General features: G+C 41.3%; 10 protein-coding genes and 2 long non-coding RNA genes across 20 annotated transcripts; 4 read left to right on the forward strand and 8 right to left on the reverse strand.

Annotated features, from left to right (window-relative positions):
* Positions 1-9,945: 9,945 nt before the first annotated feature.
* On the forward strand, positions 9,946-10,647 carry LOC119733905 (octapeptide-repeat protein T2-like). Its single transcript, XM_038207269.1, has one exon. It carries the CDS (start codon positions 9,946-9,948, stop codon positions 10,645-10,647), a length of 702 nt encoding a protein of 233 aa, XP_038063197.1.
* Positions 10,648-10,931: 284 nt separating this feature from the next.
* On the reverse strand, positions 10,932-11,764 carry LOC119733747. Its single transcript, XR_005271962.1, has 2 exons — positions 11,368-11,764; positions 10,932-11,114 (listed from the first exon to the last, which is right to left on the reverse strand). It is a non-coding gene; the product is annotated as an uncharacterized LOC119733747 (long non-coding RNA).
* Positions 11,765-22,247: 10,483 nt separating this feature from the next.
* LOC119733952 lies at positions 22,248-25,659 on the forward strand. The gene is made up of 2 exons (XM_038207316.1): positions 22,248-22,650; positions 23,916-25,659. The coding sequence occupies exons 1-2, from the start codon at positions 22,470-22,472 to the stop codon at positions 25,232-25,234; spliced, it is 1,500 nt and encodes a 499-aa protein (XP_038063244.1). The 5' UTR covers positions 22,248-22,469; the 3' UTR covers positions 25,235-25,659.
* Positions 25,660-31,273: 5,614 nt separating this feature from the next.
* Positions 31,274-36,892, reverse strand: LOC119733951. The gene is made up of 2 exons (XM_038207315.1): positions 31,668-36,892; positions 31,274-31,420 (listed from the first exon to the last, which is right to left on the reverse strand). The coding sequence occupies exon 1, from the start codon at positions 36,776-36,778 to the stop codon at positions 32,621-32,623; it is 4,158 nt and encodes a 1,385-aa protein (XP_038063243.1). The 5' UTR covers positions 36,779-36,892; the 3' UTR covers positions 31,274-31,420; positions 31,668-32,620.
* A 1,817-nt stretch (positions 36,893-38,709) lies between these two features.
* On the reverse strand, positions 38,710-40,425 carry LOC119733906. Its single transcript, XM_038207270.1, has one exon. It carries the CDS (start codon positions 40,423-40,425, stop codon positions 38,710-38,712), a length of 1,716 nt encoding a protein of 571 aa, XP_038063198.1.
* A 2,487-nt stretch (positions 40,426-42,912) lies between these two features.
* Positions 42,913-45,357, reverse strand: LOC119733908. The gene is made up of 2 exons (XM_038207271.1): positions 44,767-45,357; positions 42,913-43,578 (listed from the first exon to the last, which is right to left on the reverse strand). The coding sequence occupies exons 1-2, from the start codon at positions 45,157-45,159 to the stop codon at positions 42,913-42,915; spliced, it is 1,059 nt and encodes a 352-aa protein (XP_038063199.1). The 5' UTR covers positions 45,160-45,357.
* A 5,336-nt stretch (positions 45,358-50,693) lies between these two features.
* Positions 50,694-52,556, reverse strand: LOC119733649. Its single transcript, XR_005271956.1, has 2 exons — positions 52,484-52,556; positions 50,694-51,271 (listed from the first exon to the last, which is right to left on the reverse strand). It is a non-coding gene; the product is annotated as an uncharacterized LOC119733649 (long non-coding RNA).
* Positions 52,557-57,316: 4,760 nt separating this feature from the next.
* On the reverse strand, positions 57,317-80,011 carry LOC119733959. Of its 9 annotated transcripts, XM_038207324.1 has the most exons (26): positions 79,472-80,011; positions 74,845-74,956; positions 74,122-74,281; positions 73,563-73,764; positions 71,175-71,249; positions 70,963-71,037; positions 70,758-70,832; positions 70,522-70,620; positions 70,315-70,389; positions 70,103-70,177; positions 69,891-69,965; positions 69,679-69,753; positions 69,467-69,541; positions 69,255-69,329; positions 69,024-69,122; positions 68,818-68,892; positions 68,605-68,679; positions 68,393-68,467; positions 68,181-68,255; positions 67,993-68,043; positions 67,224-67,265; positions 64,575-66,606; positions 64,042-64,089; positions 62,673-62,837; positions 61,823-61,987; positions 57,317-61,174 (listed from the first exon to the last, which is right to left on the reverse strand). In XM_038207324.1, exons 1-26 carry the CDS (start codon positions 79,472-79,474, stop codon positions 60,969-60,971), a joined length of 4,359 nt encoding a protein of 1,452 aa, XP_038063252.1. In that variant the 5' UTR covers positions 79,475-80,011; the 3' UTR covers positions 57,317-60,968. The 9 variants fall into 9 exon arrangements, with proteins under 9 accessions (XP_038063252.1, XP_038063255.1, XP_038063257.1 ...); XM_038207327.1 differs by lacking the exon at positions 70,758-70,832; XM_038207329.1 differs by lacking the exon at positions 70,522-70,620.
* An 18,724-nt stretch (positions 80,012-98,735) lies between these two features.
* On the forward strand, positions 98,736-99,233 carry LOC119733909. Its single transcript, XM_038207272.1, has one exon. It carries the CDS (start codon positions 98,736-98,738, stop codon positions 99,231-99,233), a length of 498 nt encoding a protein of 165 aa, XP_038063200.1.
* A 973-nt stretch (positions 99,234-100,206) lies between these two features.
* Positions 100,207-101,266, forward strand: LOC119733657 (zinc finger MYM-type protein 1-like). The gene has a single exon (XM_038207055.1). It carries the CDS (start codon positions 100,237-100,239, stop codon positions 101,206-101,208), a length of 972 nt encoding a protein of 323 aa, XP_038062983.1. The 5' UTR covers positions 100,207-100,236; the 3' UTR covers positions 101,209-101,266.
* Positions 101,267-106,738: 5,472 nt separating this feature from the next.
* On the reverse strand, positions 106,739-112,805 carry LOC119733630. Its single transcript, XM_038207034.1, has 8 exons — positions 111,950-112,805; positions 111,671-111,841; positions 110,974-111,067; positions 110,338-110,516; positions 109,661-109,817; positions 108,916-109,102; positions 108,242-108,324; positions 106,739-107,652 (listed from the first exon to the last, which is right to left on the reverse strand). Exons 1-8 carry the CDS (start codon positions 112,402-112,404, stop codon positions 107,350-107,352), a joined length of 1,629 nt encoding a protein of 542 aa, XP_038062962.1. The 5' UTR covers positions 112,405-112,805; the 3' UTR covers positions 106,739-107,349.
* Positions 112,806-121,122: 8,317 nt separating this feature from the next.
* LOC119733910 lies at positions 121,123-132,611 on the reverse strand. Its single transcript, XM_038207273.1, has 3 exons — positions 126,564-132,611; positions 126,329-126,380; positions 121,123-121,427 (listed from the first exon to the last, which is right to left on the reverse strand). The coding sequence occupies exons 1-3, from the start codon at positions 132,609-132,611 to the stop codon at positions 121,123-121,125; spliced, it is 6,405 nt and encodes a 2,134-aa protein (XP_038063201.1).
* Between the last annotated feature and the right edge of the window lie 11,568 nt (positions 132,612-144,179).

The raw sequence follows: 144,179 nt of genomic DNA on the forward strand, positions 1-144,179 counted from the left end.
TTGCCACAGTGATGCTGACTGAACTGATGGATTAGGATTAAGAGACTTTATAAGTAGTGATATGATCAACACTCAATCACTCATACTCCCTTCTGTAACTGTTCAGTGTTCAGTCTTGGTGACTGACTCAATTGTTGTTTGATCAATGATCATATTATTCATAATTTAGTCCAAAGTTGACATAGAGTTATTAATAGTTGTTGGATCTCGTTGTGTTATGATTGAAAGTTAACTTAATTCAATTGTTTGCAACTTCAACTTGTAGTCTCAGTCTTGTAAATTTGCAGTCTTAGGTAACCTTACCTATTACTCAGAGTTGGAAACTTAGAATGATTCAGATAGATCATTAGAGTCTAGAGAAAAAGAGGAAGAGTCAAAGAGACAAAGACCACTAAGAGATAATGATTAATAAAATGCTACTGTTGTGCTGAGGCTCAGGGCCTGAGTCTGAAGTAAATTGTTATAATTTGTTAACTTGCTTTTTCACTCGAAAGTTATTCCAGCATGCATGCAGCTCCTGAAATAAACAGACAACTGATGAGTCATTAAGTTCACAGCTTAACGTAAGTTACTTCTTTATTGCTTTGTAATTTGTACAGTCTGACACTGACAGGTAAATAGTAATTGCAAAGCCGAGGCTAAATTTGAGTATAACAAAAACTGCTATGCAAAATTGGTAAACTGCTATGCAAATCAACATTTGCATAGCAGTTTTGCTATACAAAAAAAAATCCTTAAGGCTTACCCTGGGAACGTCCCATACCTAATGCCCCCGAGAATAACCTAACAGGCGTCAAGAAGCAGGATGACATCATTGCGGCCAATGTTGCCGTTGCCAACAACCAGAATGACATCACCAGTGCTTGGAACAGTTATTTTACTTGAACTCAAATATAAATGCCGTTTTTAAGTAATTGAAGTATACTTTCAGATTAACACAATACCAAGTTCTAACTTACCCCATACCATGTTCCAACTTACCCCATATGAGGGGTTATAGTTGGAACACATGTCGTAGTTGTGATCAAGATGGATTTTTAAAATAACCATCAACAATTCTGAGAATATTATATGCTACAGTTGCAACACACATTTGTATGAATAAATTGGCATAGTTGTTGTTTCTTGAAAAATACCTGTTTGTGTTATGGACATGTTTTTGTGAAGATCGTTCCAACTAACCCCCGTCTCCCCTACTTTATATTGAGCGTCGGACACGGGTATGTTATGTTAGTGTCAAACATTAACTTCCGTGTGTAAACCAACATGTAATTGCTGTATCGTTGTGGTTTTTCCAAATAATGGTCACTTTTTTCCTGTCCCTGTTACATCTGGCATCTAGGATTTCATAATTCTGATGCACTCATAAAACAAGTTGTGTACTTAACGCACTGTATTTAAACTTGTGTGGATAACACATTTGCCAACAGCACACATACGATTGAATCCCGAAGAGTATAAAACCAAGAAGGCTCCCTAAAAAAGTTTGCATAAACAACACGAAGTTCTTGATTTTGTCAACTGCGTTTGCAGATCATTGCAGTGCATGCAGATCTTGCTTCGTAAATTACCGTGCCACTCTGTTCTGTCTGCATGGACCAAAGTGCCGTCCCACATGGATGGCAATGCGTTCGCAGCCATTTCAAAGCGTGATTGTGAAATAACAGGCCGCAAAGTCTGGCGAATTCTCCAATCATCTGACTCACTCGAATCAACGTATGATCTGAGGAGCCAAATCTTGTTTCTTGCATGGTCGCGGTTGGTCGTTTTAGCGAGAGGGCGCTATCACCAAAATTGCCCGCGGACTAGAAACCTCACAAAACACGTATTTCAATTACGACGGAAAAGAGCCCCGTTGAGGCAAAAATTCCTGAAATTTAGTTTCTTGTTTAACAAGCTCCATACAATACACTTTTCTGCTTTTTCAATAAAACACATGGAAACCTTCCTGGGCAGGTTTCTATGAGTATATTCTATGAGTAAAAACAAATAGTATGATCACATCACCCCAGCTCTCATGCAATTGCACTGGTTGCCAGTCAAGTATAGAGTGATCTTTAAAGTTTGTCTCTTGGTATTTTAGTGTCTCCATGGTTGTGCTCCTAATTATTTGTGTGATCTGCTAAGTACTAGAGTTCCAACTATATTTACTCGTTCTGCGCTAGACACGTCTCGATTATATTGCCCTAATGCCAGGCTGGTTTCCGCAGGTGAGAGAATGTTTTCTGTGGCTGGTCCCTACCTGTGGAACCAGCTTCAAATTAACCTTAGGGAGTCTTCCAGTGTACATAGTTTTAAGTCAGGTTTGAAAACTCATCTTTTTAAGCAAGCCTTTCTTAATTCATAGGATAGTGGTTTTTTGTATTGGCTGGGTTTATAACGTATAAATGTAATGTAAATTATGTAATGTATTGATCAATACCTTTTTAAGCAGGCTTTTTAATTTATAGGTTACGGTTTTTAATTGCTGGGTTTATAATGTATGTTAAAAAAAGTAAAACAAAAAAAAAAAAAAACACACACACACACAAAAACCCACCGTCTTTTTTTACTATACGCCTGAGGTCAACTATTGTGTTTTCCTTTGTCCCTCTAATATAACACTTTCCCATAGACTAAGCACATAACCGTACGATCGAGGACCGGTTTTAACAATAGGCACCGTCGTCCGAGGGTCAAAGGCTCCTTTGAGCTCCTTTTGTTGTCTGCCCTCGAGCGTAATACAATACAAGAGCCCGGTTTTTAAACGGCTAAATGCTAAAAGAAAAAGTATGTTTTTTTTAATGGCTAATTTTTCCTCACTGGACTTGTAATGTAATTGTATGTATTGATCTACATGTTCACCTTTTTAAACATATTTATGCTGTAATTTTTATAAATCTTTTTAATGTGTACAGCGCCTAAGAGCATATTATGGATCCGGGCGCTATATAAGTGTTAATTATTATTATTAATTATTATTATATTTTGTCGAGGAAGATTCCTCTTTTGGGGCGTAGTTTAACTCGACGTTTCGAACAGATAATTCTGATGCACTCCCGAATGCAGTTTTCCTCCAAGATTGATTATGAATAGCAAACTACCCACCCAACGAAGACAAAAAAGGCATTTGAAGTCAGTCTTTATGATAGTTGAATGGCAAAGTACAAAGTACCAAGGTAACAGGGACAGGAAAAGTTTCACTCTTTGGACCCTAAATGTATTGCCTGACCCATGTCCTAAATAACTTGAAGGTAGTAGAGAGCATCTGATAATGCAATTGGTTCATTGTTCAGTGTAACATTTACCCAATGTTGAGTTCCTTGTTGAGTATGCATCGTTCGTTTTTTGAAGTAAAACAGCTTTCTAGGTAGGAATAAAGATTTTTACAATCATCTGTGAAAGTTATTGTGATAAGCTAAAACAGCATTCCAGGTTTCCACGATAGCTTATCACAGAATTCCACGTTTCCACAATAGCGTATCACGGGATTCCACGTTTCCAATATAGCTTATCAAGGAATTTCACGTTTCCATGATGGCCTAATACGGAATTTCACGTTTCCATGATACGGTATCGTAGCATTCCACGTTTCCATGACAGCCTATCACGGAATTCTATGTTTCCATGATAGCCTATCACGGAATTCCACGTTTTTGCGATAGCTTATCACGGAATACCGCTTTGCCAAGATATCTTATCTCGGTATTCTACGTTTCCAAGATATATCTTCTCAGTAACGCGGTAACGCGGATGGTCATATACGCTTCCGTAGGCTGGCGTGCTGGTTCATAGCTAGACCCCTGCTTCGTTACAGTACATTGTGGGCTGTCCATCCATGTACATAACTCAATTTTACAGTTTTGCATAATAATACCTGGTTTATTTGTAGAGTCAGTCAAAAAATATACATCTGGCAATCAACAGCATAACATGCTTCCGTAGAAGAAAAACACCAAAAGGACATTCTCAAGACAACCAACTGTGTGTGAACATTCCCAGCTTTCCAGAAATAAGTTGACACTTCAAACTTGTTTTTACTTCCTAATCCCAAGATTTTTTTTTTTCTTAAACTTAATCGTGAATTTAACTCTCTTTGTATCATACACGTATGATTAATGAACAAACGGCGGAATAATTTTGAACTCGTTTATTAAACTGCGTTTGAGCCAGGGACTGCAACGTGTATTTGATTTTTAAGTACCAATTTGTTCACGTTTCTGTTTGTGTTTTTATCGTTGTAAGGAATCAGCAAAGGAGAATACCAGTTAATATTTGCATCAACAATCAGCAATGGTGGTCAGCAATCAAGCAATGGCGTGCTCGACTCACTATTTTGGTTACAGACGAAGTGCAGTGCATGACCAAAAATGGTAAAATCAGGGGTGTACGTCAGGTCTTTTATTAAAGCAGCAATGATGATACTGTCGATTTTGCTGTGGAATTCACGCGGTTGATTTTTATCCTTTCGCATTCCTGCAACTCCACATTTTTTTTTAAATTGACACCAGTTAACCTTTATATTTCGTGCAAATTTTTACTGCACTGGAAACAGTAAACTTGAACTTTCCCAAGAGCCTATCATGCCGACAAACCACTTTCTGAGTCCCCGCCATACGGCCCAATTGCAACTTGGCGTACCACTTTCCTCATCTCAATTTTGAAACTTTCCTGATTTCTTTCCGCAGGGAGTACCTTAATATTTATCGACTTTGGTCTATAAGCCATTAGACCCACCTATACCCTTTGGGATTTACATTTGAAAGGATGAACTTCCCAACATAGGCCTAACCACCTTCATAAATCTGCTTCTGACTATACCTGCAAGTTCCGCGGCCGAAGCAGAAAGGGGTTTTAGCAGAATGAAACTTCTGAAGACGAAATCTCGAACCTGACTCAAGGATGATCTCGTCAGTGACCAGTTGGTTGTCCTGCTACAGACCCCTCCCATAAAAGACTTTGATCCAATGCCTGCAATAAACTTGTGGAACTGTCATGGGGGAGCAAGGAGGATCAAGAAGGCACAATATGACCCCAAGACCTGTGGGTCCAAGATAGTGACAGTTCTTCGGATGAAGATCAGGCTGAAGCTCATGGCTGTGACCCTGGCAACTCTGATGAAGATAAATTATCCAGATGATTTTGATCCCAGTGACTCAAGCGACTTTTAACTGACATACATGCCTCTTTATTCATTTAAACCATCAGCCTTTTATTTTCCGAAATGATGTCAAATTCTTCACTGGTAGGCTGATAACAAATTATGGGTTTTTAAAAAAGTTTTATATACGGGCTAGTAAAACCCTAAACGGGCTTATTAAAATATCCAGTTAACTAGCCCAGTGGGCTAGCCAGGAAAAAAAGTTAGCGCAAGGCCTGTTATGTCAGATAATTTTACATGTATATGCTAAAACGAAAGGGAAAAGCAGAGAATATTATATCTCTATTCATTCAAAAGTCATTGCGGGCATAATTCGTGCTGAATGCATAGAGATGTCCGTGGCCGGCTCTGTTGTAAATCATCTATCGTAGCGTCTGCTTTGGTGGTATATTGTCCAAATATAGCGTCAGTCAGATTTTTCTAGTCTAGGGCCTAGTCATCCATACACTCATATACGTATCAACCTGGTCTCATGATATCAATGGTCCTCCCATGCTTTACAGTTTATCCTCGAATTCATCCTGTGCAGAATTCCACTGCACATTACTTCTGGTATTGTAAAATTGTTACACCAGAGTATTTTCGGAAGGAACCTGGCTATCTTCGATAAGATAAACAGTTAGTACATGACATGTAGCCCTTGACCATGTTGACTTGGGCTGATGAAGCTCTAAATATAATTAATACTAATGTTTTTACCCACCTCATATTAATTAAAAATAAATTATCCATGAAGTTTACTACAAGGCATATTTCAACTTTGGCAAAGTTAGTAGAGGTCACAAATTGTAAACTAAACATTCACAAAACATAATAGCTCCTGACAAACAAAGAAAATGTCCCCAAAAAAACAAGTTTCAAATTAGGACGGCTGTCCTATTCTCAGGGAATGTGAGTGGAAAAACAATCACCCAATTATGGACCAAATAACAACTTTTTCACAATCATATGTTGCAAGAAATAACCGGTAAAAAGGAACTTATCTTGTTTAAGTAATCATTGAATTGCAAAATATTGTAGCGGTTGGACCCCCCTTGGTGTTGTTTTTATTTACTCAGGTTTTTGTATAATTCAATTAATTATCTCTTTATCAGAAATCGCTAGTTTCTTTAGTAAGATATAAATGTTGATTCTTTTGCCCATACGGATAACTTACTTGTACTTACATTGCATTACGAGCCGCGCGCCCAGTGTGTGTATAATTCAGCGATGTACATGTACTTTGTTATTGTTTTGTATAGCCTCGTCCAAACTCTTGCCAAATTAGTTATGTAGAATTCCCCTAAGAGAATGTGCTTTTGGCTGTAAAATAACTGAATTTATTTGATATGTTTCAAACAATTATTTGATATCCTTTTGTAGGAAATTATGGAAATTGTAACTTATGTAAAACTAGGTCAAGTTTTGACGTCTTTTGTACGAGACTTACTGTGCGTAGCGCGGGCCATATAAAAGTTAAAGTGTGTTACTAGGCTGGCCAGTCGCCGTCTAACAAGCCACTGTTTATATACAGGTTAGTGCCTCCGTTATTTATAAATCTAAACTAAGACTCTCTCAAGTGTTGTGAAATTATCATGATTGTCAAAGATGCATATTTAAGAAACCTCAAGTATAGATCCACACATAATTGCTTATTTTATAATTGGACGGATTTTATTAGTTCTTCTGAATTATTTATGTCAGGAAATGCTTTTAGTACTCAGTTTACTCCGGCTCCGGCTCGGTTACGTAATCGACTCCGGTAACACTATCTATTTTAAATTGCTGTATATAATTATTGGCGCATTGCCTTGGAGTTGAATAATAATTGACAAGATGTTTTAGAAGGTCTAGTGTGCATTTATTTAAACAAGATCCGGCTTTATACATTTATAATTGATGACTCAATGTACTCCGGTGATTAATCCTGATGACTCAATTTACTCCAGTGATTATTCCTGATGACTCAATTTACTCCAGTGATTATTCTTGATTGTTGAGTTTGACTCCGGTACGGAAATCTAATTTAGATTGCTTTGTCGTATAGGGCATCATTGTTTATTCCAAACGGAGAGTTCTAGGAAATATGTAATTTATATTTATTAGTTGTTAAAAGGCAGTCGCCGTCTAACAAGCCACTGTTTATATACAGGTCCTAGGCATAAGTTAAATGAAACAGCGAAAGAGAAATCAGCTTTTGCGGTAAGGGGTGGACTGTATGCATGGAACGTCATGCCATTTGGCCTTTCAAATGCACCTTCAACGTTCGAGAGACTCATGGAGCGTGTTATGGCAGGAATCCAGTGGGATATCCTGCTAGTTTATCTTGATGACATCATTGTTCATGGCAATACCGAAGAAGAGGCTGCGGATCGCCTAAAAGTGGTTCTGCAACGACTTAGAGAAGCAGGACTTAAGTTGAAGCCGAAGAAGTGTAACTTGTACCAGCGTAAAGTTCTGTACCTGGGTTATGTTGTTTCACAAAGTGGAATAGAAACTGACCCAGAGAAAGTCAAAGCTGTGAAAGAATGGCCACGCCCTAGAGATGTTACCCAAGTACGAAGTTTTCTGGGCCTTGCTTCATATAATCGGCGATTTATCAGAGGGTTTGCGGATATTGCCCGTCCTCTACACAAGCTCACCGAAAAGCATCACAAGTTTGAACGGACGGAGGCATGCGAAGAGGCATTTGAAGCGCTCAAGAGTAGACTTATTCAATCCCCAGTGCTCACGTATCCAGACCCCAAAGCAGACTTCATACTGGACACCGACGCCAGTAATTTTGCTACAGGGGCGGTACTTTCGCAGAAGCAAGGGGAACACGAAAGGGTGGTTGCCTACGCGAGCAAAAGCCTGAGCTCACAAGAGAGAAACTACTGCGTGACCAGAAGAGAACTGCTCGCAGTGGTGTTGTACCTCAGACATTTCCGACATTATCTCTACGGAAGGAAGGTGTTGTTGAGGACTGATCATGGCTCCCTGAGATGGTTGACAAATTTTCGAAATCCCGACGGTCAGCTAGCACGATGGATGGAAGTTGTTGGACAATACGACATAACTATAGAACACAGGCCGGGACGCCTACATGCAAACGCTGATTGTCTGTCTAGAAATCCATGTAAACAATGTGGTCGGCAGGAAGTGTCACCGGAGGTGTCATCACCAGTGAAGGAAGAGAATTGCGACATGTTGGTTGAGCCAGAGGTTGGGGAACGGGACACAAAGTAGTCTCCTACTTCAGAAACAGGGGCTTTTGCGAGGACAGTGACTTGGCAGCCCGAGATTAGTCGTGCAGATGTGCGACAGGAACAACTAGAGGACTTAACTATTGCCAGCATTCTTTTGGCCAAGGAAGGGAGCGATAAGCGTCCAGATTGGAATACAGTTTCTGCATCTTCACCTGCTTTGAAGACGTACTGGGCCCAGTGGGACCAATTAGAAGTACAAGGTGGAGTATTGTGTAAGCAGTGGGTGTCACCAGATGGTCGGCACAGCGAGAAGAAGGTGATTTTACCACCGAAACTGAGGAAGGAAATCTTGGAGGAATTACATGGTTCAAAATCTGCCGGACATTTGGGAACACGTAAAACTCTTAGTAAGTAAAGTTGAGATACTACTGGGTTGGTATGTCAGCAGACGTACGCTCATTCATACGAAAGTGTGACAGGTGTGCACGTCGAAAGCTGCCACCCAAGAAAAATCGGGCACCACTACAGCTGTACCAGGTGGGAGCGCCGATGGAACGAGTCGCTATGGACATACTAGGGCCTCTACCTGAAACAGACAAGGGTAATGAGTACATATTGGTCATTGGTGATTATTTCACCCAATGGATGGAAGCGTTTGCAATACCGGACCAAAGGGCAGAAACCGTGGCGAAAACTTTTGTAGAAGAGTTTGTTTGCCGGTTTGGTGTCCCTCATGAGCTCCACACGGATCAAGGGAGAAACTTTGAAGCTGAAATGATGCAACAGGTGTGTAAATGGCTGGGAATGAGTAAAACAAGAACAAGCTACAACCCCAAATCTGATGGGATGGTTGAAAGATTCAACCGCACTCTCATGAACATAGTTTCCACATTGATCGATCTTGTGCGGCAGCAACACGACTGGGATGATCAACTTCCATTTGCGACATTAGCTTATCGTTCGTCAATACAAGAGTCAACAGGTGAAACACCAAACATGATGATGTTGGGGCGCGATCTAACTCTTCCATTAGATGTAGTAGCGGAGAAGGTGTGGACCGGAGATGACTTAGATGAAGGTGATTATGCTGCAAAACTGCGGATGCGGATGCAGAAAGCTCACGAAGCAGCTAGGAAGAATCTGAGGAGTTCCGCTGTTAGGCAGAAGAAAAACTATGATCGCAGAGCTCATACAAGCGAAGTTCATGAAGGGGTGTTCGTGTGGCTCCATAATCCCAGTCGAAAACGAGGACAATCCCGAAAGCTGAACCTACCATGGGGAGGGCCATATCTTGTCATTAAACAGATATCTGATGTTGTATTTAGGATACAGGACAAGCCGAGGGGGAAGATGCAGGTGGTACATGCTGATCGTCTAAAACCATGCGGGAATCAAGACAGAGAGAGCTGGGTTGGACCACAGGCAGAAGGGAGTAGCCAGGAGAGAAGGAGAAGGTCTGCTCCAGCTGCAGTAAGGAGTAATCCTCCGAGACAACGCAGAACTCCCCTGCGTTATTTGTAACCAGAGCACTGGTCTGGCAGATTCACCAGTGTATGTAGATACATGTAGATACTGAGTCTAGTTCGAGTAACAGAGTATTTTCTTTGTTTATTTTCTGTCCTTACAGCAGAAATCATCATGCCACCAAGCCACCAATGCCACATCTGTGGGCAGAGTTTTTGGCGCCAGTGGAACCTTAGGCGACATGAGGAAACACACGAAAAAGAAAGAGAGAAATACAGGTGTCCTCAATGCCCAGATGCATTCATCCGATTCGAAGATCTGAGGAAGCACACCTGGGTTTCTCACATGCCTGGAAGTGTCCGGAGAGAGGAGAAAGATGGAAGACCAGAGGAGAGGAGTAGAGAAGAACCGGCAGAGGGGGAAGGAGGAAACTGGAGAAGAACAGGAGGGAAGGACCGGCAGAGAAGGAAGGAGGAAGACCAGAGAAGAAGAGGAGAGAAGGACCGGCAGAGAGGGAACGAGGAAGACCGGAGAAGAGGAGGAGAGAAGGACAAGCAGAGAAGGAAGGAGGAAGACCACAGGAGAGGAGGAGGGAAGGACCAGCAGAGAAGAAAGGAGAGAAACCGGTGGAGAAAAGGAGAGAAGGACCAGCAGAGAAGGAAGGAGGAAGACCAGAGGAGAGGGGGAGGGAAGTACCAGCAGAGAGGAAAGGAGGAGAACCAGTGGAGAAAAGGAGAGAAGGACCAGCAGAGAAGAAAGGAGGAGAACCGGTGGAGAAAAGGAGAGAAGGACCAGCAGAGGAGAAAGAAGGAAGACCGGAGGAAGGTGAGGAGATGGAGGATCTTGAGACGGTTTACCACGCCAACATCTCCTTGATGGGAGATGAGTTGGATGAGCTGCTGGGGGGGAACACCCCGGTGTCTCCACGGGTGGGCGGAGGCAAGCCTGTATCCATCAGGGGGCCCACCAGCCCAACGCTGTCCACCGACAGTACATCAAGTAGCAGCTCCTCAGGCAGTTCATCCTTAAGCAGTCCCGGCCCCTCCACTTCGAGCCCTCCACCCACAAGTGCCAACAAGTCTGGTTTCGAGACGGTCGACATCATCGACATCTTGAAGGGCAGGGTCAAGACCGTGGTTGAGAAGAGAGTAGTATACGACTGTGGCTGCCTCGGGGCTCACTTGTGCCCAGAGGAGTTTCGGACTAGTTCTCAAACTTATGAGAAAAGGACTCCCAAGTGACTGGTATTCGCAATCAATCCAGGAACCACACACAAAACACAATGAAGCCACTTGACAACATGGTGGTGATTGCTGATAGTAGATTGAGATTGAGATAACAATCTGCAATTTAATAAAGCAGAAAAAACACTAATAAGAAAACTATAATAAATGTACATGGAAAAGTCTAATCTATTAAACATGGCAAGTTGAGTCCAAAAATGTGAAGTCTGATTTGTCATATCTAAACACTATTTGCAGTTCAATCTGTTTTTGCTGAATGAATAATCAACTGTAAAATCTCAGAAAATCCACTGAATTCTGTCTCTAAACTTATTAAAAGTAACTCATAAAATCAAGGAAAAATGCTTCTTACCAAAATGGGGTCTTTCAAGGTCCACAAAGAGTGAATAAACTGATGAAACTTGAAGAACTAAATCGCAATGAGTATGAAAACACTTGTCTCTGAAATCACATGGTCAGTAAATATGGCTGCCCATTGTTTATGTGGCAAGATTATGTGGTACTTGTACCCACACAGGGTCTCTGTATGCACACAGGAAGTGCACAAGGTCACTCTGGTGGTGGGAAGGAGGCTACTTAATGCAACACATAAGTGGGCTCTTTCACTATTATAAGGTGAACATTAACTGTAGGCTCTTTCACTAAATATGCAGTAATACTCTAAAAAATGGAATTCTAAATTTAAACTATGAAAAACTTGTTCAGAAAATTAATAAACTTAAGACAAACTCACTGCACAGCTGCTGCAGTGACAACGACTAAATACAACGAGTGGTTGCCCAAATCTCAATGTGCAGATGTCATCAACATCCAATGCCTCTCGACACCCTCATCTCTAGATGATAGGCAGAAACTGTTTTGCGCGAATTTAAGACTAGACACAAAACGTAATTTACTTGGGAAGAGGAAAGCTGACCCTCATATTTCAATCACTCGTGACATTCAGTTTGATGTGTATGAAGAGTTTTTTGGTACACAGAATAAAATCAGATACCCCACAAACAGTGAACTTAATGATGTACTCGGTACTGGTTGGATGGAACGCTTCAACAAGAGCAGAGAATGCTGCTATGTGATTCCTGGAACAGCCACCATTTCCCTTCATAAACATCGGCCCATATACGAGTATGACATTCATGGGAAGGAAATCGTCAGACATGAAGGTAACTTTGTGAAGTTCCAATTCGTTCGTGGAGATGCTACAGAAACAGAAGTCACAGACAAGATCCCTTGTGATCTGCCATGGAGACACTGAGTATAGGGCCATTTGATGATTTTCTCATTTAATGTAGGAAACATAAAGATATAGTACACCTTTTTAAGCCAGTAATTTTCAGGCATTTAGTTGTTGTTGATTGTTTCAATTAATGTAACATTTTGTTACCTGTGTTACTAAAAGTTTCTTCCTGGCAAATTATAAAAGGTGTACCATAACTTTAAGAAAATATGAATCGTTCGCACACACTTCTGAAGGTTCCAACTGAAATAATATGTGATGCTGTAAAAACAAGGCAAACAGATTCATTTGGCAATGTAGAAAGTGTAGTTTTCAAACTAATATGTGACTACTCGAATGTTCAATTGAAATATACAGGAAGAGTTCACAAGCAGATACAGACAAAAATAAGTAGAGTCAAACAACAGGTACGAAAATCTTGGAAGGGAGGAAAGCAAAAAGACTTGTTTAACTTATGGTTAAAAAAGAACAGAATCTGGAAATTCAAGGTGTTCAATGATGAGTTTTGTAATCTAAGTTTGATGACGAGGGTAGCAGAACTTGAGAAACAAGTCAATGACTTAACTGAGGTAGTGTCACAAAAACAATCCAGTTTGAGAAGTTGCAAACCCAATGCAACAAAATATCGAAACGCATAGTTTGCAAATACAGAACTTCAAGTGTGCAAAGATACAAGCCATACAGTAGGGCTCAGGCATTTCGCCTAAAGAAACAGTTAAAGGATGACTGTAAAGCTGCTCTTGGCTTTTTAGATTTTCAAGGATTAAAAGTTTCATCCCTTGTCTTACGTAATACTCACACAAAGAAAGCTGAACATATTTGTGTACTGAATGATCAACCGCCTTCAGTTTCTGGCATTTCAAATGCAGCGGATAAGGTTATTGCTTTGCTGTATATTAAAGACAAGTTTTCCATCTCTGATACAGCATATCACGCCCTGGGTACAGCAAGTGATTTACCGAGCATTAACCAGATCAAGAATAAAAAAAAGCACAAATAAAGCAACTAACAAGCACAGTGAGACCCACGCCTGCACAGGCAATTGGATTTCAGAGAGATTTTGTTCAGCTGCTAAAAGAAAGGGTTGAGGTTCTTCAAAGACAGGGAAAGATAAAAGAGGGAGATGAAGTGCGGGTAAAATTGTCAGGAGATGGTACTTGGGTGGGCAAGCATCTGCATGCTGTAAATGTAACGTTCACTATACTTAATGAAGACCGGGCTATGTCAGGTAGTGGCAATTATCTACTTGCTATATTTGAAGATAAGGAAGGTTACTCCGCTCTCCAAACCCACTTGGCAGATTTAATACAAGCTGTTTCACAGAACACAGAAATTCTTGTGGGCGACTATCTACTTGTACAAATTGTCATATCATCTAGGTGGTGACTACAAATTCCTTCTTTGTGTGTTGGGGATTGACTGTGCATCTTGCAAATTCCCATGCATTTATTGTAAATGCCCCTCAGACATGTTTTATCTGTCTAACCAGAATTATGAAATGCCTGACAAGAGTTGTAAATACAGATCAATTGCTGAAGTAGAGAGATGTGCAAAACTACCTAAGAAATCAAAGGAAAAGTTTAATTGCTCAAACCAACCTTTTTTCCCAACAATACCCATCTCTCATGTAGTTGTTGATAACTTGCATTTGTTGCTGAGGATTACTGATACTCTGATGAATATGCTTATTCTGGAAGCCCGAAGGCTTGATGCAGTTGATAAGATGACAAAATTCACAGAATTTGACAGGAAAAAGTTCACCCACTGTGCTCGATTGGAAAATTTCCTTGCATCAGTAGGCATAACAGGATTTCATTTCTACATAGGTAGAGAGTCCAAGGCTCTGAAGTGGCCAACTTTGAATAGCCCACAGAAACAGAAACTGTTCCCTAACATCAAGATTTCTCAAATCTTTCCAGACTTGGAAGAGACTAAAGTGCAGAACATTCAGTATCTTTGGGATGAGTGTTACCAGTTAGCTTGTAAACTCTCATATACAGAGGGTTCTTACAATGCATCAGAGGTGCATGCATATAAAGAGAGGGTTAACAACTGGTTCACTAAATTCTGTGAAATATACCAGAAGCGACATGTCACACCTTACATCCATGTTCTTGTTGCACACGTTCCCGACTTGCTGGGACGTTTTGGAGCAATTTCTCAGTTTACCCAGCAAGGTCTAGAGAAGCTGAACGACATGACCAAGAAGTCATATTTCAGAAGCACCAATCATAGAAAGGTGTATGCCCTCTCTCAGCTCATGGACAAGCAAAACCGAGTGGAGTATTTTGAAAATATCAACACTCCTGACTTAATGAAACCCAACAAATTAGTATGCAGTGCTTGTAAACAGAATGGTCACAATGTTAGAACATGCACAAAGAAAACCAGTGAGCAATAAAACACCCATTCACTGGGTGTAGATTGCAGTTATCCTGATAATTTGTGAACTTAACTTGATGAAACACATTAATAAGCAGTTCTTGTAAACAGAGCCTGGGGCCACAATGTTAGAACATGCACAAAGAAAACCAGTGAGCAATAAAGATCAGTAATAATTTTGAATGTAAGTGGTGAAAGCAATTCCAACTTTCATGGGTTCCATGAAAATTTAATTTTTTGAAGCTTGAGAATTTTTACTGGCATCTGCCAGATTGTGAAATTGTTATTTTTGTGTTTGATGTGCTTTTGAATTGAGCTTCAATTTCAATCATTTAAGCGAGTGGTTTTCTTATTTTTGCCTCAAATGAGCAAACTGTTGGGAATGTGGTGGGAGTGATTGCATAAACAACATTGCCCTTTTAATTTTCAGCAATAAAGATAATTGCATGATCACCCCCCCCCCCAAAAAAAATCCAGCTGACAGCAATTTGACTTGTATTAAGCTACTTACAGTTTAGATTTTCAGTGTACATTATTTTAGACGGTTTTTTTTTAACAATCTTCCCCTGTTCACTTGGCCTTGTAACTTACTCAAATCTCTAAGTAGGCATACAGTGTGTTGTCTCTATAAAGTATTGATTCCTCAACTCTTTGATATATCGTGGGAGGACCTGTTTTCGCGGTGCCCTATTTCCGCGTCCTTACCTTCTGCGTTACGCGGCGCGCTGTAAACAACTCCCCGTGACGAAATAAACTTTTCTAGTTGCTGACAATCTCCTCTCCTCTCCGCTGACCCAAAAATGTGGAAAGTAAAGGCTCTACCGGTAAGTTGTACTTGTAAATATCAAAATTTGGGTTATTTAGGCCTAATTCGCAAGGTACAAAACATGTTTATATTGCTAGAGCCATAAATAATTATTGCATAATCATTGAAAGTTTCAGCTTACAAAGTTTCGAAAAAAAATTCGTAGTGATCAAAATCACGTGACTGGTTTGAGTGCCGAGCATGCTGGGAAAAAAGTACGGAGGCCTATAAAAGACATGTGGCTTATATCATTTTTCTCACTGTCTAGAAAAATCGGTATTTTCCTCAAAATGAAGGAATGAATTAACATACAGCAAAGGCTTATTTTGTATAAGACGGTTATTAATGTGCATGTGAGATATTAAAAATATACATTTGTTCATGAAAAGAGCGTGTGTTGTGCTTTCTTTAATAAGACTATACATTATCAGAGTAAAATGAATGATATAGGCCTACTTAAATAAATACTTAAATAATTACTCCAAACTCAACAATAATGCACAACAAAGGTTGATTTATATCTGATAAAAAGAAGATTATTAATAAAATATTATATTATATTAAAATATTATATTAACTAGTTTTATGAGCAACTGATTATGTGACACCAATAGCAAAATCTATATAAATGTTCTTATCCTATAGAACATGTGCACAAGCCCTCTGTTGCAATCCAGAACAACTTCTTAAAGAAACTACTCACCAACAGCTTTGTCAAAAGCATTTTGTCTCGTGATTGATGAGAATGGGTCAGTTGGGGGTGCTGCGAGGAGGTACGGGGTCCCTGAGTCCACATTACGGGATCGTGTTCTGGGGAAGGTTGACCCCGAAGCACAAGATCGGGACCAGCTCCCGTGTTCAGCCTCGAAGAGGAGAACAACTTGGTGGACCACCTGAAGAAGATGGCGCTACTGGGTTATGGATATAGCAGGGCCGAAGTTATCGATACAGCCACAATATATGCTGTCAGTCTCAACAAAAGGGACGAAGATCATCCACTCAGCCTCAAATGGTTTCGCAACTTTATGACCAGATGGCCTGAGCTGAGTGTCAAGAAGCCACGCAGCCTGGATCTGTACAGAGCGAAGGCAACCTCTGAAGAAGTAGTGATGGCATACTTCGCCAAGCTCGATGAGATGCTGACAAAATACAAATTGAAGGATGCACCTGAACGCATCTTCAATGTTGACGAAAAGGGTCTGAAACAAAACCATTCCCCACCTTTCATCGTTGGTTCGTCCTCCTCATCCACCCCACTTGCTGTGACAAGCGGCAGAGGGATGACCGTTACCATCATCGGTGCTGGGAATGCTCTGGGTCAGCAAGTACCTCCATACTTTGTATTCCCAGGACAACGTATGAGGCAGGAGCTACTCAATGGCTGCTTACCTGGAACAGATGGGACCGTCAGCGAAAGTGGTTGGTCGAATACTGCTGTCTTCATGACATACCTTTCAACACACTTCTTGAAATATGTCACTGCGAGCCGAACGGAAGATGAGCCAATACTCCTTCTCTATGATGGTCATCGATCTCACATCAACCTACCACTGATTGACTGGGCAAGAGATCAACACATCTTTGTCTTGCCTGCACATACAAGTCACGTCCTACAGCCACTTGATCTAGCATGCTTTGGGCCATTTCAGAAGATATATAATTCCCTCTGCCACCGACAAATGCGAGCCAACTCAACGACAGGGATTGATAGATATTCAGTCTGTGAGATTGCATGCAATGCATATACAAAGGCCCTCTCTCCAGAGAACTTAAGGAGCTCTTTCAAGAAAGGAGGGATTTACCCTTTGAATAGTGGTGTCGTTGATCGTGCCATGTACGCTCCGGCTAGAGCTCTAAACAAGTGCACCTCTAACCCAGCAACAAAAGAAGGGGATTTCCCCCAAGTATCGGAGGTTGGCCCGCAAGGTGACCATTCATCTGCAGATGGTGGCCTCCATGATATCAGACCAGATCTGTTTAAGGAGAGAGAAGACTCGATCGGACAAAGAAAAAAGGTACATGTCGCTCTCTTTGCGATCATTTTATAAAATTTAAGTTTTTATAATACTATTTTAATTCAGGAATTTTCCCGGCTTCAATTACCTTGTTTTATGTCTATTTTTCTGTGAGGAAATAATTGTTTTATTTGCTGCCTATGTTTCCTCTATTGAAAGGTTCCAAAAAAGAGGCGATGCCTTAGCTCTGTGGTATCAGGAAAGCCCATCACAGAAGAGGTATGCAGGAACAAGATCGCTGCATATCAGGCCGAGAGCAAGAAAACCCCAACATCCAGACCACTCAAAACAAAAGCAAAGAAGGTTCACACCATATCTTCTCAACAGTCTCAACCTGGCCCAAGCAGTCCTCCCGCACTGCAACACATCATCGCTTCAACAAGAGCACCGCCACCATCTGATAACGACAGCGCCTCGGATATCGATGACACTGCTGACAAGTGCTGTTTGTCGCCGAGTCCGCCCCATTGAACTCGCTGAGTCCATCTACTTCACCTCGTGGGGCCAATGCATGTTCGAGAACTGCATGCACTGGACACACATCAAGTACTGTTGTAGTGTAACCCGTCTACGAGCAAAGGATACATTTTTTGTCTCTGTCATGGTCTCCCTTGTCTGCAGCCTGCAGATCAGTAAATGCTATTCAGTTTCATTCATTCTTAATCATTTTCAGAGGAGAAATTATCGTCATAAAAAAGAAAACAAATAAAGACCCCAGCTGGAAACCTTTTTAATATTTCAAAAGTGGGGATATGTGTAGGGGTCCATTGGGGATAACTGCTTTCATTTCCAACTTTTTAGTAAAAATAGGAAACTTCCCATTTCAGCAATCGTTTTTTTCCCCCGGCAAATCCCCCCCCCCCAAAAAAAGGCAAGATCACTGAATGTACGTTAAGTCGATCATATTCCAGGCAGGAAACTCGAAACGATACATTTCAATTGCCCATTTATAAATTACATTTACAAGTTTGCCGATTGAAGTTTTGTGTTGCCCAAACGAATGTTTCGGGAGACACCAGTCCTAACATTTCCTGTGACCGTTGTGTTTGTATGTTAAAGTTTATTTAATGTTTTTTTAATTACTCTCGTTACCTAAGTAGGCCTATTCGTCTGAATTTACATGAAAAATTGACCTAATTAAGTACCAAAGATGATGTAGGATATATTTCATGTCAAAGGTCGAAGGTCAAATGAGGTCAGCTATGATTTACAGAGGTTAAGGTTTAATAAGAAATAGGCTACAATTAAAAATAAAACACGACCACTCAAGAAAACCTGAAAGTAGAAAAGCAAAGAAAAATATGTAAAATGTCATTTATTTATTTTTCATTTGAAATGTATAGCTTTAATACCATATGATATATTTTCGAAGTATAGAAGGTTGATTTTTGGAAAATATAAGATAGCTACCGACAATGGAGCCTGATGGAGACACGCCGAGTCATGACATACATTTATTCCACGTATGACTTTACCGGGACACCGTACCCCCCGCAACCCACGGAAATAGGTCACGCTCGACGCGTGGAGGCGCTTCGCGAGGACGTCGGAGATCGTTCCGTTGTGTGAAAACTGCGAAGGTCGTCCAGTTTTTATTGTTGTTTGCATATTGCCCATGAACTAAGGAAGGTAAATAGGACATCCATTGGTATCTTGCACTTGTTATTTTTTTTCAAAACAAAGAAAAAGCCCTATACCCGCGAAAACTGGTCTCTCGAGGATATATATTTTTTTACCACGACGAGTGCTAAATTCTGAGTGCAAAGAGCACAGTCGCGGGCCCACGACGTACATGTACACAGAAGACGTCATCCATCCCGCGCATAGCATAGCATAACATGCATAGCATAGGCCTAGCTTTAGCCTACAAACATTGACCTTAGTACAAACATGGCGCGCGCGGCCTAGCTTTGCACTTGTTTTGTGATGGCTTGTTGTGTGTGTTTGCAATACATGCAGTACGTGTATTATTGTAACCGCGCGCTGGCATATGCAGATAACTCGCGCGCATACAAAACTAAACTACAAAACAAAATCTTTGTTTTGTGGTATTTCTGGTTCAAATATCTGGGTAAAAACTACAAAATTGAGTATGGTTATTAACAAGAACGGATGTACGAGACTTCATAACACACCACTAGTGATGTATTTATTTTTCTTTTAATCGACCAGAAAATTCTCCCCACTCAAATAATTGGTCTCGTCCAACCTTTTCTCATCCATATTCATGATTTCCTTGCGTTCATGACTCCTTACTGCAGATGATGTTGCATCCCTATCCTTCCCATCCTTCATCTCATGCACTACCTTTTAAAGGAATTCTCAAGTGGTACTACACTGCTTGGGGTATTCCATATCGAATTTATACATCATTTTGAAGCATAAGTCTACCGCTTTGAGTGAATATTTCGTTGAAATGGCTCTTCCCTCAAAAATGTAGGTTCCATCTTCATCGCACTTTTTACTGCAGTGTCAGCCATCAGCAGGCGCCTCATCAATCCCCACGCAGGAGAGATGGTACCATACAGTCATGAGGACACTGGTCACTGCAACACTGGATAATTTTTTCTTCAGTTGCTGTGCAGGTGAACGAATTAATACACGTACATTGAACAAAATATCAATGTTTTCACGAAGAGGCGAATTTAGTATTTCACTGTCTGAACAAACATTCGAGATAATCGCGTTTAAAGTCGGTTGTTTTTTCCATTTAACAATTTGAAACTTATAGATGCATAAGATATGCATGATTTAGGTATCAGAGAAAAGGAGAGATTTTAATCTTCCTTAAGGTAGAACACTTTAAAAAAAAAATAGGTGATTAGTTTTGCAGAGTTAATCAATAATAAGACCAATGGCTGTTCGTGCAAAACGAAAAAAATCGACCGACTTGAAAAACGGCATCAATTTTAAGATTTTGACAATGACATAAATTGGAGTATGTGCACGAACAATCATTCAATCAATCATGAACCCCCCCCCCAAAAAAAACCCCATCACATCACAGACCATGAATGGACTAGACAGCTGAACAGAGTCTCTACCCTACCAACTCCTTGTTGTGGACTACATAGAATTCATGTTTTCTTAATTTTCGCAGCATTTTGCATCACTGTCCAGTCCATTCATGATCAGCAATGTGATTGATGAGAGAGAGGACCTTTTGCGCTCATGGTGTTGTAAGCTTTTCTATTATGCATCGTCTTCCTCCCATTGTCAGGGTTTATCTTCAGAAAGCGTCTGTGTACAACAAATTCAGGGAAAAACAAAAAGGTAATGGACAATATATTCACATCAATTCAACCTTCCACTCAGTCAGATGTCACTGACCACTCTTAATTATTTGGCATGACGTCACAAACTGACATAAGGTCACTTCTCAAGCTCCTTACTTGAATGCCCAAACATCAAGATTCAACAAGCAGCAATATTATACCACCAGCCAGCTACAATCAGCTGTTTTTGACAAAATTATTAAATCTTGGACACCTGAGTGAAGTACACTTATAATGTATGAGCGTATATTTGGACTACCAGAAATTATTGTTAGATCGAAATATCGCACCTTGTCGACTATTCGGCCTATCGAGCCTTCGGAGTATCGAGCCTTCGGAGTAATTAACCTTTAATCATTTCGTCCTTTAATTAACCTTTAGTCCTTTCCAACCTGGAACCTTCGGACTACCGGGCTGTCACCAATAACTTACATGTGGTTTATTTACAAATACAACTAGCCATATATTTAAAGACTGTGTGCTGAAACATATTGAAGAGTTAGTGGTCAAAGTTGACCTACCGTTGAAGAAACTCAAGGGTCGACGAGCACGGAAGTGGGTACATGATGTTAACGCAGTAGAAGCTGCAGAGCAGTAGTATGAGGGTTGTATCCATTGATCCAATGTTTCCCATCACAACATGCTTGTCGATCAAACACAGAAGTGGTTGTTGCTGCTCAGCAGGTTATCTCCTATGTGACAGAAAAGGGGAGGAAATACACCGAGTCTGAAAATTATCAAGACAGTTTTAACACACTTAAATTGTACGTGGCATTATAAACATTTTTAAAAGGTTCCTAAATCTTCAATGCTTGCATTGTGGAATCTAAATTAAATTGCAGAAGCACCATACGAAATCAGTCTATTGTAGAAGAGTGGTGACTCTGAGGAAATTCAGTTAGAACTTTTCTTCACAATTGGCTCAGAGGTGGTTTAATAGAAAAGATTAAAATTTAGACAATGCCAATCCAAGTTCTATTTTAGTGTAAGGTTGGCTGTTCTAGCTGACACAAGACTTTGGATTGAGTTCGATAGACATTAAATCCTCTACACTCCTAACACTTCATGTTACAACTTGAAATAAATATCACCCGAACCTCTACATTCATTGAACTTACCACAAGCAACAATACATGGGGCTTCTGGAATAACAGGCAGCCTTTCAACTTCAGACGGAGTACATGTTTTCTGAAAGATGTGCAAGTATAAATGGCATTTTAGATTAAGTACATGTTCATGTCCAGCTTGGTGCACAATGAATGCAACCATATTTAATATGGGAATAAATGTGTGTTTTAAACGTGTTATAACACCGTAATTAAAACTGCTCGGAATCTGGACGCTGATAATTACCCGAGCCAAAGACTCTACATCCAGACTCCAAGCAGTTTGTACACGGCAAGTCGCAACATGAACAGCAGTATTCAACTTTACTAAGTCAGTTATTGATTACGTGAAGTGCGTGTGGAACAGTTTTTGTCGCAGCAATTGGGTTTATCCCTTGCATGTTTGTATTAACCCCTTGCAATGACGTCACATAGCTACCACGTTTTGATGTCGTCCGCCATTTTGGGAGTCAAATTACACACAGTTTTGTACACGCATATACGTGACGGCGCCGCCACATGACGTCTTCCGCTCAATTTCCCTTTGACCCGTCACCTTTGCCCTCCTTTTTTGGTTAATTTATCGAGATCTCGGTACGGTACGTCGCCAGGCTCGGGTCAAGGTTTGTACAAAATGGTACATACTTGTGTTGTGGTGCGTTGTAAACACAGGAAAACAGCCGGGTCGGGCATTTCTTTCTATCGGTTTCCTACGGACGAAGAGCGTCGGCAAAAATGGATCAATGCAATAAAACGTGAACCGGGTTGGATGCCGAATGACGGGAGCCGTCTCTGTAGTGCACATTTCATTTCTGGTAAGTCATGTAGGCCTAGGTATAAATGCAGCCTGTGTGGGTAAATTTTGTGAATTCGACATTTGCAAGTTCGTCTTGGCTTTAATCTAACTTAGCTAGGGCGGCTAAAGTGGGATCTTCAGCAGAAGGACTACCGATAACAGTTCAATAAATTCTAGCATTTCGTCATTAAACCATGAATCGTCCTGTTCAAATAACTACCACTGTGATGGGTGAGACATTGCCTAGCATATGCCTAGGCATGCTAGGCCTTTAGTAAGCCATCTTATTTAGGCTGAGTGTTACTCAGGACTATCTGAGCAGAGCCTGCTTCAACAATGCTTGGCATGCTTGGGCTTGGCTTTACTGCCCTTTTTCAATTTCTTATATTTATCTGGTTGAATATTTCTTAAATTAGAATTGCAGTTAACTTATAGTAATATGGCCTACAGTCCTAAAGTTTGAGCCAAAAAAAAACAGAATAGAAATTTCAAACGCATGCAGTAAACTTTTCTTACTCTGAGCAATGATGTAAGCTAGAAAATGACGAGGAAAACACCCCAAATGGGACTAAAAGACCAAGTAAAAAATGATTTAGTTTCTTGCAGGTTTTTCTTTCATAAACCTAAAAGAAGACAAGCGTTTGTTTTCCAAGATGCCAGATTTTCCAAGATGGCATGTAGATTTTTCTGTTTTCTTGCTTCTTTTGCTAATGTATATGGTGTCCAAAGTGATATAGGTACAAAAAAAGATACATGTAGGCCTACAGTTCTATTGGAAAGAAATTTAAAAAAAAGAGGCAATTTATTCAAATTGATCCAATTCAAGCAACATCTATTCCACCACAAGCATACAATGCAAATCATCATAGCCTGAACATGGACAGATGGTTAGAAAAAACTGAAAAAAAGAAAAAAGATAAAAAATAGGTGGCAGGAAACCAACAAAGCAGTTGCGGTTATTATAGGTCTAAGCAAAACAATTTAACCAGTTTCTACTGGTTTATTTGTTTGCCTTGTAATCTCAACTAGTACATAGGTTGAGCCTTTGTCCAAAGTCCCATTACAATAATTGGGAAATGACCTTAATTTGTTTCTAACAGTGTCCTTCAGAGCAATTGAGCTAGTGCACCCCAGTCCCCTCCCACTAACCCCATTGTTGGCTGTATAATAGGGATCAGGGATAGCACATTCCGAGTTTATTGTAAAAAAAAAAGAAGTCAGAAACAGAGTTTTAACTACATGAAATAAATATGTGCATTTATTTTTTTTCTCTTACTTATGCAGGAAAACAGAGCAGAAATCCTCTGTCACCGGATTATGTTCCCTCAGTTTTTCCAGACACGACATCTCCCGACAAGAAACGGAAGAGGACTGCTCTGGAACGGTTTGAAAAGCGTGAGGCACTAAAACTTCGCAGGAGAGAGAATGCCGCTAAAGAAACAGCTGCACAGGCTCTAATGACTTTGCAAACTGAAGCCTTAGAAAAGGTTCAAATGGAACAAGATTTGCAAGAGGAAGCAGCAGAGACTTTACTGAGTCTGCAAGTGCATCAGCCATCTATGTCATGTCAATCTGCACAGCAAGCTTCAACTTCAACTTCTTCCCCTTCAGATACAGTAAGTGCAGCCTCCATTGAGTTAGAGTGTAGGAGACTGTTGGAGGAAAATCATCATCTCAAAGAAACTGTAGAACATTTGTCACTGTCAGAAAACAGCTTCAAAGATGATGACAAGGTCAAATTCTGCACAGGTCTTCCATCATTAACACTACTTCAAACTGTTCTTCAGGAGATTTCACCATTTCTGAACACTCATCCTAAAGCAGTTCTTTCAAAGTTCCAGCAGCTATTAATGACACTTATGTACCTTCGTCTTAACCTCTGTAATCAAGATTTAGCCTATAGATTTAATGTGAACTGCTCAACTGTTTCAAGAACAGTTAATAGTGTGATTGATGTGCTTTATGCAAGGTTGGTTCCCATGGCTGTGTTTTGGCCTGAAAGAGAAGAATTAAGGAAAACCCTTCCAATTGTGTTCAGATCTGTATATCCAAAGTGTACAGTGATCATTGACTGCTTTGAAGTCACAATGGAACGATCAAGTGACCAAAGGGCCAAGTCGCAAACATACTCCAGTTACAAGGCCAGGAATACCTTGAAATATTTGATTGGTGTTGCACCTCAAGGAGCAATCATTTTCATTTCAAAGGGATGGGGGGGGGGTCGAGCAAGTGACAAACACATAACTGAAAATTGTGGTATCTTGTACAAATTGCAACCAGGCGATGAAGTGCTGGCAGACAGAGGTTTCAACATTCATGATTCAGTAGGTGTATATGGTGCGACCCTAAAAAAACCTGCCTTTACTAAGGGCAAGAGCCAACTAAGTAAGGAAGAAGCCGAGACCACAAGAAAACTTGCTTCAGTACGAATACATGTTGAGAGAGTAATAGGTTTGGTCAGGCAGAAGTACGAAGTATTGAATGGTCCTGTAGAGATCTGTAAGCTAATGAGGAAAGATGAAAACATGACAACATTTGATAAGGTTGTGCATGTAGCCTGTGCCTTGACTAACCTATGTACTTCCATTGTGCCATTTGATTAAATCAGGATGTTGCCAAATTGTTGATCACACTTCTGCACAGGCTGGATGTTGAAGAAAATCGTCAACGTTCATAACAGAAATAATTTGTTCACAACTAAAAAAATGCTGTCCAAGATTGGAAACACAACTTGTGTGCTTCATAATCATTCAAAGTGCATGTTCACAATTGGAACTTGTACGTGCATAATTTTTAGGGGAAATTACAAGCATAATTAGACGAAATAAAAAAAAAACATGTTAAGCGTCCCCGCCCGCTTCCTTTTTGGAGGCCGCCTCCTTTTTTTTTAAACGGAAAAAAATGTTTTATTGTCAACAGTGACATTATTTTGGCCTCTTTATCCGTTGCATGTAGCCCATATAAAGCTGTTACGTCATTTCCTGAGTAAAAAAAACCCAAAAAACAACTGGCAGCCATCTTGAAAAATAGCCCGGTCGGGCAGCCATTTTGGAGGGAGAAAAAAAAGGGCCTCCCTCTTCCTTGTTTTCAAAAAAAGGCAGGACACAGTCACTGAACATGTAGGAAATTTTTTTTGTATGATCATATGGACGTGTCTATGTGTAGTCAAGGGTAAAAGGTAGAAATTGATGGTTTTGGGTGTTTTTGCCTCATTTTTACCATACAAAATTTAGGTAGGGCTGCCAGAATAGGTTGATATAGAAACGGGAAGCAGAACTATTTTCTTTTGTGGCCTTATCCAAATGTGCTCGTCTACATGTATATGTTGTTTGTATTAAGCTCATCCTCATGTGAGAACCAAAATGTTTTTAATACTTTTAGAAGTAAGCATACTTGTATAAAAAAAATATATTTTTAATTCACACAATCATATACATTGAGACCAGAGATCTGAGGGTTTAAAATCTTTTATGGTGCTCTATTATATGTACATAAACATGAAGTCTAAAATTAAAATACTGCAAACTGTTTTCCTGTATATTACACTTACAATCTTATTTGAGATGGAAAACAAATATTTTACATATATTTTCAAAGAATAATTTATTGCGTGTACCGGGATGAACAAGGCTATTTATTAGTATACATGTATCATATTTGTAAATTTATCTTTCCATTTCCCCAGGTTTAGTTAAACTTAAATACATGTAAAGCATAAGCAGGTACATAGAGGATCAAAGAATTTGAAAAGTTTATTTTCACGTAAAAAATAAGTAAAAGTAAAATTAATATATAAAGAGTGATTTCTATTTTTGTTCTTATATATTAGGGTCAGCAATATGAATTTAACATCTAAGAAAATGGAAGTTGGCACTTTGATTAGTCATATCCCAGTACCATAAATATAAAATTGGAACACTGACAGTCAAAACACTGTTAATATATTCATATGCTATTATTGTAGTTAAAAATGTATGATTTCTATTTCACATCTCCTGAAATATATCTTATGCTACATAAAATACTGGACAGTCGCCAATAATAAAATACTGTTAAACACTTGAAATTGCCTACAATTGCCCCTCTTTAATGATTGTTTAATAACTTATATATAACCTAAGGCACCTAAACAGGTTGCAAAAACAAAATTTAGAAATGCTGAGACTTTTCTAAATTGGTCAGCATTTCATGAGAAAAAACTTCCAAATTCACCATTATATTTAGAATTTTCCTATAAGATGGATTTTTTTGCGCCGGGGTGATATAAATCAAATTAGGTTTTGCCCTACACCAACGTAGAATTTTCCTCTTAGGTATTAGCAAGTACCACGATGTACAGACCTGTTTAAGAGTCATTATGCTTTGTTAAGTGTCATTTTAGGTCAGCTGCACCCCTGTTAAACACCATGTCCTTTTCTAAACAAAGCTTTCTCCATTTAATGCAGACATGTACATACCCCCTTGTTTATGGTGCAAATCAAGGATTGTTTTTGTTCCTCGTCCCTTTTCCTTTGTTTGTACTCTAAACTTATTTGCAACAGCTTTCATTGGTTCTGTACACATTTTCCAACCGAGGAGTCCTTGATTCATAGATGATGTTGCACATGTGTGTCCTCGATTGACACCATAAACAAACGCTACCATAACTGCTCGACTATGGGTGTGTACATGTATTTAATGTTTGCACTGCAAAAGCTACTCTATGTAGTTTTAAAACTGATCTTAACAGATTTGAAGCTCTAAATTATGCCCACAGAAATTACTTCGGAAAATAACTTAATGCAGGCTCATTCCCACACCATCCCCTTGATATAAATTCTCCCCTTCATTTTATTGGTTGCCCATTAATATGAATATACTTACTGTTCCTTAACCTTTGCTGTACGTTTTTGTGCAACCTCAATCTTTTTACAATTTGGGCATAAATACCGCTTTGTCTTTGGCAGCACCGTTAATCCAAGACATCTTAAATGAAATACTTTTACTCTGCATTCAGTAGATTGACATTCAATCATACCATGACCAGTGTTTGCCTCACGACAAAAACAACAAACATTTACTTGTGTCTGTGAACTGCACTCAGCAATGGTGTTCCCTTCTCCTACATTAGATGTTGTGTACCACTTACCAAGCAGCTCAGGCAAAATACCCACTTTGAAAAACAGTTTTGCTTTTTCAACATTTTCCTTAAGAAACACATCATTGGGGAATATTCTCTCAATATGTGGAACATCAGGTTTTGTTTGAGACCAAAGAACAAAATCGCAATAGGGTTTGTTCGAAACAAACAACTGGGCTTGAACCTGAAAATAATAAGGATGACTATGCTTGAGGTACAGTTTTCCATCTGAGCTACTCTCAAGAGGGAAGTCCTTCCTTGTCAGGCCTTCACTGATGTTACAGTCCTTTACACAAAAATGGCACTTTACCTCCAGCAGTCCATCTCCACAACAGGTGCAGGTGATGTGTGCATCGGGGGATGCCCCTAGAAAGGGGAGGTCGGGGCAAATGTACAAGCCAACATCTCTGACATGGAGATTGTCATGGTTTGATGACTGACACTTGGTGTAGCTTTCAACTGCATCTTTCTCGTGCTGACAGCCCCAACTGAAAAAAAAAGAGTTTGAATCTATGTTGACATCAATTAACTGTAAAAGTTTAATATTTACTGACTGATCTGATGTAGTCGTTTGGGACATGATCAATGATCACACCCCCCCCCTTCTTTGCCTCCAACCTGAATTTGCCCCCAATCACTTTCACAATTATCAGCTACTTGTACAGTAATGTATTTTTGGTGTCAAAAGATGCGCAAGGCTTGAGGACTCTGAAAGCATAAAACATCTGCTCGATGTCTGCGGTGACTGCAACTGGCTCCTCTCGGAACCTGATCAGGACGCCCAGGAGCTGGTTCATCAGATCAGGTCCACTTAACAAGACATCATTCAGGGAAATGCCTGAGAAGATGGCACTTGAGTCGAACACCACCCTCAGCTTGTCAGGCTTCTGGGGGTGGTATACTCCGAAGTGTGGGAGGTACCAAACTTCTTCACTAGCACTAGTCGCCTCATCCAGAACCTGCTTAGCAAGTCCCTTCTCCAGAACCTTTCTCATGAACTCGATGTAGTGCTGCCTTTTCTTTTCATCCTTAGCCAGGGAGCTGGCCAGGGCTTTCATCCTGGATACCGCTTGGGTCTTGTTGTTTGGCAGTCTTCTTCTATTTTTTCTGAAGGGCAAAGGTGCGCACCAGTTCCCATCTTGATCTTTCTTCATCTTGCCGGCGATCAGCTCCATGAACTCTCTGTCATCGGAGGATGGCCCAAGACGTTCATCAGCACTAGTGCTGATGAACACTTCTTCCCCCAATTCAGCTGCTTTAGGCCTGGTATGAAAGACCTTCACTGCCTTGTCACATGGCTGGAATTGGGCGGAATGGCGACCGTTTCTCAAGACCTGCGTAAAGTAGGTGCTGATTACGTCTTGCTGCAGGTAGGAGATGTCTGTCCGGATGTGGGCACCGTTCAAACAAACCTCGCCGACAACGACCCAGCCTAGATCGAGACGGTGTGCCCATGGCTGGTCATCTTTGCCGTTGATCACCTCTCTCACTTTGTGGAACTGCGGAGCATCTCTGCCAAGTAGCACTGCTATTTCGGCATCTTTGTTCAGGGGTGGTATCATCGGGGCAATTGGCTTTAGGTGATCAAAGGCTGCTGCCACCTCCGGTGTGGGTATCTCCGCCACATCTCCAGGAATGTTGTTGCACTCGAACAGTGTAGGCGTTGGAGCGGAAACTGTGCCGTCCATGCTCTCGATGACTAGGCCAGAAAGTTTTCTACCATGGACTTCCTGGAGGCCATTAACCGTTTTGACAGCATACGTTGACTTATTCTGTTTGACTCCTAATCTCTCAAGAAGATTTTCGTTGATGAGGGAACCATCACTCTGGTCGTCGATGATGACGTATGTGGTGATAACATGGTCCGGCTTCTCTTCCAGGTAGGCTTTTGCCAAACAAATTTTGGCGCATGACCGGCCTTCTTTACCGTTGCCACATACTCTGGTGCATTTAGGTGTGACGATTATCTGGGGCCGGTTGTCATACTTCATGGTAGGGGGTGTCTGATTTGACGCTGGTGGAACTTCTTGACTGGGTGCAGGCCTGTGCATGACTGTGACATGGGACTTGCCACAGATGTCGCATCTCACTGGGGTCTTACAGTTCTTAATGATGTGGTTGGCCCTCAAACATCGGAAACACAGGCGATTCTCTTTCACAAATGATATCTTCTCATCTATGGATTTCTGACAGAAGACCCGGCAATCCTGCAGCTTGTGTGCTGTGTTGTGTACCGGGCAACGGGATGTCTCCTTTGCTGCAGACCCTTCCTCCACCCCAGTCTTTCTTACAGTGAAAGAAGGCCTTGACGAAGAGCGTTCAGCTGCACTCTTGACAGCATCAGTAAACTGGAAGCTCGGGTCGCTTTGCACTCTGGCATGGTGCTGGATGAACTTTACAAATTCCTCAAAAGGCGGGAAGAGGACTGCATGCTTCTTCTTGTATTCTGACCCCTTCTCTCGCCACTTGTTCTGAAGCCACTCTGGCAATTTCTGCACTAGGGGCTGCAATCCTCTCGAGGAATCCAACGCCAGCAACCCTGGAAACTTCTCTGACTCCTTCAGGTATTGGACCTCAAGGAGAAGATATCCGAACTCTTCCAGCTTGGTGCTGCCCTTTGGCGAGATCTTTTGGAACTGCTCTAGTCGGCCTGTGAGATCTCGTTCCACTGCCTCTGGGGAGCCATGTTTTTGCTCCAGATACTCCCAGGTTCGCTTGAGACCCTCTTCTGGTCTGTCAATGTGAATGGAATAGATCCTTTGGACGAACATTTCTGTCTCACCCTCAAGGGAACCCAGGACCAGGTTTAACTCCTCATATGGTTTAAGCTCCAGGTCCTTCGTTGCTTGTTGGAAGCTGCACTTCCAGGCCCGGTAGTTGCCCGCACTGCCTTTGAATTTTCTGATTCCACTCTTTACCAGCTCTTTCTTCACCAACATGTTACTGATGGAGTTGAGACTCTCCTTGATGGGTGGGCTAGGGGGTTCCGGTAGCTTGCCATCTTTGGGGATAGACTGTGACGGCAGTGCAGGCTTGGTTTCAGCATCATCCTTTTTGTCTGGTATCACAGGCTGAACTTCTGGTGGGGACTTTTCTTCGATCTTGATAACTGGTTTTTCTTTTTCAGGCAACTCTGTCTCAGGTTCCTTAAAGTGGTGGGATATATAGTCGCTGGTGCGGACAGCGGAGTCAACGACTGGCAACTGCAAATCTTCTTGGATACTGGCCGAACCTTCCTTCAAGGCGACTGACTCTAAAAATTCTGCTTCTGCTTCTGCCATTGCATACTCCTTTTCTGCACTCAATAGAAGAAGAGCATTGGCGACGTCTTGTTCTTGCCGACGAAGACCTGCCTCTTTCTGGGTGAATTCTACCTTTGCTTTCAAGGACTTGGCTTTAGCACGAGCCAGAATGGCTGCTGAGCTCATGTTTGACTTCAGGGAACTTCTGCTGGTTTTGTGTGATGCCCGTGTTCGTTGAGAACTGGCACTGTTTGCGTCGTCTGAGTCAAGTACTTCGATCATCTTGAATAGTTCTTTTTACTATGACGAACATGGAGCGCCGAGGGCGCCCTCTCTCCGACAAGTTAACCTCTGACTAATACAGGATTTGTGAACTTTGACTGCTTTATTCTCATTCCTGTGTCGTGGGTGGACCACATGAGGTAAAACTGAAAAACAAGAAATACAAGGAAAATACACTAAGTACAATTAACAATGTGCACAAATTTACACAGGTTGGCAAGAGATTTAACACTACCAGACATAAAAATATAAATGAAATATTGACAGATCAAAAAGTAATATGTCAAACTGATACATGTATAAGAAACATCACAAAAATAAGAGCATAAAATAATCTCAAAAACTCCAAGGGATAGTACATTCACATTAGATAATCTATGGAAATTAACCTACAGAACTGTGCTCTCCAAAAGATGAAGTGTCCTCAAACTTCCTACGGGTCTGGAATACTGAAATCACCAACCTAAAACAAAGAAAAATGCATAGTTCCTAAATACACTGTAAACCTTGCAGCACTACTGCAATTTCCAAATAAGGATACGCTAATCCCAAATATGGAATCCAGCTCATGAATATTCATAACATCATGGAAAAAATGGCGAACACATGTGCTTAGGCAGGCCTCGTGTGCACACAAAAACTAAGTTCCTAACCTTATATAACATTCCAAAATCGTCGATATGAAAACATAAAATGACCAAATATCCACTGTTTCTTGACCAGAAAACAATACTGAACATTTCAGTCAGTTCATCTGAGAAACCGGCCTCGATATTGAGGGAAATTCTAAGGCACAAAATCAGGGAAAGTTTTCGCAAGGCACAAGAAAATTATCGATGCGATACAGAAAATCATGGTGGCAAAATGTGACTGAAAATTACGATACAAATTACTCATCAAATAACAATCAATAATCACTGACACAAGTATAAATGGAATCTTAAACTCACCAGTGGTCTTCTGGTGTAAGGCTATCGGAATAGAGTGGTCTCAAAAAGATGGAAAAATGGGCACAAAAATGGACTAAAACTTGGCGTGACTGAACAATTGTGTAACTTGAGCGAAAAACTACGATGACCACGAGAGGGCGCAATACTACGATATCGCAACTCACACTGCCAGGGGTGAACATAACACTCCCCCCGTGGTGATACCATCATCACAATGTGAATACAATACAATACATGTAATAAGGTTACACTAAAACAGTAAAAACGGTTAATAACAAGCAGAACTGCAGTAAATTTGAAAACAGCGAGTAAACACTTTAAACGCGGTGCCTACATGTCTAAGCAGCATCTGGTAGAGTCCAAGCTTCATGATTTCCGCTGGACCATGGTGATCAGTCACTCCGAGGGAATCAGAAGAACCAAGTCGCTTATTGGCCGCAACAACGTCTTCTTCGTCAACTCACGGGCTGGTTGTAGAAACAGGCTCCTCTGGTCCGCGGCTACCATCTCCACGCTGGCTTTCCTGATGTGCCTCTGGCCATCAAGAACCCAGTAGCCTTCGTTCCTTATTGTACCCAAGGTAATGTGTCGACCTTGGTGGCTGCACTGCTGATGGAAGTGCTTGATGATGAGCTTTGTGACATAGTTGTTGTTTTTTGGTAGTACAGCTGGGTGTGTTGCTCTCTCTGACAGTTGAGCTTTCTGCAATCTGCCTCCGACTCGGAGTACCCTGTTGCTGTCAAGGTAGGGGTTGAGCGAAGCCAGCTTGTTCTTCTTGGTCAACTTCCCACTTCTTAATTCGGCTAACTCGGTAGCAAAGGCTTCACTCTGCACACTCTTTATTATGACGGTCTCGGCTTTGAGACGCTCTCTGATGGACTTCGCCTTCTCACAGACATGCCAACCCTTGCAGTCAAATTCTGCTCTGAATGAGTTGGCAATGTGGATCAAGTTTGTAGTGGCTCTCATTGCTGAATCCCAACTTGAGAATCTGGTGAACCTCTCACTGCCGAAGGATGCATCGGGCAAGACAATCTTGTTGCAGCTTATCTTCTCTGGAGACACTTCTGGGTCATCCTGAAGTATTTCTATCTCTCTCTGCTTGTGGCTCGAGGGCAGGTCCTTTAGCCTCAGGAACTCTGGTCCGGCAATCCACATGGAACCACTTAACTCTGCTGCCAGAATGGACCTCGAAGCTAGGTCAGCTGAGTTTCTCTCTGATGGGACATATGTCCACTGCTCAGGCTCGGAGGTTTTGAGTAACCTGTTTACTCGGTTGCACACATAAGTGCGGAAGCGACGTTTCCTGTTGGTGATGTACCCCAGGACTACTTTGCTATCAGTGTAGAACTTTGATTCGTCAACTTTAATCTGTAGTTCCTGGGTGACGTAGTCTTCCATTTCTGTGGCCAGAACTGATGCACAGAGCTCAAGGCGTGGGATGGTGACGGCTGCCTTAGGTGCGAGCTTTGCTTTACCCATCACCAACTGGACATGGACTTCATCGTTGCTGCCAACCGTCCTCAAGTAGCAGACTGCGCCTATGGCCTTGTTTGAAGAGTCACCAAAGGTATGTAGTTCTCTTCTCACTACTTCCGTGGTTGAGAATGGTGCAAATGAGCGAGGAACTCGCACATCTGTCAAGGCGATCAGGGACTTTCTCCACATCACCCAGTCTTGGAGCAGGTCCTTTGGGAGTGGATCATCCCAGCCACCGCCATCTTGAGTCATCTCTCGCAGCAGCATCTTCCCCTTGATGATCACAGGTGCTGCCAACCCAATCGGGTCAAAGACTCCATTGACTTCCGACAACACTGTCCTCTTGGTACATGCGTTGGCATTCGGTTCTGCTATTTGGAAAGTAAAGGAGTCTGCCTTTAAATCCCAGGATACTCCCAATGTACGCCGTATGGTGCTTTCATCTTTGTTGGAGAGGTCAGCTTCAGCCAGGTTCGGGGCCAACTCGCTAGGCTCAAATGCTGCCAGGACACCAGCATCGCTGGAAGCGAACTTGTGCAGACGGATATTCGCAGTGGACAGGAGATCCTTCGTTCTCTTCAGCACGTCGACTGCCTCTTCCTTGGTTGGAAAAGACTTCAGAAGGTCATCCATGTAGAAATTTCTTTCTATCAGCTCCCTCACATCGGTGCCAAACTCTGCTTCACCTTCTTCAGCGGTCTTTCTTAGGCCACTGATGGCCACAGCTGGGGATGGCTTGTTGCCAAAGACATGCACTGTCATGCAGTAAGTGACAATGGCTGCATTCGGGTTGTTGTCCTCATACCACAGGAAACGTAGGAATCTTGTGTGGTCTTCTCGGACTCTGAAAGCATAAAACATCTGCTCGATGTCTGCGGTGACTGCAACTGGCTCCTCTCGGAACCTGATCAGGACGCCCAGGAGCTGGTTCATCAGATCAGGTCCACTTAACAAGACATCATTCAGGGAAATGCCTGAGAAGATGGCACTTGAGTCGAACACCACCCTCAGCTTGTCAGGCTTCTGGGGGTGGTATACTCCGAAGTGTGGGAGGTACCAAACTTCTTCACTAGCACTAGTCGCCTCATCCAGAACCTGCTTAGCAAGTCCCTTCTCCAGAACCTTTCTCATGAACTCGATGTAGTGCTGCCTTTTCTTTTCATCCTTAGCCAGGGAGCTGGCCAGGGCTTTCATCCTGGATACCGCTTGGGTCTTGTTGTTTGGCAGTCTTCTTCTATTTTTTCTGAAGGGCAAAGGTGCGCACCAGTTCCCATCTTGATCTTTCTTCATCTTGCCGGCGATCAGCTCCATGAACTCTCTGTCATCGGAGGATGGCCCAAGACGTTCATCAGCACTAGTGCTGATGAACACTTCTTCCCCCAATTCAGCTGCTTTAGGCCTGGTATGAAAGACCTTCACTGCCTTGTCACATGGCTGGAATTGGGCGGAATGGCGACCGTTTCTCAAGACCTGCGTAAAGTAGGTGCTGATTACGTCTTGCTGCAGGTAGGAGATGTCTGTCCGGATGTGGGCACCGTTCAAACAAACCTCGCCGACAACGACCCAGCCTAGATCGAGACGGTGTGCCCATGGCTGGTCATCTTTGCCGTTGATCACCTCTCTCACTTTGTGGAACTGCGGAGCATCTCTGCCAAGTAGCACTGCTATTTCGGCATCTTTGTTCAGGGGTGGTATCATCGGGGCAATTGGCTTTAGGTGATCAAAGGCTGCTGCCACCTCCGGTGTGGGTATCTCCGCCACATCTCCAGGAATGTTGTTGCACTCGAACAGTGTAGGCGTTGGAGCGGAAACTGTGCCGTCCATGCTCTCGATGACTAGGCCAGAAAGTTTTCTACCATGGACTTCCTGGAGGCCATTAACCGTTTTGACAGCATACGTTGACTTATTCTGTTTGACTCCTAATCTCTCAAGAAGATTTTCGTTGATGAGGGAACCATCACTCTGGTCGTCGATGATGACGTATGTGGTGATAACATGGTCCGGCTTCTCTTCCAGGTAGGCTTTTGCCAAACAAATTTTGGCGCATGACCGGCCTTCTTTACCGTTGCCACATACTCTGGTGCATTTAGGTGTGACGATTATCTGGGGCCGGTTGTCATACTTCATGGTAGGGGGTGTCTGATTTGACGCTGGTGGAACTTCTTGACTGGGTGCAGGCCTGTGCATGACTGTGACATGGGACTTGCCACAGATGTCGCATCTCACTGGGGTCTTACAGTTCTTAATGATGTGGTTGGCCCTCAAACATCGGAAACACAGGCGATTCTCTTTCACAAATGATATCTTCTCATCTATGGATTTCTGACAGAAGACCCGGCAATCCTGCAGCTTGTGTGCTGTGTTGTGTACCGGGCAACGGGATGTCTCCTTTGCTGCAGACCCTTCCTCCACCCCAGTCTTTCTTACAGTGAAAGAAGGCCTTGACGAAGAGCGTTCAGCTGCACTCTTGACAGCATCAGTAAACTGGAAGCTCGGGTCGCTTTGCACTCTGGCATGGTGCTGGATGAACTTTACAAATTCCTCAAAAGGCGGGAAGAGGACTGCATGCTTCTTCTTGTATTCTGACCCCTTCTCTCGCCACTTGTTCTGAAGCCACTCTGGCAATTTCTGCACTAGGGGCTGCAATCCTCTCGAGGAATCCAACGCCAGCAACCCTGGAAACTTCTCTGACTCCTTCAGGTATTGGACCTCAAGGAGAAGATATCCGAACTCTTCCAGCTTGGTGCTGCCCTTTGGCGAGATCTTTTGGAACTGCTCTAGTCGGCCTGTGAGATCTCGTTCCACTGCCTCTGGGGAGCCATGTTTTTGCTCCAGATACTCCCAGGTTCGCTTGAGACCCTCTTCTGGTCTGTCAATGTGAATGGAATAGATCCTTTGGACGAACATTTCTGTCTCACCCTCAAGGGAACCCAGGACCAGGTTTAACTCCTCATATGGTTTAAGCTCCAGGTCCTTCGTTGCTTGTTGGAAGCTGCACTTCCAGGCCCGGTAGTTGCCCGCACTGCCTTTGAATTTTCTGATTCCACTCTTTACCAGCTCTTTCTTCACCAACATGTTACTGATGGAGTTGAGACTCTCCTTGATGGGTGGGCTAGGGGGTTCCGGTAGCTTGCCATCTTTGGGGATAGACTGTGACGGCAGTGCAGGCTTGGTTTCAGCATCATCCTTTTTGTCTGGTATCACAGGCTGAACTTCTGGTGGGGACTTTTCTTCGATCTTGATAACTGGTTTTTCTTTTTCAGGCAACTCTGTCTCAGGTTCCTTAAAGTGGTGGGATATATAGTCGCTGGTGCGGACAGCGGAGTCAACGACTGGCAACTGCAAATCTTCTTGGATACTGGCCGAACCTTCCTTCAAGGCGACTGACTCTAAAAATTCTGCTTCTGCTTCTGCCATTGCATACTCCTTTTCTGCACTCAATAGAAGAAGAGCATTGGCGACGTCTTGTTCTTGCCGACGAAGACCTGCCTCTTTCTGGGTGAATTCTACCTTTGCTTTCAAGGACTTGGCTTTAGCACGAGCCAGAATGGCTGCTGAGCTCATGTTTGACTTCAGGGAACTTCTGCTGGTTTTGTGTGATGCCCGTGTTCGTTGAGAACTGGCACTGTTTGCGTCGTCTGAGTCAAGTACTTCGATCATCTTGAATAGTTCTTTTTACTATGACGAACATGGAGCGCCGAGGGCGCCCTCTCTCCGACAAGTTAACCTCTGACTAATACAGGATTTGTGAACTTTGACTGCTTTATTCTCATTCCTGTGTCGTGGGTGGACCACATGAGGTAAAACTGAAAAACAAGAAATACAAGGAAAATACACTAAGTACAATTAACAATGTGCACAAATTTACACAGGTTGGCAAGAGATTTAACACTACCAGACATAAAAATATAAATGAAATATTGACAGATCAAAAAGTAATATGTCAAACTGATACATGTATAAGAAACATCACAAAAATAAGAGCATAAAATAATCTCAAAAACTCCAAGGGATAGTACATTCACATTAGATAATCTATGGAAATTAACCTACAGAACTGTGCTCTCCAAAAGATGAAGTGTCCTCAAACTTCCTACGGGTCTGGAATACTGAAATCACCAACCTAAAACAAAGAAAAATGCATAGTTCCTAAATACACTGTAAACCTTGCAGCACTACTGCAATTTCCAAATAAGGATACGCTAATCCCAAATATGGAATCCAGCTCATGAATATTCATAACATCATGGAAAAAATGGCGAACACATGTGCTTAGGCAGGCCTCGTGTGCACACAAAAACTAAGTTCCTAACCTTATATAACATTCCAAAATCGTCGATATGAAAACATAAAATGACCAAATATCCACTGTTTCTTGACCAGAAAACAATACTGAACATTTCAGTCAGTTCATCTGAGAAACCGGCCTCGATATTGAGGGAAATTCTAAGGCACAAAATCAGGGAAAGTTTTCGCAAGGCACAAGAAAATTATCGATGCGATACAGAAAATCATGGTGGCAAAATGTGACTGAAAATTACGATACAAATTACTCATCAAATAACAATCAATAATCACTGACACAAGTATAAATGGAATCTTAAACTCACCAGTGGTCTTCTGGTGTAAGGCTATCGGAATAGAGTGGTCTCAAAAAGATGGAAAAATGGGCACAAAAATGGACTAAAACTTGGCGTGACTGAACAATTGTGTAACTTGAGCGAAAAACTACGATGGCCACGAGAGGGCGCAATACTACGATATCGCAACTCACACTGCCAGGGGTGAACATAACACTCCCCCCGTGGTGATACCATCATCACAATGTGAATACAATACAATACATGTAATAAGGTTACACTAAAACAGTAAAAACGGTTAATAACAAGCAGAACTGCAGTAAATTTGAAAACAGCGAGTAAACACTTTAAACGCGGTGCCTACATGTCTAAGCAGCATCTGGTAGAGTCCAAGCTTCATGATTTCCGCTGGACCATGGTGATCAGTCACTCCGAGGGAATCAGAAGAACCAAGTCGCTTATTGGCCGCAACAACGTCTTCTTCGTCAACTCACGGGCTGGTTGTAGAAACAGGCTCCTCTGGTCCGCGGCTACCATCTCCACGCTGGCTTTCCTGATGTGCCTCTGGCCATCAAGAACCCAGTAGCCTTCGTTCCTTATTGTACCCAAGGTAATGTGTCGACCTTGGTGGCTGCACTGCTGATGGAAGTGCTTGATGATGAGCTTTGTGACATAGTTGTTGTTTTTTGGTAGTACAGCTGGGTGTGTTGCTCTCTCTGACAGTTGAGCTTTCTGCAATCTGCCTCCGACTCGGAGTACCCTGTTGCTGTCAAGGTAGGGGTTGAGCGAAGCCAGCTTGTTCTTCTTGGTCAACTTCCCACTTCTTAATTCGGCTAACTCGGTAGCAAAGGCTTCACTCTGCACACTCTTTATTATGACGGTCTCGGCTTTGAGACGCTCTCTGATGGACTTCGCCTTCTCACAGACATGCCAACCCTTGCAGTCAAATTCTGCTCTGAATGAGTTGGCAATGTGGATCAAGTTTGTAGTGGCTCTCATTGCTGAATCCCAACTTGAGAATCTGGTGAACCTCTCACTGCCGAAGGATGCATCGGGCAAGACAATCTTGTTGCAGCTTATCTTCTCTGGAGACACTTCTGGGTCATCCTGAAGTATTTCTATCTCTCTCTGCTTGTGGCTCGAGGGCAGGTCCTTTAGCCTCAGGAACTCTGGTCCGGCAATCCACATGGAACCACTTAACTCTGCTGCCAGAATGGACCTCGAAGCTAGGTCAGCTGAGTTTCTCTCTGATGGGACATATGTCCACTGCTCAGGCTCGGAGGTTTTGAGTAACCTGTTTACTCGGTTGCACACATAAGTGCGGAAGCGACGTTTCCTGTTGGTGATGTACCCCAGGACTACTTTGCTATCAGTGTAGAACTTTGATTCGTCAACTTTAATCTGTAGTTCCTGGGTGACGTAGTCTTCCATTTCTGTGGCCAGAACTGATGCACAGAGCTCAAGGCGTGGGATGGTGACGGCTGCCTTAGGTGCGAGCTTTGCTTTACCCATCACCAACTGGACATGGACTTCATCGTTGCTGCCAACCGTCCTCAAGTAGCAGACTGCGCCTATGGCCTTGTTTGAAGAGTCACCAAAGGTATGTAGTTCTCTTCTCACTACTTCCGTGGTTGAGAATGGTGCAAATGAGCGAGGAACTCGCACATCTGTCAAGGCGATCAGGGACTTTCTCCACATCACCCAGTCTTGGAGCAGGTCCTTTGGGAGTGGATCATCCCAGCCACCGCCATCTTGAGTCATCTCTCGCAGCAGCATCTTCCCCTTGATGATCACAGGTGCTGCCAACCCAATCGGGTCAAAGACTCCATTGACTTCCGACAACACTGTCCTCTTGGTACATGCGTTGGCATTCGGTTCTGCTATTTGGAAAGTAAAGGAGTCTGCCTTTAAATCCCAGGATACTCCCAATGTACGCCGTATGGTGCTTTCATCTTTGTTGGAGAGGTCAGCTTCAGCCAGGTTCGGGGCCAACTCGCTAGGCTCAAATGCTGCCAGGACACCAGCATCGCTGGAAGCGAACTTGTGCAGACAGATATTCGCAGTGGACAGGAGATCCTTCGTTCTCTTCAGCACGTCGACTGCCTCTTCCTTGGTTGGAAAAGACTTCCGGTAGCTTGCCATCTTTGGGGATAGACTGTGACGGCAGTGCAGGCTTGGTTTCAGCATCATCCTTTTTGTCTGGTATCACAGGCTGAACTTCTGGTGGGGACTTTTCTTCGATCTTGATAACTGGTTTTTCTTTTTCAGGCAACTCTGTCTCAGGTTCCTTAAAGTGGTGGGATATATAGTCGCTGGTGCGGACAGCGGAGTCAACGACTGGCAACTGCAAATCTTCTTGGATACTGGCCGAACCTTCCTTCAAGGCGACTGACTCTAAAAATTCTGCTTCTGCTTCTGCCATTGCATACTCCTTTTCTGCACTCAATAGAAGAAGAGCATTGGCGACGTCTTGTTCTTGCCGACGAAGACCTGCCTCTTTCTGGGTGAATTCTACCTTTGCTTTCAAGGACTTGGCTTTAGCACGAGCCAGAATGGCTGCTGAGCTCATGTTTGACTTCAGGGAACTTCTGCTGGTTTTGTGTGATGCCCGTGTTCGTTGAGAACTGGCACTGTTTGCGTCGTCTGAGTCAAGTACTTCGATCATCTTGAATAGTTCTTTTTACTATGACGAACATGGAGCGCCGAGGGCGCCCTCTCTCCGACAAGTTAACCTCTGACTAATACAGGATTTGTGAACTTTGACTGCTTTATTCTCATTCCTGTGTCGTGGGTGGACCACATGAGGTAAAACTGAAAAACAAGAAATACAAGGAAAATACACTAAGTACAATTAACAATGTGCACAAATTTACACAGGTTGGCAAGAGATTTAACACTACCAGACATAAAAATATAAATGAAATATTGACAGATCAAAAAGTAATATGTCAAACTGATACATGTATAAGAAACATCACAAAAATAAGAGCATAAAATAATCTCAAAAACTCCAAGGGATAGTACATTCACATTAGATAATCTATGGAAATTAACCTACAGAACTGTGCTCTCCAAAAGATGAAGTGTCCTCAAACTTCCTACGGGTCTGGAATACTGAAATCACCAACCTAAAACAAAGAAAAATGCATAGTTCCTAAATACACTGTAAACCTTGCAGCACTACTGCAATTTCCAAATAAGGATACGCTAATCCCAAATATGGAATCCAGCTCATGAATATTCATAACATCATGGAAAAAATGGCGAACACATGTGCTTAGGCAGGCCTCGTGTGCACACAAAAACTAAGTTCCTAACCTTATATAACATTCCAAAATCGTCGATATGAAAACATAAAATGACCAAATATCCACTGTTTCTTGACCAGAAAACAATACTGAACATTTCAGTCAGTTCATCTGAGAAACCGGCCTCGATATTGAGGGAAATTCTAAGGCACAAAATCAGGGAAAGTTTTCGCAAGGCACAAGAAAATTATCGATGCGATACAGAAAATCATGGTGGCAAAATGTGACTGAAAATTACGATACAAATTACTCATCAAATAACAATCAATAATCACTGACACAAGTATAAATGGAATCTTAAACTCACCAGTGGTCTTCTGGTGTAAGGCTATCGGAATAGAGTGGTCTCAAAAAGATGGAAAAATGGGCACAAAAATGGACTAAAACTTGGCGTGACTGAACAATTGTGTAACTTGAGCGAAAAACTACGATGACCACGAGAGGGCGCAATACTACGATATCGCAACTCACACTGCCAGGGGTGAACATAACAAGGCTAAAAAGTCACAAAAGCTCCGGTCCCGAAATTTTTTTTCTCGAGGCTAGCGCGGAAACAGTTGAGGGGGGGGGGGGGCAGATTCTGCCCCCCCCCCGGCCCCTTTAGGGTTAAGTCATCATTTAATAGTGAGCACAGAAGGACCACTCACACTTACTATAACATACAAACTTTAAAAGTTGTAAACTTACCGAGTTGCAGCAGTACTGAAGCTGTATGCAGCTGGATAACAGATTGATTTGATCAAATACGCTGATGGCATGGCAGGGTCTGTACACACTACTGATTTGAACTTAGATGCAGTTATTCGACCAGCTCGGTAGATATGCCACATCTTGCTCTTTGCCTGCTGACGGGTTAGCTCCTCAATTGCATTAAACTGAAAATGATGAAATATATAAATAAGGATCTTTTTCTCTTGTTATCAGGGGTCGCCCCCAAAATCTCTTGATGTGCCAAAGGTCATCATTATTAGTTTATCATGTCAATTGATTGAACCATCCTATGCAAACATACATTCTGTGCCAAGTTGTTCTTGCAGTCAAAATCAATAAAGTGACTGTTTTCAACAGTTAAGAGCTCCCACTGACTAGCTGTGACTGTTTATGTAGCATGATACAGCTGTGATTTGACTAGACTGAAGGTGATTGATAAGAAAACTGTGCCACCAGTTTCCTGTTGTCGTTTGTTGACTGAATTTGATTAGTCAAAGTGCTTACTAAAAAATTATGATCTGACTGTGACTTGCCTGTGTAAAAGGCATAGCAGCGGAAGTGTCTGGAAATTTTGACTATGAGGGTTAATGCTTTAATTGTGTCTCTGACACTACCACAAAAGGCTCAGTGTTGTGTTTACTAAACTTTGCACAAGCCAATACAGCAGTGTACATGTGCATGTACATGTACTTACCATGTCCACATCCATTGTCATGTTGTTGAAAACAGCTTGACATTTGGTGAGTAGTTGGGGATACGACACCTTGAGGTTTTCTGCACAGTAGAGTTTTGTCAGTGGCTCAGGAAGTTTCAATTGCAGAGCTTTTGGGATGAAATCTGCAGCATATGCAGGCACAAGTGACAGTATTGCAGATGGTACACCTGTCCCTTTAAGCTGTTGGAAAAAGTTGTCTGTTTCGTCTTTAGATGGCGGGGGTACAGACCTAGATTTGCAGGAGCTCTTTGGCAAAGTGGTTGGGGCTTCAGTCATTCTCCTTTTGGGTTTGCTGAAGTTGATGTTGCTTGCTTCCGCATACATGTCGTCACCGCTAGATCTACTCTTTGCTGGCTTAATCCACGTACATGGTTTGGATGTGCAAGTAGTTGTGCTCATTTCCACACCTTTTGACACAGCAAACAGAGTTGCCGCTACATGAGAGCATACCTCCGTTACTCCTGCCATGCATGTGCAATGCGCAGTGATCACAACTCCATCCTCTTGGATAGCCACCCATACCTTGACAGGGGGGTCATTGAGTCTCTGTGAATGGTGTACCTGGGCAGAAAAAAAGAAACATTCAAATTAGGACATACATGTATTAGGTTTTCCTTTTGACTACTAGAATTAGAAAAAAAACCTATGCCTTATTTGGAATTTTGATCATCTCAGCTCCTTGGAAGAATATAGAGCTAGGGGTAGATGCAGACTTACATTGTACATGTGTAGCCAAACGCTACTGGGGCATGTGGAACCGGGTCCCCATAGTATCCGACTGTTGATGTCATCATAAGTTTGTAAAAATGAAGTGGCTACATGTATTGTTACAAATGTAGGTTAGCCGTAACGCGACTTTCAACGCTATTGTAACAGAACTATGTATCTTTGGCTGTTGAAACCAAACTGATCAAACAAATGTTTCTCCAACTTCATTTCCCAACACCACTCACTTCTAAGAAAAAATGAGGTCTACTTAAATAAAGGAAGAGTTTGATTAAAAACCTAAAAAGTTATAAAACCAAATCAATTTATAAAAAGAATAGTAAACAGAAGCGCGGCATGGGTTTTGAACCTGGATTCCCGACTCATTAATCTAACGTGAAACCAACTAATCAAGCTTTTAAAACATTCTGATTCATTGTGCAGTTACATGTATAAATCTATTCTAATATACACTCGCATTGTGTTTTTACAGTCAATGCCATAGTTTGAAAATTGTGTTTACAGCTGTCATTTACTATAGCCACTGTAGCGTAGGGCCTACATTCACATTCAGTGACATTGTAGAAATAAAAGTAGGCCTAGTCCACTCACTGGCACTCGGATACATATTTTATATTACTTATAATATAGCTTGAGTAACTCCAGCTGACATGCTCATATTCATTCACATGTAGCTAACTCCAGCTGACATGCTCATATTCATTCACATGTTCATGTAGCTAACTCCAGCTGACATGCTCATATTCATTCACATGTAGCTAACTCCAGCTGACATGCTCATATTCATTCACATGTAGCTAACTCCAGCTGACATGCTCATATTCATTCACATGTTCATGTAGCTAACTCCAGCTGACATGCTCATATTCATTCACATGTAGCTAGGCTACATGTGAATGAATATGAGCATGTCAGCTTGAGTTACTCAAGCTAATTTTATATAGGTCTACAACGATAAAACAACAGTCAATTGTTAAAGATTGACCCAGATTAGTGAAGATAAAATTAAAAATCACGACTCACCTTTGACAAAATCACAAAAACAGAGGTAGTTGGATCACGTTTCATTGGCTGGTGCCACACAAGTAAGTGATTTACTTTACCAGCAATGAAATACTTGTATCCGTCTAGACTTTTGTAAGCCTTCATGGCTTCCCCCGTGTAAGACGAAGGGAAGTTTATGAGGTACATATAAATATCTGGAAATTCTAGCTTTGGTAGCAAGTTGGATTTCAACAACGGTGTGCAGCATGATGCGGGGATGAGGTATGGATCGCATGTTCCAATGTTCCCCAGCTTGTTCACGTATCTCTCCTTGTCAGGCAAAGGAAGTTGTTCCACGTTTTCCGACAAAGAACTAGGTGGCCCAGAACTTGAACTGGCACTGGATAACTGACCATCGACCACGGCATCCATGCTGCAAGTGCAAGTGGTCAATATGATTGATTCGCGACACAAATTGGCACGTCGTACGGTACGATTCTTCTACGAGTACGAACAAGCATCGGACGTGATGTGTATCGTGCGTGCGCGATATGCTAGCAGACGATAATTTGACTCCCAAAATGGCGCCATCAAGATTTTGTGTAAAATGATGACGTCATGTGCATTGGGTTTATACGCCGTGTGTGTCAGTACAAGTCTTCCATCGCCTGATCGCGCGCGCGCTCGCGGAGTTGTTACTTTTGTAACAACACAGTGGTGGAGCGTAGCAAAATGATGTTTGCCGTATTTTATGGCGGCCAAAGGACTGATGAGTAAACAAATTTGTTTGGTCCTTGGTACGGGGTCTTAGTTTACCAACTTCATTGAATGACCGATCAAAATGAACCTTACAAAATCCTCTTTACAGTGCCAAGTGTGCATTTATTACTTGAAGTAACGGAGCGTCATGAATCCGGGAACTTTCAGTGCATTGCGCACACTGCGGTAGCCCGCCGGTCACACTGTCAATTACGTGCAAATCTCCGTAACTCATTCTGCTGTTAGTCAAAATGTTCGTGTTGTCACAAGTAGGAAAATGTACCAGGTACGAATGTATGGTTGTTCATTTTGTAAAACTTTTCCTCCAGAATGTTTAAGTAATATATCTTGAAGTTTAAACTCGGTGTGCATTAATCTGAAAGTCTTGGAAACAGCCACGAGGCCGTCTTTTTCTTTGCTTTGTGTAGAATCGCTATGGAGTAGAGCGCGTCGTGTTCATACCACTACATGTACACGCGCGTGGTTGTCTATGGAAGATGCGACTTAACTGTTTGTAAAATTTTCTGATGTCGTGCAGACTGCAGATGTGCTGGTATGATGAGAATTCAAACCTACATGACTCACTAGGAGCATTGCGCCTGACCAGCCACATGACAGGCTCTGGACCAATAGGAATGAGTAAATTGTTATAGGTGTTTATGAATGGAAAAAATATATACATTACCGATTTTAATTTCACTTGAGAAATTTTAGAAAAAGTGCTTGGTTAGCCAGTATTTATGTTAACCCCACAGAAAACATTTGAAAAAAAAATGGATAAAAAGAAAAAGTCCACCTGACCATGGTAACTTCAACACTTACTCGCCTATCAATAACCCCCCCCCCCCCTCCATCCTGGGCCATTCCACCTCTAAGTAGAGACTTTCTTTTTTGAAGTAACAAAATCCCCATCCCGGGGAAGAAATTCCAGCCTTTAATAGATGAGGATATCTGCACCTTACAGGCTGGGAATTAGCCTGGGCACTTTTACATGTCTTATTAGGCGGGGTCACCGGCGGGGGGGGGGGGGGGACCAGAGGGGGCAGTTGCCCCCCCCCCTCCCCCCCCCCACTTTTGATGAGGTAGCTATTTTGCCCCCCCCCCTCCCAGTTTTTACCAGGAGCGATTTTAAAAAACGAGGTTAATTAAAATGATACAAGAGGTAAAAAAGATTTTTGAACACGCGTCTCATTTTAATATCGGGCCCTATTAATAGTATTATGTACTACAATGTATCTTTTGCTCAGAAAATATTGGTTAAAGTGGTCAGAAATTGCCTCAGATCGCACCACAGAGCATCTAGAATTCACATTTTTTTCGGGGCCCTTAAGCGGGCCCCGAACAGGGTAAGCCTTAATGATTTTTTTTTGTATAGCAAAACTGCTATGCAAATTTTGAATTGCATAGCAGTTTACCAATTTTGCATAGCAGTTTTGTTATACTCAAATTTAGCCTCAGCTTTGCAATTACTATTTACCTGTCAGTGTCAGACTGTACAAATTACAAAGCAATAAAGAAGTAACTTACGTTAAGCTGTTAACTTAATGACTCATCAGTTGTCTGTTTATTTCAGGAACTGCATGCTTGCTAGAATAACTTTCGAGTAAAAAAGCAAGTTAAAAAATTATAACAATTTACTTCAGACTCAGGCCCTGAGCCTCAGCACAACAGTAGGATTTTATTAATCATTATCTCTTAGTGATCTCTTAGTGGTCTTTGTCTCTTTGACTCTTCCTCTTTTTCTCTAGACTCTAATGATCTATCTAAATCATTGTAAAGTTTCCAACTCTGAGTAATAGGTAAGGTAACCTAAGACTGCAATTCTACAAGACTGAGACTACAAGTTGAAGTTGCAAATAATTGAACTAAGTCAACTTTCAATCATAACACAACAAGATCCAACAACTATTAATAACTCTATGTCAACTTTGGACCAAATTATGAATAATATGATCATTGATCACACAACAATTGAGTCAGTCACCAGGACTGAACACTGAACAGTTACAGAAGGGAGTATGAGTGATTGAGTGTTGATCATATCACTACTTATAAAGTCTCTTAATCCTAATCCATCAGTTCAGTCAGCATCACTGTGGCAATTTCCATGATGCCATTTCAATTTGACAATTTAAAGCTAAGACTAAAAGGTGATACTGATACTGAAGCGATTATATGATCTATCATCTTATTCTTGTGTGTCTATAATCATAACATCTCTGCCTGTGCTTGGACCTGGTTGTTGTTCTGCTAATCTGCTTGACCTGGGCGCCGACTGCATCTATTGAGGAAACAGGTTGCCGCACTTGATGAATCAAACATATGCTCTGGGGGGCCACTTAGTGTGATACGCATAAGTTAATCTAGGGTGTCAGTTGCCAGCTTATTTCTGTAATCACTCTTAACCCTGTTCATGGCAGAGAAGCCCCGCTCCACGATGGCATTCGATGCTGCAAAAATAAATAAAGGATCAAATCAAATTTCATGTGATGCCCAGCTCAGTGTCATTGTGTTTAACAGTTGTAAGTTCTTTATAACTTGTAATGAAGTTTGAAATTTTGAGTCATTTGATTTTAGTCTTTGTAGATTAGCAAAACAAACACAATTACTGGTGCTACTTTTAGTGTAATGGATAACCTGAGTGTAATGATATTACAGTTTGAACTTGAACCTCTAGGCTAGTAACAAATTATGAAGAAATATAAAATTGTTTACCTGGCACAAGGAGCATCACTCTAATCATATGACAGAGGTTTGGGTAAGTCGCGTGGAAGCTCACAAGTAGCCTTCTCCATATCTCACTGCTGCAGTTCAGGTGTTGCAAACGGGATTTCCACAGTAGTTTCCAGCTTTCCCATTCATGGAAGAGTTCATCAGTGTTGCAACCTATAGGATTGTGGTAGGTGGGTAAGGGTAAGAAACAAGAAGGATAGAAGGTATTTTCTAAAGCTACAAATGCAAATAAACAATACTGTTAGTGTTATTAATCATTTTGTAATTTTTGTTTAATAAGTCATTTACAGATAAATAATTACCTTGTTGGGTGACCAGTTGTCCAAAGTGATCAATGAAAGACTGCACCAAAGGTCTTCCAAATCTAACAAGAGCCTCACGATCAGTTGGCCACGCTAGAGTATCTAGAATCTTGAGACTTGAATACTGTGCCTCCTCGTGACATTTGCCAAGCCTTATGTGGACGTTTTTTTTCACGTTAGTGATTAGAGTTGTTGATATGGTGTCAACATCGGATGCTGATAGTGCTTGACCTTTGAGATGAACATCCTTGAAGCTCACTCCACTGTCCGTTGCCATAAGATCATGCAGAATCTTTTTGAAATCTGCCACCATATAGTCTTTGGTCAGAGCTGGTCTCTTTGCTGCTGGCTCATCATCACTCTCATTCAGACTTCGACCATCTTCATCCACACCTGTTGAGATAACATCCTCATGATCCTCAGGTTCTCGCAAAGCTCTGAGAGCAGAGAGGAGATCATTGATCCTTTGGAAGAAGGTTGTCAGGTAGGTCAGGGCCACATTAAAGTGTGTAATATCCTTCTGCAGAGCAAGTGACAGGTTTGCCAGGGGAGTGATCAATGACTTAAGCAACAGCAAATGAAATACAAAACGAACAGACTTCAGCTTGTTGAGATAGCCATTCAGTTTCGCCATCTCTGCAGCTGGCTCATTACTGGCTACTTCATTCTCAAGAGAGGCAATTATCACAGCATATGAGTTGATGAGGGCTGCCACTGCTCTGCTCTTGAATTGCACCCATCTGGTTCCATTAGCTTTCACTGGCTTCAGCAAATCTTCTTTCATAATTTTGGCCAACTGAAATAAAAACAAAATATGATTATATTACATGTATGTCAATTTATGTGCAATACAGAAACAGTGCAATAATGTTATTCATTTCATTTTCATACCAAGTGTGCAATATAATAGTTAAATAATAATAAAAAATGAGTATGTTGTAATAAGTTTACTACATGTACATGTTAAGACAAATCACCAAAGTTCAACCTCACCTCTTCAAGTTTTCCCATACGTTTTGGACTTCTTGAGTAGAGGGCATACAAGGAGTTCAACATGGGTCATTCCGCCAGGTTGGGTCAATAAGTGTGACACACATAACAAAATTTCAAAGTGCAGCTTTTCAAATTTTAAGCAAATATTAAAAGTCCACAAATATTCACCATTCATAATTTCTTAAACTTTTTATTGCAGCATGTGCATGGAAAATGCAGTAATCTATTACAATAACAGTGTGCACTTTCCAAATACCCATGTAACAAGGACACCATTCTAACACCACTATAGTTCTAGCAAGGTATAGGTCACAGATAAAGTTTCCCAATGGCTCATTTTATTTGTTGTTTTGGTAATCAATAACATTTCACGCATAAACATTGCAGCCAAGATGGAAATTCTTACATTTTAATTATATAAATTCAGTGGGAAAACAATCTACTGTATATGGTGAAGTTAAATGATATGCAAAAAAATACCCTCTCCTTAGCAATATTCCTGTTTTCTCAAGACTCACTCCATGACAGCACTTATTTTGGCTTCTGCAGAGAAGAGCAGAAATGAGCAACACAACTATGAACAATTGTAATGCTGCACGATCAGGAAATGGGTTAAATTTGTTGCTCATATAGATGTTACCCACGTAACAAGGACACCGTATCTCGGTTACATCTTTCATTGCAAGGCTTTAAAGTTTGAGTCAAGAAACTAAATGTTAATATGTTGGATATTCAAATAAAACATGACCACTCAACATGGTGGTTGAAGTATACTTTGCATTCAGTTCTGAATCACTCAGTCTGTGACTTGTCAGGTGTCGACTGCCTTCATCATTGTTTGTAAAGGTAAGATGGTTCACACACAGCGGTTATTTACATGTATGTTTTCCCCAATTTTAAGCACTCTTGTTACAAGTCTAGAAACAATACGATTTCAACTTCTCAAATATTCACCATTCATAATTTTTAAAACTTTTTATTGCAGCATGTGCATGGAAAATGCAGTAATCTATTACAATAACAGTGTGCACTTTCCAAATACCCATGTAACAAGGACACCATTCTAACACCACTATAGTTCTAGCAAGGTATAGGTCACAGATAAAGTTTCCCAATGGCTCATTTTATTTGTTGTTTTGGTAATCAATAACATTTCACGCATAAACATTGCAGCCAAGATGGAAATTCTTACATTTTAATTATATAAATTCAGTGGGAAAACAATCTACTGTATATGGTGAAGTTAAATGATATGCAAAAAAATCCCTCTCCTTAGCAATATTCCTGTTTTCTCAAGACTCACTCCATGACAGCACTTATTTTGGCTTCTGCAGAGAAGAGCAGAAATGAGCAACACAACTATGAACAATTGTAATGCTGCACGATCAGGAAATGGATTAAATTTGTTGCTCATATAGATGTTACCCACGTAACAAGGACACCGTATCTCTGTTACATCTTTCATTGCAAGGCCTTAAAGTTTGAGTCAAGAAACTAAATGTTAATATGTTGGATATCCAAATAAAACACAACCACTCATAATCGTGTGATTTGTAATATTTTTGTGTTCATGTTGTTCACTTCTTAAAATTAAAAACCATTCTGGAGCCTATCAACACCGGTTCAGGAGCACTGAGCTTCTGTTTGACGTCACAGAGCGGATGATGATAAATATGCTCTTCGCCCAGGGGCCAAGTGTAAAAAGCGCCTTGACGCATATAGGTGAGACGAACACCACAATCTGTCAGGTCAACAATCTGAAATATTTAAAATAAAAAATAAAAACATCATTTCCTGGTTTTAGAAGGGTTGCATGGTTAGGTGAAGTGCTAAGACGGAGATTGATACGTAAATTGAGCTGCGGGGGCCCCATGCTGTCAGTATCTGTAAGGTTCAAATATCGAATATAAGCCAAGGTATCATTGAATTGAACCCCCCCCCCCAAAAAAAAGAAAATTTCACAAATAAAAAATCTTCAAACTAAACAAAAAACTACCAGATTTTAATTAAATACTCCCATTAACAAACCATGCGGTCATGTGATGTGGATGTCCTTTAAAAAAAAATCTAGCTAAGATTATCCTAAGAAATTTTGAAAAAGTGTCCATGCTAAAATCGTGATTTCTCATCAGAATTTCACTTTTTGGTGGTTGATTAGCTGTAAATAAGGAAAATATAGTGGGGGTATTCAAGTAAAATCTTACATTGCTCGCGTCGGTGATGTCGTTTTCGTCCCCAGTGCGTGCTGGTGTGAACGAATGCAGTGCGGTCAATGTGCGTCCGTGATGTTTATATGTGTCTTAGATCCTGACTCTCCACTATCGTTCGAACTGCACTAAACAAGAACCTGCCTATAATTATATGTGTTAACCGGTTCCCGCCTGTACACGGGGAAACTAAACCCATCATTAAGGAACCAGTGTACGTGCATACATCACGTGACACCGAGTCGCCGCTCTCCACTCGTACTCGATGTCGAAACGATCAAATTACATACGTGTCTGTACATGTACGTTCACACCAGTACATGTACGTTCACACCAGCGTGCACTGGGGACATCACCGCATTGCCTTCCCAAACTAGTAAACAGACATCCACAAACTCAAGAAAAGCTCTCGAAAAAGAACGGCAAATATTACTTTTATCTCCGAATCATAACTTAACCTAAGTACCATCATTAATTCTCGATGTGAACTGGATCCCTAAGGGGTCATGTTGGGCAATGTGGGGTTTGTTTTGGGGGTAAAATCTGGCGATTTTCACGGCAAAGGTAGTCTGATGAATTAATTTACAGTCGAACACTGACGTTACTGTCGCCCGAAAAAGGCCACATGAAATGTAAAGAAAAGACGATTTTTAGAGTCCTACTAGTTCCTTGGAGTAGTAATTACTGTAAAACTTAGACGAAACTCAAACAGAACAATATGATACGCTGATATTTTCTGCTAGAAACCAGTTATTTACTCACCAATCCACAATTCAAAAGCGGCCAAAAAATTTCCGCGTCGTCGTTGCAATTTGGCGAAGCGCGCGAAACCGACGCAACCGGACAGCAGTCACATTTCACCCTACACATGTAGCATGCTAGCCCGTAATAGTATCCATGTGACCTACTCAACGTCATATGGAAAGGGTATACATTTTGGGCCAGAACCATCTTCCAAAGCGGGGGATTAGGAAAAAATAGGCGGTCACATCTGACCCACGCAACGCAAATCACGCAGGACACCGGACTTGCGTTGAACTTTTTAAATCAAGTATCTTCGTAAACTCGCTGCATATTTTATGGCTTTTATCACTTGTTTTTAAAAATGTATCCCAGCATTTCTACCTGTTACAAAATGAAAACTAGTAACATTATCGGAATGTTAGTAAATAAAAGCAAACTACCCATGCAACACGAGCGGCATAGGAAGACACCACGCGTTACGTCGGTACGTACAAATTTAACTTCTTGTGTTTTACCAATGCAATGGTTCTGCACAAAATAAATAATTTTGTGGGAAAGCTTCACTCTAGTTGAATAAGCACCGGTAGCATGTTCATCAAAATGAGAAAATTATATCTGTTTTTAAAGGTATATTCAAATCGTTTATACAATATAAAGCTGGGGGTGGGTAAAAGTACTGAGGACACCACAGAAATACAAATGGTACAAATCATCAACATTCACAAAGATTTTTTTGAAAAATTGCTGGGAGTTTATTATTGACTTTTCAATTCAAATATATTTTACAAATGAAAACATTAGTGCCACACTACATAAGCAAAAATTAACTTTGAACACATTCATATGTGCAAATTACTCAAATGACCCAACCTGGTGGAATGACCCACATAGTAATGACTTCTTCCATACTGGCTCCCTTAAAAGCATCCTTGGCAGCTAATTCCAAGCGGTGGTTCATGCAATGGATAACTAAGAGGTCTGGATACTCTTGACGAAGGCGGCTTGGTCACGAAATTCCCATTTCTTTCAAATCGTAGCCATTCCTGGCCCGGGTCTAGATCCGCCTGCCAATTATTGCCAGTATTTGCCTTGATAACGGTAGTTTTCGTAGTAGTAGCCATGTTTTCATCAATATGCTACACATACAGCGCACAAACGTCAACGCAGCTGGGATTTTGACGTTTTAGTTCCCACGAAAATCCCTCGTGCGTATCTAGTGATTTACTTGAAGGGGGTAAACCCGTTTTCCGTGTAGGCAAAATGTTTAAGATAAGCCGACAAATATCTAAAGAATAGTGATGAGAATGTTTAAACTATGTAAATTAATTATCATCTATGAAATAAACCCATTAGGAATTCAAAACAAATGTATTTAAACCATTAAAATACTCGCTAATAGTCGCTGGACTCTCATAATGAATGACCCTCACCCCTAATCATCAGAATGAAACAGTCCAATTAGTGAGGTCACACTAGGGTCAAAGTATTATCTACGAGTGGATTCATTGGCTCATTCTGTGACCTTTAGGCTGCACGGCCGAATCAGTTGTCTAGAGCTAGGTCTAGGTCTGCGCCCATTGAAAATACGCAGGGACGCGCTGACAATAGACGTAGCCGTAGCTCTGGAAGCCCGTTTCGGACACGGCCTACGGTACATGTACTGCATACACACACACGTACATGTACACACATACGCGTTTCGCAATTATCTGCGAGGACACTGGAAATATACTTCTGTCTGAGGACATGCCCTTGAGGGCGTTTTATTTGAACAATATAGCATATCTACTGAGAAATTGAACTTAACATCGTTTTTTTTTAATTGCCTTTTAAGAATTTTATTTTTTCATCGACTTGAATTGAACTATACAACCGAGGATATTTTCAAGAACTGCTATATTTGTGAGGATAGTATACGTGTTCAATAGCTGCACAATAAAAGCAGTTCGACCGAGGACTAACACAAGGCATTTATTACCATATTTCTGAGGACTTCCATGCGATCAACATTGCGGAGACAAACGTAAGCACTATGCAATCAAATATTACTTCAAAAGATTAAAAATATGTCTAGTAAATGAATAACAGTTCTCATGGTTTTACTCCCTGTTTCAGAAGTATACACATTGGAAATTCAATAACGCGTACACCGACAAATAGCCACGTTCACCGAAATCCCAATGTCACCACACTCAAAACTTTGTCAAAATGGCAGAGGTTAAGGTCCGGTGTGTTTTTGGATTCGTGCCAACTTGTCAGCATGTTTCAATCTTGTGGAACGGCTGGTCTTTGTGTTGTTTATTTATGGTGGGGATAGTAATTGCCTTTTAAATTCCATATCAACACTAAAATGTTTTCAAGAACATATTGTCATCTTAATTTCCACGAATTGAAGTGTTTGAAACCATTTGGATTGCAATTACTTGCTTTAAATTAAATTCAGACATTTTCATCATCTTCTAAAAGCACAAACATTTCTTTTAGCATCTTGTCAGTTCTTTTAACTTGTTTAAAAAGCCAAGTTATCCCTCATCATTGCATGCTTAAACATGACTTTTTTTATGCATTTCATGGCCCAGTGAGATTTCCTTTTAACTGGTGGGGCTACCCTTGTAAATAAAATGAATCAAATAAATGAATACAAAATAAATACTGCTCCAATTTAATGAAACTCTCGCAACTTTATTAAAAAAGAATCCTTTTTAACGCCGTCCAATTCTTATTTTACATCCAATGGAAATTGCCCAGAGTCATGTCTGCCTATCGTACTAATTCACACTTTCCAAGTACGAACCCTTCACGACTTTGAGAAAGTGACCAACGCATTATGAGAAGCTGACCATGTCTTTCATAGTACGGCAGATTTGTGATGGAATTGTTCACTTTTATCATTTACCATGTTTATTTGTTAAAAAAAGAAAAGAGGCTACTGTATATAATATAGATATGTCATGTTGTGGCAAGATGACAGCATTTTGGCAAGGAAAAAATAGATTTGCCAATATTTCAGTGCTACAAACATTCACCACCAATTCAAATAACAAAATATTGCACATAAAATAGTCTTCAAGACTGCAGCCTCCTGAGTCATGCATGAATTGTGACAGTGTTTATCAAATATTTTCAGTGACTATGAATACTGCCTAAGTCTGAGCAAATTAGAATAATAACGAAACATTGCAGGGCAATTACATAAAGGTGTGTTTGTTGGAATGAAATTTGCCCTGCCTTGCCTTATAACTGGCATTAACATTCAATTGTTAAATCATTCAAAAATACATTGCAATAGTGACGGCATCATTCCCTTTGGCAATTAACTTGTCAAAATACATCCCAAACATCTACATGTAACAGATCAGAGCCAACTTACATACATGTAGAGGTGTTTAAATGGTTATTCAATTGTCAACCCGGATTATATTTATTTTTCTCAGGATGTGCTCGCTCGAACTGCCAGCATTAAAAGCTGCTGTTTGATTATCAACAAACCTATAGCCAAATATCTTTCCCATGATACTCTGAATGTGTGCCAAGTTTCATACCTTCATCATAAAAGTGAACAATTTCCATTATATTGTGCACCAATCTCCGTGACTATCATGCAAACATTACACATGTACTGGTAGTCCAAAGCAATCATACTACAGACTCGCGAACCATATAAAAGCAAACAAATCATTTACCATGTTAATTTTAAAAAAAAGGAAAAGAGGCTACTGTATATAATATAGATATGTCATGTTGTGGCATGATGACAGCATTTTGGCAAGGAAAAAATAGATTTGCCAATATTTCAGTGCTACAAACATTCACCACCAATTCAAATAACAAAATATTGCACATAAAATAGTCTTCAAGACTGCAGCCTCCTGAGTCATGCATGAATTGTGATAGTGTTTATCAAATATTTTCAGTGACTATGAATACTGCCTAAGTCTGAGCAAATTAGAATAATAACGAAACATTGCAGGGCAATTACATAAAGGTGTGTTTGTTGGAATGAAATTTGCCCTGCCTTGCCTTATAACTGGCATTAACATTCAATTGTTAAATCATTCAAAAATACATTGCAATAGTGACGGCATCATTCCCTTTGGCAATTAACTTGTCAAAATACATCCCAAACATCTACATGTAACAGATCAGAGCCAACTTACATACATGTAGAGGTATTTAAATGGTTATTCAATTGTCAACCTGGATTATATTTATTTTTCTCAGGATGTGCTCGCTCGAACTGCCAGCATTAAAAGCTGCTGTTTGAATATCAACAATTAAATGCAATCAACGTCATATAGCAATGTAAAACACAAATACATTACATTAAAGGGAATATACATCATTTGCTTTTGCTGTAATTTTCAGAAATGGATGGAATTGGGGGGTGGGAAATATAAAGCAAATATAGTTACACTGACTTTTTGGAGGTTTTGGGTTCGAAAATGCTATAAAAACCAAGAAAAACGATCATTTTCCTGTAGTCTGGTTCCCTGACTCCATATAAGAAGAAACAGAGCAGTTTACATACATTGGGGAATTGTAAGGTCAGGGAACCAGTCTAGCTGGCTCGTACCCGTTCATAGATTTGTAATCGATTGCAAACAAGTGCAATGGTCAATTGGGGCCAGTATTTGAAAAAAAAGCCAGTTGTTTCCAACGCTGATCGGCCGATCAGCGTTGGAAATTGATACAAAAATACCACTTTTCTTGAAAATGACAGTATACCAGGTGCCATAATTTTACAGGATGCTTTAGACTGTCATTTACCAACATCCTATTAAGGTATTTCGTAAAAACTTGGTAATTTTATTTTTCGATGTTTGCAAATGTTGTATATTCCCTTTAAAGTACATGTATCTATCCACAAAACTTCTGGATTCCCTTGGCTGTGTCATTTTTGGCACAATGGATTACCACAAAAAATACTCAAATGTTTCTGCTATAAAGTGAACTCTTGCTGAGGACCAGCCAAATCTAAGGCTCACAAAATGATGTTTTACATTGAAGACATTTTCAACGCAAACTTGTTCCATGTTAAGCCGTGTTAAATCATCCAAGTGTACAAATTCAAGCAATTTTACTTTATAATCAGTGTACTTGCCACAATGTTTCCCCCAACATCTTACAGATCAGAGCCCTGTTGCATAGAGTTTTTAAATGGTTATTTGGAATTCTTTACATGGACGGGACCACACTGGAGATTGTACATCATCAAAAATCTAAAATTCAAATCAGCTTGTCATATGCAAAACCTTTAACTTGTCAGCATTAACACATAGTGCTTAAACATCAACAATTACAAATCAACAACTTCAACTGTATAGGGTGAGTAAAAAAATGTCCCTCTGGATTCGATCCTGTCTCTCACAAAAAATGGTAAAGTTACAAGGCCTTTTTTTTCAGCCAACAATTGTTCTGGGTATTGACGTGACGTTTGCTGTAATTTTCAACGATATTCAGTCATGCGTAAATAAGATAAAGATATTTCTTTGTGACTACCTGAAAAGATGGCCATCACAATGTTCATGGTAGGCCTTTTGCTATCAACACAAAAGCAGTAATGGGCCTCTGGACAATTAAGGGGAAAACAGACATAGCAGAACAGAATATGGACGAAATGAATTGCATTTATTAAACCTGAATCTGAATTACAGATAAGATTCACAATTTTACTGTCCTGCTGCTCGACGTCCTTCATCCTGTCTACCATTTAGAGCAATGCATAGTTGTGCCCATGTCCTTATGCCTGCAACAGCTCTGAGTACCATCCCTGTTTTTCGACTCAACTATTCATTGCTCTGAATGGCAGACAGGTAAGGTCAAGCAGCAGGACAGTGACAATTTGAATCATATCTGTAATTCAGATTCAAGTGCAAGGTTGAATATCGTTGACAATTTTACTGAATGTGGTCAATACCCAGAACAATTGTTGGCTGAACAAAAAGCATCCTACCTTTTCCCATTTTTGTGAGAGATGAGATCTAATCCACAGGGACCTTTTGTTGACTCGCCCTGTATAGCAATGTAAAACACAAATATACATTGCATTTAAGAACATGTATTTACTACGTTTCAAATCTGGTACAATGGATTACCACAAAAAAGTCCAAAAATGTTTCTGCTCAGTGAACTCTTGCCGAGGACCAGCCAAATCTAAGGCTCACGAAATGATGTTTTACATTGAAGACATTTTCTACGAACTTCTTCCATGTTAAGCCGTGTTAAAGCATCCAAGTGTACAAATTCAAGCAACTTTACTTTAAAATCAGTGAGGAGCATAATTCCTTTAGTGTACTTGCCACAATGAAGTTTCCCCCAACATCTTACAGATCAGAGCCCTGTTGCATAGAGTTTTTAAATGGTTATTTGGAGTTCTTTACATGGACGGGACCCACATTGGAGATTGCTATCTTATGATCTAAACTTTAGATCAGCTGATCAGATGCACGTTGTTTCAAATCGAAATATGCTAACTGGGAAATCGGTGTTGTGGTTTGGGTCAACTAATTCAATTTAGAACTTGCAATGTTTCCCCAGGTGTACCCGTTTAGTATGCTTTTATCCTCAAATTGTTGCCAATTTAACTGTCAGCATTAAAAGATGCTGCTAAAACATCAACAATTAATAATCAACAACTTCAACTGTCTAAACGTACACCTTTCTTAATATTTATGCAGACAACATACTTTAAGGGCCAAATAGAGACTATGAGCGGAAGATTTTTAAGATATCGGTGAAAAACTGCACTGGTCTAAAGTGTGCTGCAAAAAGTTGATTTCTCCAGCAGATATCAGTTTCCATAGCAAAGACCACACGAGACAAAGGACCCCCGTTTAAGGTAGATTATAGATTTACGGACAAATTACTATAGGATTACGACCACCGTATGCAGTCGGCAGTACAGCGGCATGGCACACAGCTGTGCTTGAAAGATTGAACCAAATATCGTTCACTTGATCAGTGCGCCCCACAAGTTCACGATGACACACGAAACAGCTTCGCGTCTTCACTTCAGGCTCATCTGGATGATGCTGCTTCAGATGCCGAGGCAACTTAGGAGTTGGTTCCATGCAAAAGACACAAAAATGCTTCTTGTCCCACTTTCTACCATCACAATTGTTGGTGGTTAAGACAGTAACATTAGGTAGTGAGGTGCTTGTGATACGGGCATCTTGCAGCTGATTGCTTGTCTCCTCATCCTCAGGACTTGTCCCGCTACATGTACTTGAACCATCCTCTGACTGAACATCACCTGGCACCGGATCAATCCCCTCAGAATTGTTGATGGCCGTGCTGTAATTGGTTGCATGCAGTCTGCAGTGCAGTGGCATGGCACACAGATATGCATAGCTTGTTTGGGAAATCCCAGTGCCTATGCTCATTGGGAATTCAACAAAGAGGAAGGGCTACCTCTAGTTTTTGTCCAGCTGTCTGAGCATGGTAGAGGCCTTGTGATTCGGAATCAGCACAGCCAACAAAATCATATTATTTTCAGTTTTGTTCTATTTTGCATCGATCTTTTGCTTCATAAATCATTCACAAAGCAAAGGACTGAACAGAACAGAACTAAACTGGGAAAAAAAACCTGAAGATTTCTTTGGCTGTTTTGAGGCCAAAAACTACGGCCTCTGCCATGCTCTGACTGCTGGACAAAAACTAGATGTGCCTCCAGCTGTATTTGTCAAATTCCAGATGAGTGTTGGGGCTGGGAGCTAACCTCAGGTTTTCCAAGCTAGGGCAGGCCGGCAATCCCCTACTGCTGGAATGAGTGACTGCGGTGGACAGTGGTCATAATCCACAAGTATTTTGTCCGTCAATAAACCGAAATCTACCTTGAACATGGGTCATCTTTGCTATCCATTCCCTCCGACGTTTAGGATCCACCAGAAACCTATATGTGCTGGTCGATGGTGGTGAACTCAAATTGTTTGCAGTACAAATTGGAACAGTGCAGTGTTTCCCTGACATCTTGAAAACCTACCACCAACAGCCTTGATTTCGCACTTCACGGAAATGTACAACATTTGCTATTGCTGTAATTTTCAAAAATGGATGAATTTTTAATTTTTTTTTGGGGGGGGGGGTAAATAGCAAATATTTTTACACTGACCCGAATGACGTTTTGGGGTTGGAGATGCTTGAGGAATTAGAAGGTCTGGCAGTCTGGCTTGTACCCATTCACAGGTTTATATTCTATTGCAAAGAAAATGCAGACTAAAAATGATAAATTGAGAGCAGTATTTGAAGGGAAAAAAAAACACTTTGAATTGATACAAAAATACCTATCCTTAACAACCAGCCGGGTCTTGTATTTCGTGATAATTTGGTAGTTTTATTTTGTACTTGCAAATGTTGTATATTCCCTTTAAAGTATGATGTCAGCGTAAATATTATTTAAATCAGATTGTGTGGTATTTAGAAACAAAATGTGCTCAGCACATGTACATTTCAGACTGATTCCACTAACTTTCTGTCATACTGAGACTGGGAAACCAGTGGTATGTTAATGTCGCTTAATTAAATTGTGAACTCGGAATTTGAGTTTTTCCCAGGATGTGCCCACAAGAACCGGGTTTTCTCGGATGCAAGTTTCACATTCATGTTTTTGGGGAACTCTCCCAGTCCGTATGTGTAATGCAAAAAACCCGTCAACTGCCTGCCTCTCAGCATCACTCCACACTTTTTTCTGAGTGGCACCCGACTTCTTTCCTGAAAGAAAGAAAAAATCTACACTGAAGTACTTCAAGTTTAATTCATAAATAAAAATGCTAGTGCACAAAATGTTTTTGTCTCACATTTGTCTCTCAAAAATTAGTCAAAAGTCCATTGGTAGCCTCAACAAAAACTGTATAGTTTGACTGAGGGGTATGACCTGATATTACACCATCTTAAATGCAATTTCTTGTGTAATAATTTTGAAAGTCAAATAGGCAATAATCCTCTGTACTGATGACATCACACTATATTTAAATACTTGTGCACTTTCCTTTGGGAGCCTTGTGGAGTACAATGGTTGGTAGCGCCATTGAAATAATCACATTGATTAAGCAAAGTGTAACATCATTAGTATGGAGACTAATGTGAGGACGTAATGCACTTACATGTACAACCATGAAAAGTGCATTTATAGCTAAAAGGCTACTTGACCACTCACTACTTTAGAAGTATCGAATCAAGATGACAGGACCTAAATCCAGCTATAAAACCCTGGGATAATAACGAGTACTCATAAGAAGAGACAAATTGGACAATTTTTGAAAAAGGTTACTAAAAACAGATGGACAATTTTCTTGCAATTTGGAAGTTTGCAATTTGCAAGCTCTTTGGGTTTAGCAAATGCATTTCTCCACTGCTTACCTCTGCTTCTCTGTGAAGGCTGCTTTGTTGCTGAGCGATGAGGCTGACTGCTTCTCTGTGAAGGCTGCTTTGCTGCTGAGCAATGAGGCTGATCACTTCCTTGTGCGGAAGACTGCTTTGCTGTTGAGCAATGAGGCTGATCACTTCTCTGTGAAGGCTGTTCTGCTACAGAAGTTTGACAGTCAAAAAAAGTTAATTTAAAAATTAGAAAAGAAGCGTTCAAAGCTCAAAAATGTGACTGTTGGCCAAATTCCACTTAGAAATCATGAGCATTATCTTTCATATGAGGCACTTTATAAACAAAGATGACAACGACAACAGTTAAATTTTGCAAAGGCCGAATAGCTTAATATTTTAAGCATATAATCTATGTGCCATATTTCATGCTTATATAAACAAATGAACATTTCAATCATGTTGTCATTGTAGTTTACCAATCTGCCTGACTTTTCCAGTTATGAGCATAAAGGAGTGTTGTTCTATTGAATCTGGTCCTCATTAGAGTTCAGAGTAATAAATGTAAAAATTCAAATTAAATTGAAAGTGACTCCAACAGTAGATATAAAAAGAGGTAAGCCCACTCTGAATCTGGAAATCCAGGCAGGGGTCCAATTAAAACAGTAAACGGTATTAGAAATGTAGAATTAGGTATTACTTTTATATAGATTTCAGTTCTACTTTATATTTTTGGTTCTGATGATGATTACGTTTAAAAACCCAAACACTTTTTGAAATAGGTTACTAAAAACAGATGGACAATTTTCTTGCAATGTGGAAGTTTGCAATTTGCAAGCTCTGTCAAAAAACGGACTGCACTTGGGTTTAGCAAATGCATTTCTCCACTGCTTACCTCTGCTTCTCTGTGAAGGCTGCTTTGTTGCTGAGCGATGAGGCTGACTGCTTCTCTGTGAAGGCTGCTTTGCTGCTGAGCAATGAGGCTGATCACTTCCTTGTGCGGAAGACTGCTTTGCTGTTGAGCAATGAGGCTGATCACTTCTCTGTGAAGGCTGTTCTGCTACAGAAGTTTGACAGTCAAAAAAGTTAATTTAAAAATTAGAAAAGAAGCGTTCAAAGCTTAAAAATGCACTGTTGGCCAAATTCCACTTAGAAATCATCAGCATTATCTTTCATATGAGGCACTTTATAAACAAAGATGACAACGACAACAGTTAAATTTTGCAAAGGCCCAATAGCTTAATATTTTAAGGATATACTCAATCATGTTGTCATTGTAGTTTACCAATCTGCCTGACTTTGCCAGTTATGAGCATAAAGGAGTGATGTTCTATTGAATCTGGTCCTCATTAGAGTTCAGAGTAATAAATGTAAAAAGTTCAAATTAAATTGAAAGTGACTTCAACAGTAGATATAAAAAGACGTAAGCCCACTCTGAATCTGGAAATCCAGGCAGGGGTCCAATTAAAACAGTAAACGGTATTAGAAATGTAGAATTAGGTATTACGTTTATATAGATTTCAGTTCTACTTTATATTTTTGGTTCTGATTATGATTACTTTTAAAAACCCAAACACTACGTAAAGCAAGTCAAAGCTATTGGCTACTTGCAGTACGTTTCACAATTAATAATTTTTACTTTAACATATTTGTGTCAGAATAGATCTCTCTCGCAGGATGCCATTTTTTAAGGAAAATTGAGTACAACTTCATGTTCAATAGACTTTTATCATGCTTCCACCATTTCAGTCATGTTCCCTGTATCCAATAACAGTATTGAATGATAATTTTTTTTGTGCAAAAAGGAACCAGACTATTTTTCCTTCCAGCATCGCTTTGGTTACGTAATGATTTGAATGGGAAACAAATGAAGATGGCCACAACATGATAATGTTCTATCAGCTGATCATTGTGCATGTGTGAAGTGTGCATGTTCTTAATATGCGCACATGATGTTCAAAACCTATTTGAAATACGGTGCAGCCAATGCGCGTCATGAAACCTTGATGCCCAAAATGCCGACGCACATGGCAGTCTGTAGGATGTGACGTCATTTGAAAGAGACCTATAAAAAAGTGTTTATAAAACTGACATTCTATACACACATGTACACATGTAGATCTGTATTTGTAACAAGTGACCTGGCCAATTTTATTCTTGATTTGATTTTAAATTTCATACAAATAGCAACACGCTTGATTAAAATTTTATACAAACTGCAATACGTTTTGTAGAACGCTATTGGTGTTAGAATTTATGCTTACCTGCACTCTCTGCTTGTGAAGACTGTTCCTCATCCTCTGAACAATCCTCTAAAAGGGTAAAAAAAAAAAAAAAGAGGGAAAAAACCCAGATAAACAAAGAGAGTAAAGTATTGGGAGCACATCCTAGTTTTCATGCCATGCCAGAATGCTAATGTAAATTTGCTGCTTGTGGATGTCGGACATTATTGATATAGAATTATTGAGACAGGCAGCACTACCCGGATACCAGAAAACCCTGAAACATATTTCACACTTCCTATAACAGCACATACATGTAAATTGCGAGATGCCAAAAGCCAATCCCATAACTTAAGATCCCATAAATGTTAACTGACAAACTCAATTTCCTGTGATGCAAAGCACTATTTGCTTGTAAAGTTTGGCTGCCATGCAACACAAGTATTGTGAGTACACGTGTAAACATGACATTCCTAGATGTTATTGACATTAAAGTGAATATTAGTTATCTTGTCCAGTTGGCAGAAATAATTTTCCTGGAACATTTTACCACCAAAACAAAACAAAAAACTTACCATCAAGATTGACTTCAATTTCATCCAAAGTCTTCCCAGCCACCTGGTCAACCTGTCCTTTTTCCAAAAGCATTAACAGTTTCGCTATCTTTGCTGTCTGCAGTGTGCTTTCTGGTAGCCGATAGTATTCGCGGTGAATTTGAATATCATGCCCCATGAACCCGGCCAGTACATCTAATTCATTGTCCTTGAGGCAGAGAACTTGCGATAGGGTCGCAACATGCTTTCGCAACTTGGTCGATGTAACATACTCAGGATGCTCTGCTTCAGATTTTGTGGAAAAATACTTGAGAGCATCACAACCCCTGTATGCACTTTTGCACCCTGGTCGAGCAAAGAGATGGGGGTTATGATCAAGGACCCCTACCGCTCCTCTGGCCTCAACCAACACATCAATGCTGTCAATCATAGAACTGGTCAGTAGTATGGGAACCTTCCTTCCCCTCTTACCCCGTATCTCGACACGAGCAAGCTTAGTGCAAAGTTGCTTTTCCCATGATGACAGACTGTTCAGAACTTCTTCATTGACCTCCTTGTGGTGGTGTCGATAGTTGTCCACTGTCATACGTTCAACTTCCCCACTTCTCCTTCTGTTGAAAAGGACCAGCTGAACCATTATGGCTTTTGCCAATAGGCTGTAGTGCTCCTTCTGGGGATCTCGTTTCACTAACTCCTTCTTCTCCTGGACCACTTCTTCAACCTTCTGGTGAACCTTCATGACATCAGTAGACAGAGGTAATATTGCTGGTTTGTTCCATTTCCTTTCATAAATGGTTGTTAGAGCCCCTTTCGAGACATTTGAAGGCCACAGAATGGAACACAGCTCTTCAAATCCTTCTGCTTTTTCTCGAAGTACACCATCCTGACTTTTGATGGCATCGGCTTTGACAATTAGCGCACACTTCCGGAGTGAATGGCCCAATTTCAAGGCCAGAGATGGCGTTTTGTAGTTTCCCGTCTCTTCATTTAGACCAGCTACCACATTGACCGATTCGACAACATCGTCAAAGTTCTTTGGATCTATACAGTCACCCAAAGTTTGGATGCTTGTGTTGATCTCTCGAGCCTTGAGTAGGAGACGGCCCACTTCTCTCATCTTTTGGCTGACATGCTGGTGGAAGTTTTGAGCACGGCCAACTTTCCCCAGGGTGTGCATCCCCAGTTTGATGATTAAGTCATCATTTCTTGCAACAAGGGCTACGTCACTGTGTTGCATGTGACCAATGATTTGATTTTTCATGACATCTGAGACCTTACTTGAAATAGGCAAGAGCAAAGCACACTGAGACTTGAGTAACTTTCCACAGGGCTTTCCTTCTTCTCTCATCACACAAGACTTCTGATGCTTCCACATGTCAGAAGACATGAAGTACCCAAAACAAAGGTGGCAAGGAAGGTACAGCTCAGCTGGGGTCTCATATGTTGGTCTCTTGTAGGGGATGAGCATCCCCTTCTTATCCTTTAGGACCTCTAGGTTATGTGCATGGTTGCCCCTGTTTCTCAGCACTTCCAGCAACTTTTTCCTCTGCCCTGACTTAACTGGAAATCCCAGGATGTGCTTCACTTCAGGCTCATCTGGATGATGCTGCTTCAGATGCCGAGGCAACTTAGGAGTTGGTTCCATGCAAAAGACACAAAAATGCTTCTTGTCCCACTTTCTACCATCACAATTGTTGGTGGTTAAGACAGTAACATTAGGTAGTGAGGTGCTTGTGATACGGGCATCTTGCAGCTGATTGCTTGTCTCCTCATCCTCAGGACTTGTCCCGCTACATGTACTTGAACCATCCTCTGACTGAACATCCCCTGGCACCGGACCAATCCCCTCAGAATGACTAGTTGATGGCCTTGCTGTAATTGGTTGCTGCAATCCCTGATATGAAGGCACCCTTTGAAATGGTATGAAATATGACTCGTCTGAGTCATAATCTGATTCCAACACACATTCTGGAATATAAGTTGGGTCTTCGCAGCTATCGTCGGAGAAAAGGATCTCTTTTGTAGAGTCAGCTCCATGAACAATCAGTGAGTCCTAATGCACATATGAAATCAAGATAAAAATGGTACAAGTTTAAATGGATTAGGAAATCAGCAAGGCTCATAGGCTATGAACATTTCAATTGGTCAATGAGAAGGTTTTTTACAATACTGTGGCACCCTGGTACCTTTCAAGGGTTACTCTGAGGAGTGCAATACATGTACTGTGATACCAATCAATGTTAATGTAATGACTTGTAGACAATGATACCTTAATCTGAGTGTAGGATAATGCTCACATTTATTGTGCATGAAGTCATTTCATCACCATATTCAAAATTCAGACATCATACATGAGAGACACTGAACTGCATCTTGATTTGCTGGGTACATGCTGTGGCCATTTGTAACCTATTACTTTTTTTATTAATAATCGTCAAAAATAACTTTTGTGTGTGCAATATTTCAATCATTACAGTCCCAAATTACTACAAATTTACTTCCCTCACAACTGGAATATGCACAATAAACAAATAATGAATGTTCGTAATAAGTGCAATGGCAAGAATAATTTAATGAAACGACAGATGAATATTCCATCCGTCACCAAATACCATTTTTTAAGGTTTTCAGGATATTTCACGACCGTGGGAACCCTGATTTTTTACTTACGTCATTAGAAACTTCACCACCATACATGGTACTGACAGGACCCTGGGAGAAAAAAAGAGGAAAAAATATGCATAATTCAATGAACAATGAATGTGCAATGAGCAAATTACTGCACTACAAAGGTCTGAAATGACAATGTGCAGAAACACACTACTACTGAGGACATCAGGTGATACTACTACCAAGGACAAAAACACATTGGAGACATTATTTGCAGCCTTGGCATCCTGAAAGAAAATTTAAGACAGTTTGCACAACAGCAGTCTTAACCCTAAAAGAACCGGGGGGGGGGGGGGGGGGGGGGCAATCCCGCCACCCTATATTTTGCATGATAGTGTGTTGCTGCTTATTTTTTTTCGTGTGTGAGAATTTTACAAATTTTTCCATTATTATCTTAGGCACATTTTGATAACAAATTTATGAAAAAAAGGGGCTATCGTTCTCGCACAATTAACATTTTTCCAACGGTCTGCGAACAATTATATGATTGTTCCAATGACATTGTTCATGAAAACCATGCATACGCAGAACATTGTGTGGAATATATATAGCATCGATCAATTTGAAAGAGATTTGGAACAGTTATTCATCAATATTACCATCATTAGCAATAATTTTATTTAAATCCGTCACTTTTTGGCTGAGATCTGAGGGTTGGGGCTGTGAATGACCCTGTAAAAAAGGCTAGATGACAACATAGAGAGATACACTACCACCGAGGACATCAGGTGATAAACTAGTAATGACGACAAAAACATTAGAGACTTACATTATGTTCAGCTTTGGCAGTGGCAGGTTTGGAAGTGGTCACAGTGGCATCCTGAATGAAAAAATAAAGACAATTGTTAGTTTGTACAACAGAGGTCTTAAATGGTAACATACAGAGATACACTACTACCGAGGACATCAGGTGATATACTACTACAGAGGACACAAACACAGAGATTAGAGACTTACATTATGTACAGCTTCAGCAGGGGCAGCTTTGGCAGTGGTCACAGTGGCAGGTTTGGAAGTGGTCACAGTGGCATCCTGAATGAAAAAATAAAGACAATTGTTAGTTTGTACTACAGAGGTCTTAAATGATAACATACAGAGATACACTACTACCGAGGACATCAGGTGATATACTACTACAGAGGACACAAACACAGAGATTAGAGACTTACATTATGTACAGCTTCAGCAGGGGCAGCTTTGGCAGCGGTCACAGTGGCAGCTTTGGCAGTGGTTACAGTGGAATCCTGAAAGAAAAAATAAAGACAATTGTCAGTTTGTACAACAGAGGTCTTATATGACAACGCAGAGAGATACACTACTACCGAGTACATCAGGTGATATACTACTACAGAGGACACAAACACAGAGATTAGAGACTTACATTATGTACAGCTTCTGCAGGGGCAGCTTTGGCAGCGGTCACAGTGGCAGCTTTGGCAGTGGTTACAGTGGAATCCTGAAAGAAAAAATAAAGACAATTGTCAATTTGTACAACAGAGGTCTTAAATGACAGCATATTAGAGATACATTACTACTGAGGACATCAGGTGATATACTACTACAGAGGACACAAACGAAGAGATTAGAGACTTACATTATGTACAGCTTCAGCAGGGGCAGCTTTGGCAGCGGTCACAGTGGCAGCTTTGGCAGTGGTCACAGTGGAATCCTGAAAGAAAAAATAAAAACGATTGTCAGTTTGTACAAAAGAGGTCTTAAATAACAGAGAGATACACTACTACCGAGGACATCGATGATATACTACTACAGAGGACACAAATGAAGAGATTAGAGACTTACATTATGTACAGCTTCAGCAGGGGCAGCTTTGGTAGTGGTCAAAGTGGCAGCTTTGGCAGTGGTGACAGTGGCACCTTTGGCAGTAGTTACAGTGGAATCCTAAAAGGAAAAATACAGACAATTGTCAGTTTGTACAAAAGAGGTCTTAAATAACAGAGAGATACACTACTACCGAGGACATCAGGTGATATACTACTACAGAGGACACAAACACAGAGATTAGAGACTTACATTATGTACAGCTTCAGCAGGGGCAGCTTTGGCAGCGGTCACAGTGGCAGCTTTGGCAGTGGTTACAGTGGAATCCTGAAAGAAAAAATAAACACAATTGTCAGTTTGTACAACAGAGGTCTTAAATGACAGCATATAGAGATACACTACTACCGAGGACATCAGGTGATATACTACTACAGAGGACACAAACACAGAGATTAGAGACTTACATTATGTACAGCTTCAGCAGGGGCAGCTTTGGCAGCGGTCACAGTGGCAGCTTTGGCAGTGGTTACAGTGGAATCCTGAAAGAAAAAATAAAGACAATTGTCAGTTTGTACAACAGAGGTCTTATATGACAACGCAGAGAGATACACTACTACCGAGTACATCAGGTGATATACTACTACAGAGGACACAAACACAGAGATTAGAGACTTACATTATGTACAGCTTCAGCAGGGGCAGCTTTGGCAGCAGTCACAGTGGCAGCTTTGGCAGTGGTTACAGTGGAATCCTGAAAGAAAAAATAAAGACAATTGTCAGTTTGTACAACAGAGGTCTTAAATGACAGCATATAGAGATACATTACTACTGAGGACATCAGGTGATATACTACTACAGAGGACACAAACGAAGAGATTAGAGACTTACATTATGTACAGCTTCAGCAGGGGCAGCTTTGGCAGCGGTCACAGTGGCAGCTTTGGCAGTGGTCACAGTGGAATCCTGAAAGAAAAAATAAAGACAATTGTCAGTTTGTACAACAGAGGTCTTATATGACAACGCAGAGAGATACACTACTACCGAGTACATCAGGTGATATACTACTACAGAGGACACAAACACAGAGATTAGAGACTTACATTATGTACAGCTTCAGCAGGGGCAGCTTTGGCAGCGGTCACATTGGCAGCTTTAGTAGTGGTGCCAGTGGAATCCTAGAATAAAAAAATAAAACGATTGTCAGTTTGTACTACAGAGGTCTTAAATGACAGCATATAGAGATACACTACTACCGAGTACATCAGGTGATATACTACTACAGAGGACACAAACACAGAGATTAGAGACTTACTTTATGTACAGCTTCAGCAGGGGAAGCTTTGGCAGCGGTCACAGTGGCAGCTTTAGTAGTGGTGCCAGTGGAATCCTAAGATAAAAAATAAAAATGATTGTCAGTTTGTACAACAGAGGTCTTAAATAACAGAGAGATACACTACTACCTAGGACATCAGGTGATATACTACTTCAGAGGACACAAACGAAGAGATTAGAGACTTACATTATGTACAGCTTCAGCAGGGGCAGCTTTGGTAGTGGTCAAAGTGGCAGCTTTGGCAGTGGTCACAGTGGCAGCTTTGGCAGTGGTTACAGTGGAATCCTGAAAGAATACATGAAGATAATTGCCAGTTTGTACAACAGAGGTCTTAAATGACAGCATATAGAGATACATTACTACTGAGGACATCGGGTGATATACTACTACAGAGGACACAAACACAGAGATTAGAGACTTACATTATGTACAGCTTCAGCAGGGGCAGCTTTGGCAGCGGTCACAGTGGCAGCTTTAGTAGTGGTTACAGTGGAATCCTGAAAAAAAAAAATCAAGACAATTGCCAGTTTGTACAACAGAGGTCTTAAATAACAACAGAGAGATACTACTAGGACATCAGGTGATATACTACTACAGAGGACACAAACACAGAGATTAGAGACTTACATTATGTACAGCTTCAGCAGGGGCAGCTTCGGCGGTGGTAACAGTGGCAGCTTTGGCAGTGGTTACAGTGGAATCCTGAAAGAAAAAATAGAGACAATTGCCAGTTTGTACAACAGAGGTCTTAAATGACAGCATATAGAGATACATTACTACCGAGGACATCAGGTGATATACTACTACAGAGGACACAAACACAGAGATTAGAGACTTACATTATGTACAGCTTCAGCAGGGGCAGCTTTGGCAGCGGTCACAGTGGCAGCTTTGGCAGTGGTTACAGTGAGATCCTGAAAGAAAAACATGTGAAGGCAGTTGTCAAATTATTACTTAGAGGGGTGGTAAGAATTCCATATATGGACAATACTAATATCTGTAGTGACTTATTACACTATGAACATCTTTATCCCTTAAAAATTCCCTAAAGAGCCATTTCCCCTGCATTACCGTGAAACAAGACTTTCACAGGTTTTTCAACATATTAAGGGGGATTAGGAGTCCATGAAACCCCCCTTAGGAAAGTCCTGTGTTTAGCTGTCAATGAAAAACGGGTGACTTCACCTGGAATGTGGTACTGCTTTCTGTTATGTAAACAGTGTCTGTAATCCTAAATGGCAAGGGTCATTAAAAACCTTGAAAAACCCCTTACAGGATTAGTTCTATAATCCCCAGTTAAACAATTCCGTGATTAGAGATTAATTTCACAGAAAAATGGACTTTTAATGGAAATTTAAGGGATAAGATGTTCATAGTGTTATTAACCCCCAAAAAGTGATAACAAATCAAATTTAGCACTGAACATTTTTTTAGTATTTAAGAAAATACTTATAAATGTTTAGACCAGTCTCATAGGGTTTGTGCACAGGGTGTCTAGTACAGGCATGCAACTGGAAATTTAGAAAAAAAGAGGAAATTCCCAACCACACAAGACTAATTTGTACATGTACAGTGTTTTTCAATTTGTAATGGCATTCATGAGAGGTAAAAAACAAATCAGCAGATACGTGGAAAAGTTGCATGCCTGCTAGTATTGTCCGTGTATGGAACTCTTTCCCTTTCATTGTGTACAACTGTGTAACAGGTCTCAGGATCCAAGGAGAACAAAAGACAAGTGTTATTTTACTGTCACAGCAACAAAATGATATTGAAAGAAAGCAATTTGACAAACATGTGTTCCCCATCAGTGCTGAAGTCGAGACCATTTCAAGACCAGGCACAAGACCAGCTTGTAACAGGCACAAGTAACAGGAATAAACCATGACAAAGGAATGCTTTTGTTACTGTTCATTTGAATAGCTTAAGACTTGGCTTAAGACTGCTTGTCTTGTGCTGGTCTCGTGATGGTCTTGCTGGTCTCGTGCTAGTCTTGACTACAAGCTACAACACTGGTTCCCATAAAAATGTGGGACTCCCAGGACAACGTACATGAACATTTTCATCAAGTAACAAATTACCAAAGAGGACACAATGCTTTGTTGACTTACATTTACACAGCTGGCCAATGAAAAAAAAGATGAAACACGATCACAACTAACTAATAACTATAGGCCTTTTCACACTGTCCAAAATCTCGGGGTTGGAACCGGTTCCAACCCCGAGATTTTTTTCAACCCTTTTCCCACTTCTAAAGTTTCAACCCGGTTCCGACCCGGGTAGAGTGCTCTAGCCGGATCGAAATCAACCCTGGGAGGGACCAGGGTTGAAAATCTCAACCCGGATCGAAATTGCATTTTTCGGCGTGAACCGTGTCGAAAATGATAGTGTGAACCGCCCCGGGTTGAGTCACTCACGGCCGATCCGTGTTGAGTTGAGGCCGACATTTTACCGAAAATCTGACACACCGAGCATAATATTTCCCTCCGCCACTATCGCCGTCACAAACACCGATCCCGAAACAATCGCTCCCTAATTATCATCCAATAATGTATCGGTGTATGGAGCATCCTTTACCGAGTCTGGGCTTGTATTAGGTCCGCAAAATGTACCCCAAAAATGTACATTTCTAATGTTAAATAGAACGAATCGTCTAACGAAATGACCGGAGCCATTTTGGAAATATTGCACACAGCTGCGCTGGTGTCGTACAAAAATCGGACTCCCAAATCGGATTCGTTTACTCTCTTATTTTTGGTCAAACCCTTTCACGTGACAGGTCCTTCTCCCAATAGGCATGCGCAATACTACCAATGAGTCCGTATTTCACAGAGTAGTAAATTCACGCTGCACACCGGCCTGTCCGTAAGCGCGCCTCGTGCGTCGCAATGCATTATGGGATTGAGAAAATCATCGCAGCGCCCTGTGCCGAATGCGATCCGTGTCGAGAATTTGTAGTGTGAATTCACAGGGGCCGTAGCCGGATTGAACGTTACACGGTTCACGTAGCGGCCGTTCCCGTAAAGGACAGTGTGAACGTCGCGTCTCTCCGATCCGTGTCGAAAAATACTCGGGCTGAACCGGGTTGGATCCGGGTAGGTTTCAACACGGTTCGAAACGGAGATAGTGTGAAAAGGCCTTATGAAGGCTAGTAAAAAAACCCCAGTGCTTCAATAATAGAGGGGTTTATCTAGACACATACAATGTAATGAAGAAACAGCTTCATTTACCATCATATCAACTGGATGGTTTCTCCAAGGGAGGTCGTCTCCTCCATAGTCATACAGCAACTGCTCCCCTGCTTCGATTTGTCTCGTTGCAAACAAGGCCAGAGCTGGTGTATTGCCAATGACCATTTTTTTCATTTTGCAGTTTGCATCCTGTCCATCATTGACCATACGCCCCATCAGTGCTGAATGTGTTGCATCAATGCTAAAACAAAAAGCAAGGAAAATATATATGAAATAACTACAGTGGTAGATGGGTTTGTTAGATCAGATTGATGTCAATTTAATTACTTCTGTCATCTATCTGTACAGGTATGAGCTTTCATTTGGTTATGAACATGTTCGGGTCTCATTTCTTCTACCTTATCATAGCACATTTACGCTTCAGCTTATATTTATTGAAGGTTTGTCTTTCTTGACTTCATCTGCATTATTTTATTGCATTTTGCGCACAATTTAAGTGAATCGGAAATACAAATCTGAAGTCTTATTAATGCTAGAATGAAACAAAAATTTACAGTGAGCCTAAGTTTTAGAGTAAATTTTATTCCAATAGACATACCACATTGTCTTTGATGCATGTACAAAGAAATACATGTAAGTATTCCTTTCAGGGTATACAGCTTCTCTCCTGTGGGCCTCATTTGCAGAAATTAAGTCCCCGTGATACTGAAGCAGAAAGTCACCTTTTTCAAAGGACTCTTCAGCAAATACCCCATTGCCTGTAACAGAAGTACATTCAAACAAGGTATCCACAACCTGATTTGTAAACTTTGTTTAAGGAACTGTTTTAGCTTTGATCTTGTTTTATGCACTGACCAATACAAATTTTGCAAAGACAGATTTACAAATTTGTGACGTCGACAATGGTGAACGCACTTCAGATGTATTGTTGACGTCTCAAATTTCACTTGGCTTTTGCTTTCACGTGAAGTATGAACCGGGCTTCACAAATGTTATTGCACTTTTGCATGGTTATATACTGCCAAGAATCTCAGCTTCAAATCCAAAGCATGCGTTCTGGAACAAAAACTACTTATGAGGGACATTTGCAAACATTAATTTAAGTTTATGCATCACAATTCACAAACTGGGATGGGTACCGTATTTTCGTGCAATGCAGTTTAAAAGATGTTCCCAACATGTTCTCACTTCTCTCACAGAAACGACATTTAATTGCCAACATTTATTTGCACATCTTTTTAAAATGATGTTGGGAGAGAGTTGTTAACTGGAGAGTAATTGAAACAAGAAAACAAGAGCAAAGAAATGTACACGTACTTACCAATTATGCCATTGATGTATTTTGTCACAAGACCTCTCCTGTCTTGTTGATGTTCAATGAATTTTTCTGCTTCATGGAGGGGATTGACACGTTTTCTTTTTGATCTCAGGCTCTGAAAGCAATCACATTAAGTTTACCAATTAAACATCTTCTGCACAACATGGGATACACGTACGTGAAGACATCAGATGTTGCATCAAAAAGCCCACTTTAATCAGTAAATTACACTAAGGAAGTCACTGGCATGCAACGGCAACGGTCATGTCACATACAAAAGCCACACTTCTAGCTTCACTAAATAGGTTCAAACGAAAGCATTAAGACCTTGAAAAAGAAATCAGGGAAGCAGAAAATATGTAGGCATATGCAGAAAGAGAAGGAAAGAGTGTTGCAACCTGACACCACTTTTACATTCATCATCTCAATTGTGTTTATGCATGGATGCATTTTATGCACCATGCGATTGTGATAAAACAGAGTTGAATACTAACAGTATCAAGTAAGTTCCGTAAAGCCCCTGTCACACCTTTGCGTATCCTAATTCCTTATGAGTTCCTTATCAAACATTTTCAATACGCAGATACGGACGCATCCAACTTATGTCGACCGCATGCTTGACGCACTTCTGAGCGTATTCCCGCCGCATTTCCGCCGCTCGCCGTTCAGCATGCGTTGCATCTGTGCTGCAAGTACGCTATGTATACGTCCAATACAGGCGGCTCATATGCTGACGGGGTGCGTCACGAACACATAGCGTACTCGTAACGCACTTATGACCTGCGCAACAGCGTACGCAGCGTAGTTTTGTGCATGCCCAAAACTATCCTGCGTACTGGGCTGTACCATGCGTACATCTGCGTACATAAAACCTACACAAGACGATAGAGATGCATATAGGTGCGTATTGTGGGAACGACTGCGTATGAAAAAAATGTCAATGCGAAACTCATCAGGAATTAGGATACGCAGAAGTGTGACAGGGCCCTTAAGCCCCTGTCACACTTTTGCGTATCCTAATTCCTTATGAGTTCCTTATCAAAAATGTTCAATACGCAGCCGTACGCTCAATTAACGTCGAAATGTTTTGATCACTTTGACTTATGTGCGACGCACATCTAGCGTACAAGTAACGAATTCAGCGCATCCATTGTGTATGAGATGCATATGAGTTGCGTATGCAGTGCACAACATTTTTTTTTGGGCTGCGAAAAGTTCAGTATGCAGTGCGCATGCCGAGCGTATTCCGGACGCAACCGACTTATGCCGACCACATGCTTGACGCACTTATCTGAGCGTATTCCCGCCGCATTTCCGCCGCTCGCCGTCCAGCGTGCGTTGCATCTGCGCTGCAAGTACGCTATGTATACGTCCAATACAGGCTGCTCATATGCTGACGGGGTGCGTCACGAATACATAGCGTTGCGTATTTGTAACTTATGACCTGCGTAACAGCGTACGCAGCGTAGTTTTGTGCATGCCCAAAACTATCCTGTGTACTGGGCCGTACCATGCGTATATCTGCGTACATAACACCTACACAAAACGATAGAGATGCATATAAGGTGCGTATGGTGCGTACGACTGCGTATGAAAAAAAGGTCAATGCCCAACTCATAAGGAATTAGGATAAGCAGAAGTTAGCCTCAATAGTGTGGCCGCGGTATGCTGCGCTGAACCTCTGGCCAAACACAGTGGTCCACGCACTACTGAGGACGTTTTCGGAAAATTTACAGGCAGTTTCTTACATATGGTTGTATTCTACGATGTCCCATCTATCACTTCTGGGATGCTTAGGTGTAATGATGTTCAATTTTCAGAGATATTCTTGAATCTTTCTGGAGCCCATTATGCACTCGTGAAACGTCTGGTGATGGCAGCCATTTTGAATGTGACAAGAGATGACCTCAAGCTGTGACGTCGCGTTTATGCAAATTGCTTGTCGAGCGAGGGCGCGAGTTGCAAATGCGACGGCTGTTTCCTGTGTCGCGCGCATCGTCTAAGCCGTCGACATCGATGCCCACACAGTGCATGCGCAGGGTATTATTTTAATTTTTATTTGGAACAGGAAACAGCTGTCGCATTTGCAACTCGTGCCCTCGCTCGACAAGCAATTTGCATAAATGCGACGTCACAGCTTGAGGTCATCTCTTGTCACATTCAAAATGGCTGCCATCACCAGACGTTTCACGAGTGCATAATGGGCTCCAGAAAGATTCAAGAATATCTCTGAAAATTGAACATCATTACACCTAAGCATCCCAGAAGTGATAGATGGGACATCGTAGAATACAACCATATGTAAGAAACTGCCTGTAAATTTTCCGAAAACGTCCTCAGTAGTGCGCGGACCACTGTGTTTGGCCAGAGGTTCAGCGCAGCATACCGCGGCCACACTAGTGGGGCTACGCAGAAGTGTGACAGGGCCCTTACAATAGCAGTTGAAACTTGCGCTACAGCTGCCGTAATAATACTATAGCCAGAGCAGAAATGTTATGTAGGCCTACATGTAGGCCCTGTGTGTAGCATGCCTGGCGCAAATTCACAATAATGAGTTGAATATGTAACTGTAAGAGAAATGCTTACCTTAATCTAACCCAGGGTAGTCAGTACCGTTAAAATTAAATGTGCAATGGTTTCTTGTCAGAGTGTCCACAATGACATACACAGTCAAAAGAAATATCCAAATCATAAAGAAAAAGACTACAAAAATTATCCTTCGTATATAGTTCTGAAGAACTATGATTTTTTCACTGTTGGCAGAATATGCAGGGCCTGCCATTCTTACCACAGTAATCAATGACTAACCATGGACAACATAATGGCTAACTCTTGCATGCAATTTGATGATCACATGACTAAAATACTCCAAACATGATTGGTCAAAAGTTCAAACACTTTTAACTGTTCTATAGAGGGCAACATTTAATGAGGACCAGATCCACATTTCACCAAGCATATTGACTTTCCTGGAGTCACGTGTTTATTGCTGCAGGTAACGTTAGTCCAGTGTTCCCAGTAAGGCCACATTTATCATGGGGCTAGTCCTAACCTAAGCCTAAGCATGCTAAGTAAACTTTGCAGAAATTCTCTTGAAAAGTTGAATGAACCAGGGTTTTTAGCTTGAGTAACTCCAGCTGTAATGCCTATCGCATTAGAGCTGGAGTCACAACTACGTTAAAACTACCGGGTCGTAAGAATCCCGAAATAACAGACTCTGTATCCCCAGTGCATTACAAAAACGGTCAATTTTCCCTATATTATCCCGACCCAGATCCCATAATTCATACCTCATACGATACAACAGACATTTATGAAGGTAGTAATCGACTTCAAACAGAATATCGAAGACTAAAATATGAAATTTTTCGATGATTTTGGTGGCGATTCTCGAGAAACCATGTGAAAACGTCGCGCGACACTATTCTGCCGACTGCCGTTGACCCCCCCCCAAAAAAAACATTGGCAAAATAAAAACATCAGATTTACCTCAAAACAGCCTCTAAATTACTAGATACGCCACCTGAGGTAAAATGAAAGATCGATGATTAAAATCGAGGTACTAAAGTTTGCTTACGAGTCGGCTGAAAAGTGAAATTTCCCGTTCAATTCCGAGAGCTCCCCTCGCGATCGATCGTGAACACGTTAAATTTCCGACTCGTGTTTGAACAACGCAATGTAACCGTACGTGCCCAGCGTTCATTCGATGGTCACAGCGCGATTTCGTTAACGAGCGCGATGCATCGATTATAATGGTTGACTGGATCTCGTTTGTACACATAAGTGCATTCGAACTGTGATACGGAGTCGGGAACTAGGGCAGCTCTCAGCGGAAACCAGTTAAAGCTAGTTCCCGACTCCGTATCATCGTTCGAAATGCACTTGTACAACGAGATCCAGTCTACTCATTATCATAATCGATGCATCGCGCTCGTTAACGAGATCGCGCTGAGACCACCGAATGAACTCTGGGCACGTATGGTTACATCGCGTTGTTCGAACACGAGTCGGAAATTTAACGTGTTCACGATCGATCGCGAGGGGAGCTCTCGTAATTGAACGGGAAATTTCACTTTTCATCCGACTCCTAAGCAAACTTTAGTACCTCAATCTTAATCGTCGATCTCTCCTTGTACCTCAGGTGGCGTATCTAGTAATTTGGAGGCTGTTTTGAGGTAAATCTGATGTTTTTATTTGCCAATGTGGTTTTTTTTTTGGTCAACGCCAGCGGCAGAATAGCGTCGCGCGACGTTTTCTCATGGTTTCTCGAGAATCGCCACCAAAATCATCGAAAAATTTCATATTTTAGTCTTCGATCATGTTCTGTTTGAAGTCGATACTACCTTCATGAATGTCTATTGCATCGTATGAGGTATAAATTATGGAATCTGGGTTGGGATAATATAGGGGAAATGGACCGTTTTTGTAATGCACTGGGGATACAAAGTCCGGGATTTCGGTCTAGGCCTAGGCCTAAACCTAGCTGGCCTACTCGATCGCGAAAGCCCCATGCTAACGTCCATTACGTACAGACGGTTACACCTCTTATTTAGTCTAAAAAAACAATAGGAAACAACAGATTTAGGCCTACCAAACTCGTTTGTGATATTCTTCGAAACAAAATTCATACCATGGTGTTGCCAGACCACGGACAACCAAGGAGAACCGTTCCTCAGTTGTCAGTGATAATTTATGTTTACCGCGCACACGTCCATTGATCGTACTACAAGTCTAGTCTAGTCCGCGTGCGTGCAACGAACGCGAATTGCCGCGCAATGGGATTGCTCAACCTCGTTCTCACGTTGTCAAAGATTGCATTACTATAGCATAGACCCGGGGAACGTACAACGCGGTGGCTCTCTATTTCACTGGTGCACACTACTTGAAAATCGTATGGTTTTCGCTGGTTGACAGTAGTGTGTCTAGCGGGCGCTACTTGTAATAAAGACCACTCAATGAAACAGTGTTTCTGTTCTAACCATACTAGCAGGAATTATCGCACGTCAGAGGACACCGTAAGAAATTAATAGGAGGGCATAATTTGTCATTCTACTGTTCGTGAGAGGACAATACTTCCGAGGACGCGTGTTTTGTCCTCGCTGGTATTTTTTGTCCTCTGTCGTTTGGTGTGTTTCCAAGAGTTGTTCCTCGGACGTAATGTAATACAAAAACACAAGAAACAGTACGCGATCGAGCAGCATCATGTCAGCAGTCACTGAATCGAAAATGGTTTGTTTACAAACTAAACACGTACGGATTTTTTTACAGCTGAACAAAATTGACGTTCTTTTTCAGTATTTAAGCTTAACTAAATCAAAACATGATGAATGTTTACCATGTCCGATAGTTGTGGAATTCAGTGGACCGAAATTAGGTGGCAAGTACACTTTGTGTCAACTTTTCATGATCAAAATGTTGTATAGCAGTTTTGCAATGCACTTTAAAAATTGCGTCGCAGTCGGCCTCGAATGTGTCGCAAATTGCGATGCGATACCGCTTATTGCGGACCCTGGCCCCGAACCTCACGCCCCAAGGGCTTCGCGCTTTACGCTCGCATCAGTTCTGATCAAGGTATGTTCCCCCACTTTTGAAAAGCGAGAGGTTGGGGTTGAAATTTGACAATAGGCCTTATACCTAAGTGAGTATGGCGACACAAAATTAGAAAAATAATACGAAAAATAGGGATATACTGTAATTTTCGGAATATAAGCCGCGCGGTGTATAAGCCGCAGCACGCAAAAATCTACAAATTAAGATCTTAACCCTAAAGGGGCCGGGTTATTTTGACCATCTCTCAGCCGGGGGGGGGGGGGGGGCGGATTCCCCCCCCCCTAAGATCTGATAAAATTTGAAACTCGGCACATGCATAGAGCAACTCTTCCTAAACATACCCAAGAAATTTCATGACTATAGGTCCAAGGGTTTTGGAATTATGGCTAATTAATTATTCAATGTACGAATGGCAATTCTGCTCTGTGTACACGACGTATATGCGAAAATTCAGTTTTCACGGCGCGTAGCGCCGGAAAATTTTTCGCTACGCGGCAACCTGTGGTCCGATTTTTATGTTTTTGGTTTCAAAAGATGCGCAAAGCTCCAGGCTAAAAAGTCATAACAGCTCGGGTCGCGAAAAAATTTTTTTTTAGAGGCAATCACGGAAAATCCTTAAGCGCCGTAGGAAACGATGCTGACATTTTTATGGACGAATCCATTAATTTTGTAAGGGGTGATTTAGTCCCTGTTTTGAGTTTTACATCGTTTCTTGAATTCGTTTCAAGAAAAAAAATATATACTGTGACGTTAAACAACTTATTATCTAATAAAGAAATGTTTCGAACACCATGAAAAGTATTAGTCGTCTTTTTTCCTTCTTTTTTTTTAATGCAGAAATATTGGTAATTATTGTTTCCAAGAAAGTACACCCCTTCATTTCCACCAATGGTGTGGTCCGCTGGGGGAAAGCATGCAGCTAGCTGCACACCACCCATGGTATCACGTACGGCTTGTCACAAGCGTCGAAGACAGCTTTCACCGTACTTTTTACCGCTCGGTACCTTGGTTTCGGTTTGTTAATGACTTTTTAATTGATAATTCATTTCAGCAACACCTCTCTTCTTATACCAGTACATTAACTACACATGTGAATCTTATTTTTATTCTTCAAGGCTCAGCGTATAACCCGCCCTGTGTATAAGCCGCAGTAACCTTTTATCATGGACAAAATCAAGCCGCGGCTTATATTCCGAAAATTACGGTAGAAATAGTCCACATGCATAGGTTAGCAGACATTACGTAGGTCACACTTTCGTTTCGGACCAACTTCACACTTTTCCCATTTGCTTTGATTTTGCTTTAATCCTGCTCTGGGAACAGTAACTGGATCTTGCCCCCCCCCCCCCCCCCCCCCCCCCACTTTTAAAAGTGTTCCGCCGCCGATGGGCGGGGTAACAAGTGACTAAGAGATCAATTCATAGGCCATAACTTCATCATGTTTGGGTACCAGACTACAATGCAGTCAATGAATCTAAAGCTCACCTCTGTCAGAATGAAAAGATTATCCAGCTGCTCACCAAAGTATGCCATCACAACAAGCAGCAGAGCACACGTGTCTGAGGTCTGGCCTCCACAAATTCTTCTGGAAGAAGTAACGTCACTCATTACACTCATAACAACCGACTTCATGAAGTTGAGGATTCTTGACACTTTGGAGTCAAGTGCAGAATACAATGTCTCTTCAGTGTTCAGTCCGACTAGCTGCTTGAAGTGCCAAAAAAATCCCAGCCCTTGTGAAGGGGAAAGGCCACTCATTCAACAAAACTGTAATGGATGCTAAGTTTTGACGAAATAAGACAATGTTGAGTGTAACCTTTCAATGACAAACTTTCAAAACTGCACAGCTCACATTTATACATGTGTAAATGGGGCTAGGCCTAATGCAAAGCAAGGAACAGTAGGCCTACAACAAGTCATGTTGACAACAATCACTGACAATGGTTGAACAAGGTGGCAGAAATTCACCTTCAAAGTCAAACTCTTGACAGACAGACATAGGCTAGGCCTAGCTGCTCAGGGTAGGCCTATCCTACCACAAGACACGTAAAAAGCCTAACTTGGACTGTAAATAAACAATTCACTTGGCATTCTTGATGAGCGTACTGTGGCAGAACCGGGGGGCTGGCGGGACCCAGGGGGACTGGTCTTGTTTATCCCAGGACTCCTACCCACACCTTTTATCCCACAAAAAATATTTATTAGCCTAACGAACGGGTGAGCGGCTACCCAAACGAAAGGGGGGGGGACAATATTATTAACGAACGGTGGACTAAGCCTAGGGGCTGTTCGTTTGGTGGAAATATACCGTTTTGTGACTTAGTAATTAATTGAATGGAACTAGAGCAATACAAGTAGCGACAACAGGCCTCAAGGTGAATCAGGTAACCCTCACGGCAGACCTAGGTAACCCTCACGATGAACCTGAGTAACCCTCAAAGAGACAAGTGATTCCAAAGACGATTATAGATATGATTTATTCAAGAATCTCAATCATCAATGGATTTGTTCAATAATCACTACAATAATTTACAATATTATACAATAAACGAGGTGATAAATATTATGGACGTAAATATCTCACACTGTGACACAATAGGCAATAACCCTCACTCGTTACCTCCAGGGTCAACTGCACTCTTTTGAAGTAACTTAGTCTAACGTAACCCTCACGTGGTCAACTGCACCACTAAATAAATAACAGAAAGATTAGCTTTATGCGGTCAACTGCACCGTGTGTAGTCACTTATACAATTATAATGAGGTAGCACAGTTCTAATAACCCTCACACAGATAGAACTGTCCCTATAACTCTTACACAATAAAGGTAACCCTCAACCCGATTCAGCGTCAAAGCAGGTTGAAATGTGTAATTCCAATAACTCTCACCCAGGAAAGGTAACCCTCAACAAGATTACACAATATAATCCTTATGTGCAATAACCCACACACACAAAACCGGTAACCCTCACAAGTGCTCAGAACGCAGCAAAGAGTAACTCGTTGGGCAAGCTAGTTCAACGATTACGGCAATGATCGCAGTCGTTAAACCCCACCGAATGGTGTCCAACCCACGACAAGCAATCTACTACCGAACCACAGTCCCACTAGCCTCTCAAACCCAGTTCCACAACTCCTAGCCCCTTATGTTCTAGCACTAATTAATCAAGACAAAATAGTCAGTCTTAATTTCCCGACTAAATCTATGTCACCAATTCTCCAAGATAATAGAAAGTTAATTGAGTCAATAACAAAACCTGTGAGACTCCATCAACTCACCGGTCGCACCTTGTATGTCGATCAGACGTTGTCCCCAAATCTGAATTAATCTCAGGATTTAGCACGAGTTCTCGCTGAAATGATACGCAATGAGGTCTCGGTTTTACATCACCGTCGCCATCTTGAAACCAACTGGCTAGGCGATGTCAAGCACCACTTTATAAGCGCCCCGATTTGGGCAATGCGCGCTGGTGATTGGCTTACGCGCGTTCATGCACTATTGATGCTCAAGTCACGCCACATATTTCATTGCTGATTGGTCTACGCGCGCCATTAATGTTAATGACCTATGCGCGCATACATAAATCACAGATTAGACTAGTCACCCTGTTTCGCTACAGTACTGTGTTGTGCGTGTACATGTGTGTGACCCCACCGCCGCCACTTGCCTAGGGCCTATACGTTACAATACATGCGTGCACCTACAGTACACGCACCCACACAAACATGCCAAACACACGTACGCGACCTAGCCAAGCTTATCGCCACGATCGCGTCCCCCAAATCACCCTTTATATCGCTAAAACCGAGACACAAATAATACCTGACAACTGTCAATCCGTGTATTTATCCAAAAATATCCAAAAACATCCAGAAACATTTCATTTACCCCGTTTATCCAATGTAAGTTATCACTGCCTCGGTGCCTGCAGTGCTGTGTGAATGACTCCAAACAAGATGGCGCGAGAGGGCGCTGTTCTATCGGCGACGCAAAATACCCTACGGCAGTTGTGATAAAAGTCGGAAGGCTTACATCATACATGAAATAGTCGTTTGCAGCAATTGCATCATCCAATCACTGGCTTCTTTGCAAGGAACTGAAAATAGAAAGCTGGGCGAACAAAATGGTGGTAAATTTATCTGTAGGCAAATGCATCTCTGACTAGACTCGGAACGTCTGCTCAAACTTTTTGACATGTGCGTTCTGGGAGTAAAAAACGTTATTTTCTGTTAATTAAGCTTTATTTTGATAGAGATCATGTTTATTTATTAGAAAACATCATTACTTTAGATATAAATGATTGCTGAAAAGAGTTATACGGTGCGAAATTTATTTAAACGCGGGAAGACTTTGGGGCATGTTGGGACGATTTGTTGACGGTCTACCTGGCGCGCGAAGCGGGCGGTTGCTACGACGCAACCCACATGCTGTGTGGCAATCTCGTGCATGTCGTACTTCGTAGTCGCGGCGCATAATCTACAGCAAAATAGTTAGAGCCTTCTTCCTTCTGTAAATTCGCCACAAATCTGCTCTGCAGTACATGACACCACAATGGGTGAGTACAATTTAGCGACATTTTCTTCAAATATGTCTGTCAATTTGGAAAACAAGCAAAATTTGGCGAGTGGGTGCTGCGGGTGGCACAAAATGTGTGTTGTTTTTTTATCAATAAATAGACCTATTTTTTCTCTCTTTTTTTTATTGGTAATAATAGGCCCTAGTTCAACAACATGGGGGAACCCCTGCCCACTTTTTTTTTTTTATAAAATAGCCTAATATGGCCTAGCTCTAAATACTAAAATAGTACAGGCCTACGGTTAATTTTATTCTAAATCTGCATAAAATATTTTGGTTTCGTTTTCATAACAAATCCATAATTATTTTTTTCTGGTTTATTGTTAATGGGTTAACCATCCGCAGGGGAACCCCTGCCCAATTTTTTCATTTGGTGTTTAAGCAGGCCGAGGCATACAGTTCACTTTATTCCAAATCTGCATAAAATATTTTGGTTTTGTTATCAAAACAAAGCCCTACATATTTTATCAAGTTTGTTGTTAATGGGTTAACCACCCACCCCTGCCCAATTTTAGTTTTTTTTAAATTTTTTTTTTAAAGCAGGCCGAGGCCTGCGGTAGACTTTATTCTAAATTTGCATAACATTTAAGTTTATTTCCGATTGGTTGAACACATCCTTGCTGGCAACAGTTGATTTCATTTGATTGTTGGCAAACGTTTACTAAAGTGTCAAATAATTCGAAAACACAATTGTGGTACTTAAGTACAAAATGTTCCATTACTGATTTGTTGTTTTATTCCCTTTCTTTTTATTCAGCGAGTATACCAGAGATCAGTCAAGACCCTATTTGTGGCACAAAAATGTATTACATAGGGAACTACTGCAGCCAAGCTGAAATCAACATCGATAAACTTAAAAGTATAGACCAGCCTTGCCTTCTGACAAGCTGTCTTACAAATGGTGCAGCAATTGAATTTCTTGGTCTAATTGATAGAGGGCATACACAAGAAAACATTTACAAATGGATTCAAAAGCTGTTTAAGGACAACAATATGTGGACTGATCCTTCAAAGATGACCTTATTCTCAGCTCTGCACGGAATGAAATCTAACTCCAAGAGGCTGAAGAAAAACAGAAGTACATCACAAGTGCAGAAACTTGAAAACTTCTTGAACAGTTCGTTTCCGCTGCCATCAGCATCACCCAGAACATCCAAAAGAACACCAAACAGCCACAAAAAGAAAACATGTGTGCACTGAGTGTTGCATTCTTGAAGAAACTGCAGTTAATTAGCAAAAGAGTTGCACGTGCAGAAAACAACAGCAGATGATGCAATCAGGACAATAACAAGACTCAAGAAAGAACACACAGAGCTTAAAAAATCTGTAAGCAGGTATAAGCAGGCAATCAAACGTAAACAAAGACAACTGACCAAGCTGAAGATGGAAGCTAAAGAACAGGCAAAACAACAAGCCAAAATTGAAGAACAGATGCTACAGAAGAAAGTCAGCCATCTTCAGGCCCAAGTAAGGAGGCTCCAAAGAAAGAAGCGCAATGCAGTCCACCGCATCAAAATAAAGCAAAAGTGCTCAAAAGTAAATGATTCATCTCATCTTAAAGAGAGACTAAGTCAAGCTCAAGGGAGAGTTGCATCAATTGAACTTGAAAATACAAAGTTGATGGAGAAACTGAAACAGCAGGAATCAGAAATAATACCAACTATGCACAATGGGAAAACTTACAAATCAGCAGTAAGGGAATGTGTATTCTGTGCAAGTCGACAGGTTGCTGCCAAAAATACAACTCTAGTTATCAAGTTCTGTGTCGAAACATTGACTGGCAAGCAACTTGGTAAGCTACCCGATGAAAGCACTTGCAAGACCATGATACCTGAAATGAGGGAACTTAGTAAATTTCAACTTTGGGAGGAACTTGAGTCATCAGCTGAGACAACTGTAAAGTATGATGGTACAACCAAAAAACGCAGACACTTTGCTGAAGTACAAATTTCAACCAAGACTTCGACCTACACTGTTGGGATCGAGGAGATGACAGGTGGTGATGCTGATTTTTATGTGGAGACGATCAACACCAGTTGCAATGTACTGGAACATCATGTGGCAAGCAGAAGATCCTTGACAATATTTCCAACACTATGACTGACAGGCACATTGTAAATAAAGCTGCCAACAAGAAGCTTGCAGAGCAACGACGTGTTACAACTGATGGTGATACATCCACCTTAAATAACTTTTATTGTAGTATGCATCCCTTCGACACTTTTGCCAAATCAGCAGAAAAGCGTGACAAAATGGGAAAAGGAGCACAACTTAGAGGCCAAAACAATGAGCTTCAAACCTAGAGGATGTAGTGATGCCCATGCATTGATGCAGTCACTCAGCCGGCTTTGCTACAAAGATGGGGCTGGTTTTCCTGCTGAGGTCAAAGCCCATCTACAGATGTGTGGTGTTCCATCGTTGGGAATCGTTTTCATGTGTATTTCTTAAATGGGGGCGCATGGTGTTTTTTTTAGACCACATATATACTAGACTTCATTAATAAGGTTTGGTCGCCCAGCAATGAGTGCTTGAAAGCTGTCAAGAATGACTTCGAAATGGAGCACTGCTTGGTGGAATGCAGAGCCCTTGGCTTGGTTGGAAAATACTTGACTGGACCATGGATGCGTCTCATTGAGCAAGATTTGGGGATCCTATAACCAAACCAGTACTATAATGAAGCAGTTGAGGCACTGACAAAGTTCAGCGAGGATGCACATCAGATTGTGAATGGAACAGCACCTGCTGTGTTCAAAGGTGTGCCAATGAAGAAAGACGAGATCTTCCAGGAGCTGATTAAAGACTCCAGCTCAGATGCACAAACATGCGAGCCGTTGGAAAGAATGTTTGAATGCATTCTTGAAGATTGCCTAAGGCAGTTAGAAGAACAGCTTCCGGGTGGCAAATACAGTAAGCCAACTGAAGAAGTCAAGAGGAAAGCGGAGTCTTGTACCGGCAACAACATCAGCGGGGAAAAGGTATTTCGGACAATATTAGACTGTCAGCTAAAAATAGCCCCAAATGCCAACATCACCTATAGCGAGTCAAAACTGATGTACTCAAACAATGCAACAAAAGATTGGTTCAGTGAGAAAGATGACAAATCCACAAGGGAAGCTCTTTTAAGTAGAGCCAGGCAAAAAACAAGGTTTGCTCAGCAGTGTGATAGTGTGACAACGCGACATAGAGCAACAGCGACAGCAGCGTCTGAAGGAAAAACGACAGAAAACTGAAAAGAAAGAGATGAATTCAAGAGAATCACGCGAAGCACTGATTGATGAGCTATCCAAATTTAACGGCCTGTGGAAATCAGAAGAGCAAATGAATACTGTACTGAAAGATAAAACCAATGGACAGAAGCTGTTTGCTTTGAAAGTGCAACTTAATGTCAGAAAAAAGATCTTGCAACAAAAAGCTGCCAGTGATTTGTTTGCATTTTCAGCGAACAGGAAGCCTCATACTGTTGAGCGTTTGAAAGCAAATTTGCTGAAGAACGAAATTTGAGCAACCCATCAAGTCTTGAAGGGAAGGAGATAAGTCACCTGTGGATACATGAAAAATCTATAGATTGAGCTAGGTCAGCAATTGCAATAACGTGTCAAATTTCTCTGCAGGTCCTGGTGTGTATACTGTACATGTACATAATAGGGTACTAGTATTGCACTGTACTGTGCATTATGTGCATATTTTACATGCGTATAATCACAGATAAGGTATGCATGGTTCAATACAAAATGCCATCTCGTACATACACTGTACCCTTAAAATCGCCATATCTCCACACTGCAAAGGCCTATGAAGCTCATCTTTGGCTTATTTTGTAACAAATGGTAAACTCTTTGAAAAGGAGTAAAGGACTGGTGCAAGGAGAAAGTTTGGGAAAAAAATATTCTCCTGCTTAGTGCAGATGTGACAATCAATTCAATTTGACTTTACTGTCCCTGGCGGGAAATTCCACTGGCCTTTTACATTTAAACACATTAATGAAAACTTACAGATTTACAAATAATAAATATTCATAAATACCTAAGACAGTTTAACTATTCCTATTGGTCGAGAGCCCGTCACGTGGCTGGTCTTAAACGGATGATAAAGACATGGCTAGCTGGTCTTGAACACTTTTCCATTGTCACAATAAAATGTGGACTTCTAAAATCCACTGCCTCTTACCGTTTTATTGGTTGAACGTTCACAATCCTCACGTAGGCATGCGCAACACTACCAGGGAGTCAGAATTGTATAGTTCTAAATTCAAAACGCAACGCCCCAGGTGCGTTCTGCGCGACATCGCGCTCAACATGCTACGCGTGTCAATCTCCTTAAAAGGGTTGTTTACATCTTACTCGCCAGATGAACACTCCATTATTTTGCTAGAGGGATATTTCAAAAAGCATGAAGTGAACTTATTGAACAAAATGGGGATTTTTTTAACGAAGTATTTTATTTTTCACCAAAAAGGTATTTATGAACGGGAATACATATGTGCTCGGTCGGTATTTGTCACTCTGTTTAAGACCGCTTAGAGTCTGGGTGCTGATAATTACCCTTGCCTCCGGCTCGGGTAATTATCAGCACCCAGACTCTAAGCGGTCTTAAACAGAGTGATAACCTCCAGAGCACACATTAATTCCCTTAGCATTACACAAAAATCACAAAACATGTACTTCACTAAGAAGAGAGATAAAGAAAGTTAATAAAATTCAATACAGATAAAATAAAATCACCTTGGCTCTTTGACTTTCATATCACATGAAAATGAGGGAGTGCCTTTCACGGGCAGTCACAGTAAACACCATCCAAACAAAATTGGGGGGGGGGTGCTTTTTCTTTGCTTTTCTATGAAAAGTGATTTTTATTTGCAATGATTTACCTTGACCCACCCACCTACAATTTCGGGGGGAAAATATCGAAATTTAAAACATATAATTGCCACCTATCAAATTGCAGCCATCAGACAAGTATCACAAGCTTTGTGCACACGGTGTGAAGTAATGTCCAGGTATGGATGATTTTTCAAAAATAAAAAATCTTGAGGAAACCTATGTACAGAGATTTGTTGTGAGGGGTGGGGGTGGGCATCGCCATTGGCGTCCCCTGATCAATTTGTTTTTGGGGCGGGGGGGGGGAGGGCAAACATTTACCCCTGTCGATCATCACCGTCTATAAATGTTCTACTCAATGCTGGGACAATATTGAACTTAAACAGCCTCTGCCATCTTCAGGAGGTACTATGTTAAAATGTTTGTTTTATTTATGGCCAAAAAAAAGTCTACGGTTTCTGGTAAGCGAGCGCGTCGCCGTAGCCATGCGCGTCGGCAAAATGAAAAAAATGAAAAAAAAAAAAATTCAATGAAAGATGATGTCTCAAAATCGCCAAACTTACTGGTTTGACTGGAATCCTGCTGCTGCACATATTTTAACCTGTTTTAGATGGGGTTATGATCGAGAATAAGCTTTATGTGGCCTCTCTCGACTCCCATATACTTGTACTAAGTTTAGTCGGGCACCATTTGAAGTCATCAGCCGAAATTTGAAGCAAAAAATAGGTTAAAAAAAAAAAAGACGCGTCGCCGCACCACTTTTTGGGCAAGCTCCATACCAGAAACCAGAGACTTTGTTTTTTGGCCTATTGGACCTTTTCAAGAAGCTTCTATCTTCTGAAAAATTAACATGAAGGGCACACCAGTTTATCAAAATACATTTTCAGTGTTGTACATGTACATGTATGCCTTTTCATCTTCAAACCTTTACCTTCCTAAAACTCAAGCTGCTCACGATGAATGACAAATGCGTGCCTGCACTCTCCAAAAACACGTCAATTTTCGTTTTCTTTTCTGTAAATGTGAGTATTCTGCATTTTTAGACCATAAAAAGCAAAGTGGTTTCTAATTGCAAGCTGGGACCAGAGGCATTTTTAAAATGATAAACACAAGCTAATGATATTCAGTTCAACATCTGTTTTATTTTGAAACCATCAATTTCTTGGTGTTCTAGTACAAGATAACCTCAAATGGGTCAAACAGGTTGATGCTATGTGTAAAATATTCAATCGTAGATTGTTTTTCCCACGTCAGTTAAAACATTGTGGTGTCCCCATTCCAGATCTGGTTACTGTGTACATTCAATATGTCAGACCTACTCTAGAATATGCGACCCCTGTCTGGCACTCACGTTTATCAAAAAAGCAAGAGGAATGTCTAGACAAATTACAGCGCAGGGCTTTTCGTATCATTTTGTCTTATGAATATTGTCTCAATAGATCTTACAGTGAAATATGTTCCCAACTCAATGTTCCCCCACTTTCCCGCCGCAGAGAACAATTGTGTTCCGTGTTTGGCAAATCACTACTCACTTCCCACAAATTTAGAGACTGGCTGCCCCCGATTAGGAACAATGGGTTAAGGAACAATGATCATCTCAGCACAATACGCTGTAGGACTAACAGGTACAAATGTAGCTCTATTCCCTACTTAATTGATCTGATTTACAAAGATATGTGACCTCTTTTTCCTGAGTTGATGAAGGAACTTGTTGTTGGTCACAGTTTCTGGTTAACTGGTTAACTTATTACATGAAGTAAGTTGGGTATTCATGAACGTATAGAGCTCACTCAATGACGGCCATCTCTGTGGGGGGACTGCGACTGCGTATTTTACGCAGTCGGATTTGAATGATTTTAAGTTTTATTACTTGTGTGTATTTTGTTGTGATTTACCTTTTTATTGTATCTTTTACACGATGTAATTCTTTGTAATTTTAATATGTAACGATTTTTAATGTGTGTAAATTAAACTGCGATTCGGCCTTATGGCCGTGAGAGTTTAATAAAATAAACCATTAATAATAATAATAATAATAATAATAATTTCTCCATGCAAAAGTATGCAGATGAAAGCAAGTATTTTTTTTTTACCAGGTAAACATTCGGTGTACATGTACAGTTTGAAATGAAGATCAAGAACTAATAAAACTTAGACATGCAAATCTCCACTGAAAAGTCTCTCAAAGTTTTGTCTTTAGTTTGCAATATGGACCACAACTAGAACAAAATACTGACAGGAGCGATGCACAGATGCAAGACAGGCCTAGAAATTTTTCTTTCTCTGCAAGTACATGGATCAACAAACATGAAGCCCAAAGGATTTACATGTTTTCTACTTAGCCAACTTTCTTTTTCTTTTGAGAATGGTGGACTTGGTTGGAGCAGCTTTGCAGGTGTGACATATTGGATATATGTCCTTTGCTTCAGGACCTGTCAGCAAATCATTTCCAGATGCGCAGTGACAGCAGACTGCTGGAAACACTTCAGAAGAATAGTATGTCATCTCAATTGACTAAACATCGCAAGTTATTTCTCACAAACACCGTCTTCAAAATGTGCTCACCCTCTGACCCTGATTCATCTGGCACAAAGTCTGCAAGGTCTGACCCACAAGTGTAGTCAACTTGACTCAGGGCAGCATCCAGCTGATCAAGTGATTCCTGTTTTAGCTTTCGTGCTGCATGCAGGACCCTGGGCTTAATTATCACACTCCTGACAAGAGACTGTTCTCTTCACACGTGCAGACGTTTGTGCGGAAGGATTAAATGGAAGTCCATGGGCCGTCTTTTGTCCTTCCTTGAGTGAGGGGCGGTCACGTTCAGTTGTTGGAGTGTCATAGACTTCACTGAACCCCTTGTAGTGGAGTCTATCAGTGGCCATGATGGGATCAGGTCGGAAATGGAGCTTTTCAAACTCGGCTCCTGACAGTCTTGGGGTTTTATGGAATGCACATCCAGGATCAGAACATTTCTTGACGCAGAAACTGTAGTGTCTGACTTGGCAGTGCTTGGCGAAGAAGCTCTTGAGACTATCTGATTTGTTTAAGTCCATCATGGTGGCGCTTTGTGGTAACTTTCCGTCAATCTGGTGGATGAGGTCATGATGGGCATCCATCTCATCAGTAGTGGCAGGAGTAAACAATTTGAAGGGGACTTCCTTCAAACTCAACTGGCGGAACAAGGATGGTATCTAGCTTGGCCGATCACACCCAACATCCATATTTTCACAGTTTGTTGTGGTAAAACCTTTTTTGACCAAATCAGACTACACCCTTTATGATGAAAACATTGTTAATGCCTGCATGTGCAGTCTTTTGGGGGTTACTTGTAGATGCTGAACTGACAAGGACCATCCTGCATAAGGGGGCAGTTAAAGATATATTTGGCATTTATGATATATATAAGTGCCAGTTAATAGGAACAATGAAGCACAATAAAAACTTTAACATAACTACATTCAGGTAACACTTCAGTCAATGAGTTTTTTTGGCAATGACTAAATTACATTATAGTTTTTGCATCACAAACAGCAGACGATTCAAAGTAAACAGCTTGCTGAAGGTGTAATTTGCTAGTCTTAACCCCAACTGTGCAAAATCATATTGCAATTGGAGGATTCAGGACTGTTAGGGAAAGCTATTCATTCCTAAGATAATATTGCAGTGGCAAATGAAATGTGCACTTTTAAGTTTGTTCTCTATCATTTTGTTTATCTTGCTTTCAATCTTTAGTCTCTTTGAAAACAATATATATAAATAATAATTCAGTGGTTCCCAATGATACTCTCCTCAATGTGGTTAATAATAGAGATCAGTTTGCATTTGGTTTGTTTTTAATTTTAGGGGATCTTCAATCAGGCATGTTTGACATTGGTAATGGTTTGTTAAATTTAAAGTTAGTTTTAATTTATATGTACTTTTTAAAAAGTTCTTTCATACATTTTTAATGTTTTTCTTTTGATTTTTGAAATCATCCTAGGAAATCAACCAGATGAAGCGTCAGTTGTCCCAGGTCCAAGCACTGCCTGTTGAAAATGCTGAAAGTTCACCTGCTGAAACAGTACCATCAAGCAATGGCAAACATTCTTTAAAAAAATAGCATTGTAATCATTTGAAAGAAGGCTTCAGAAAGAGGTCACAGTTTTATGTTTAACACACATGTACATGTATTTTGGTTAATATACCCATTTCAATTGAAATGTAAATTTGAAGTGAATTGTCGCGCGTGCGGCCGATAGTGTCTCTTGGTCTAGGTAGAGGGCGTTCTTCCGCAAGGGCTGCGACAATAAATTTATTTGAATCCTGAGATTCGTTCGGTTGAAATATACAACCAGGTAGCTGTACTTAAATACGGCGAAGGAAGGTGACGATTGAACCGCAAATCTTGTTGTGAACCTTCAACTTCTTTATTTAACAACTAAATACGTTCGATATTTAATCAATAATACTACAACACTGCGGGTTCTCCGAAATTACTCCGCCGCGTCATAGACCTTAACTTCAATTAGAATTAGCACCCACTGGATTTACTCCGGTAGATGTCACTATCTGCTACCTCTATGCCTGTAATCATTCAGCTGAAATTACTCCGGTAGATTTTCTCTGACTGCAACTACTACGCCAGTAATCAGCCCAGCTGAAATAACTCCGGTAGATTTCCTCTAACTGCAACTACTACGCCAGTAAGCAGCCCTGCTGAAATTACTCCAGTAGATTTACTATTACTGCAACTACTACTCCGTCAGCTCACTTCTGGGTCACTGCCGACACCCTTTTGGTATACGGTAGCCTACTCTGCCAGGTACAACTGCGTCTAACTTAATTTAGCGTGACTTCCCGGAGTCACCGGAGCGTTGAGTTTAGAAGTTGCCGCCTTGACCCCTATAACGATTGATCCGACTTAACTTGCGGCAACTCATTACTTTACTTTAATTATTCAACAAAAGAAGCGACACAAATAAATATGTTTAAACAATTTATTAAAATACAATGCAACCGGAGTTTCTTATGATCGGTCTTAAAAGTTAATACAGACAACAACGAATAAATAATAAGTACTGGTTGTATGGAATCAGTTGTAGTCTATGAATCAATAAACAAAGGGCATTATATGGATCAGTGGGAATAAACTACAAAAATGCACTTGGGAGACTTCAATTTAGCTCACATAAAGTAGAGGAAAGGGTTCTTACCTATAACGATTGATGCGACTTAACTTGCGGCAACTGATTGAGGGCGGCACGCACAGCATTTTTATACTTCCCGCTGTGCGCGTAAAAGAATTATTTAATTGGTTCGTAAGTTATGTACACAAAGCAACCAAGAGATGGCGTCCTAACGCAGCTCTGTACGCAAGTAATTTGTATTAAAATTACGGAGTTAAAATACGCTTTATCATTATTTAGAGCAGCCAAAATTATCTATGCAAGTTATAATTATTTAGCATCCCAGATATAGACAGAATTAGCTCAGACGTTGAAGGGTATAAGTAGTAGTATTAAATAATAAATAACGTGGTTTGGAACGATGAATGGATGACTAGCTGCGTGCGCGTGAAGATCGAGTTTACTGTAATGAGCGCATAAAATCCTCGTCTAGTTTCCCGCTTATCAATCATTATATATTTACAGGTAAGTTGAGTTATACTAAAAGGAATCAGCGAAATAAGAAAAGACTTAAGGAATAAGTTAAGTGAGACTGACGTCAAACCACCTCACGTCACACTGCCGCCGCCCAAAACCAACGCGGTCCCCAGCGTAGAAGTCTGACGAAACGTCTCACTTAACTAACACAGGCCTAACATACATACTATTACTGTCAATAACCGTCAAACTTTGCTAAGAAACTGAATCAACACATTTTTTTACAAAACTTTACAATAAACTACTTAAAATTCTCCTTAGTCTCAAAGCTCCTTAAACAATGATGCACTTCCAAAAATGAATAAAAGAATGAATGTGAATTAATAAACAATCAATCAATATCTACACACAACTATAATTTCAACTTTCTGCTCTCTTTAATAATCAGAATCATTGGTAAGAAAGTAGACACGTTCCCAGGTCTCCTTCTTCAGCTTCTTTCCTCCTTCGTACGAGTAAACCCTCTGCTTTTCCTGTATTCTTACGACTTTCCCTTGTCGGATTTCTCTTACTTCTGTTGCACTGAGACATCTGGATTTGCTGGGGGCTTGTTGATGGGAGGTCTGGTCCGGTGATGATGATGATGATGATGATGACGCTGTGGTGGATGAGGATGCTGCCGATGAGGAACTTGTAGATGAGCTGTTTGATGATGTAGAATAGCTTGACGGCGTTGGGCTTGGAGCAGCTGTCCTTGATATTTGCTTGCCGATTCCGAATCCCGTGTTCTGAACTTCCCGGAGAAAGTCAGTTGCGCTTTCATCGAGAAGTGATATGGAGGCAGCGTAGGCCACCGTTTCTTCCTCCGCCGCCCGCTCGATCTCAGCATCTATCAATTGGTCTATTTCCCCAGTGCCTGCATCCAACACCTCCTCTTCCTTCTCCTTTCCTTCTGCATCTCCCCCATCTGCCTCTTTCAACTCCCCGGTCACTGCATGCTCCTCTATCTTTTCATCTCTGCTGCCGCTTACCTCCCTTGTCTCCCTCGGTTCCTCCCTCCTCTCCTGTCCTCCCGTTTCACTCCCATCCTTCTGCTTCTGGCATTCCTCCTCTCTTTTCCTTTCACTTATGCTCGTTGTCTGCTCCTCCTCATTCCTCTTTCTCTTGTAGTTTCCATTGTCCCCCATCTGCACCCTTTGACTCTTCCCCTCTGGCTTCCTGTTCTTATCCACTTTCCTTCCATCTGCATGGCTGGGCCTTCCTCGACACCTCTCATTTGTCCTCTCCTTCACACTCCTTTCCTCCCTTTCCTCTCCTCGTCTCCTCTTCTGTGCTCTACCTTTCCTCTTCTGCAGCTCTTTCTCCTCGCCCCTGTAGTAAAGGTGCACCCGATTCGTGTGTTTTTGTAGGTCTTCAAACCTTACGAAGGCGGCCGGGCACTGTGGACACCTGTGTCTCTCTCTCCTTCTGATGTGTTGCCTCATGTCGCTGCAAATTCCATCTCCGCCAGAACGTCTGGTCATGTTTATTTTCTTAATGCTGGTGCATGCTTTTTTTCTTAAGGGCTTTCTTTTGGATTTCATCACCAAGGTCTGGGCTCCTACCAACGACTGTCTGAGAGCAGTGAAGCATGACCTAGACACTGAAAACTGCATAACCGCTTGCAGGGCACTTGGGCTAATCGGGAAATATCTGACAGGTCCGTGGATGAGGTTAATCGAGAGTGATGTTGGAATTTTGGAGTTAAACCAATACTACTGTGAAGCTGTGGAAACACTGAAAGGGTGGTCTGATGATGCCAGCGCTGTTGTCAAAGGATGTGCCCCTCCTGTATTTGGAGATATATCTATGATCAAAGATGATGTTTTCACAGCACTAACCAAACCATCACGCTCGGATAAGGCTACCTCTCAACTGCTTCAGAGACTTTTCAAGAACATTTTGTGAGGACTGTAACCGGCAGCTCGCAGAACAACTTCCAGGCGGCAAGTACAGAAGACAGACAACACCAAAAGCAAGTTGACCTACTACGTAAGCAACAGCTGGCAGACAAACGAAATGATTTGTTATGAAAAGATGACGATCTAAGAGCATCAAGAGAGACTTTGCTAGAAGACATAACCAAACATGGGTGACTATGGAAATCTGAAAAGGACATGAATCAACATTTGAAAGACAAGTCCAGAACACAGCAGGTGATTGCTGTTAAGTTACAGCTAAATGTACGCAAAAAAATTCTTCAGCAGAAAGCTGGACCAGAACTGTTTGCTTTTTCCGCTAACAAACGGACGCATTCGCTGGAAACACTCCAAGCAAATTTGTTAAAACTGATCCAGGCGTCCAGTTCATCTGACTCCACACACATAGAACAAGTTCTTGGAAACCCATCATCACTGATTGGAAGAACTATCACTCACATGTGGAAAGAAGAAAAAGAAGAGGTTTGGTGGGAAGGGGTTATTGCTTCAAGGGTGCAAGGCACTGATGAGTTTTTGATAGAGTACCAGGAAACACATGGAGAAGACAGTTGGCGAATGTTTATTTAGAATTATCAGAAATCATTGCTGATATAAGAGGTGGAGATCTGAAATTTACTTGAAGACTTAAGGTAGGTAGAATTTTATTTACAAAAATAATACTAGAGAAATAACCAAGCCCATTTGTATCCAAACTTAATACTTGATTTGTATTGTAAAACAATAAAATCAAAGAAAATCCTGCTGAAAATGTAAGTTGTAAGCCGTTCAAGGTATGTTTTGTAATTTAAAGTGTGTCGGAAGTTGCTTTAACTTTTTAACAAAACTAAAATGTTAACCTTTTTGCCTCTTAATCATCTTTTCAGCTCTCACCTTTGTTATGACTCAAGACTCTGTACTGATGATGTGACACTTTGTTTACATGTGTGCTTTGTTTACATGTGCAGCCGGCCTGGTGGGGACCACCGTTTTGTAGCCTCATGAAAAAGTACACAATGTGTGACATCGTCAGTACAGAGGCTTATTGTTATGTGTTATGCTCAATTGTAAGAGTATTAATATTTTACCCCTGACCTTTGACCTCTGCAGACTGACTCCAAACCTCGACCTTGACCTGACCTTTGGACTATCTGACTTTTGTATTGTCATCACTGGACGTTACTATTAAATACAAGTTATACAACCATCATTTGTAACTTCACCGTGACCTTTGACCCGTGACCTTTGTTGACCTTCGGCTTACAAAGCAGATTAGACTGACGCTACCGTCCACACCAGAGACGGCACGCTGCTGAAGATCGTGTCCGATTTCAAATATCTTGGAGCGTATGTCGACTCAAGCGGAAAAGACATCAAGACCAGACGAGGATTGGCGTGGTCAGCACTTCACAGCATGAAAAAGGTATGGACGTCAGCCATCAGTACAAAGCTCAAAAGATCGTTCTTCATCTCCACGATTGAGTCCGTCCTACTCTATGGTGCAGAGACGTGGACCCTCACAACCAAGGAGGAGAAGTCTCTGGATGGATGCTACACTCGCATGCTACGTATAGCCCTCAACGTATCGTGGCAGGATCGTATGAGGAATGATGACCTCTACAACGGCATGCAGAGAGTGACTCACAAGATCAGACAGCGTCGTCTTAATCTTGCTGGCCACTGCGTCCGCCACCCTGAGCTTGCTGCCCACCCAACCATACTGTGGGAGCCCACCCAGGGCACTGCCTCAAGAGGGAGAAGAAGTCTGACCTTTGTGGACCAGCTCAAGAGGGACACTGATCTCACATCTGCAGGGGAGCTGCGCACCTGCATGACAGATCGAGACAGCTGGAGGAAGAGGACTCAGGGACTGGCTCGTGATGTCGTCACAACCCAGGCGACCCCGACATGATGATGATGAAAAAGCAGACCACATATGAAAACTGTTATTAAACATGGAGAAGTAGCCATGTACATAATGATGCCTTGTAAAAAAAACTATGCACATGTACTACAGTATACATAGTTATGCATTGGTTAATTAGCATTGCAATTTTGTCATATGCAGACGCCTGTAATTAAGTGTTTATATAAGGTGACGACATGCTCATGTTAAAATCATTGTATCGCAGCAACCTGACACCCCACAGAATGCACATTTGCATTAAAATTTAGCTATTGACTTGCTCTTTCAAACCACATAAATCACTAATCTAATAAATGTATCTGAAATGTTTTTTTACATATGCCTGCCCTGATGAATTCAAAAGACAGTCACAAACGTTAAGCGTTAGGGCAGGCCAAGTGTAACAAACAACACAATCTGTCACAGAGCTAGCCTAACAACAGTAGCACTAAGCACTAGAAGTGACTAATATACATGTATTGATGTACATGTACATGACGTCTAGCTTACAGTATACACCCATTGCTGTTACACTGTGCAGTGTGTGTGGCATAACGTATACGTAGGCATACGGTAGCCCTACATAGTACATATTGTACAGTATGCTAGGCTAGACCTACGTGTAGCCGGTAGGAAGTGTGAGCCGAGTTACTTAGGAAGTACAAGTGCGATGAGCCAACAAATTCTTGGTAAATATGACCTACGAAAGCCAAGAATTTATTTTTTATGGTTTCGAAAGTGACCTCGAAATATATAAAAACAACATGATCATGCTCAAACCTGTTTAAAATAGGTGTGAGTGAAGAAAATTGGAACACTTTTTGTAGGCTTCACGTAAGTAGACTCAGCGCTGTTGGTCTGCAGACGATCCGATCACTCGCGCGGCACGCGCACATGTATAACACTCAATGTGTTTATGCGTTTAACAATACTGTAATTGTAAACGCGTCATGTGTTCACTGGTTTTACAGTGTAGGGAGGAATTTCTGGGGTTTACGCCCCTAAAGCGATGGACGCCGAGGCCATAGCTGATGCCATCATAGAGACTAGTGTCAAGTTCGGTCTGAAGACGGAAAACCTCATAGGGCAGGGATACGATGGCTGCTCAACCATGGCTGGGAAAGACAACGGCGTGCAGACGCGGATAAAGTCCATACCTCCGAAGGCTGCCTTTGTACACTGCTCATCACACCGATTGAATCTCGTGGTGACCGATCTCAATTCAGTCCCAGACGTCAGGAATGCCATCGGAACTGTCAAAGCCGTCATAAAATTCTTCTGCGACAGTCCGAAGAGAAGGAAGCAGGTGCCTAACCTTCAACTCCTCTGTGAGACAAGGTGGACAGCCAAGTACAAGAGTATCCGAATCTTCGCCGAAAATTTCGTTGCCATAGTGAAGGCGTTGGAGAATCTCTCGAAAAACGAATTGGAAACCACGCGCCAGACAGCGCATCAGTTGTTCTGTGCCTCAACAACGGCAAATTTCCTGGTGACACTGAGGATCATAGCAAGATATTCAGCGTTGCTTGAACCCATCACCCAATCCCTCAAGGCGGTAAATTTGGACTTGCTTGGAGTGCAGGAGCATATCCAGAAACTGCTAAATGTTTTGCGTTCCCATCGCAGTGAGTCTGAGCAAGTATTCACGCAGGACATAATGCCCGTTGTCAAACAAACTGCAGAAGAACTGTCTATCGACCTGTCTTTGCCGAGGCGATGTGGCCGGCAGATGTTTCGGTCAAACCCCGACTCAAATTCGTTCGAGGATTACTTTCGCAAGTCGGTCTTCATCCCCTACCTTGACTCCATACTCCAAAGCCTACAAATCCGATTCGGGGAGGACAACAAACCGCACTTCAGCTTATTCGCTCTCCATCCAGCTCAATTGTCCAAGAATGACCGTACGGAGATAATCAACATCGCTAGTAAGATCAATTCGATTTACGAGATTGACAATTTAGAATCCGAGGTACTGACATAGTATGATCTTTGCCGTGAAGGCGGAAAGGACTACCAAAATCAAGACATGCTATCCACCCTTGACAAGGCTGATGTGAAATATCTGCCAGCTGTCCGCAAGGCCCTCGTATTTGCAACTACATTGCCTGCGACTAAATGCACCGTGGAACGGTCGTTCAGTTCATTGAGGAGGATGAAGACATGGCTAAGGTCGACAATGGTGAACGACCGCCTCAGCAGCCTCTGCGTTCTCAGCGTTCATCGAGCGAAATTGACTTCGAATGAAGTTGCGCTCATCCAGACGGTCATCAATGACTTTGGAAAAGACCCTCGTCGGTTACAGTTTTGTTCAAATCGAAGTAACAAGAGTAAAATGTTCAACGGCTACCTGCATAGAATTCTGCAGCTTCTTTGAGAAGGTGGTCAGTGTAGAAACTTGCGGGCAACGGAGGGGCCGTGGAATGTAAACAAGACGGGGTTTAGGGACCAGGGGACTTGTTTCACACCTTGCTTAAACAAAAACCCAAATTACTGCGACGGCACAACAATTTAGCTGTGAAGTAAAACAGGTATATACCATTTAACCTTTTGTCATCGCATGTTGTCATTTTGGGAAATATTTGAGTCTGTTTATTGAAGAAACCAAGATTAAACCGAAGAAAACAAACGTTGTCTCTTGTGTCATGTCTGTAATTTTAATGTTTAAGTCGTCATCGAAAGTATTCAAAATTCCTTTAAAAGCTCTAAAAATGCGATGTTGGGCAAAACTATAATAGCCAAATATGGGCATTTGCCCACCCCACCCATGTTGATTGTGCATAGTTACAATTAACAGAAATATGACTTCGCACCTCGTCTTATTTTCTTTTTTCCCCCTCCCTTCTTCTTCTTCTTTTTTTTTTGGTTTTCCGGGAAGGGGGGGGGGCAAGTGCCCCCCTTGGCCTCCCCCCCCCCTCGCAACGCCCATGCAAACTCCTGCGAGAAAACAAAGGAACAAGTGCACAACTGCTACTGTGCAATGGCTAAAACAATACGCAGATAAGCAAGCAGAAATTCAGAAAAGGTGAGATGGACAATTGTAAAAAATACATGAAGATAAAATAAACAGCATTGACAGGCTTCTAAATGTGTTACAGAGAAACGGAAAAACGTAAACATCTCAGTAAACCTCCAAGACCTTTCGCTTTGAATTAAAAATGTTTTGGGGTTGGAGTTAATTTTCACATATGAAGTGTTTGTTGTTTATTAAAGTTATTCATCCACCATTTTTATATAAAGCAACAAGCATGCTTCGGCTACAACTGAAAGAAGCATGAAATGTGCCCATGTAGCCATTTGCATATTTGTATGAAACATACAAATGGTTGTAGTTCTCATTTGCAATCAGTTAACAATGAGTATTGTTATTTTATAAAAGGCAGACTTGTTTTCCAGTCACCAAATATCGAGTCTGAGTCACTTCTCCCGATTCCAAGGCCCGAGTCATGCAGGTCGAGTCCAAGTCTGCAAGGTTTAGTCCGAGTCATTTGTCATAGTTGTGAACAGAGTCTGAGTCATGGAAAATGACGCTCAATTTGAATGAGTGCGAGTCGCAAGTCATACAAGTCTGATAATAATTTGTTTATTCCATATCTGTTTGTAATTCCATATCTGTTTTAAATATTCATGTTTCAAACTGCTCCTCCCTCCCCGCCGCGCCAGAGAATATTATACGAATTAATTAGGCGCCATTGTATGTACAGTACAAGTACCGTGAGGTAGTCATGCCCGCACGTATGTTTACGCATACGTCGTACAAGAACATTATACGTGTACATGTGATATTATACGCACGTATATAAGTGCATCGATCACATCATGGAGGCAGCTGCCATTGCCCACGCCGAAGCGGTTTTGGGCATTGCAAGTGGCTTTAAGCCTAAGCAATTAGAAGCGGTCAAATCATTCCTAGGAGGAGAATATTTTTGTCTGTCTACCAACTGGGTCTGGCAAATCGCTCGTCTAACAAGCTGCTCCATTTTGCAGCAACATCCAACCTCATCGATAAGTTTAGACTCGGCTAGGCAGCTAGGCCTAGCCTAGTACTTGTCATGGTTGTTCACGTACACGGTTCATCATCATTATACTCCCATGGCATAAATGTTGGACTACCACCGTACTAAATATAGGCCACACTTGGAACATATTTTTATTTTCAGAGTTTGATTCAGAGTTTACTTTAGCGATAGAAAATAAGTTCGGAATGCGTCCATTTTTTGTGTTTGATCCCAAGGTTCGTTTGCACATTCGTATCAATTCCAAAACGAAATAACATTCAAATTTAACGTCTGAAAAATGCCGAACTTCTTTTCTATCGCCAAAATTATATAAAATGAAGAGGATGAGTGTGCACTTACATGTAGGCCTGGTCCTAGGCCTACGTAATTTCCCAGTTCTGGGCCTACCCGTACTCGTCATTTGGATGTCAGTCATTGAACGTAGTCAAACCTGAAACCCTGGCTAACTTGGTTTTAGCCTAATTTTATTTTTAGTCGCACATATCGTGCGTTGTAGATAGTGGCTATTGTTATTGCAGCCGCAATACAACTTTCAACTGCTATCGTTACGGAACTATATCCGGTTCCCTGACGTAGGCCTTCTATTTAACGCCATGGTCATGCTGGAAGGGCAAATGTAAATCTTATGTAGGATGATTTTTTTTACAATGCCGTAGTATTTGAAAATTACGACTATGTTTTAAATTACAATGAATAACGTCATTACATAGTGTATGCATAACGTCATTACATAGGTCAAGGCCACTGAGGCATGATGTGAACTTACGTACGCAATGTTGTTGTCAGTCATGGCATACTTGCATTCTCGGCGACTGTTTTGTAGAACTAGTTGAGTAATATACTCTAGCAATCGGTAGTCTTTAAAGGAATGTACAAATACACTGACTTGCAAACATCAAAAACAAAAATTACGAAGTGAATGACAGTCTAAAACACATGAGTATCCATCGGAATCCCCGTACTTTTCCAGCATATTCTTGGTTTATCATTTTTCGAGGGTGGGCAGCTAGGGACATTTACCCTGCATTAAATTAACAGCAATAGGCCGATGACTTTATGCCTCTTTTTTTCCTTTTATTCCTCTTTTTTTGGGGGTGGGGTTTGCTTTTCACGGGAGATGGGAGTGCCCCCTAGGCCCCCCCCCCTTGCGACGACCATGGTAAAGGATCCTTTCATTTGAAATCGTGGTACTATTGTGCTATAATTTTCAAGAACAGTTGTATTTTTGTATCAATTTCAAACGCTAAAATGGCTAAAACACATTACAAAATGACCTATTTTCACATATGCATACCGATACGTTACCATTTCATTTTAATTTGTTTGGTATTCAATTATTTAATCTTCTTTGACAGGAAAAATCGATTGCCGTTGTGATTTCCCCTTTGGTCGCTCTGATGTGCGACCAAGTGCGATCATTAAATGACAATGGCATCCATGCTGGTTACGTGGGAGACCTAATGAGACAGAATTCTGATAAAGCAAAACTGTTTGCCAGCCCGGAGACTCTTCTAGGCCCACTCGGCAGAGAACTCCTCATGAGTGAAACATATCAGGAAAACATATGTGGCCTATTTGTCGATGAGGGACATTGTGTGGCTAAATGGTTAGTACATTAAACATAATTGTATAGATAATGCTTTTTTATTAAAGCACTATTCCATTTCTTCTTATTTTCTTTTTTTCTCTTTACATTTTATTTCTGTTTCTGAATAGCGATCTCAACTCTGGAAAGGTACAAGCCCTCTGAGAATGTTACAGCAGACTTGCTGAGCTCAGATCACTCATCCCCAGTTCTGTGCCACTCATGGTATTGACGGCCATCTGATTCCAACAATATTGAGGTTTCACCAGAGCGTTCAAACATAAGGTACTCTGTCATTACTACATCAGCAAAATCTCAAGAGGACCAGTTTGCATGGCTTATGGAAGAACTGAAACAGTGTCGTCATGAATGCAGGCAAGTAATTTTTTTCTGCCAATCTCATCAAAAGGGATCTCAGTAGCTACTTTCAAGAAAGTGGACGAATTGGACGAGACGGAGAGCAGAGCCATGCAATCATCTTGTTATACCCACATTGCTTCAAAGTCTGCTGAGTAGATCAGAATATGAAAGATTATATGAAGACTACTGAATGCCGGCGCAAATATTTGTTAGAACACTATGGACATTCTCCGACTTCCACTGTGGATAAAACATTTTGCTGTGACATCTGTGCAGCAGAAGATCTAGTCGGTTCAGGATGGGCAGAGAAATGTTTACAGAATATGGCAACTCTGATGGAGCCAAAAGATCCCACCACACACAAAAAATATTCTGAGTAATAATACGCATGAATTCCGAGTATAGTTGACTCACAGATGACACACTTAACAAATGCGTTATTAATTGCTATACTCATTGAAATGCGTAAAGTTACTCAAGTATAATGATGCACCAAATAGGTATTATGTTGGGAATACCCACAATGGCGAGTAAAACGATTTGACTCCAGAACGCCACACCAAATGAGTAATATGGAGAAATACTCACTTGAAATTTACTCACCCGGTGCATCAAAATAATTTGGACTCACTTGGTGAGTAATTAAAAAATGACTCACAGATGAGTAATTAGACCCAGCTATAGTTTAAATGCCATGATGACTCACTCGATGAGTAAATTAAAAGAAAATAGAAAAACGTGTAAACCTGACATCGGAATGACACACAAAATGAGTCATGGTTATTTAACGTCATCCCAGCTTGACACACTTCTGTGTCCATTTATTTTGAATCCTTTTCCAAAAGAAAAATAACCAAATTATTTAGTATCATAACAAAACAATAATACATGCTTGGAGTGTAAAACATATATAAATATATAAATGAAGGAATACAAATATTTTCTTTCCCTTAAAAACAAACAATGTGTTCCTGAACTTTTTGAATAATAAAAACATAAAATATTAACTAGTTCTCAATACAAAAAGTAAAACTGTTTCTAAGTGGGAGACTTTCTCGGTCAGGTTTTTATCCCCCAAATTGATTCATAATAAGCAAATTAACCAACAATTAACTGAGTGTTGCTGACAAAGTGAGTTCAGTTTTTCTTTGAAGTTTGAGACTTTTCTCAGACTTAGAAATAAATCATGCTGTGTTCCTGACACTCTTTGAATAATACAACCAAATATTATTACATTTGTTTTACACAAAGTACAATTGTTCCCATTGTTTTGTTTTGTTTTTTTTTTTTTTTTTGGGGGGGGGCCTTTGTTTTTGGGCCTTTATCGTTTAGGTTTTTATCCCCCAGAAATGATTAATCTTAAGCAGATTAACCAACAAATAACTGAGTGTTGCTGACAAAGTGAGTTCAGTTTTTCTTTGAAGTTTGAGACTTTTCTCAGACTTAGAAAAAAATCATGGTGTTCTCCTGACACTCTTTGAATAATACAAACAAATATATTAAATTTTTCTTACGAAAAGAACAATTGTTCCCATTGTGTTTTTTTTTTTGGGGGGGGCCTTGTTTTTGGGCCTTCATCGTTTAGGTTTTTATCCCCCAGAAATGATTAATCTTAAGCAGATTAACCAACAAATAACCGAGTGTTGCTGACAAAATGAGTTCAGTTTTTCTTTGAAGTTTGAGACTTTTCTCAGACTTAGAAAAAAATCAAGGTGTGCTCCTGACACTCTTTGAATAATACAAACAAATATTATTACATTTTTCTTACACAAAGTACAATTCTTCCCATTGTTTTCTTTGGGGGGGGGGGCCTTTGTTTTAGGGCCTTTATCGTTTAGGTTTTTATCCCCCAGAAATGATCAATCATAAGCAGATTAACCAACAAATAATAAAATAGAGTTGCTGACAAAGAGTAGCAGCAGGCAAATCTACAATTAATACGACCTTTGTATGAATCCTGTGGATATCCCCCTCCATGTTTAGTGTTCAAAGTTGTTGACTTACTATTAATGAAAGTACATGTACTCTCTTCTTCTTTTCCCATAAACTATCTGAGAAACTAAAAAAAACACCAAAATAAAGACAATGAAACTGAAATTAAATATAAAAATTAAAACAAAAAATGAGCAGCTGATATGGTTTGTTATGAGGGTCAATTTAATTACTCATCACCCTTTCTGAGGAGATTTATGACTCTACTCACAGGTTTTGGGGGTTTAGCCCCTTGAGTCATCTTCAACACATTCAACTGCAGGAATGTTAGGGTGTTTCTAATACCTTTTGGGTATGCCATATCAAAGATGAAGTATGTGGCCAGCAATGTCAACAGACCATCGATGAGGCCTGTAACCTCGAATAGCTCCTGTTGCTCTGCATACACAGCATAGCTGTCCTCCATGGACAAGAGGTCCTTCTGTTGCCCAGAGTATTGTAGGTGTGGCTGAACATGAACAGCAGACTCATCCTATAAAAGAAATGGAAAGGAAAAAAAAGAGTTCTCTCAACCTAAACATCATGATTCTATTTTCCTCATAATAATAATGCAATTTAAATTAAAGCACACGTATCCACCAAAACTGCTGCTCAAGGCGCTACGTCATTATTACCCCTTTTCATTGGGCCAATGAAGCATTCATAAAAACATCTTAGCTCCCTGAGGAGAATACAGCTTGATGCATCTCTGCCCTGACAGGTACCCATTTATACACCTGGTTGAAGAGGCATTGTGTGACAAAAAGTGTCTTGCCCAAGGGCACATGCACCATGTTCCCAGGCTGGACTCGAACCCACAACCTGCAGCTTTACCCGCAGACCACAAATTCAATGCCCTTTAACCAATAGGCCACAGCACTCCACATTAAAATTAACCATCATTAACAACAATTATATCAATTTCCTGGTGCATTTGAAAGACAAAAACATTTCAAAGCAAAATTTTAAGGGATGCTTTGAAACTAGTCCTACATTTTACATTAGTCTTACTGATCACTTATGTGCACACACACACACACCTAATATTTTAAGGGTAAGTAAACAAACAAGAGAAACCCTACCTTTTGGTCAGTGATGAGATGAGTGCGGTTTTCGCCAACAAAGAAAGATGGCAGCATCAGAATTGCTCCAGCAGTCTTTAAATCTGCAGGGAAAAACAATTATAATTGGTTTATTAGTTTAATGCACAATTCACAATTTGTACTTCACTTGGATGAACATCAGCTTGATCAGCCACAGTTAAGCACCATGGAGGAATGGACCCCATCACGCCAGGCAACATCAGTTACCACCTGTCAAATGTATTCACGCCTACAACCCGCCCTCCAAAGTTCCATGGCCCAAGACTACAACTGCCTTCTCAATACTGAAAGTAGGTTGTGTGATCTGCACTTGCTTGTCTTGATCAATCAGAAACCCCACTTTTGTCTTAGTGCTTACATGAAACATTAGCATTTGACCTGAAACTACACTCTCGTTGCAGACTGGCAAGTTTAACAACTCGGAACAGAACAACAACATTTTATATACATGCATCAAGTGCAATTTCAACATTCAAGCAAGGCTACACTAGCTGTATGATCAGCATGGTGCAGGAGGAAGACTGTATGGGATCGGAGTGCTTGGGCACGCTGAAATTTGAAAGTTTGTTGAACTGCTCCTGCCATGAATTGTCAAACTGTGATCGAAGTGTATCTAATTAGTTGACTATATACGGACTCCCAACAATCCTTACATTCCTTCTCGGTGTCTGCTTCAGAAGAAAATATCTTTGTCTGGATCAGCCGAAGGAAGCTTTCATCAGCCTTCTTGTAGAACGGGTAGTTCATAATTGCCGACACATATGGTGACATTTTCTTGATGCAGATGTCAGCATTCAAAGACTCTAGTGATGGTATCATTCTGCCCAACTCAAGAAAGATCTGAAATACAATTTGCAAAAAGAAATATAAAAAGGCTACCTCTTTTTAAGCGAGTATGTAGTATATAAATTTGTAACTGTCAGACACATTCTGAATAAAGGGCATAAACAGACTGTTTTGAAGAAGTACTGCAGGTAATCAATTTCTTTATGACAGGAGTGCTAGTGATAGCACTTGCAAAGGGAGTCCTTTTACCACTGAACTGACTGGTTGTAAGCATGCTCAAAGTTGTATGTAGTCAGAGTTGTATACACATAATTAGCAACCAACATCTGCAGAGACCTGTATATCAAAAGCCCAGTTGTGAAACTGATTAATATACTTAATTAATTGACAAAGAATCTACTTTTTGGTTGTGAAGTGGGCCAAAAAACATTGAGCTGTTTACAAAGGATTGCACTGATTGTGTCCTTTAAGGCAAAAATGTGTCACAACTTAATTGAACTGAACGATAACTATCTGGCAATAAACATAGCTTGTTTACTTTTCAATTAGCCAATTTCCTTGAGGAAAGTAAATTCACCAACTTCCTTGGGGAGAGGAGTCTTTTAATTTTACCTGTTTCGGTGTGAAAAGCGCAGGATATTGTGCCTTGATGTCGACCACCAGTGCCTTCTTGAGGATGGCTTGCCTTCTTACTGGAAAGGTTAGATCCATAAGTTTGTCAATTTTGTTCTCATCCCCCTGCCGCTTTTTGTGTTCTTCGCACAGGGCACTTCGTCACCCAAAATAAATTGAAATTGGAAAAGAAGAGATAATAGCATTTTAGTATAATTACATAAAATGTTTTTATAACAGTTTTATAAAACAATTGACTTAATATTATCAAGACCAAGTGGTTACAGCTTAAGCATGCTGCAAACACAAGAGCCATCTTCTTCTTCGCAAAATTCATCCGTGACCAGTGGCCTAAGTACTTGACTCCTGTGAGGGGATCCATTTTACAAAAGATTATGGCGCTTTTGGCTTTGCACCAGATGTCACACCCAGTTTCAGGTGCTATCTCTGGACACAACTGATTGTGCTCACTTTAAGCTGCTGTGAGCTCATTAGTTCGAAATTGAGTGAAGTGCACTTATAATGCAGATTAAGTGGTACAAACTGTCAACTGGCTTCAGCGCGATGAGATAGCATTCAGTGGAAATTGGAAATAAATAAGATGTTCTAAAGACAACATCCACTCAAAAAGTAAAACGTTGAAACATTTGTAACACAATTATACAAAAGATAATAACCTAATGTGTCTCTCCATTGACACTTCGTCCTCTCCTTCTGGAAGCTGCAAGGTGCTTGATTGAGTGCTTGATCGCTGTCGCTTTGGAGCAACCGTTTCAGGACTGGAAAGTTGATCTTGAGTCCTCTTCCTCTTCCTTTCATTTCTGAACTTATCAGAAAGTCGACCTTTCCATATGTCCTTTCAATTGTATGAAAAAGATAATCAACATTTAAGAGGGGTTCAAAGGTGAAATTTCGTTTTATTCTGAAGTTATGTTTCAAAAGATTGATTTTCTTTTATAGCCAGAAACTATGCTTCATGATGATATGGTTTCAAATGGTATGATTAGCTTCCAGTTCAAATTATTTCAATGTTGAAAGCTGCAGATGATATCACATTTGAAACATCTAGTGCTACATATTTTAGCATGGGGATTTTTTAGTTGATTATTTATTGCTGGCCCTCCATTTTCAATGAAGCAGAGCTTAATGTGATTGTTAAAATGATGACATGTTTTCCATATTGGAATTTATAGAACCCTTGTTGTTAGCTTTGCAATGATGTCATGTTTCAAGTTTCGCACTGAGATACATGACACTTTGCACCATTTTAATATACAGTCTTTCTACCAGAATGTTTGATTAGAAATACTCACATGAGGCTTGCAGAGTGGTGTCTTGTCAGCAAGATGTGGGTAGGTTTCAGTGATAGCACGAGCCGCTTCATCGTATTGCCAGGGGTGTGGTGTCCTTCAGAATGGATTAATGAAAAAACATGAAATATTGCAGGTGCTCATTTTTTTATTATAACCCCCTGGAATAAATTTTGGATGAATGCACAGAATTGTATAGATAATCGACAAATTATTTCGAATCAAATGTTGGTTAAACACTATGGTTAATTGACGATATTACTGTAATGTCTGACCCTAATTGATGGAAGTAACACTGGTAAAATATATTATTTCAATCACTAATGTATTTGGAGGCAAGTATTTCCTGCACTCTGGACTTCTGGGACAAGACATTCAAGGCAGGCCCGTGGGGGAGGGCGGGGGAACCCAAAGGTTGGCTTTTTAAAAGGCCAATTTTTTTCAACAGGAAGTGGCAGCAGAAATGGAAATATTGGAAATAATATTTTTTGAGCAAAAGGTGCCCTCAGGAGAAAAGAGGATCAGCCCATGCCCCTTTTCAAATTATTTGCCAGATTTTGGGGTTTCAATTTTACACTTTTTTAGGGCGGGAAGCACTGGACAACTGAGGTATAGTTTTCCTCTCATATGCCCCCTCCCTCACATTCTGGCAACAGGTTTGCAAGGTAATATATGATGACTTGAATTGAATCACTCTCACCAGGTAACTCTCCTCATCTCATCGAAAACAGCTTGTACCAGCTTCTTCTGTTGTCTGATGTCAAGTTGCTTCTTCTCTGCCAAAGCCATCTTCAGGTCTGGGGGGAAGCACTGCCAATGAAGCTTGAATGGTGATGGCCAATTCTGTGCACCAACTGTCACCAGTGACTCACTGTAGGCAAACATGAAAAGCACTATTATAGCAAGTTGTTAATGTTTTGTTGATTTTCCCTGTGGAAAGATTGAGTTAGAGGGATCCATCAGCACAGCTTACACTTACCTCATATTTGGAACTGGAACACTGCAGTTGTCCTGGTCTGGTGATGAGACACAGTCTGAGACAAGCATGTCACTCCCACTGTCAGACAAAATCTGACTCACGGATGAGAAGGATGGGATACTCATTGTGTCAAAATTAGACTCTGAACTGCTTGGTATTATAAGAGGAAACTCACTCTCATAATTGATAACATTTATTTTGGCACTGCTCTCAACATCTTGGGCTCTGGTGTCAATGTACTCCCCCCATTTCTGGCTGTAGACTTGTAAGGTGATTTTGTTTTTCTCAGGAATCTCAAAAACTTCTCTAATTCTAGCTTCTAGTTCAGAGTTGTCTGCAGCTTTAACCACCTTCCTGGACATGCCACATGTTACAAGGTACTCCATTGTGGGAACTGCAGCCAGATAAAACAAAACAAAAAGCAATGCCAAAATTAAAATACTATTGCTCATCATTTGCACACTTTTACATTTCCATGTGGACACGATGTTTTAGAGGAATGTAGTTTATATTTGCAAGACTGTATATTTCAAGGGGATAAAAATCCAAGAGGTCACTGACTTTGACTGGAACATACTTGTTTGTTTCACTGACAACATAAGCATGATGATGCCTACTGAATTTTGATGTGTGCAATTCCATTGCAATGAAGTTTACGGTTCCTGCATGAACAAGAATGATGTCAATTCTGCCAAACTGGCACAAACCACCATCTGTTCCAAGAACAACCGCTGATCCTTTATCATACCTCACACCACTAACAGTGACAGACTCAGCCTGGTTGACAATGTTCACATCAGTATCAATGTTGTCAAAGGGAACAATTTTGCTCACAATGCCCTGTACCTGTGGTTGGAGCAATGGCACAGAAATAGTGGAAAGGCGAGTGAATTCGAGGTTGTCATGTTCCAAGAAATTTACACTTGAGTTGTAGAAGCACTGCAAATATTGATGCCTGGTAGAGAGTGTTTTGCAGATATTTCTCATATTTTTGGTGCGTCTGGTAATTTCCTTGAAGTAGCTATGTTTGGCCTCGAACCTCATTGTCCAGCAATGGATAAGTGGTCCGTACTTTGCCATCATATCTGGGTAATGCTGAAGAAAGTGAAACTTTGGGGTCAAGGAGTCGGCACCAAATAAGTGGATAAATTCTTGAAGGAATTCTGCAATGACAGATTTCAAGAAGGAAATGCTCATTGAAGTTTGAACAGGGGAAGTGGCAATTTCGATTATGTCCACTAGTAAGAGTAACACATTCCACAAAGGTTCTCCATGAGGAATTTTTGCAGCAAACATGACTGGACAGAGTCTGCAAAAGCACCACATCTGACAGGCACTTTGCTTTATGCGAATGTTTGAGCCAGATATTGACAGCGGTGAGGGTTTTGTGGATTTGTCTGAGCCTTTGTATGGAAATGACTCCAAAACTGAGTTAATATCAGTGACATACACCTGGAGACCTGGAAGGATATTTGTCATTACTTTTTTGCATACACCTTCCATTAAATCATGGGCAAGATCTGGGGGGAGTCCTTCCGTGACATGAAAGTATGCCAACTCATTCAGAGGAGATTGAGTTTCATGAACACCATACACTGATGCAAAAGATCTATGAGCAGTGACAAGAGAAACATGACGATCATAAGCGCCAATTGTCCGTTCTTCTGCGGCTGTTGTCAAACACTTTCCACTTTTTAGATCTTGTCTGGTACACATACAAAAACGACAGAATCGTTCCGTTGTAAAGCCCTCAAAAAACCCTCCAATGAAATGACTTCCAAGATTATCAGCCGAGACGAAACTTATGGTCCCCTTGATATTAATTGTGTTGCCATCAACTCTGACTGGGATTCCTTCCTGTTCCAGTTGTTTCAGATCCTCTATAAGTGGTCTGAGCACCTGGCCAAGGTTATTTCTGCTAATGTATTTGGATTCTACAAGTATTGCCAACTGAATAACATACAACTTAGACCTAAACTTAGGATGAATGTTGCCCAACAAGTAGTAAAAGGCAGAAATCTTAACTGTTTTACTTCCTAACGGATTTGTCACCTGAAATTCATCATTATACAGTTGAAGCTGTAGAGCATACTGCTGAGAAGAATACAAAGGATTTTCCTTGAACAAAATACCATCACAGAAGTCGTGGAGGTGACCATCATGTTCATTGGATCTGCCGTTAAGAACTTGGCTTATAATGTCTGGGTGTTCTAGCAGCTTGGACAAGGTTTGTAACACTGGGACATACTGATATGTTTTGGGCGTTCCATTTGAATTATGACCAAGTTCACAAGTTATTGACTCAATCAATCCAACATGTCTCTTCAGATAGGCATGGTGATTTGCATCTGTTAGTAGGGGTTTAAGTGTCTGTAATGATGTATGAAAATCCTCTGGGATCGCACACTTTCCAAATGGTGTATTACCACCTGCACAACTCGACACTATTTCACAAAATTTGGAAACTAAGGTTTCTTGCTGCATTTCCAATAAATTAAATGTCTCTGTATTCAAAAGATTAATGGATTTCTTCGGGAGTTTGTGCAATTCCCTAATCTTAAGAATGTGGAGAGCAAAGGCTTTTTTTAAAGTGGCTCGCTCGTCAGGACCATCATTGGATTCCCCGGTTTCCATGTTATTCTCTTCGAAGTTTTCTTCATTGACATTTTCCGTCGTCTGATCATTTTCTGTAACACTTGTTAGTGAATGTGGGTTGTTAACACTTTCGGCATGATGTCGCCGAAGATGAGTTAAATAGGAGGAAAATACTTTGTATGTTTTTTCACATCCACTGATGCCACATCTTACAGAGAAATGGGGTTCGTTACTATGAACAAGCCTTACATGTCTGAGCAGCTTTTGAAATGTTGGTGCCTCATAAATATGACAAATGCCACAAGTATAGACAGTGCCAACCGATTTAGACATTGTAAAAGTAGACCTGACACAGGAAAGAAGAGTGACATGCACAAGAACTGATGGTGCAATAAACCAAATCTGCAATGAATGAGAATTAAATAAGGCTATGAGAACTAAAAAATAAAGAAAAAAATTGGCATATTCGTTTTATATAGTTTTATGGCAACTTTCATTGCTTAGGCCTATATTCTAGGCCTACGAAATTAGAAATTGATGTAATTTAAACTGATTGACAATTGAAAGTGCAGTTTCCTCTCTGCAAACGCATAAGCCTAATAACAGAACATCATTTTATGGGAAGTGCTAAAATTGGTTGGTGTGGATGTACATTGCATATACTGTAGATTATGTGCACTACACATGGCCACACGTGCGTGTGCCTAAATGTATAAAATCGTGCGACCTTTGACCGCCACACAGTCATTGACCCTGTAGTGATGTGTTATTAAAATGTGACCCACTATGTGTCATTTTACTCATTATGTGACTCCTTATATGACCCATAATGTGTCATTTTACACACTATGCGAGTCCTACATGCTCGAACATAGCCTAGCCTAGGTCAGGCATGCATGCTTTTATTGCTTTGGCATGTGTGATGTCATGTATATGTCAAGATGCAGGCCTAGTACGTGTACTAGTATAGGCCTAATGTAACGTACCGGTAGACCTTCAATAAGCATGATAAGTGGGAGTTGTTTAGGTTTTGTTTTACTTTCAGATGTTAGTGTATAGACCTTACGGAAACCCCTAATTAATGTCAACGAAGGGCCCCGGCCGGCTGGGAGAATTGTCCCGTTACGCCAAGACTCCAAACACTAAACGGAGACCAGTATTATTTATGTTGGATACTCGACGAACATCATGAGTTTCTCCATAGTGTAACACAGTTAGAGTGCAAAGTAGTCATTTGCTTCGAAGATAATAATAGTGTTCTTGATCCGAATCTGAAGCATAATGTTACATGATTAAGCCCTACTGGCTACTACTAGTACTAGCCAACTGTATACTATCAGAACCACTAACCACAAAGACCAACGCAAAAAGTCATGCTCATCATGATCACAGATCATGCATCACGAGATCAAAACAAATTCGTTTCTAAATTCCAGGCCTAATTGAGCATGTTGAACAGTAGCAAAACGTGAACGCTAAATTACGACACACGTTGAAATCTTAACATGGAGAGAGAGAGAGAACTAAATAAACCCTTACCTACGAATGATGGCAGGCGCAGGCTTAGCAAAGCTTGCTCAGTCCGATCCGGCAGTCGGCCGATTGCGATGGTGTCGTACCGGACCCGCGTCAGCTAGCTAGCTATATATCTGTGATCGATGTCTGAAAACTAGTGCATATTGCGCATGCATGCAGCATGCATCGCATCCGCGCCTGCAGGACGACCACGTGACTATACGGCAAAGCACTGTAGTCTCCTTTCAAGGAAACTTCATGCGTGTTAACCTTGCACTTGCACACGCTACCCGAGTCTACACGTTGACTCCTAACATTTTACATCTTTACGTGAGACTATCACAACAAAATTTACGCGGGAATAGTCTTGACGCACTTGCATCGTCAGCCTACGCTAAACCTAGGCGTGAGTTATTTGACAACGCTTAGTGCATAAGTCTGACACATATCTCAGTCAACCTAGTTGGGCCAACCAACGTTAAACCTAGGCGTGAGTCATTTAACAACGTTAGTGCATAAGTCTGACACACTTGGTAGGTAAGGAAAATGTACACACTATGCATGCGCTATCTTACATTGCAAGTGCGTCGGACTTACTATCATAATGCATTCAAGTACTCAGACAGAAAAGTATATCATTGGCATACTCTTCTTGCGTTTTAAGAGGAATTACGCACGATGAGTAAAGTTACACACACTACCAGGTTAGTAGATATTTTACTAAGCAAATGTAGGTTGTTTGATGCACTTGGCAAATAACACTGACGCACTTGACAAATAACACTGACGCACTCGCTGCTTGAACGATACTTCGTTACCACCAAGAAATCAAAATACACACAAGGGCGAGTCAGATAATCAACATATGATGCGTTTTAATCTGATATACACACCTCTTTCTGCGTTTTTAGCTAAAATACACACTTCAAGCCTGCCACCGTTTTTTGTGTGCAGTGTTACCGTTCGGAAGGTGACTGATCTAAATAGGCAGGAAGTCAATCACCAGATAGTTGAATATAGAGACTCTCTGCTCCAAGGAGAGGCCTGTGCATTATATGGAGGTACTGACATGGAAAAGTGGGTTAGCATTGTCACTAATAGATAACATTGTCAGGGACTGTCATACTATAAGGTCCGTGGAAGATCTGAAAGCTAGATTTCCGTTTTTCAACAGAAACCATGCCAGCAAAATATGGGATTTAATTTCCAATATCTTAGGTGACATCTTTCTGACGAGTGAGGATGAGGTACCCGAAAAGAGCGACAGTGATGGGAGCGAGACTGAACTGACGGCAGATAAAAGTAACGAATCATCAGAAGGTTCAGATCTAGATGCAGATGATACTGATTTAATTCATTCAGATTCCAACTCCAGCACCTCTACATCAGACTGTGACTAACATCTTCGTGGGGCCCATGCAATGTATTTTTTAATACCATATTTGAAAATGTAATTTTGTGTCCCATTAAACCCTATTTTAAATTTTCGTTTTATCATTTCCGAGTTTTTTTTTACGCTCATGCAAATGTCCATATCCGTGAGCAGAAGTATGATGTCATTTTAGGCAGAGAGCTATGATAGCTTTTATTATCACCAAACGCTGAGAGAATTTCGGATATATGTTGACAGCACATCGCAAACCAATAAACAATTTTTCGGTTTATTTTATTGACATACGGTTATTCTGATGTGTATAAAGTACAATACTTGAGGCCTTTTCCTGATGCATTCTTTTCCTGATGCCATTTCTGTTACTCTTGGTTCAGCAGGTCACTTATTTGATTCTGGATCTCCTGCTGTGCAGGTGCGAATGCCGCCTCACCCGTTCTTTCACTGACCTAGTATCACCAGTATTTATGTGATGTTCTGATGTTTGACTACGTCCGTGTGACGCGACCGGTATCATGGTCACCTTTGGAAAACACATCCTGGAAGTCTATCAGACATTCCCGGTCATCACCATGGAACTTAGCCTCTACATTGGCTGTGCCTCTCTCATACAAATCTTGCAAAAACAGGGGCAACTTCTTCCTTGTGTTTGCCTTCGCGTTTAATTATTCATGATTATATGAACTGGCCACAACCTGGGAAATCACTCCCACTGTTCTCATCTCACGGGCAACTCTTGTCTCCCTCCCGGGACTGAAGACCTACAGCGGAACAAGATCGACTTCAGTTTCAACTAGAGATCTGGCCAACACTAAGCCTTTCTTGGCTAGGTCACCGCCACCTTCCATCGTTATGGCTGGCCCGAGCAAGTCGGGCATATGAATTTGTTAGGTTAAAACACTTTAAATTCACAGTGCGCATGGATTCCTGTGTGGCGCGCGCGGACACGTCCATTTTCAAAAAGGGATTATTTACAGTGCGCGTATTGCACGCATGTACATGTACGTGTACATGTACGTTATATTTTGATTCGTGCTTTGTTTTTCAACGACGGACAAAATGCAATACATGTCTTTTTGCCAAAGTAAAAGCAATTTTATTTCCATATTCCATTATTAATACAAACCCTTGTCCATCTCTACAAGTTTTAGCTGAATCAATATTTGCAGTAACGCAATAAATCATGTCAATCATGGAACAACTAACTGTGTAACGTTCAATATTTCCAAATTATTTTGGAATGGTGTTCAACTTTTCTAATGTTACACTCTTATCCTCATCCCCTAAAATGTTATGTTAAACATTTCTTAAATCACAAGACAAGGCTTTCATTCTTGCATGTACAAAATATGAAAACATTTTAACACTGAAGAGATTTGCAAAAAATTGTTTAAAAACAAACCTGTTAGCCATTAGTTTTAAAAAAAAATACACCTTCACAAACAGAAGTGAATTATTCATTAGAAGTTGGCAAACATTTTCACATATTTCACACACTGCTGAACATCATATGTGAATTATGTGAACATCCATTTGTGAATTACTATATCGTTTTCAGTGTCTTTAAACAATAACTGAAATAAATGCCAAAATGTAAGTGTTAGGAATTGAGGGGGGAGGAGAGAGAGTAAGGTGACTCCCCGAAATTCGACCCACATGGACTGTTAAGTTTGGTGACTTTTTTTCTGTGGCCGACTTCCACTTTCCATTTCAGTTTTATAGAATTATTTTTATTGAAAGTTCATCTTACATTTACTTTATACATAGCTGGAAATGGTTAACAACATTAAGAGTATGATACCACACTGACGTGAATACGGTCACATAGAGAATGGATATTAAATAGAGAACAAATACCACTCTAACATTAGTGTGGGGAAATGGATTATGAATATACATGTAGTACCTTTAAACTAAGCCCTAAACTGCTGCTTTAAGGCGAATTGTTTACAGCGCGCACATCACCTCGGGTGCGGTAGTCGCCTTCCGCCAAACAGGAACTAGTTCTGGATCATCCTATGTTTGTAACCCTTATCTGATGTATAATTCATCTTTTGGTGATAACCCTATGTGAATTGAGTTAAGACAACAATTATGTTAGAACACTTTTAATAGTTGAAATCAAGGGATAATGCAGATTTACTCACATGGAAATGGCCCATGGATACATAAGTTGTTAAGTAATACGGCCTCTTTCGGCGTCCCTAGAATGGCGTGAGGAAAAGGGCTTACGGTGAGAGACAATTTCATTGAATTTCTGCTTGTATTTAATGGTTTGCCAACACTCCTTGTGTTTGAAGGATAGCATCATATTGAACTGATATCATAGGTGTGGTTTTGGAAGGGTAAAGCTGAGGGGTTAGTTCAGAAAACAGCTGTAATTCTGCGCTCATGTCAGCCGGCCATGCGATCTATTTTTAGCTATCATCAGTGCGTAGCGTGTACATGTACATTTCTATACTTGGGCTCGTGTTGTGTGCGCGTGTCTGTACGTACAATGTACATGAACTTGTAAACAAGGGTTGTCATTTTCACCTAGTCTGTGTGGCCAGTGCGTACGGCTCTATAAATGCTTTACTGTTTTTACGCATCAAACATTGTGTTTTGGGGCATTCGCGCAGCATTTGCATGTAGTTTACTGATTGTTTTATCAATTGAACTGCAAGATTATTCAAGCACTTATTTCATGTATTTGTTTAATTGTAATTTCTGTGTGATTGGATTGTTTCCTTAGACCGCTAGCTCAGAGACATTCCTCCATGATCACATACATGTACATGTAGTACAGCCAGGGTCCTGTTTTACTGAAGGCTCAAGCCTAGTGTTGGGTGAGCATCTCATGCTTATCTTAATTAAATAATTGAACAGAGAGACTTTGGACATTTATTCTGACAAGGTTTATAATTAATTCTTTATTATTTTACAATTGTGTGTGAAATCAAGACTTATAATTAAATAATTTCTTGTAATTTATATGCGTGTAATGAAACAATAAAGTTTATGAATGTCATTTCAGGGGTTTTCTTTTCGTAGTCAACACAATAAAACCGAGACAGCAAAAAACCAAGAGTTGGCGTGTTATATTTTTGGACAAGGCCTACTGCTCCCTGACCCGGGATTCACATCCCACACGGTTGATTCAGCGCAAGCTGACAACACCAAGTTGTCCCCCATCGTGGGATTTACTACATTAGTAACATAATTTATAAACACTCAGCATAGAGCAACCATCAAGAATTTTGTTTTTAACAGGGCCTGCTGAAAATCTGCCTATCCCTGGGGAACAAATTTGAAAAGCACTTTACCTCCAAGATGGCTAGCACGCAAGGACTCTATTACAACTAGTTTGTGGTGACATGGAACAGTTCAGATGTAGGGCTGGTGCAACCATACTTTAAATTGTAACAATGGTCTTAGAGCACAACTGAATATTAAAAAAAAAATCATTGTGGCTTTAGTCACTCACTCTTTTGTACAGGAATCATTATTCTTGAAAACCATTTGCAAATCAGAGCAGTTATGAAGACATTTGACGAAGGACAAGTTACCCACATATCCTCTATGGCCGACAAGTTTTGTGTTCAACTGAGGAGTGTATTCTGTGAGAACGTGTCTCTCATGGAGCCACAGCGAGATGGTGATTTCCTCCACAACTGCAAAGTCTCCAGCAGCGTTACATATTCGGAACCACCAATCCTTTCCCAGCACCTGTCCTACTGAAGGAATTGTTGCTCGATACACCTCCCTGGCGCCGTTGGTTTTCCCACAGAGAAGCATTCACATCCCTCAAGAATTTGTTGAACTTCTGTTTTTGCACTGGCACTTGCACGGTGATGGTGGAGTCCCTCATACGAGCAACATTCAGCTGTTCTTTTACTTGAATCTTTAGTCTGCTTGCAAAACAATCATAGGCATTGCTCAACTCATGTTCATCTGGTTTAAGTACAATATCGGAGGTTGGGCACCACTCATCAAACTCTGCAAACCATCCATCATAATGGACTAAGAATTCTTCAACTCCCTCATCACTTATTCTACTGTCAAGAATGTTTTATGTCCACAGTTTAGAAGCGGGCCAGTGTTCAGTTTTAGACTTAACTGTCCGTGAAGTTTCACCACAATTCAGAAGACGGTAATTCATTCGGCATCTGTTTCGCAAGTCCATATCTCTGCACAATCCATCATGCACTGTAAATAAACAAAAAAGAAATCACACCACGTATTTAATAAGTAACAGGAAAATGTTCACTTCTCAAAACACAATTGCAAATTAATAAATATGCAGTCTTTGAATAGTGATAACTAGAGTGCAATAAAATGACTTTTTTCCTTTGTCAAACATTTTTCATTCATATACCCATGCCAGTGCACACATTCACCAAAAGTTCTGTGTCTACAATACACTGACACAGCCTATTTCAATTTAAAATGAAAAGAAAAGAACATGCCCAAGTTATGCACAGTTTAAGTGCGAACACGCACTCAATAATTCATGACATTGTCCACATTTGTTTTCAACATGCATATTTTGCATATACATGCACATAAACAAATCCTTTAATCCCCAGCAGTATGGTTTAATGCACCTATCAATAAGCTCGTATTCTTTGGAATGGAATATGATTTATATGAATTCATCAAAACTTAACCTTACCTATGGAAAAAAAATCCACCAACTTCATGGAAGGCGTAGTATTTTACTTGTCACTGACTGCATACATTTTTGGTCTGGATGGCTGGTAAGATAAAAGAAAGCAAAAAGAAAGTAAGAACATGTCATGCGTAACATATAAATCAAAAATTTAATTTAGTAAGGAAAAATGACAGGGACTAACATTACTAATTAGCTTGTCTAGCTAATTAGTAATAGCAAGTGTATAGACCAAGCCTGTACGAGGTCTTGTCCTCAATTAGGCCGAGGCCTAGCTAACCTTGGGCTAGGCATACTAAATAATATATTTTAAAATGCTGTGGCTTATTGTTACGGCTGCCGTAACGCAAATTTCAACAGCTGTTACGGAACTCTATGGATCCCTGACGTAATAGTATTCAACATGACAAGGTTTGGCTGTTGTTGGCACCAGACTATCAATGTGATCAACCATATGGTTCTCGGACTTTATTTCCCTTTTTATAAAAAAAATCCTGCAAATCAGCACTGATTCTAAAGAAGAAAATAAAATCTACTTATAAATAACAAGAAAAAAAACATTTTAGTAAAACCTAAAACTTAGTTAACAAATTGAGTAGCGCGGCAGGATTTTGAACCCAGCTTTAGTCCCTCATTTCATGACATTGAGCTTAAGTGCGAAGCGTTCTTGTTGAACTGGCAGTTGTGTTCTGAAATGCGATCGCATTAAAATGCCGTAATTAAAGGTCTTGAACATGTACAGCCCCTATTTCATATTTGAAAATGGTGCTACGGCTGTCGTAACATTATAGCCATTATCCTAATTAATACGATGCTATATGCAATAATTGATCGAGGCAGGCTTAGCCTAGGCTAGCCTTTATAGTCTTAGGCTATAAACATGTAAAATACAATGCCCATTTCTTAATAAATTAATCATTGAAGTAGGCCTATAGCATGGAAGTTTTCAAAATGCCCTGCTCTGTTACTCTAGCCTCAAGCCTGCCCTTTTGACATGGCAACGGACGACACCCTTTTCATAATGCTACAGCCTACCCGCCAGTGCACTACTGCTACACGCAAACGTTTGAACACACAACCACAGTGAAATTCTATGCTTTTTACATCATCGTATCATCTTTTCCAGTCCTAAATGTGAGCAAAAGTGCCCACCCTGAAAATTGGGATGAGTTACTCTTTCGTTTGGTGTTACTGGTTATACACATAAACGCTATTTAAGGGTATAACTTACCGACAGAAAGGCCGAAAATAGCTTAGCTGTCATGCACTCTTCCTGCGACATGCCCACAAACAGTTTGTACAACGTCCTATGGGATTTGCGAGAAGGTCGACTATTGGGTAAACTTTTTGATGTCTAAATTGACGGAGGGAAATTTCATCCAATCAAAATGGCTTTGTTATCAGTAAAATGCTTGTGACCTGAATTTTGTTTTTAGCGAAACAACTTTTCGGTAGCTTAGGGGGTTTCTTAGTACAATTTGTAGAAGACTGCCAAGCTGCCAAATATTTAGCAAGTTTTCAGCTTTCACACACAAAAACACATGCTGGACCGGAAAATGATTCTGAAAATGATGGAGGTATTTTATCTTTATTCTTTCCAAAAACGATATGACTTGGAAGAGTGAAAGATGAACTTTTTCTTTTTGCAAGCAACTAAATTATACAGTGAGCGAGTATTGGATTATGACGAAAGAAGTCCAGAATGGGTTTTTTTAGGCTGAAAACGACACGTGCTGTGGTCCGCGTCGGCAAATCCCGTTTACTTGACCTCAAAAATTCATATGCCCTTCCGAGCAATTTTCCCGGGTCCACAGCATCATGACCTGATTAGATTACCGTAGTTTTGGACACTACAACGCGTCCTACAAAGGGCTCGCCTGACAAAATGTTGAGCCTCCACTCCCTTGATTGCAAGTCTATGTTTCTACCTGTTGGCACGAGAAAATCCATGCCAAGGATCCACTGTATTTGATTTCGGCGAACACTGCCTTCACTTGGTGCATGGTCCTACCAACTTGCACCTCAACCAAAGTCATGCCTTGCACAGCTAACTGGCTTCCGTCCACCTGTTTTACCTGGACGTCTATGGTCTACAAGACGGGATTTTTTCTCTTTTGGGATATGGTAATGCACCGCATTACTTATTAACGTGTCGGTTGACAATGTGTGAATCCAGAATCGACACCTGGTTGCCCTTACCAACTCATCCAAAAACAAACCATATCGAGGACCACGGCTTGGATCAGGCAGATTAATTACTCGTTGCCTATTTTTATGTTTGGACCTCGCTTTTCCATTTTTGGCTTCACCGAGTCTTTTTTTGGACCCTTTTGTCCACTCCGCCATCCCAGAGTTCCCGTGGGTCCCTGCTTTGGAGTTCCTTTACACTCCCGGGCGAAATGCCCTTTCTCACCAGACGTGAAACACATAAAGGTTCCAGGTTAGGCTTTCCCAGGCCTGTGTGACTTGGGGGACAACACGCACTTGCCTTGCCCGGGCCTTTGCTCTGGTAGGACAATGGCTTGACTAAGTCGGCCACAGATTTCAATGTCTTGACCTGCTCATTGAGACTTTCTTCTAAAGTCCCTAACTCTCTGTTACAGAGTCTATAGACCTAGCAAATTAGGCGGGCTTTCGGTCCAGCAATCAATGCTGTTCGACCTTCTCAAAATTCTCAGTCTCCACGGCAGCCTGGACTGCTTCATCCGAGGTTTTAGGACGGGCTGTATTGATGCCCTCTCTAACTTAGTGGCTGTCAACGGCATCGATGAAATGGTTCTTTGCCAACTTCTCTCGAGCTTCTTCTTGCATTTCAGATTCGCTCTTACGGTTAACTCATTGATTGCCTGCCCTAACTCTAGCTATCCTTTTCGCGCCGGTTTCTGAGCGAGACAATTTTCACTCTATGGAGCTGACCCAAACCTACAATCAAGCAACTTGACCAGTGCATTTTATGTGTGCTTTTGGCCAGAGTCGCACATCCCATTTCAAGCTTGCGGACAACCACTTCGCAGCTTGCGCTTTTCTCCTCATGGCATAACTCAAAATAGCGGAAGTACTCCTTCCAGAGCACTTTCCCACTATACCGGGTCAGGGGTTATGTTTCGCCTACGATCTGGTGGCTTCAAACTTCCCTTCGGACCCAAGTCACCATGGACACGTGCCTCTCGTTTCAGTGGCCAAGGACCAACTGACGAGCCGTCCACTTTTTCAGGGGACTGCTGTTCTTCGACTCGACTGATCAAGTTGCGAAAACTTAGCAGATCGCTGTAAACCAGTGTAGGGTTTACTTTTTCCTTTTCCCGGACGAACGGGTTAGTACTTGTGTAGAGTTAACAGCGGTTGGGACTTATTTGGGCATGACGTCTCTGACAAGTCCGGTTAGGCACTTGCGATCTAGTGGGTGTGTACTCGGGGGGTGTTACTGCTGGCTGATATTAAGATGGGATGACAATGAAGACTGAGACACCAGATGGTATTCACTGAACAGTACACCTTCTGAATTTATTATAAACTCTTCCAGATGCACACAAGAGAATAGCTGATAGCAACAGACAGTTGTTGATGGTGGTGCCTACAGTTCACCGTGTCACTTACTTGCTTGCTTATGCTGTTAATGAAGTAAACAATAAACAACAGTTATAATTCAAACCTGTAACTTCTTATGATTAAAATGGAGACATGTGACCCAGTTAAGTTATAAAATGCCCTCTTGACTGTAATATTAGGAACCCCTATTAAACTGAGGAATATAACCCAGATCGATGGTTCTCTGATTGAATTATCATTTAACCCCTTATAATCCCCCCTGATACTTTAACATGATTAAACACGTGGCAAATCCACCATATCGCCCCCAATACCTGAACCATATAGTGAAGAGTAAAGTAGCCCATCGGTAAAATAAACATGCAATTAAAGTCCCTAAAATACGAGTTTCATGGATCTGTTCTGTTCCCCAAAGTGACTATGATTTGCTATAACTATTACAATAAGTATCTTACCCAGTCAGGCAACGATGGCCCCGTTTAGGACATACAAATATTGAATGATTTTGAGGACGAATTGGGAATTCCTCAACATGGCAGCGGGGAAAGCTGGCGCGAAAGCAGCTGCATGCTGAACAGCGCCCTCTCGCTGGCGACACGAGCGCCCTCTTGCATTGCTGAGCGTAAGTTCCAACACGGCCGCCCTCGAATTTACTAAGGAAATTCGAATTAATACTTACCAACAGGAACTGTTACTAACAGGAACTTTGGACGAATGCCTGAAAAGTTAAACTGGAAGAACAAATACAAAAAACACACTAACTTTACCTTTTGCGGGCTCACCTAGGGTACCAGTCTGAAGGGAACCCTGCACTGTGTGAGCACTATGTTGGCTGCGTTGGGCAGGACTCCGGGTTCATGTTTACCCAATCTGACTAGTCGGGCTACTGGACGCTCATACTCACGACCACCTACCTTAACACGAACAGCCCTGACGCGGTCGTCACTGGATGGGAGTAGTTCAGAAACTTTACCAACTGGCCATTGGGACCTAGTGAGCTGGGGATCAACGATCATTACAACTTCTCCAACTGCAAGATTTCCTACTTCCTGTTGCCACTTTTGGCGTACTTGCATGGCAGGCAGGTAGGAACGAATGAATTGACGCCAAAACTGGTCGGCCAAAATCTGACTGTGACGCCAACTGCGTCGTCCCCTTAAATCAGACTCATCATACAGAACCATTGGTAAGGCAGGGTCCCGCCGCCCCATCAACAACATGTTGGGGGTGACTGGATCGGCATCAGCAATATCTGTGGAGGCATAACCTAATGGTTTGGAGTTCATCATACCTTCGACTTCGACTAAGAGGGTATGTAGTACAGGCTCAAAAACTGTACGGTCTTGCAGCACAGCCCGTAGAGCCCCCTTCACAGAACGAACTTCTCGCTCCCAAGTTCCACCAAAATGGGGAGCGTTAGGAGGGTTAAATCGAAAGCGAACCTTGTACTTGGAGAGTTTCTGCACCATAGCTGGTTCCATCTCCTTCAGAGAATTCTGGATCTCGGAGTCCGCACCCTTAAAGTTGGTGCCACAATCACTAAGCAACTCGTAGGGCACCCCTCTGCGAGAGGCGAAGCGCCGATACGCCATAAGGAATTGATCGGTATCCATGCTGGCCACCAGTTCAAGATGGACAGCCCTAGTGGTCATGCATTTAAATATCAGACCCCAGCGTTTCTCATCACGCCTCCCAACTTTGACAGACATAGGACCAAAACAATCCATCCCAGTTGAAAAGAAAGGTGGCTTGTGTAACCTAAGTCGACACTTGGGAAGATCTGCCATACGAGGGACCTCTGGTTTTTTGCGCCAGCGTTGACACTGAACACAACTGCGGAGTATGCCTTTCACTGCACTCCGCCCACGCAATACCCAATATCTTCGCCTCAGATGGGCGAACACCTGATCAGTCCCGACTTGATGATGGAAATGTTCATCAACCTCCTTGATGAGTAGCTTGGTGACAGGATGGTGGGGATCGAGGACTACTGGGTGTGGTTCCAAGGGTACTGAGTCATCTTTCTGTATATTTCGGAGTCGACCACCTACTCGAATAAGTTTGCTGGAGGTGTCAAGTTCTGGAGCAAGTTGAAGTAAGCGACTGGAACGATGTACCTGCTTGCCAGCAACAAGAGCCACTAGCTCTTGAGGAAAACTTTCCTGCTGGGCACGCTGAAGTAGCTGACACTCTACTTCAGAGATCTGGTCAGGATCGAGTACACCACCCTCCAGGTTTACCTTGGCATAAACCTGCTTTCCTGCTGCATCCACAAGTGCAGTCCAATTATCAAAGGCACACAAGTCCACATCCGCCACTGGACTAACCACAGAATCAGCCGCTGTCAGGCCACAAAACAGAGATTTCTTGATCTCCTTCTCTTCCACTACTGACAATTCATCAGGCACACTCACTGGTGCACGGTCACACTGCCAGGTATCTGGGGGATGCAGTAACCAAGGAGGCCCTTCAGTCCATCGTGAGCCTTTACCAAGCTCAGAAACAGACAGTCCACGGGTGATGTCATCTGCAGGGTTTTCCTTCGTGTTGACATACATCCACTTGTCACCTTCAGTAAGGGTTTGTATTTCTGCAATCCGTGTTCCTACAAAGACCTTGTACCGACAAGAATCTGAATTGATCCAGGTAAGTACAGTTGTAGAGTCAGACCACATAACTGTGTCATCTATGTCAACTGTGAGGGCATCACGCACAGTCTTGGAAAGCTGTGCTCCCACCAAAGCGGCCATAAGTTCGAGGCGTGGTATTGACAGCTGACGTTTGGGGGCCACTCGGCACTTTGCAAGTACAAAACCCAGATGGACATCTCCTCCTTCGTCTGTAGAGCGTAAGTAGCCAACTGCGCCATAGAGTTTCTCAGAGGCATCACAGAACACATGGAGACTCCTTTTTGCACTGCCAGTGTCAACCTGAAACGGAGTGTAGCAACGCGGAAGCCGAACCAAAGGAATATGTTGTAGTTCTGAACACCATTCTTGCCACCTGTTTTGGATATCAACACTAGTCACCTCTTCATCCCAATCGAGTTTGGACATCCATAACTCCTGAACAATCAACTTTGCCCTGGCCGTGAAAGGGGCAATGTCACCAAGGGGTTCAAACTGACTCGCTAGCAACCTGAGCGCAGTTCGCTTGGTGAGCGGTCCAAGCTGAGGAAGTTTGGCTGGGTGATATAACTCATCACTTCTGCAATCCCAGTGAAGTCCTAATGCTGGTTCCGGATCCCCATCCCACTGATCTAGGGAGAGGGACCGAACATGACGATCAGATCGGGCCTCTTGTGGTAAGTGCTCGACTGCTTCTGTATGGCTACTGGCGTACTTTACCATCTGGAAGCCAGCTTCCTGCAGGCACTGGCGTGTACTGTTGACCAGGTTCCTGGCTTGCTCGACAGTATCCCTACTCGCCAGCTGGTTGTCAACATAGGTTTCTTGTTCGATTGTGTCCCGAACAAGAGGGTACTGTTGGTTGAAATCCCTGGCATGCTTTTGCAGAGCAAACGTTGCACAACACGGGCTGCAGGCAGCACCAAATGGCAAGACCACCCATTCAACAACTACCCATTTTTCTGAGGCTTCATCCCACCACAAGAACCTGAATGCCCGTCGTTCAGAAGGGGACAACCTGATCTGATGAAACATGGCAGTTATATCTCCAGAGACTGCCACTCTTCGTTGTCTGAAACGCAGGAGTACTTCCAACAATGATGGACCCAGTGTTGGACCTGCCAACAACACCTCATTCAAATTCTGGCCAGCAAATGTGAAAGAGCAGTTGAAAACCAACCGATGTTTGCCGCTGCTGTAGACGACGTGATATGGTATGTACCACCCCTGCAGTGCATCAGGCGTCAAGTCCTCCACTGGGCCGAGGCATTGAACATGTCCTTGGTCTCTCAACTTCTGCATATATGTCCGACAATATTCGGCCATGGCTGGGTTGGCTATCATCTTCCTCCGGTGGGAGCGTGCCAATGCACGAACAGATTCTGGGGTACCGGATGGAAGTTCTCTCCCTGACTTCTTCAGCAATGGCGTTTGAAGGCGTTGAACCCCATCTACCTTCACACGTTCTGTGTTTTCCTCAAGAATTTTGATTGCAAGTTTGTCCTCCTTGGAGCGGGTTACCTCCTTTGTGTTGACATGTGGCAACTTATCGATGGTCATGAACCGGTCCATCATACGGTGGAGCTGGTGCTCTGGGTCTTGACACGCAGTGAACAAAATTTGCTTGCTCTCAGGAATGGTTCCGGAATACTGCAAACCCTGTCTGCCCTGAACCGTCCAGCCGAAGAGTGTGTTCACTGCTACTGGGGACCTCATCTTGGGCCCAGTGCGTACTTCAGTGGAGAGGGTCAACTCAATGATGTCAGCCCCGATTAACACTGCTGGCTTGACTCGATCCGCAGAGAACAGAGGCAGATTCCTCAGATGTGGCCACTTGGATTGCAACCTGTCAGCTGAAACACTGTAGTCAGTCAACTGAATGTTGTCGGCGGTGAACGCACATGTGATCAGGAACTGCTGGCCGGGATCTCCTCGGGCTGACACTGCAAAGTCAACACATTTGCCTGCCCAGTTGGTGTCTCCCATGACAGTCTCAACTCTTAGAGTTTCTTCCTTCCCTGGAATGTTCAACATTTTTGCAGCCCAAGGGACAATCATGGTTCTCTCTGCACACTCATCAAGTACCCCAAAGGTGTTTAACTCCCCCTCCGGTCCATACAGAGTGAGTGGAACGGTCTTTATTAAGACATCCCGTTCATAGTCAAGACTCAGGGTTTTAGTACCAACCCCTGTGCAGAGCGCAGCACCCTTTGGTTTTGCAGCTGACTTCGTAGCCACATCATGTAGGCTGCTTCGGTGATCACCCTCACACTCCTTGCACCTTTTAGGGAATTGGCAATCTTTTCCATGTTTCTTGCCACACTTGAAGCATCGGTCATTTGCTTTCAGCCACTTCATCTTTTGCTCCAGATTCAACTTGAGGAATTTGTCACACGTCTCCAGATAATGGCCTGATTCACTGACCTGGCAGAACAGACATGTTGCCCTCTTGGCCGCCCAGTCTGCTGACCCATTGCTACCAATCTTAGCTCTATCTGGCTGGGGTGAGTTTGTCTTGGCTACGTATGTCTTCGCAGACGGCGGAGCACCAAATGCAGGTTTTCTTGGTGGTTGTCGGTGACTGTTGCCATATTGTTGCTTTTGGACTGAACCCTTACTTGACTTGACCTTCTGTGACTTCTCCAAAAGAATTAGCCCAACGGGACCACTCTTCCTTTCCAGCCATTCACTGAGATGCTCTACGGTGTACGTCAATCCACGATCTCGATGCCACATCTTCGACAAAAAATCTGTATGCAGCCGTTCTGGGAGTTTACTTGCTAACTCTACAGCATACTTATGGTGCCTGAGCTCCACCTCAAAGCCCAATTTCTTGGACGTCTGAACCATCGTGGCAACCTCATCGGAAAAATCTCGCAAGCCTGCCCAATCACTGTTTGAAAGTTGGGAATACGTTTCCAGCTGGCTCAGCAAACCTTGAACAACCCTTCCTGGTTCTCCAAACACCTTCTGGAATTGCTTCATCGTTGTCGAATAAGCGTCGTCCCCGAGGACAAGATTTCTATCTGCAATCGCCAAGGGACGCCCACCCAGATGACCACGCAAATAAGCGAATTTGGTAGCCTCTGGTAAACCACACTCTGATCTGTTCATGATACTGTCCCAAAGAGACCTGAAGGTGACATATTGTTTCACATTGTGCTCGTCGTTGAACTTGGGAATGTCGAGCTTCGGTAGACTGTCCCTCAGCATACCATACCCATAGGTAAGTGGTGCAGGAACACTTGGAACCGGAGCTGGACTTGATCTGGCTTGGGAAGTGGAGACCTTGCTGGACTCGTGGTCGTTCTTTCTGCCAATGCAATCACAGTCATTTTTAGGTGGGGTGCCAGCGTGACTCGAATCACTCAGGTTGGGATTAGCTGATTTAATACAACCAGACTCATCCTGCTGTGAGTGTTCCGGTGACCTTGGCAACTTGTTACCTGCCGGCAGGGCCGGGTTACGATGATCATTCTCACCTCCTGGCGTCTGGGAATTGGCGGGTGATGAGATGATCCCCAACTTAGCACTCGGTAGGACACTGGGAAGCCGCCCATCTCCAGCAGGCTGTGGAGAGACTGAGGTAACTACAACAGTAGGAGTGAAAGGGACTGACATTGGATTAAGTACCGAAGGCACTGACCTGAAGTTAGTATTCGCTGCCCCTACATCGCCATACAGAAATGCGGAATTCGACGCGCGCTGCACCAGCGTGACGGACGCTGGTGGGCAAGCAAGGGTATAGCTCGCTGGATGCAATCTCGGCATAGCTGTTGAGGAAGTTATCCCAAGGAAATCGGTAACCGTACCCCCCACTTTAGTCACTGAACCATAATTTGATTGAACAGATCCACTGAAACTCATACTTACGGGTTCACCAGATGTTGCTAAAATGGGCTCAATGTTGGGGGTATCATCGCCTACAGCCTCAGAATGGTCACGATCAGAAGCTACACTGTCATTAACCCAGTTCAAAGTTCTGCTCCTACGGTCACTCTCAAGAAGTTCCCTCTGCTGGAGGTCTGTATCCTGTGTCTCGAGTTCCTGAAGGAGCAAATCGGATTCAAGCTGGCTTTCTGCCTTCCTGAGCTCGAAGTCAATTTGACGCATATGCTCTTCATCTTCGAGACTGGCTAACCTTTGGCTTGCTTCACGCTGAATTGCCTCTCGACGAATCCTTGCTCGTTCGTTCTCGGCTGCTCTAGCCAGCACCAGAAGCTTTTGACGAGACTGTTGCTTAGCCAACTGTCGTGCAAGTTCTGATGGGGAACGTGAGGTGACTGACCTTGAACTCCTACCACTACGTGATGGAGATGGTCTTCTGGAATCCATAGGTCGCGCAAGGTGAGAAGCGTCATTATGTAGGTGGCTGACAGAGCTTTGGAGGAGGGGCAGACCAGGCGTCAGCGGCAAGGTACTGATTGCTGCGGAATCACCATCCACGACTGCGGTGGTTCCAAACGGTGCCGTTGAAACGACTGCTTGATCCACGGGGGCACTGGTAGACACCAACGACATGACGATCTATCACAGAGACAGTCAGGTTTTCCAAATAATCCGGTTCGAAGGACCAAATTTTGTAGAGTTAACAGCGGTTGGGACTTATTTGGGCATGACGTCTCTGACAAGTCCGGTTAGGCACTTGCGATCTAGTGGGTGTGTACTCGGGGGGTGTTACTGCTGGCTGATATTAAGATGGGATGACAATGAAGACTGAGACACCAGATGGTATTCACTGAACAGTACACCTTCTGAATTTATTATAAACTCTTCCAGATGCACACAAGAGAATAGCTGATAACAACAGACAGTTGTTGATGGTGGTGCCTACAGTTCACCGTGTCACTTACTTGCTTGCTTATGCTGTTAATGAAGTAAACAATAAACAACAGTTATAATTCAAACCTGTAACTTCTTATGATTAAAATGGAGACATGTGACCCAGTTAAGTTATAAAATGCCCTCTTGACTGTAATATTAGGAACCCCTATTAAACTGAGGAATATAACCCAGATCGATGGTTCTCTGATTGAATTATCATTTAACCCCTTATAATCCCCCCTGATACTTTAACATGATTAAACACGTGACAAATCCACCATATCGCCCCCAATACCTGAACCATATAGTGAAGAGTAAAGTAGCCCATCGGTAAAATAAACATGCAATTAAAGTCCCTAAAATACGAGTTTCATGGATCTGTTCTGTTCCCCAAAGTGACTATGATTTGCTATAACTATTACAATAAGTATCTTACCCAGTCAGGCAACGATGGCCCCGTTTAGGACATACAAATATTGAATGATTTTGAGGACGAATTGGGAATTCCTCAACATGGCAGCGGGGAAAGCTGGCGCGAAAGCAGCTGCATGCTGAACAGCGCCCTCTCGCTGGCGGCACGAGCGCCCTCTCGCATTGCTGAGCGTAAGTTCCAACAACTTGGCTTACCCTATTTCATGCCACCTTGCCCAAAAGGAACAGCGTCAGGTCATTAATAACTTGACTCTGGAGTTCCATCCAAGGTGATTTAGCGTCGACCCTGCTCTAGGTGTTATCCTTGATCCCGAGTTCTTCAGGAGTGTGGTCTCCATAAAGCTCACCTCCCTCGCACGTTTGTGGGCCCACTCAGGCACTAACTTTGCGCCCGACTACCCCGTAGTCTCTTCGGGCAACCACTTCTCAACATATCGGTATCCACCGGATGGAGCATACGCCGGCTCCCACCTGGCGTGCTCAGGTTCCCCGTCTTTTGAAAACCATTCGACTGCACCTGCATGGACACCTTCAACTTCTTTGCAATGAGGTATTTTTTTTACATCGCAGAAATTAAACTTCCATTCGCAATCGCTGCACCTCGGCCTCAGCACTTGAGGTACCGGCTAGACCCTGCAAGCGTTCGCTCACGACTGAACACAACCACAACAATCACACACAACACAAACAACAGACAACAATCAACCGACAACACACCACAGCACAATTAACGATACAAATTAACAATACTAGTCAAACACATTGTGCAATCAAATAATTTAATAGCGAAATCCCTAACAGCCATATGGTTGCGAAGGGCGATGTATAAATGTTACGTAACACTTTATTTTGAATCAAACTACATGTACACAGACATGTCCACATTGGCAGGTGGAATCTTTGAAAATTAATTTCAGTTTGGATGACCGTACTGTATCTATATGCAACTCTCAGGATTTAGTTCCCTTATAATGATCCCAAAATGTGCTAAAAATCGTTGTGATATGTTCATTACTTTTCGTTGACATTGGAAAAAAAGGCCTGGCTACGTGCAATTTTGAAAATTGTTACACTGATGTGCGCAATACATGTCAATCTTTTCAAGCCTCTCGAATAGTAATTAGGTTCCTATCCATTACGGTGTGCAGTAAACAATGGCATAAAAACCTCCTTCGCGAGTTGATACCGAGACTGACGCCATGTCACGCCGAGTGACGCTAATGAATATGCTAATATGCCCTTCATAATGTGCGCCGGGCCGAAATCGGTCAGAATTTCTTCTTTAGTTAGAATTCAACATTTCAACCATACCGAACATATTTCCTGAAAAACAACGTTTAAAAGGCCATGTTTTGGGGGGGTTCACGAATTTCAATGCTGTGATACTATACAGCGTCTTATTATTAGTACGTAATCGGATTAGCTTCCCCTGACAACAACTTTGCCTTCGCAACCGTATGGCTGCTTAAATAATCATAATCATCCCACTTCTGACACCATTTGTGGCGGGGAACTCCCCGGGCCAAACCTTAGTTCGTTGGGGCCAAATCTGACAGCTATAAGTGTAATTGTTATTCCCGAACCCGTTTTGGAGGAAATATACCGCCAATCATGATGATGGTATTTATTCTCTGTTAATTGCACAGTAAACGAGAACGAAATACACATTGACAACAGGATTGTCGGCACAACAAATATGATTGTACTTTAAAGAAAACAATGATCAAGAAATATATATTAATAATTGGGACTTAATGGGGCTGTTTTATCAGCAGAGTCACTTAATTACAGCATCAACAATGTACAACAATATAAGCAGTGCGCTATTACGTCAGTAACAATTTTAAAAAATGTAAGTGTAACCTGGAAAATGACACACTATGGGGAACTCGCACTAAAACTACTACGACTATACTAAACTCGGGATCTTTGAAGGGAAAAGGCGCGAGGAGATTGAATGAATAGAGACAAGGGACACAAATTCTAGATTTTGAACAAAAAAAGACAAAAACAATTTATTTACAAGAACTTTAAAAATGACCAGATAATTATAAAACCAAGACCACGAAGATTAAAAACCAAACTTAAACCTAAAAACCAAATACTCAAACCTAAAAAAAAACACCTTAAACCAAAGACTTAAAACCAAGTTAAAAACCAAAGTATTTAACCAACACAGTGTGTATAATAAGTAGACCTTAAAGACACTTCTGGCAGAAATCTATTAACAAGATAAGAGAGTAAAGAATATAATAAGAAACAGGTAAACAATGCAAACAAACTCAAGCTACATTAGGTCTAAAGTAATATAAACAATGCACTGTGGACCTTCTATACAGTCTTGCCAAGAACACCAAAATCTCTTGTAAACTTGCAAAGGTCCAAAGCAGATAAGAATAACTAAATGCAACAGGTGGCTAAATACAAAATAAAGGAAATGCAGGTCTACAGTAAACGAACAGCTTGGACAAGTATAACTAACTAATTTACATGGCAAACTAATCAGTAAGAAGTCGGTGGGAAAACCACTCCTCTTGGTTTAAACATGTACAATAAATCAATAAAGGTAATGAAGAAAACACCATCCAAAATACTGAAATCAGATGTCAAAAGAAAAAGTATCAAATCAACAATTAACCTAATAATCAAAAGGCAATGCAATGCGTTTATCCAAGTCATTTTTCGGAAATTAAGTCTTAGTCAATGAAATAAATCAAACTTCTGACAACACAGTTTTTTTCAAAAATAACAGAACTCTAACATGTCTAACGATCCTGATCAATCAAATCAAACAATACAAGTTAACTTTCCTCAAGCAATTTCAAAACAAACCCTATCTCAAAACTTCAAGTGATAACTCCTACAAGGCTGTTCAAAAATTATATAAAACTTGATTGTCAAACTCTGAACAATACCAAAACAGATCAAAACTTCTAAAACTTAATACACTTAATGAGAAAATACAAAGAAAAACATATATCAAAACTCACCAATAACTCGAGCAGATAAACACTCACATAAGGCAAGGCGCACCCAAGAAAATCAAGGGGAAAAGAGAGGAAATAATAATGCTCGGTCCTCTCTCTACTGCCACTGGTCTGCTACTGACCATGAGGGGTCAGTGGTCTTACAGGGTGGCAGGGCACATGGTCTTGGGACAGGGGGAACCAATGGCACGGGAACAATTTACATACAATGTGGACTGTTACTGGGGAAAGCTAATCAGGGGGAAACACTACTATGAAAGGGTGGGGGACATCTAATGAAAAAGGGGTGATTTATTCAGGGGGTCTACTCCTATACTAAAGCACTACAAAAATACATTGAAAAACTACAAGTAAAACTTGGCTCTGCCACATAAGCAATGCACAACACGGTATACACAATGTAAGTAATGCACACTAATTGTAAACAACGCACGCCAATGTAAGTAATGTACACCGCGCAAGAATACAACCCGTTCAGCTTCGTGCTGACCAAACTTCACCCATGTAAGCCAGCGTCACTCGTACGGCTGCGTCAGAATATTCGTACAACGCGACTCAAGCACAGTGACGGCCTGTATCCAGTCGCATGCGTCAACGTTACCCAAAACACAGTGCACAATCAATACACTTCCTCACTGCACGCCGTCCACAACTTCACTAATAAAGAGCGTCACGATCACGTGCAACCTCCCAACCACACATGCATGTACTAACCTACGGGAATTTGGGAACCAATCATGTACATGCATTCAGTCGCTGAGCGGTAAGCCACGCCCAGTCACCCCCGCACAGTCACCCCCGCACAATCACTGTTTTAGCACTAGACTAGCTAAAACTCACTTCACTTTCCGCCACAATATGTAATTCTCAATCCAACTTTCATGACACATCAGTTTTGTGCTAAGCTGTACGCCAATTAGATGAAAATAACTTTGATGTTGGCCTTAGTTTATGCAGCTTGAAATTTGCAATGTACATGCAACTATTTATTTTGGCATTGCAATTATTTTAAAAGCTCAGCGGTCCAGCAAAAAAGCTAAATAATTTTGTTTGAACTAAACCGGTTGTAAACTTTGATTAAATTTATCATGGCGAATATGAACAAAAGGAAATTAAATCTCTTTTGAAAGAAGTGACACCCTCTCTTTTTCTGTTGAGCTAGCCTCCTCAACAAACCAGTGTTTTGGCAATCGCCTCCTGAAATGGTCAAGAACAATGTATATAAGTTAATCCGAGCTTTGCAAAAGGATGGATGAGAGACCAATAGACTCCTCTCAAAGGACGTCATCTTCGTAGGAAAATTACAACTCGTATGCGCGCAGGGTGCAAATTTATGTTCTAAATGCGTGCGCATGTTGCTCAAACTTTTATACACGCGCGCGCACCACTTTTACTAGCGCCCATGGGATAAACGCTCGAAGTGCGTTAACTTCCAGCTCCATTCGTGCTGTGCTACACCATGTACCATGTGAAGCAGCAGGGTTGAATGAGATGACGTCACACTAACGAACTGGATCCGTCACAGCCGATACACGTCGCGAAAATTTAACGCGCAAAATGCCGATGCACGATGAAACGTCATTCGAGAGAACCTATTACCCAATCACAAAATGTTTGAAATACATATTATACTAAATATGACATATTGGGTCCACGCATTATGTGTTTAAATGTCGTATGTATATATTCCGCTTTAAGCCCAGTTCATACTTCACGCGAAAGCATGTGCGAAGCGAAATTCATGTCGTCAACAATGATGGACGCGCTTCGGATGTATTGTTGACGTCACGAATTTCGCTTCGCTTTCGCTTTCGCGTGAAGTATGAACCGGGCTTTAGGCGTTTTCCCCCTTTTTGGCTAAAGTGGACAAAAACATTCTAGCCTCGTCATCTGTGGTGAACTGATTGGATAACCAATTAAATTAAATAAATGACTCACAGAATCAAAGAGAATTTTCAGACGCTTGGTGTTAGCAAACAAACCAGTCCTTTTCTATTGTTTCAGTCATTTTGAGCATAAACACATTAGTTTAGGCCGCATCCAAATCTCTCTAGTCTAGATCTGTTGTGTATGTCTTCTTTCCTTAGTGGAAACATGCTAACATAACACATTTCGGGCCAATGAAATCATTATAAACATTGCTACTACTTTAGATGACAAAACACGCCACAGTCATTTCTCCAGCCGAAGATATCGTGCAGCCAACGTATTTGTACAATATTTTGTCATACATTTGTTGTACACAATTCTGCGGTTTGATACATTTCTTATTCATTACAAACGACTACACAAGTTGCTGTAGTGGCTTATTTCCGGACCATTGCAAATGGGCACGCATGCGTACCCAGGCTATGCATACATGTCGAATACTACCCCTTAGATTTTAGATATCAGATTTTATTTTGACTGCCCCAAAAATACATAATTGCCCCAATGTTTCCCCATTAAAAAAAATATAGTCAGGCGCCGCCACGTGGTGCATATTTGTTTGCTGCCACCAAGCGGCTGTGGCCGACCTGATGCGCCCCACCCCCAAAATATACATATTCATTACTCATATAACTTTGACACACCTACCCTTTTCCACATCGGTACTCCCAGACCCCGAAGAAACACATTATAAGCGTAACCACAAGAAAGCCACATCCTAACACTGTTGTTGCGTAATCAAATCCATAGTAATCGGTCAAGGTAGCGCTTATGATAGGGCCCAGCATTGACCTGCCATAGAATCGACAAATTCACGAAAAAATATGATCATAATCCTAATGCAATATCATCCAACTGCAACATCATCAGCAACGGTAGATACAGCAAAAGCTACAACGGTATCAGCAGCAGCAACAGCATCAGAAACAGCACCAACAACAGCAACACCAACAGCAGCAACAACAACAGCAGCAACAACAGCAACAGCGACGGAAACAACAGCAGCAACGGTAGCAACGGTAGCAACAACAGCAGCAGCCACAGCAACAGCAGCAACAACAACAGCAGCAGCAACAACAGCAACATCAGCAACTGCAGCAACAACAGCAACATCGGTAACAGCAGCAACAGCATGTGCAGCAGCAACAACATGCGCAGCAGCAACAACATGCACAGTTGCAACAGCGCAGCACCGGTGTCATATGAAAATCGAACATGTATGAAAATCGGACTCTTTTTCTCTTTTATTGGTTAAACCCTCTCACGTGACCAGTCCCTCTCCTAATTATCTATGCATGAGCATGCGCAATACCACCAATGAGTCCGTATTTCATAAAACCTAAATTCATGCTACACCGGCACCAGTGCAGCACCGGCAAAACAAACAGCAATCCAATTACCAGCTGATACAAACAGATGCAGTTACATGCAGCATTTAACTTACCCCAATGACAATGACGCAAACCATAGACCGGATACAACACTATTCAGTCCTAGATTTTCAGGGATACCATACCATCTGTATGACAAAGATGAAGTGAAGAACAGGATAAACAAATATCTACGTAACTTTTTTAACAATATATTATGTATTTTTTTCTCTCCACAGATTGTAGAAACTATTAAAAGGATACCCCAGCGATTAATTGAGCATATTGACAAAGACAAAAATTAATTGTGAATTATTAACATCGAAGCATGCTAATTTAAGGCAAAATCAAAGGTTCTCGAAGACCCGGACGTCCAAAAGCAAGATGGATGGACATGATTAAAGCCTTGACGGGACACCCCCGATCAGAGGTAACCAAGCTTGTACAAGACCGTAACCAGCTGGGATATGACTCTGGGGTACAAGACAGGTTTTTTGTTCCCCTGTGATACACATGAGGAGATGCTTTGTACTTTTGTTGTTTGTGAATTCAAGTAAGTCTTTATTTCTTAGAGAACTAAAAACTTTAAAATTACACCAGAAAAATTAATGCAGTTACACATTACAAACTAAAAACTTACTTTGTTGTGATGAGAATATCTGGCATTGATGGAACATTGACCATGGATATCACACACGAGGTGACGGGCAAGGCAACACCAATTAAAGTCATGCTTCTGATAAAAACTTGCATCACATGGCAATTGTCGGAATTGAACTTCATCTGCCACTTGGTTGTCCAGGAGCGCAGCGTATTAAGATCTTTCAGAAGAGCTCTGCAGTCATCTACGGTCTTTATAGACCAGTACATGAAATCATCGGTGAATAGGCGTGAAGACGATATGACGGAGTCTGATATGTCGTTGATGAATGTTGGGAATAGCAGTTACCCTATATACATGTATAGAACCGTGCCTTGGGGCACTTCAGAAAGAATATGACGGCGAGTCCGGTCAATTTACGACAAAACAGCTTTGACCTAGAAGTAATTGCAAAATAATTTATTTTAACACTATCACACGAAGGAAAAATCACAATTAACATACCCAAAAAAAATTCCCTAATTTATCCAGGGAGTGGAAAGGTTGTTTTACTTGCCTTTTCTTGACTGATTTTTTGTAACACGTTCACACGTAAACTGTCCTTTGCACTGTGACAATGTTTCATGATCAGCGTCTGTTGCCCGTCAACATATCCGTTAACATCACACTGGAAACGTCGGGAAACACGACTGATCAAAACAGAAGGCTTTTTCCTGTCAACATATTTACCGAAATCGTTCTGATTTTTACCTTGCCGGGAAGTTGCCGCGCCAAAATTTAGGGTAGAGGGGGTTTTTTAAGAATAATTTGGATTTCATTTTACTACCTTAATTATTATCCACCAATTTATTGAACAGTATTGCAGCACAGTAAATCTTTCGTTCCCGTGAGATCATTGCATCGGCATAGTTAAAAAAAGACATGGCCTCTCAGTCCAATCTTACTTATTTCCTATATTTGTCGTTTTATGTGGGGTATAAATCCGAAATTCAGAATTCGTGGAGAAATTGAGTTTATTGGCACAACCTTATTTGTTAGAAATTTGTACAACCTAAAACAGCCGAAATGAAGATAAATATATTTGGATATCGAGCATAAGCCTTAATTTTATTGTACTTTTCTACACAATTCAGATTGCAGTAAGTGTTCAAGTCTTGAGGCGAAATTCAGTATGTTCACTTTGGCCTGCTCTGACAATAAGCAAATCGTCCAGTGCTTCCGCCAGCGCTAGCCATTATTCCTGTCATACAATTCACAAGCGTTTCGTGTAGCTCATTACAAAAACACACTTGTCCACTGGTGTACACACATTCTGCCCGGTGAAATCCTGATTAAGAAAGGAAGATATTCCGTCAAAGGCCTAAATTTTAACCAAATCACATCACCATACTGCTTTTTGTGTATAATTAACTCATATTATTTGTATTAGACAGCAAAAATAAACTCCTTATCACGTGAAATGATACTTTTCCAAGTTACCGATGGTGCTTCGTCTGTCGCAGTCGAGATACAAGCGATTTAAGTTGGTGATGTTTTGAAACGGTGATCTGAACATTGTATTAGCCTCAAAATTCATATTTTTTTACATTGTCTGAAAGCTGGAATCTTGAATGTCACGTTTATGTATGATTTTTATTGAAAACAAATAATATTAATGAGTTATCAACTAATTAACCTTAACGTCACTTCGTAAAAACTCTAAAATCAGAATACGCGCTGTTCGATTTTTCACGAAGTGACGCTAACCATGTGTATTAGCTAATGGGTTAGCGCTACTTCGTGATGACGCCAGAAGTGAGTCGCGCGTATCACGTGACATTTGTGTTTTTTCGTGAAAACGCAAAACCCGTTTTTGACGCGTAGTGTGCAGGCAGTTTACATGCAAAAGAATGGTATAGTACACTTCGTGAAAACGCATTTTCCGGTTTTGACCCATTAAGTTGCAAACGTTCATTAATGTTAAATAATGTTTTGACAAAACTAATTAACTATGTGTTTATAGTAACTTCTTGAGGTGATAGATTATGTGTAATTAATCACAAATCAGGAAAAAAATCGAAATCGTAAAATATTGATTTTTTTTTATGTTAGTGTCACTTCGTGGTGACGGTGACGAATATGGTCACAAATCCTATGCATTACCTGTTACAATGTAAATCAAAATTTAGGTTTTGTGCCCTTACATATATAGACACTGTATACTCAGTGTGTTACCTCCCGAGTAAAAGTTTGAGAAAAAAAATAACTCGGGTGGGACTCGAACTCACCATTTCCTGCTTTCTGGTGCAGACGTCTTACCGCAATGCGGTACTATGTACATCAAATTAGAACCAATCTATACCGATCCTGAAGCTCGGTGGTCGAGTGGTAAGACGTCTGCATTGGAAAGCAAGAGGTCGTGGGTTCGAGTCTCACCCGAGTATTTTCCCAACTTTAACCTCGGGAGGTAACACACTGAGAATACAGTGTTCATGCGTCGGTGAAGGGCAAACAAACCTAATATTGATTTACATCAACCCGGCGCAAATTCCATCGTATGAATATTACGATGTAGGTAAATTTGAGGAAAGTCACCAGACGAAGTCTGAACTGAAGGGTGCCCTCCATAGTTCAGGTACAAACAACTCAAATTTTATTTTCAAAAAGAGCTTTAAAAACACCTTACCACTCCATAAAAAAATAGAGTTTTCACATGTTCTTGTTCTACATTCGAACCCTGATAAGAAGAGCACTGTTAATACTACATCCTGCTTATAACAAGTAAAATTTTTGGTCCCAAGTCTTTGTTTTTCTTTGTTTTCCAATACTGTTATTACAAGGTACCTGTTATAACAAGGTAATTTGTAAAGTCCCAAGGACCTTGTTATCAAGGTGTTCGACTGTATTGTTCTAGTTCACATATTCTGTGTATTTATTTAAAGTTGGTTGACAATTAAATGGTTTCTATTGCAATTTCTTCCAAATCAAATCGTAAATTGACCGGACTCTCCGAGGCTTCGCCTTCCAGCAAAACTCGTTGAGATATTTTGGTAAAGAAGTTGTTGAGCCTCTTCAAGAGAGGCCTCAAACTCCAGAGTGTTGTGATTTAAGTAGGAGCCTTTGGTGGGGTACTCGATCAAAAGCCTTGGAGAAGTCAAAGGTAATGGAGTTTGTTTACTTTCTGTCATCCCGGGCTTTTGCAAAATCATTGGCTACGATGATAAGCTGTAATTCACAAGAGCGGCCATGGCGGAAGCCATGTTGACTTTCGATTAAGACCTCACGAGTATCATAATGGCCCATCGTATGGCTGAAGATGATATACTCAAGGATTTTACATGCATTGTTGTGAGCGATACTGGTCGGTAATTGGTACACTGCAACCACCTTTCTGATATATGGGCGCTACGTATGCAATCATCCAGTCATGGTGCTATATAAAAGTTGCCTTGTGTTATCTAGGAGATGTAGACAGCTGCCCAATGGAAAATTGGAGGCAAGGAGTGAATATGTTGCCCACAAAAATGAGAAAAGGAGAGAAAGCTGCACGAACACGTTTGTCCAGCTTCACATGCACCAAACAGACTGTCCTCACTAGCCGACACCTCGTGTAAGTTACAAGTGACAATGAGTGAGTCAGTCAGTCAGACAGTCAGGTTCAAAGATGACTTTTGTCTGGGACCAGCAAAAATAAAACTCAACTTTGTTACAGTCACTCACTGGACTGTACATTTTTTTAATCAAATGAAGCCGTTAGGAAAAAACTAACTTTACTCACGGG

This window comes from Patiria miniata, unplaced genomic scaffold, assembly GCF_015706575.1.
Source record: "Patiria miniata isolate m_02_andy unplaced genomic scaffold, ASM1570657v1 HiC_scaffold_26, whole genome shotgun sequence".
NCBI lineage: Eukaryota > Metazoa > Echinodermata > Asteroidea > Valvatida > Asterinidae > Patiria > Patiria miniata.

Coding starts and splice junctions, on each gene's coding strand:
- LOC119733909 (XM_038207272.1), top strand. CDS start 98,736: ATGAAAAAGGTATGGACGTCAGCCATCAGTACAAAGCTCAAAAGATCG.
- LOC119733905 (XM_038207269.1), top strand. CDS start 9,946: ATGCCACCAAGCCACCAATGCCACATCTGTGGGCAGAGTTTTTGGCGC.
- LOC119733908 (XM_038207271.1), bottom strand. CDS start 45,159: ATGGATGCCGTGGTCGATGGTCAGTTATCCAGTGCCAGTTCAAGTTCT. Junction 43,579..44,766: donor TTTTTGTGATTTTGTCAAAG/GTGAGTCGTGAT, acceptor TTTTCTGCCCAG/GTACACCATTCACAGAGACT.
- LOC119733910 (XM_038207273.1), bottom strand. CDS start 132,611: ATGGATTCCAGAAGACCATCTCCATCACGTAGTGGTAGGAGTTCAAGG. Junction 126,381..126,563: donor TCAGGGCTGTTCGTGTTAAG/GTAGGTGGTCGT, acceptor TTGTTCTTCCAG/TTTAACTTTTCAGGCATTCG. Junction 121,428..126,328: donor GTTAGTAACAGTTCCTGTTG/GTAAGTATTAAT, acceptor GATGGTTTGCAG/AGTTTGATGAGTGGTGCCCA.
- LOC119733952 (XM_038207316.1), top strand. CDS start 22,470: ATGGTACATACTTGTGTTGTGGTGCGTTGTAAACACAGGAAAACAGCC. Junction 22,651..23,915: donor TAGTGCACATTTCATTTCTG/GTAAGTCATGTA, acceptor TTACTTATGCAG/GAAAACAGAGCAGAAATCCT.
- LOC119733657 (XM_038207055.1), top strand. CDS start 100,237: ATGGACGCCGAGGCCATAGCTGATGCCATCATAGAGACTAGTGTCAAG.
- LOC119733630 (XM_038207034.1), bottom strand. CDS start 112,404: ATGATGAGCAATAGTATTTTAATTTTGGCATTGCTTTTTGTTTTGTTT. Junction 111,068..111,670: donor GAGATGAGGAGAGTTACCTG/GTGAGAGTGATT, acceptor TCCATTCTGAAG/GACACCACACCCCTGGCAAT. Junction 109,103..109,660: donor CGCTTTTCACACCGAAACAG/GTAAAATTAAAA, acceptor ATTGTATTTCAG/ATCTTTCTTGAGTTGGGCAG.
- LOC119733951 (XM_038207315.1), bottom strand. CDS start 36,778: ATGTTGGTGAAGAAAGAGCTGGTAAAGAGTGGAATCAGAAAATTCAAA.
- LOC119733906 (XM_038207270.1), bottom strand. CDS start 40,425: ATGGCAAGCTACCGGAAGTCTTTTCCAACCAAGGAAGAGGCAGTCGAC.
- LOC119733959 (XM_038207324.1), bottom strand. Junction 73,765..74,121: donor CATGCATCAAAGACAATGTG/GTATGTCTATTG, acceptor TTTTTGTTTTAG/CATTGATGCAACACATTCAG. Junction 70,390..70,521: donor CTGCTGAAGCTGTACATAAT/GTAAGTCTCTAA, acceptor TTTTTATCTTAG/GATTCCACTGGCACCACTAC.